This window comes from Cyprinus carpio, chromosome B7, assembly GCF_018340385.1.
Source record: "Cyprinus carpio isolate SPL01 chromosome B7, ASM1834038v1, whole genome shotgun sequence".
Lineage (NCBI taxonomy): Eukaryota > Metazoa > Chordata > Actinopteri > Cypriniformes > Cyprinidae > Cyprinus > Cyprinus carpio.
The window spans coordinates 5,688,576-5,832,754 of record NC_056603.1 but is presented as its reverse complement, the minus strand read 5'-3'; the positions used below and the strand labels follow the sequence as shown (position 1 = coordinate 5,832,754).

Here is a 144,179-nt window from a genome sequence, read left to right as displayed (position 1 = left end):
AATGAATGCGTTAAAGTGTTCACTGGTTAAGAAGGTTTAGCTGTTTGTGGTGTAATTTGCACATTTCTATGTAAATGGGTAGACATGTAAACAGTTGCATGAATTATAAGAGCACAAATGTATGATGTAATGTCTAGGATTTCATTTAGAATCATGTGTTTGCGGAGTATGTTAAGTAGGTGAAACTTAAATTCTGAAATTCCATGTGAATTATTTTTATGTGTGAGCGTGTGTGTAAAAATCACCTCAAACTCAGAGGAGGTTCAGACTTTCCACCAGACTGGGAGAAAAGTTATAGTGATATGCTCTGCTAACTGCATAACTAAACACCCACAAACACATACAGTAATCAGTTGTTTTCTATTTTGTTGCACTTTACAGAAGTACGTAAGACTGAGGCTGTATTGGAAAAAATTATATTAGTGAGCAAAGTTGGTCTAAGCAGTTTGTTGAGATAGAATTATTTATTCGCCTATTAATAAGTCGTTGGTTTGATGCTTTCTGTATGTAAACCTTACATTCACTTTTCTGTTTTTTTCATGTTTCCGGCCTGTAGGTGCTCAACAGGAAATCTGGTGTCTGATTTTTAGTCGAGCTGAAAGCCATGAAACTCATTCTGCGGTGGATTTTTTGCTTCAGTTTAGGTGTGTATCTACTGAATGGATGATATCTACTATGTGAAGGATTTTCTATTTTAAAACAGAATCTAAAGATCCCCCTCAGGTTCTTGTTAAAGTTCAGTACTGAAGGAATGGTTCACACAAAACAGCACAAAAAAAAAAAAAAAAAAAAAAAACAACAACAACAAAAAAAAAAAAAACACGTCTTTGTGGAACACAGAAGTCAATACATCCTGATTTTTCTTCACAATCAAAGCACACAGCGTCAGGAGTACTCTCAGAAACAAAGGCACAAAAGCCACTAATATGTAAAAAATGTTTCCCTTTTAGAGTAAATATGGTACAAAGGAGGACCTTTAGCAAAGGCACTGCACCAGTGACAGCTTTTTTTACCTCTTTTTTTTCCTGACAGTGATAGCCTATATAGTCTAAAAAGTAGTCCATACAGCTTGTGCACTATATTTCAAGCAATTTCCAAATTTCTTGCATTTTATTTTATTTAAATAATAATAATAATAATAATAATTTCAGGTTCTACAATTCTAAGGTTTGGTGTCAGTAAGACTTTTATTCAGCAATGATGCATTAAATTGGTCAAAAGTGACCGTAAAGACATTTGTATTCTTAAAAAAGATTTCATATAAATGCTGTTCTTTTGAAATCCTGGAATAATGTATTCAAACGATTTCAACAAAAATAGTAAGCATCACATCTATTTCACAGTGTAACACAAATTTGTTTCACTTACATTTTGTTATGGTTCTTCTTTAATTCTGTGGTGCTAATTATTATTATTGTACTATTTATTTTCACGCAGCATCAATATTTTGGTGTATATTTAGGTCAGGTAAATTTGAGAACTTCTAGCATTAATTATGAAACATTGGTTTAGTACAGATAAGCTTTTGTAATTTAGCATACTTTTAAAAAATAGTTTGCTTTTGCAATGATGGGAACATTCTAGAAGCTGTAAAATTCTGTAGTATTCTGTAATATCTAGTGCTTTCTGGAACATTCCAAAAAATTGTGGGACTAGTCATATATATATATATATATATATATATATAGCATATTTGTCACATGGAAAAGATTAAGATAAAAAAAAAATTACACAAAGATAACCCAAGTGAATACAATTTTATTAAGAGACTTTTTATTTATGAAGGGAAAAAAAAGCTGTCCAAACCTGCCTGGCACTACGTGAACCTAATAATTGGTTGTGCCACCCTTTGCAGCAACAACTGTAACCAAGCATTTGCGATAACTGGCAATGAGTCTTTCACATTGCTGTGGAGGAATTTTGGCCAACTCTTCTTTGCAGAATTCTTGTTATTCAGCCACATTGGAGGGTTTTCGAGCATGAATGGACCATTTAAGGTCACGCCACAGCATCTCAATCAGATTTAAGTCCGGACTTTGACTCAGCCACTCCAAAGTCTTCATTTAGTTTTTCTTCAGCCATTCAGAGGTGGATTTGCTGGTGTGTTTTGGATCATTGTCCTGCTGCAGAACCCAAGTGTGCTTGAGCTTGAGGTCACGAACAGATGGCTGGACATTCTCCTTCAGGATTTTCTGATAGAGCACAGAATTCATGGTTCCATCAATAATGTCGTCCAGGTCCTGAAGCAGTAAAGCAGCCCCAGACCATCACACTACCACCACCATATTTGACTGTTGCTATGATGTTCTTTTCATGAAATGCTCTGTTGGTTTTATGCCAGATGTAACGGGACACACACCTTCCAAAAAGTTCAACTTTGGTCGCATCAGTCCAAAATATTTGTCCAAAATATTTTTTGGCAAATGTGAGACGAGGCTTTGTGTTATTTTCTGTCAGCAGTGGCTTTTGCCTTGGAACTCTCCCAAGGATGCAGTTTTTGCCCAGTCTCTTTCTTATTGTTGAATCATGAACACTGACCTTAACTGAGGCAAGTAAGGCCTGCAGTTCTTCAGATGTTATTCTGGGTTCTTTTATGACCTCCTGGATGAGTCGTCGCTGTGCTCTTGGGGTAATTTTGGTCGGCCGGCCACTCCTGGGAAGAGTAACCACTGTTCCAAGTTTTCTCTATTTGTGAATAATGGCTCTGACCGTGGTTCACTGGAGTCCCAAAGCCTTAGAAATGGCTTTATAACCCTTTCCAGACTGATACATGTCAACTATTTTGTTATTCATTTGTTCCTGAATTTCTTTAGATCACAGCATGATGTGTTGCTCTTTAAGCATGCTTCACTTTGTCAGACAGGTTCTGTTTAAGTGATTTCTTTATTCAACAGGTCTGGCAGTAATCAGAGTGTGGCTAGTGACATTTAACTCAGCTTTCTAAAATAATGTGGTTAATCATAGTTCTTTCATGATTTAACAGGAGGGGGCAATACATTTTTCACATAGGGCCAGGTAGATTTGGACAGCTTTTTTCCCTTAATGAATGAAATCATCATTTAAAAACTGCATTTTGTATTTACTTGTATTATCTTTGTGTAATATTAAAATAAGTTTGATTATCTGAATCTTTTAAGTGTATATATATATACACACACACACACATATATACATACATACATACATATATATATACATACATACATACATACATACACACACACACACACCCAACCACCCACACACACACACATTTGCAGTTATATATATATATATATATGTTAATGAGCACTGTTAATGATACACAAAAAATATTTTTATTTTTTTTATTCAGCATTTCAAACTTCATAAAGAATACATTTATACATTAACATTTACATAGAAAACTTTTACTTTGTAAAAATAATATCTCACAACATCACTTTACTGTATTTTTGATCAAATAAATGCAGCCTCGGTGAGCAGAAGAGACTTCCTTCAAAAACATAAAAAATAACTCATTATAGATAAATTAATATTACATTTTTATTCATGCAGGTTTTGTCGCTGATTGCCAAGTGAATCATTATGGATTGAAAGGAAGCTCAATCCGTCTGAGCATCAGTCCCAGAAATCAGTCACTAACTAATGTTGGGTGGCAACGATTAAACAGGAAAGAGGTGCTTACAGACGCAAAAGAAGTTTCCCCTCATTTTGAGAAAAGAATGAGCCTAAACGTCTCAGACATGTCTTTGACCATACACAACCTTGAGGAAAATGACAGTGGACTGTATGAAGTCATTAAGAAGTGGGAGTCTGAACCTCTGGCTGCATTCACACTTACAGTGGAGAGTAAGATATGCATCTCATGTACACTGCATGCTTATAACATGATATATACTTCAGCATTTCAGCTCAGATGTTGCTGCTAACTCATCTGTGGTGTTTTTCCAGACACTGTCTCTAAGCCTGTAATCAGAGTGAACCAATATGACACTAATTCGTCTGCTGAAGTGTGTCGGGCCGCAGTGAACTGTTCAGCTGATGGCAGCTGGGCCACGTTTGACTGCCACCAAAATGTCTGTACAAAGATACGATCCTCTCCATTCTCCATTAACATCACTGTCACTGCACTGGACAGCAACAGCATCAAATGCTACGTCAACAACAACGTGAGCATGAATCATTATAAAGCTCCCAACATTATATGTAACCATTTCTGTCTAAAATTGCCAGTATAGAGGAATTTTGGATAAAGATCTAGTTTTTTTTTTTTTTTATTTTTACAACTACTCACGTTACTGTAATTAAGTAGTTTTTTCATGTACTTGTACTTTTTGAGTATATTTTTAAAGCTGTAGGTTACTTTTAGGGGGGAAGTCGTGGCCTAGTGGTTAGAGAGTTTGACTCCTAACCCTAAGGTTGTGGGTTTGAGTCTCGGGCCGGCAATATCACGACTGAGGTGCCCTTGAGCAAGGCACCGAACCCCCAACCTCACATGTCCTGAAAAGTGAAGCTGCAGGCTCATTGATCACACCCTGGTGGCTGGCTGCAGTACAGGTCATAAACCCCACCCTCTCCATGTAAACAAATGGGGCTTGAGTCAAAACGTCATTTAAAGGGATACTCCACCCCAAAATGAAAATTTTGTCATTAATCACTTACCCACATGTCGTTCCAAACCCGTAAAAGCTTCGTCATTGGAATACAATTTAAGATATTTTGGATGAAAACTGGGAGGCTTGTGACTGTCCCATAGACTGCCAAGTAAATAGCAGTGTCAAGGTCCATCAGACGTGCAATCTGGGTTATATGAAGCAACGGGAACAGTTTTTTGTTAGTGAAGAAAACAAAAATAATGACTTTTTTCAACAATTCTTTGCTTACAAAAAGTGTTCCTGTCACTTTATATAACCCAGATTGCACGTCTGATGGCAGATCGAGTATTCGGACGATGACTTTCATACCTTTTATGGACCTTGACACTGTTATTTACTTGGCAGTCTATGGGACAGTCACAGGCCTCCCGGTTATCATCCAAAATATCTTAAATTGTGTTCCGAAGAACAAATCATCTATTATTTTTTAACAAATACATGATTAAAAGTGAATAATGACAAAATGTTAATTTTGGGGTGGAGTTACCCTTTAAATATAAATGAAATTACGCTTCCAATAGAATTTTCCGTTTTTGGTCATTTAAGGTAGTTGTTATTACACTGAAATATGTTAAACCGTTCGTTTATGTAATAAGTTTGATTTTAGCTAATAATTTGATGCTACAAGAACGGGGCGTGTCATTATGGTTGATTGGGTCTGCGGGAGTTTGGGCGGGAGTTTGATAAAGCGGTTCCTTCTCACGACACTACTCCGCAGACTCTGGCTCCAAATGACGTCATTTACTCAAGATGGCAGCGGCCATACTGAGATGCTTTGGCTTCACTTTTCTATAGTGGAAGGAATAAGAGACTTTTTTTTTTTTTACAGTCTATGAAAGGGACTAATAAAAGCCCTGATATCTGAACCAGGAAAAGTGCCGCTGCAGCAGGTGAAGAGCTGATCAGACAGTGAGGGAGCTCAGCGTAAATTATGTACTCAAAGTTTGGAGTAATAAACTACATGGTAGTGTTATCATAAATATCTATATTTTGATACCGATACTGAAATATCTGACAGGGTTCCATTACTCATTTCCCACAGTATCTACCAAATATACATCAATACAGTCTGCGTCTGTCTTTCCTCTCCAACAGTGAGTTTGACACACATCTGCCTCCCCTCAATTACTGAGTCTGAATATCCGTGCGGGACTGTAGGTATTCCGCATGATTTTAATCATTCCTGTGCAAATGTGGTGAGAGCTTTATTATAACATGAGAACACAATCATGCAATCGCAGAGAGCTCTCAAATAGAGCGTCAAGTTTTCAACCATTCAGAATAGATCCACACCTGACCAATGAAAATGCTACTAGAAATTTTATTGGCTGTAAGTGAAATGCATCAGAAAGTCTTTCAACAATCAAAGATGGAACTTTAATTTATTTACAATGTAAGTTTGCTTAGAAATGTTTCGGAATGGGATATTTGTATGATTAGTACATATAAATATCCTAGTCTCTCTAACGGCATCATTGTACAAACATTACAGGTCAAAGCCATCTGATGTTCCATTTATCTAAACAAACAACATATAAAACACTGCCTATAAAAATTCAGTGTTGTCATATTTTGAATACCTCAACTGAATTGAGGTCATTTATTTTATAATTTTTATTTTGTTACGGACTGTGCGCTTGTCTTTTTTTAGTAAATTCAATTAAGTTTGAAATCAAATTTTAAATCAAGCTTCCTTGTGCTGTAAGCTTTTGCAACAAAGTTTCCCTATTTTAAAGACACAAATACACAGAATGAGCAAATGTTTAAGATTGAGACCTTTGTAATGGTAATTCATCAATGTTTATATGTATGTAAATAAAACCCTATATTAAAATCTGTTTATCATATAAAGTAAACTTGTCTTTTTAGAAGACTTGGATTAAACCATTTAAAGCTTGAAATAGTGATTGCTTTGACAAAAAATGGATTATTATCATTCAGATGGTTTAAGTTATTGAAAAAGAATGATTTTATTTTTGTCTTTTGGTCATTTTGGTCTTAAACTGTGGCTGTAATGACACATTTCACTTTCAGAACTGGACTTTCTTTACTTTACCTGCTAATGATCTCAATTGTCTGTTTTTAATAAATGAGAAGTTTTGAAACCGTTGCACAGTGATTTTATCAATGTGTTCAATGAACAGTGTTAAATCGCAGTTTCGTAACACCTGGTGTGATTTCGAGGTGAGAGGTAGAAACACCCGGGGTTTATTCCCTAGAATTTCCAGCATCATGAAAATGTAAGATTAAAGTGCAACGCAGATGCAGGTGAATTCAGCCTTCATCTGTAGTCACTCTAAAGTATGCACAGTATTTTCTTTCTTCGAGCAACTGTATGAAGTCACATATACACCCAGGGTACACACACAAATTCTTTAAAAATGTAAACGTATTTACAGGCTGTGAGTCAGAAGCACCAGACTGTCCTTGCAAAGTTGGAACTGCCCCACTTTATGGAAACAGACACCAGCATTGTAGGCTACTCTCCCAGGATCCTCCGCTAAATGCGTTGAACACATCTGAACATTTGGGTTGAACTGTTCTGTAACAGTGTTGTAAATACAACTTAACCACTGATTTCTAGTCATGTCCTCTTTCGGAAGACCAAACAAAGTAGTTTTGCTTTCACAACAAAACACACAGCATCTCCACGACATGGCTGCGGCGGTGGCAACAGCGAGAGGTTACGCCTTCTTTGGGTGGGGTTATGCAAATCTTCCTACACAGGGATATAGACGTGGGGGCATGTTAGAACGAGCCATTTTAGGAGGGCGTGGTTGACTCTTAACTTTTCTTTATGCACCAAGAGCTTGTAACACTACAAAGAGAAAGGAAAAATTGAAATCGCGTGACATGACCCCTTTAATCACCTCTGATTGGCTATTGCATTCCAGAAATCAACAGCTTTGTCTGTGACTGGCTACATTGTGCAATGCTTTAAACACGTGTTATAAATAGAAACCCTAGCTTTGCATGTTAATAATTTTAATTTTAATATTAGTTGTTCTTTTTGCTTTTGTGCAACAGATAAATGACAATTTATATGCTTTTAGATATATTTTATGTTTAGATAGTTCTATTTTGCAGGAGTCTCGCGACTCATTTTATTCTCCCGCATCCCGCACACACATAAGTGTCTACACTCTTAAAAATAAAAGTGCTCTAAAAGGTTCTTTACAGCGATGCCATAGAAGAACCATTTTTGCTTCAACAAAGAACCATTCAGTCAAAGGTTGTGTAAAGAACCATCTCTTTCTTACCTTTTTATAATCTGAAGAACCTTCTTTCAGCACAAAGAACTTTTTGTTAGGTCCTGCGGGGGTGCAGGTTTCTAACTTAAACCCTCAGTTCTCCCTTTGTCTGGGTCCGTTCTCGTTTATTACAGTGTTTAGTTATGTTTCTTTAAGTTTGTTATTAAAGTCTATTTCCAGTTATTCTCCTTTGTCGTGCGAGTGTTTTATCTGACCAACATGTTACACATATATAAGCTGAAAGAGGATCAGATGACAAAACAGTTTGTGAATTTGTGCATTTTACTATGTTTGAAGGACAAAAGCCTTGAAATACATGATGAAATATCATACAGAGTGATAAATCAAATAAAAATCAATGTGTTCATCAGTAGTCAATGCAGTGTTGAAGCTTCTTAAACCTGTAATGATTTTTGTAAATGCAGAGCTCAAATGCTGTGTAGACACCTGACTAATGACTGATCGCTTCGTGAATGTCCACAAAACTGAAGACTTTCTGAGTGTATATAAGCAGCAGGCTATTTCAGAAAGAAAAACTGAGGAATTATGAATAATTTCTTGCTGTTGTGTAAATAATATGTAATCATATAATCCATAAAAAAATAACTGCAGTCTGATCATTTGAAAACGTTATTTAATCTAATTTAATCTAGTACTGAATTTTTGGAAATTGATTAAATAATCCAGATTAGTTACTAGCCAGCTCTTTGTACCATTTAGGGAAAAAAATAAGGTACAAAGACTCCAGTTAGATAGATAGGTTAGGGTACATTGTCATGTATTAATAATAGTTTCTGAATAACATCATTTCCATATAGTAGGTCATAAATAGAACTGAACTCGTGTCAAACATGCAAATGAACAGGAAGACTTTTGAGTTTGAGAGTGGAAACTGTTGCATCTCATCCTGTTCAAGACACTTACTACAACAGATCTTGCAGGTAAGAACTTATGCTCTAGTATGTGATCCATTTCTTGCTTTTATACATTTGACATGTCATGAGTGATATGGGAATGCATGCGTATTCTGTTTCATTTGAATTCCTATTGAAATAGCTTGAGTTTTCATAACTGTGCAGCCTGTGCACATGCAACTTTTTCTGAACATATGTCTGCAGCTCCGCAATTCTGGATTTGACAAGTAATGTGCACTTTTGACAACATGCTAGTTGTTTTACGTGTACGTTAAAGTTGAAATCACTGGTTAAAGCATGTGTTCTCTGCTTAAACAGGTTTAGCTGATTGCAGCACAATCTGCGTATTTTTGTGCAAAAAGGTGGACAATCATTTGCATTAGTTATAAGAGCACAGATTTCTGATGCAATATTTAGGATTTTGTTTAGAATCTATAATATGTGCTTGTTGTGTGTACATTGAGTAGGTGAGACTTTATTTTAAAATTCCATTTGAATTAATCTTCTAATTGTGTGTCAGAGTGTGTGTTGACCTTTTCTGCTGTCTGTGACTCATTGTGATAAAAAAAGTTCAGAGGAGGATCAAACTTTCCACTAGACTAGGCAAAAAAGTTACGCTGATATGCTCTGGTAACTGCATAACTAAACACACATGCACACCCACCCAAAACCACCCACATATACAGTGTTAAAGTAATCACTCATTTTTGACATTTTGTACAGAAGTACAGAAGTCTGAGACGACTGTGAAAATGAGACGTTATTAGTGGACATAAAGTTGGTCTAAACAGTTGGTTGAGGTAGAATTATTCACTCATTTAGACTGCTTAATTGGTTTTGTGCTCTGTACATAAAACTTGTTTTGCAGAAGAACTGCACTGCTGACATTCACTTTTCTGTTTCTTTCATGTTTCCGGACTGCAGGTGCTCAACAGGAAATCTGGTGTCTTATTTTCAGTCGAGCTGAAAGCCATGAAACTCATTCTGCGGTGGATTTTTTGCTTCAGTTTAGGTACATACCTACTTTATGAAGGATTTCGCATCTCAAAACATAGTCAAAAGATTCCCCTCACAGGTTCTTTTTAAACTTTATTATTGAAGGAATGGTTCCTAACAAAACACCCTTGTGTTGTTCCAAACACATGACTTTCTTTCATCCGTAGAACACAAAAGAAGATATTTGTAAGAATTTGCAGCCTGATTTTAGTGACAGCTTTTATACCTTTTTTTTCTCAGAGCGTAGCCTGTAAAGTGCAAAAAGAAGTCCATACAGCAAGTCTTTTTAAGTTTTACGATAGATTTGAGATATAGATCCACAAATAAGAATACTTTTCATTATACTGTATGGCTTTCCATCAAGCAATTTTTTTTACTTCTTGCTTGCTTTGTATATTATTTTATTTATTTTTCTTATAAATCCTATCATTCCAAAGGTTTGGGGTCAGAAAGACTTTTTTTTTTTAAAGAAATTAATATTCAGCATGATGCATTAATTTGATCAAAATGTTCAACGTTATTTTTTACTTTCTATTCATCAAAAAATCCTGAAATAATGTATCATAGATTTCACAAAAGTATGAAGCAGCACAACTGTTTTCAACATTGAGAATAATCAGAAATGTTTCTTGAGCAACATCTTACAGACCCCGAACTTTTGAACTGAGATGTATACAGGCTATAGGCGAATTACTGCAAAGTCGCAACAAACTAGAGTTTTTATTTCGGTCAATTTTAGGGTGTTTTAAGTCTTCAGTTTCTCTCCATGGTTTCACTACGATTGTCGTAAGATATACTGATCTTCAATATATTGAACTGGTATGTATGACCATTGTAGGCCATTGTACATATTTATTCATGCAGGTTTTGTCGCTGATTGCCAAGTGAATCGTTATGGATTGAAAGGAAGCTCAATCCGTCTGAGCATCACTCCCAGAAATCAGTCACTAACTAATGTTGGGTGGCAACGATTCAACAGGAAAGAGATGCTCACAGACGCAAACGAAGTTTCCCCTCATTTTAAGAAAAGAATGATCCTAAACGTCTCAGACTGGTCTTTGACCATACACGACCTGGAGGAAAATGACAGTGGACTGTATGAAGCCCTTAAGAAGTGGGAGGTTGAACCTCTGGCTGCATTCACACTTACAGTGGAGAGTAAGATATGCATCTCATGTACACTGCATGCTTATAACATGATATATACTTCAGCATCTCAGCTCAGATGTTGCTGCTAACTCATCTGTGGTGTTTTTCCAGGCACTGTCTCTAAGCCTGTAATCAGAGTGGATCAACATGACTTTAATTCGTCTGCTGAAGTGTGTCGGGCCGCAGTGAACTGTTCGGCTGATGGCAGCTGGGCCACGTTTGACTGCCACCAAAATATCTGTACAAAGATACGATCCTCTCCATTCTCCATTAACATCACTGTCACTGCACTGCACAGCAGCGGCATCGAATGCAACGTCAGCAACAACGTGAGCAAGAATCATTCTCAGACTCCCATTACGTGTAAGCATGCTTTTTTTTATTACTCATTGTCAATACTGATGTCATGTTTCACATTGTTGTACTTTAACCTGTAATTATTCATCCTTAGTCAGGTTTGGGATTTCACACTGTGCATCTGTAAACCCTGAGTTACAGATGATGAGTTACAGTTAATGTTCTTATTTGCATATTAATGTGATTAATCACATTAATCCCAATTTTTTTTCAGACATGAAAATATCCAGATGATGTGTCATTAGTAACCCTTTGAAATAAAGCCAACTTACTGAAATCCTATTTAAACTTCTTCTTCTTCTTCTTCTTCTGAGACCAAATTTTAAAGTGTATCTCCTCCTAGACTTTTAAAGCTACAAGCACCAAACTCGGGTCAGAGCTTCAGACTGGTGTGACTCGGGTTGCTAGATCTTTTCTAACTGATCTGGCTTACGGTTTTTGTAAACCAGACTATCAAATCCACCTAAAATCACATAGACTTTCATTGAGGGGTGAAAACTTTTATACAGTAAGACTTATAGTGTATTTAAGCTGTGTACTGCCAGAGCAAAGCTTAACAACTCCCTGCTGAAAATACAGCTAAAACCAGCCTAAGCTGATCAACTGCTCTGACTGGTCTCCCAAGCTGGTTTTAAAGTGGTTGTGGCAACATTTTTAGCAGGCCAGTCTGGTCTAAGCTGGTTTTTAGCTGTTTATATATATATATTTTTATATTTTATTTATATATATATTTTTTTTTTACTGAATTTTACTGAATTTTACTGGTTTTAGCTGGATTAGCATAGAAACATGCTAACAAAATGTTAGTAATTTGCTAATCTTGCTAACATCATGCTAATAACATGCTAATCATGCTAGAAACGTGCTAGTAATTTGCTAATCATGCTAAAAGGGTTAAAATCATCTAGTAACATGCGAATCATGCCAGTAACGTGCTACTCATGATAGAAACATGTTATCAACATACTAGTAACATGCTATTCATGCTATACTCATGCTAGCAAAATGCTAGTAACTTCGTAATCATGCTAACAAAATGCTATTGACTTGCTAACCATGTTAACAAAATGCTAACAAAATGCTATTGACTTGCTAACCATGTTAACAAAATGCTAGTAACTCGCTAATCATGCTAGAAACATGCTAGTGACATTCTAGTAAACTTGCTAATCATGTTAACAAAATGCTAACGACATGCTAGTAACATGCTAAAAATGCTAGCAATTTTGCTAAACATGCTAACAAAATGCTAGCAACTTGATAAACACGTTAGAAACATGTTAACATCATGCTAGTAACGTTAATCATGCTAGAATCACGATAGTAACATGCATTATAGGGTTACTATTATGCATAAAAACCCTTATACAACACTGATAGTAATACTGAGATAAAAAACAAACAAACAACAACAAAAAACAACCATCAACATATTTCTAAGTTGTTACTTTATTGTAACATATATCATAAAATTATTATATCAGTGCTACCAGTATTACAACATCAATATTGCAAATTATTTGTAATATTTAACATTTGAAATTTTAATTTATGCACTACTTTGTGATTGCAACGTTTTAGTGCAGTTTTCACTAACAACTGCAATTGGATTTATATGTATTCCTAAATTCACTGATATCCCAGCGGTCACAGTTGTGACCATCAACATGTTTACTGATTCTGTGACAACACTCCACAAAATTAATAACTGTGAATTCATGCATTAATACTAGACACCTTAAAGATAACATGGACCAAAAATCTTTGTCATATCTTTATGTTAACATACTTTATGCCTTTGGTTTCTGAGCTTTGATGCAGCCATCATCTTCTCATGGTGCAAACAGGAAATAAACTGCTTTGGTCATGTGACAACTTGCACTAACCAGTATTTGGCGTTTATAATGTGTCTTCAAAAAAAATCAGTGGATTTCGTCAATAATCAGGGGCTAAAGCCACCGAAGTAGCTATTCACCAATTGCACAAGAGGATAGGGTTGCTGTTTTCTTCTGAGCTATTCTGAGATGTGTCTGAAGTCTGTGGTCTTTTGCTTCTGATTTAATAGTGCTCCATCTTCATTATGATCACTGTTGATGAGGAGCTTAATACGATGGCAAGGCCCATTTGTTAATTAGCACAGTACCTGAGCATGGGCTAATTAACTCCTCCTTAATTTAGAACATTGTTTTTAGTCTATAAGCTATACAAAAGCACATCAGGCTTTCAAATGTTATTTTATTTTAATTTCATAAAATAAATAAATAAATAAACAAACAATAAAATAAGACTAAATTAAAATGTCTAGTGAAAATAGCTGTTTTGATGTTGTTTCTGTTTCTAAAATGTATTTTAATATTTGTATTTATCCTCAGGCCATGAAAAGCAGAAAAGTGATTATCGTTTTCTCCCATCGCTCATCTTCTGGATCGTTGGCACCGTTTGTGGTGGTGTTTTGTTGGGTTTGGTTATGGGTGGGATTGTAGCATTTGTCAAGAGAAGAAAATGTTCAAAAGTTCATCCACAGGTATAATTCAGTCAAATTGTCTCTCAGAAGTGAATTATTTGTCACGACTCTTGTTTTTTTTTAAACTCGGTTATTTCTCTCTTTATCAGTCCAGTCGTGTTGTGATTGAACAGCATCATGAAACAATTTACTGCACCGTGGAAAAGCCGGCCACATCCCAGACATATCCAGGAAACAACACTGTCAGCAACAATGTAGAAACCATCTACGACACTCCATCACGACATGTATGTAATATCTAACTGAATCACATCTGAACAGTGAGATTGTTTAGATGCAGTGAAACTCTGTGTGACCTGTTTATTTGTTGGTTTGTCTTTCTCAGACCAAGGCTTGTCAAGTAGACAGTGTGGAGGTGATGAGAGACAATCAGGAGCAACAGCAATCTGGACAAGACAGAACTATTCAAGTAAAAGCTACAGTTCACCAGGCAGCAGAACCCGATTCAGATCCAATAAACACTGTTTACTGCAAACTGGGAGAGATATGACACAAACACATACTGTGCATATCTGAGACGTCATTTCAGTGGAGATTTAAATGTAATTTAATATAAATTCTGTGTTTTTTTTTTTTTTTTTTACTAGTGAATAGATGGGTTTAAGCATCATTGATGGAGACAATACACACTGTATGCTGCCTACTATTTTGTGAAACAGTATATGCAATACATTCTTAAAAATAAATGTTCAAAAATATATTCTTTTTTTGTAGTGATGCAATAGAAGGAACCTTTCAAAGGAACCTTTCAAAAAAAAAAAAAAAAAAAAAGAAACATGTGGAATGGAAAGATTCTTCATGGAAACATCAATCATCAATGAAAATAAAGAACCTTTATTTTTAAGAGTGCATGCAATGATATACATTTTGAACAGTCCTATATTGTTGTCCTGTGACCTCACTGTGTAGCATGTTTAATCGAGTTGAGTCGTCATCTCTGAAAAGTGTGTCATTTTGCTTTTTGAATTCCAATTTTTTTAAATATGTCATCATTTGGAAATGTTGATGTTAAAAGTTACAGCACATATCATGTCTAGTTCATTCCTTACACTGGAAATGAAAAGTCAAGTTGAGCGCAGTTACATGATTGTAGTATTCTTTATCTCATACATCCCTGTGGTTGCACTTTTTGAAGAAAACATAATCGTCTACTGTATTACACGTTTTCTCGATCACACTGATGCTGATGCATGAAGTTTTTTTTTGGTGCACAGGTTTAAATTAATCTCATTTGCTCATAACAGTATATGAATCTGTGCGGACAACTCATAGTTAGGAATGGAGATGAAATATTGTAATACTAAACAATTTTATTTTTGTAAAAACAAGGCAATTTAACCAGTTTGACTTTATTTCTGTCATATGTCTACAGACGGTTTTACTGAGAATTAACAGATGTTTAGAATAAGTTTTATTTAATTTTTTTTTTTGATTTTGACTGATGTTTTTGTGTGTTGAAATCATATTTATGATGGCAAGAAAACCAAGAAAAAATCTGCTCAGGTGCGGATATTTATGCATTCATTATGATCTTCATTATGCAGTGATCTGATTAACTCGGACTCAAAAAGTTCTAATTATATCAGGGTTGTAGTTTTATGGCATCAATTACAGAAACCCTACTACAGCTTGAGATCCAGCAGTGCTGTGACAATCAGATAAATTTAGACCAGGGTTCCTCAAATCTTGCCCTGGAGGACCAAAGTCACCTGCCTGTGATTTTTTAATGATCCCAAAGACATTGATTAGCATGCTCGGGTGTGTTTGATTAGGGTTAAAGCCAAACTCTGCAGGAAAGTGGATCTTGTGGTCCAGATTTGAGGATCCCTGATCTAGATAAAGTGCACAGACATCAAAAATCGTATGAATCAACAGTGGTGACAGTCAAATGAAAGACTTCCTGCTGCAGTGCATGATGGGAACCAAAAAAAAAAAAACCCTCAACCATGAATCCCAGCATGCAGTTTGACATGAATAAATTATACAGATTAATTATCTCACTGTGTATTATTCTTAATACTTGCTTTTATTTTTCCTGTTTTGCTGTGACTTTAGTTGCTTGTTTTGAGATGGTCAGAGATTATCTGTATGTTTTATTGATTGTTGAGATTCATACGCTGATTCTTGATGTCTGTGTGTGTCAAATGCTGCAGGAGTTGATTTTTTTTTGTGCACATTGATTTTGATGTTGTTCAGAGTAGCTGATTGTCACAACTAAGCTAAATCTCTAAGAAATTGTATTAGCACAAGGTTCAACCATAAAATAAAAATCTCCCACATAATAAGAGTGTTACCCGAATGTGATCAGTGAATCAGGTCACCCCATGATGACTGTATCGTCAGCATCAATAACATTCTGATTATATCCTGATTATATTTGGCTTTTCTTGCTATAATATCTTATAAACACACAGTTATCACAGCCAGAAAAAAAGCACAATAGTCAAAGGTCAGGAGCCCTAGTGAAGCAAACACTAATCACTATAATGGTGATTTCAATTGAAATGCAATAAAACATCAGCGTCTAAACCTCTGTTAATTCACAGTAAGAACTTCTGTAGACATATGACAGAAAACTCAAGTCAAACTGGTTAGTAATAAGTGAAGCTGGTAACACTGTTTGCAGAGTTGTTTAATCAACCTCTGCTGGCTCTTGAGGGTCTGGTCTTCAACACACCTCTGGTCTTGACTATTTATTTTATTTATTAAAATTTACTTAGAAAGGGACCATGTACATTTTTAACATAAATATTTCAATTGCATGCATTGTACCGAATTCAGCCAATGGCTAGTTTAATCCGCAGTCTCTTGGCATGTAATCATAATCATAGGTAAATATAAAAACATAAAACAACAAACACATACAATACAGTACTACTACATCCTATCAGAGCCAAAAAAGAACAATAAAGATAGCGTCCAGTTAAACCACGTCAGTATTTACAGAGTTGAGTTGATTTTAAATAAGATTTTAGTTTTACTTTAAAAATGTCAATAGATGTGCACATCCCTATGTCTTCTGGTATGTGTTCCAATGAATAATAGCTTATTTCACTGAGAAAGATGATAGTCAAGTCAAGTTACCTTTATTTATATAGAGCTTTTAACAATACAGATTGCGTCAAAGCTACAGTTCAGCATTAATTAGGAAAATAGTGTGTCAATAATGCAAAATGATAATAGTAAACACTAATTTTTCAGTTAAAGGCAGTTCATCATTGAATTCAGTGATGTCATCATCCAGCTCAGTTCAGTTTGAATAGTATCTGTGCAATCAAGTCAATGATATTGCTGGACATTAAGTGTCCCCAACTAAGCAAGCAAGAGGCAACAGCGGCAAGGAACTAAAACTCCATCGGTGACAGAATGAAGAAAAAACCTTGGGAGAAACCAGGCTCAGTCGGGGCCAGTTCTCCTCTGACCAGACGAAACCAGCAGTTCAATTCCAGGCTGCAGCAAAGTCAGATTGTGCAGAGGACTCAACAGGTTCCTGTGGTCTTGTCCTGGTGGTCGTCTGAGACAAGGTCTTTACAGGGGATCTGTATCTGGGGCTCTAGTTGTCCTGGTCTCTGCTTACATTCAGGGCTGTAGAGGTTCTCTCTAGGTGCTGATCCACCATCTGGGCTGGATACAGACTAGATCTGGTGGCTACGGTGACCTCGGAATGAGAGAGAAACAGACTAATATTAGCGTAGATGCCATTCTTCTAACGATGCAGCAAGTACATCGGGTCTTATGGGAAGTGTTCCTGGTTCCGGTTTACCTAATTAATGCAGCCTAAAAATCCTTTAACGGATTTGGATATTAGAAGCATATTAGTGTGTTATGTATAAACCAGGTTAAAGAGATGGGTCTTTAATCTAGATTTAAACTGCAAGAGTGTGTCTGCCTCCCGAACAATGTTAGGTAGGTTATTCCAGAGTTTGGGCGCTAAATAGGAGAAGGATCTGCTGCCCGCAGTTGACTTTGATATTCTAGGTATTATCAAATTGCCAGAGTTTTGAGAATGCAGCAGACGTGGAGGACTATAATGTAACAAGAGCTCGTTCAAATACTGAGGTGCTAAACCATTCAGGGATTTATAAGTAATAAGCAAGATTTTAAAATTTACACAATGTTTAATAGAGTGCCAGTGCAGTGTTGACAGGACCGGGCTAATGTGGTCATACTTCCTGGTTCTAGTAAGAACTCTAGCTGCTGCATTTTGGACCAGCTGGAGTTTGTTTACTAAGCGTGCAGAACAACCACCCAATAAAGCATTACAATAATTTAACCTTGAGGTCATAAACGCATGCTAAACATTTCTGCATTTGACATTCAGAGCATAGGCCGTAATTTAGATATATTTTTGAGATAGAAAAATGCAGTTTTACGAATTCTGGAAACGTGGCTTTCTAAGGAAAGGTTGCTATCAAATAGCACACCTAGGTTCCTAACTGATGACGAAGAATTGACAGAGCAGCCATCGAGTCTTAGAGAGCGTTCTAGGTTATTACATGCAGAGTTTTTAGGTCCTATAATTAACACCTGTTTTTTTCAGAATTTAGCAGTAAGAAATTACTCGTCATCCAGTTTTTTTATGTCGACTATGCATTCTGCTAGTTTTTCAATGGTAATCCAAATGCAGAGTGATGACAAGGAACAACACAATCACTAGTAGATGATGATCTAGTAGATCTTACAGAGACCGTAGAGCGAAAATTAACAAAATCACGAAGTATAGAAGGGGCCAAACCACACATTTAAAATTTTATATACACAAATTTGAGAAAAGTCTAAAATGATCAAAGCTCAAAAAATTGTATTTCTCCAGAACCCTACGGTGGTGATATTGATTGAGCTTTTTGTCCAGAGTTTTTAAAGTCTGTTTATAAAGAGATTTTAACGGTTTAATAACAGTTTATTCTGCTTGACCCTAACATGTCAGACAGTATGACAGATGAGAAAAGATTGTAGCATGTATAAAAGTCTTAGCTACATCATTGTCTAATTTGTCTGAAATGTATCAAGTTATATTTTATAGTAGACACCATTTTCTTTAGGTTTTTTATTTATTTATTTATTTTTTTTACTAAGATTGGATCCAGTGTTAAACCAAGATAATTAAACTCAGAAACAATTTTCAGTAATCTTTTCACCATTTATAAAAAATATCTGCATTGGAAGAACACACAATCATTTTAGAAGAAAAAAAAACATCTCTTTTGTTTTACCAGTGTTCAAGGTGAGACACTCATCTTGTTGGACTGGTCTTGGTGGTTTGCCAAGTCAGCTGATCATCAATCATAACTCCAAGGTTTCTGGCTGTTTTTGAAGGAGTTATGGTTGATGAGCCTAACTGGATGCTGAAATTGTGATTGGCAAGGTTGAGCTGAAGGTGATGGTTCTTCATCCAGCAAGAAATGTCGTTTAGACAAGCTGAGATGCCTACACTCTAAAAAATGCTGGCTTAAACACAACCCAGTGCTGGGTAAAATATGGACAAACCCAGCGATTGGGTTGTTTTGACCCAGCATTTTTTTTATAGTGAATAAACCTCAGTGTCTTTCTAAGAAGGACTAGGGGTGTAACCCTGGTGTAAAATAGTTCCTACATCACATCCAGTTCCCACAGAGAATAATTAGTAAGTTTCACTTCACAAGCGATATAGTACTTTATTTAGATTTTGCAACTTGTTTGAAAAATACATTTGATTAGCTTACATGATTAAAGCAGCCTACAAGCAGTGCAGGTATGAAAGCAAGAGGACTAACACACACAGTATATCTACCAAAAGAATGCATAAGTGCAAATCAAAAACTTTCACACACTAAAATGTGGATGAAACAACCAAATCATCTCTGTGATGACATCTAGTGGACAACGAGAAGATAGATAAATACATAAACACGGGCCTATTACTATTTTCTTATGATATTTATAATTCTGTAATACATATTGGAAATGTAACAGTAAATGCAGTACTGTATCAGTGGTCAGAATCATGTTTTAAAATGTCACAGATTATGAAGATTTGCATGTTATGATCAATAATTTAAACAATATGATTAATAATCAGGGTGATATATCCAATTCATCAACTCATTTTTTTTTGTTTTTGTATTCCAGTGTTGATGAAAGTTGTCTGAGCATTCATCATATTGATCCAGCAACAGCACCTGAAATTATGCAAATTAATTCACAAGTATAAAACATTTTTGTATGCATGTATGAATTTTTGTAATTGCATTATATTGTAATATTTTGCATTATTTCACCTTAAATCTTTAATTTGGAGTAAACTGTGTCAAAACTCTCCTTTCCTAAAGGATGACACAAGTTTATCATATATATATATATTTTGCATTTATTTTATTATACATGCATTTATCTAACAAACAACTGCAAAAATTGTTGTCATACCTTTATTTACTTTCTTTTTCTCCCTCATTTCCTCCATTGATTTCAGGTCAACATTTACATAGGTCACACAAGAAGGCTCGATTACAGCATCTGCATTAAAAAATATAATGAACGAGTAAGACATTTTTTTCCCTTTTTCTGGTTTTAGTCTTTCAGTTGTTTGTAGTAACTGAGTTTATGTTTTGTTCAAAACTGTTGATGGCTACTATTTTGTTTTCCATGATAAAATTAAATGAATTAAAACAAACTACATGATTCTTGTGATGCCTTGTCACACACTGATATTTTATAACTTCATTTAAAAAAAGGTCATTGCAATTAATGTAAAGATATTGTGAGTGTTTCTGTGTGGGACTGACTGGAGCATGCTGGTGTTTGTCCATTCTTCCTCTGATGCTCTGATGTCTGACTGATGTTTGGCAGCTGATGGTCTGTAGAGGGAGACGGAGATCCTCCACCTACTCAAACACAGAGAAACTTCAGGAATGATTCACAAATGGATTTCCTGCCTTGGTTTATGACATATATTTATATACAATCATCTGTAACCATAAAATGCTTCCAAAGATCATTATAGTTAAGATTGTCTGTATAAATAGTCTATGTTGATGTGAAGAGATGAGATGCACCTTTGTTGCGCTTGCAGCAGAACAGCAGGACCAGTAAGAAAATGAGCAGAAATGCACCACTCAGTCCTGAACTCACTCCAATGATCAGAGCATCCGAAAATGTTGGTACTAAAGATCCTGATGTTTTAAAATAAAAGGTCAGCAGGTCAAATTAATCAAGTCAGTTAAGGGTAATTTGATTATGACATTTTAACCTAAATCCATTTATTTATTAAAATATTTTTATTTATTTATCTGCAAAGTTAGAGGTTTATAGACATTTTTGCTCATGTAGTCAGAGTGATAAACAGATATAAAGACTCTCACCTGATAGGATCAGTGTAACTTTATCACTGGTGTGTGAGTATCGTGATCCTCCTGTTTCTCTTCCAGTACAGCTGTACTGACCCGTGTGAGATTCATTAACAGAACTGATTCTGTATTCCTGTGACTGACTGACATGAATCACTGAATCATCTTTATTCCAGCTGTAGCTCCAGCTGCTGACATCTGTCTCCTGTATGTCACATGTGAGAGTGACCATCTGTTCTCTGAACACACGTCCATCAGGCTGAACTCGCACTGCAGGCTTGGGTCTCTCTGTGTGAAATGTAATTTAACAGACAGCACATGCTGTTGATGGATGCTGTTCATTTCATAATTGTATAGTGAACTCAAAATCAGATTGCCCTGTGAAAACAACACTCACCTCTTACTGTTAGCATGACTCTTTGGCCTTGTGTGGTCTCTCCTCTTACAGCACATGCATATTCTCCTCCATCAGAGACTCTCACATCTCTCAGTGTTTTTGTTTGATCACCAGTTCCTGTTGTCTGGAAGCCTTTGTACCAGATAATCGTTCGTCCCGTTGACTGTCCCACATCACAGCTCAGAGTAACTGTGTCTCCAGTGAACACTGAACTCTGGGGCTTTACAGTTAATTTGGGTTTGTCTGTAAATATTTAATGATACAATCTTGAGTTAATAAGTAGTCTTTATTCATCATCTATAGTTATCATTCTATATGATTTATGTTATTTATATGAAAGTTTTCCTTATTTAGCCTCAACGTTAAGCTTATTTGATTTGTCCTTATGAGTAATAATAGCTGTTTTATGAGGTCTCAAAAAGATGACACATGAAGATACAAATCCTGTGAGATGTGGCTCCTCAAATTGGGTGCTTAATTCAGTAATTCAATTCAAGTTTATATTGGACTTTTCACAGTAAAACATGCTGTTTCAAGGCCGCTTTACAGAAAATGCTTGCTTCATTGCTATAATTGAGGAAGTATCTTGTTATCAGCCAGAGATATGTATCAAAGTGATGTCCATAAGACAATAACATCTTTATTATATTACATATGTGGTTAATTAATGACATGTATTGAGATTAAGCTGTTAACAGTTAACATTCAGTCCAACATACAACATCTAGAATGTTTACTAGTATATATTTTGTTCCTCAGTTGGAGTTAATTAATTGTTTATGTACCATTTGATTGGTGGCTCTGTAAGCACCGAAAAACAGAAGTTATGGCAAAACATCCAAAGAAAGCACAATAATCTACACATCTACACATGTGGCAGTGTTTATTTTGTGTCTTTGTTCAGGAATGTGCAATACAATGAAAACACTTACTCTGGCCCCTCATGCCCAGCATGATGAGAATAATAAACTCACTTTATTTACAACCACCTTTTATTAATCTGTGTAAATAAAAGTCCTTCTTATAATGTCATCATAATTTTGAGTGTAACATATTTTATTTTAATCACTACAGACTTTGGTTTCCCTATAATATCACATAAAACACTCAGATGAAATTTAAACGAGTAATATTAAAGTCATTAATTTCATATAGAGCTCATCTATATCATTTAAGACCCAATAAATGACATAAACAACAAACACAACACACACTGCACTCGACGACACACATACAAACACTTTCTCTTTCTGTTCCACTGTGTGTTATATGTGCAAAGATTTTAACAAATATAACTCACCTTCAGATTGTCCAGGGTGGATGTTAGAAATCAGCACTAAAAACCAAATAGAGACAATTACATTGATTGATTAATTAATAGATTTATTTTTCATTTTTTGCTTCTAAATAGAATTTTATGAATATCTTTTAAAACTAGTAATTCCACAAGAGAAGCCTAGTTTAAAATCACCATTTGAATAATTTACACTGATTAGTGTGGGAGAGAAATGAGCTGTTTTACAAAAGAATTAAAAATAACAAACTACAAGCTGTGACAATGGTATTTTGCAAATGATTACATTGCAATTGATTTTAGGCCAATTTTATACTGTTATTGAACAGAATTGCTCAGCTCAGCTCTTTCTATCATCTGTATTCTAAATCAATTCAATATATCTCTATTCTTTCAGATCTGTCAACAATGGAGTGAGTCAACGATGACAGGGTGAAAGAGGAAGTGAAGTGAAGACAAAATCTATGTGGATTGCAAAGAATATCTTTGTGATGCTGTCATGACACACTGTGAAGGGCAGCTCACGACACTAGATCTTATTTTGTATGCCATGCTTAATAATATGGGAAGTGGCATCATTGTCATCAGCACATCACACACCACAAGCAAAGACTATATATATAGATGCACTGACTGCCAGTCAAGATCTACTAAAGAAAACAAGCTTCCAAAATGTATGATAAATGATAAACACACTGATCTCACTCCGCTACATGCAGCACATGTGAGTATATTTCACTTCCACGCACAGATATCATGAACTGCAGATGGATTTGATACTAAGATTATTAGCAGCATGAATGAAAGCATAAATTAAATACATAAGATGATGAAATACAGACGAACACTTATTCACTATCATTATATAAATGCATAAATGAGAAAATGATACTCACAAAGCATTAGAGTAAGTAGACTGGGGTCCATACTGATCTATTAATGACAATGCCAAACACACAGGCTGTTATAGACTCAACACTTCCTGTACAAACACATACAGAAGAAAATGACTTTGCGTCATCCTGTCTTTTGTAAATCTGAATTATCGTCAGAGTGGTCAAATAAGGTAGTTTTGCCAAATGTTGACTGTCTCAGAACATGAGAAAAGGGAAGTGTAACGACAAAATGTTACTAAGAATTTCTGGGTGATTTCACAACAAACTGTTTATGGGTAATTGAATCATGTCTGGTCCATGGACACTTTTATCAGTTTTCATAAGTGCAAAACGATAATGTGAGATGTGCAAGTGATATATGAAACATTTATATGATATTATTCAGTTTTAAATCAATACTGGGTCTGTCCCATGAAAAGGGTGGTTTCACGACATTGCTGAATTGCTGAATGACTAAAGCAATGTCATCAGCATGATATTCCCACCCACTGCTACTAATACCAACACTGTGGGTGCTGATAAGGGATGACTTATGATCTACACGTCAGAGAAATGACATTATGATCTCCGTAAATAGAATTAGGTGAAGATGAAACAAAAGCATTTCTCCTTAATTTGGTCACATCAGTCAATATCTACATGTCAAAAGCACTTGTTTAAAAATATATAAGGCAGATACTATACATAAGGGACGTGACATACAGCCAAGTATGGTGACCCATACTCAGAATTCGTGCTCTGCATTTAACCCATCCAGTGCACACACACAGCAGTGAACACACACACACCGTGAACACACATCCGGGGAGCAGTTGGGGGTTCGGTGCCTTGCTCAAGGGCACCTCAGTCGTGGTATTGTTGGCCGAAGACTCAAACCCACAACCTTAGGGTTAGGAGTTAAACTCTAACCATTAGGCCACAACTTCCCACGTAACTATAATTTCATAATATCATGTTTGCTGCCTTCTTGTTGTCTGATTTGTGATGCTGTTTGAATTTGTGAAATAATGATGTAATAATGATGTAATATTTGAAATAATGATGCAATATTTGAACCTATATATATATATATATATATATATATATATATATATATATATATATATATATATATATATATATATAGATCATGCGCAAAACCTCCAAAATTCTTACATTTGTAAATATGTCTGTGAGTTATTATTTCCTAAAAAGGCAGCAACTGAAAAATAATATTTCCAAACTATTTTTTGATGCTGTTGTTTCATATGCCTATGTCTGATCATGCCATAACAATAAAGCATTAGTAGGCTATATATCTGGAAAAAAATTATATACATTTCCCTTCCAGCCTTGTTAAAGGAATGATCTGCTTCCATTTATGTTATTGTAACAAACGCTTGCACACAGTACCAATAAATTAATTCGTTCACCAGTTCAAACAAAACAGCAAAAATAAATTAAAAATAAAATCTGTGTAAAAACCCCTCTGTTATGACATATGCGATCAGGTGTTGAGTTTGAGATTTAATCGGGGGTTTTGAATCAATAAAGCAGCGGATCGTGAGAAGCAACAGTGACCGGAGATGAAGGACAGACCGGTGTGTCGTGTGCTTCAAGCTGACCGAAACAACGTCTGAATAAAACACTCTACAAGTCCATCCGCGATGTTTCTTTCATTAAACACATTGTCAAAGCGTTTGTTAAAAACACAGACGACACATTCAAATATTCACCACTGTTAATACACAATATTACATGAAAAGTACACGCAACCCTGTCCATTACCGTGCACACGCCGCGGATTTGATCTGACGGTGTTAAAACAAACGTTCACTTGTAGCAATCTTTGATCTCTAAATAAAGTTCAGTACCTCTACATGATGTATACGTTGGTTTTACTCGACTAAATTATTTAACAACTTCAATTTTATTCAAAATATGACAGGAGAAAACACAAGCGTCGGGCGCTCATGGAGAAGCACAGACACTGAGCAGGCTAGATTGAGTCTACACGGTTCTCATGTTGTGGTTAAATGCGCAGCGCCGCCCAGCAGAGCCTCATTGTTGTTTACAGTTAGAGCTCGAGTCCAGAGATTATGGCAGAAACCGCTCCAGCAGCTACCGCCACCAAAGCGGCCAAGAAGAAATCAGCAGTTAAACGCAAGAGAACGGGTCCGAGCGTCGGCGAGCTCATCGTCAAGGCTGTGTCCGCATCTAAGGAGAGGAGCGGTGTGTCTCTCGCCTCCCTGAAGAAAGCGCTCGCTGCCGGTGGCTACGATGTGGAGAAGAATAACTCCCGCGTCAAGATCGCCGTTAAGAGTCTGGTGACTAAAGGCATCCTGGTCCAGACCAAAGGAATCGGCGCCTCCGGTTCGTTCAAGCTCAACAAGAAACAAGCCGAGACCAAGACAAAACCCGCCAAGAAAGCCGCTCCTAAAGCCAAGAAGCCCGCAGCAAAGAAGCCCGCAGCCAAGAAACCTGCCGCCGCTAAGAAGCCCAAAGCTGCAACCGCAAAGAAGCCCGCCGCTAAGAAATCCCCGAAGAAGGCCAAGAAACCCGCTGTTAAAAAGGCGACGAAGAGCCCCAAGAAAGCAAAGAAACCAGCGACTCCTAAGAAAGCAGCCAAGAGCCCTAAAAAGGCCAAAGTAGCCAAACCCAAAACGGCGAAACCCAAAGCTGCCAAGCCTAAAAAGACAGCAGCCAAAAAGAAATAAACTGCGTCTTTTCTGACGCTTTATCAAAACGGCTCTTTTAAGAGCCACCCACTAATTCAAAGTCGAGAGCATTTATTTCCTCGCTTATCTGCCCAGTAGCATGTCCTTGCATAATTTGGACATTATTGATAAAAGAATTGAAGTACTGCTTCAAGTTAAACTTTAAACTATCATTATCTTTCTTAAACCCAGACAATTAAGCGAACAGGATTATTCGTGTAGCACAATAAAAAACAAGTGCTATATACATAAAATGTCATATAAATGCCATTAATAATAAAAAAAAAATTAGTAATAAATTATAAAAGAAAACTAAAAGCAGTGTTGCCATATTCTTTCAATGGAAAGTAGCTAAATTAGTCGCTAGATGTCGCTAATTAGCATATTCATGACGTAAGTGCGTCGTATTGTCTTGCCTCCCTGTGCTCACGTACTGCATTTTAATGCAGCCAAATTCTCAATAAAACGGTTTTTATTAATATTCTTTTTAATGTTTATGTTGTCAGACAACAGAATTAATATTATGACTGAAACGCGGTCCACATAACCAGCTCTGAAAGATATTAATCTGCACTAAAATACTATTCACGACATTGTGTAATGACATCAAATACACATACGATTAAGACAATGGCTGTGCTGTGTTTTCGGCTATACCTGCATGTAAAATAGAGTTAGAAGCAACAGAATATCTTTTTTTAACTGAAAGTGCTGCTCCTCTCTGCGCTCTCTGAGAGAGAGAGAGAGAGAGAGAGAGAGAGAGAGAGAGAGAGAGGTGTGTGCGCTGGGAGAGAGAGACCTCGCGCTCCTGCGGAAGAACCGGAGAGTCTCAGAGACTGAATAAGGTTCGTCCAAGAAAGTCACTAGATTTTTCGCTAGTCGCTTTTTTGGACAAAAAAATCGTTAAGGGGGGTGGAAAAAAGTCGTTAAATTGGCAACACTGACTAAAAGGTATTTACAAATAGATGCTAATACACGTTTAAACTAGAGTTGTGACGTTCGCGAACGAACCGATTCTTTTGAATGGCTCATAAACATGAACGATGGGAGCCGAGTCGCGGCTGGAGGGGAGCCGTTCTTTCTGTCGTTCTTTTTTCCTATGCGTGTTTCACACAGTTGCACACAAATGAGCTCCTCCGCGAGACAGAACAGTTATAGGGGGAGGGGCGCACCCAGCGCAGGCCAACCCTTTATAGCATGATGATATTTGTTATTAGTTGTGCACGCATCCTTCACGTGAGTACTCCAGTGGAAAAAAACCCTGCGTGCCTGTCTAATTTTATCTACTTTAAATATTTTTTGTTTTCTATCAAAATGTTCTTGTGTGATAACAATGTTCTTGTGTGGAAGTGTTTGTAGTAAAAGCTGTTTTGCACAGAAATTCATTGCAGCCGGCTTTGTTTTTGATGTTTATTTGTGAGTAGGTATTGTATGAATATACATAAGTCAACGTAGCTTTACACACACACACACACACACCACACACACACACACACACACACACACACACACACACACACACACACACACACTTTTGTACTAAAGGTAAATCCAAAATAGTGATGTCACTGTCTAAGCAGAGGGATTTGTGCAACCCTATGGAATATAGTCCACACATGACAAATGAGGTAATAATCAATATTTCAGAATAATTCAAACTCAGATATTGGTGTGTGATATCTGAGTTTTAATTAATTGACTACAAATCAGACCTCATCATTCCTCCCAGTGATTATTTCCAGGATAAACTGAGATGCCCCCAAGCTGGCTTCTTAAAACTGACTTAATATTTAAAAAGAGCCAAAAGAGCCATAAATCCCATCACTAGTTTAAACTATTACTATGTAACTAATGAGATTTGTAAACAGCTGAAGGGGGCTGGGTTTGGAGGGAGGTTCTCTGATTGGCTTAAACCGTGTTCACACTCCAGCCAATAGGAGACCGGTACGCTTTCTTTAAAGTCACATCGCAGCCTTCTCTACGCTCATTCTTTCTTTAGAAACAACATCACATACAATGAGTGGAAGAGGTAAGACAGGTGGAAAGGCCCGCGCCAAGGCCAAGACTCGCTCCTCCAGAGCTGGACTGCAGTTCCCCGTCGGTCGTGTTCACAGGCTTCTTCGCAAAGGCAACTATGCCGAGCGCGTCGGTGCCGGTGCTCCGGTTTATTTGGCCGCTGTGCTCGAGTATCTCACCGCTGAAATTCTGGAGTTGGCTGGAAACGCCGCTCGGGACAACAAGAAGACCCGTATCATCCCCCGTCACCTGCAGCTGGCGGTGCGCAACGACGAGGAGCTGAACAAACTTCTGGGCGGAGTGACCATCGCTCAGGGCGGCGTGCTGCCCAACATCCAGGCCGTGCTGCTGCCCAAGAAGACCGAGAAACCCGCAAAGACCAAGTAAACTAGTGAAGTTTCTCTTCAAACCAAAGGCTCTTTTAAGAGCCACCTATTGGTTCCTTCAGAGAGTGATTTTCTTTTATCCAGTCTGAGTTTGTATAAACAAACTGAAGGTTTATTATCTAACTTAATTTAATGTGTGTATATTATAGACCGTATGTATGTGTGTATATATGTAAAAAAAAAAAAAAAAAAAAAAAAAAATGAAAGTTTCAAATAAAATAGTCTTCTCTCTCTCTCTCTCTCTCTCTCTCTCTCTCTCTCTCTCTCTCTCTCATATATATATATATATATATATATATAATGAAACTTTTAATTTTTTTTTTCTCTAAAGTTAAGTTCGAAAATTCATGTGGTTTCAAAACAAATAACATGTCACCTTGCATTAATCTTCAGCAGTACTATACACTTAATGTAATGTTTATTTGGCCATGTCAGGAGCGTATTTTCAAAAGAGACATAAGTGGGTAACCATCTATACATATAAATTATATAATAGTTTGTACGTAGTTCCAAATGTCCAACTCCACACATTCAGGAAGGTTTAAAAACAACAACAACAAAAAACAATCACAGTATCTGACTTCTGTTTTCATATAACACAAAAAGAGAACAAGAATACGTGACACTTTTTTTAGGCGGGAACCACAAACTGTCGTCTCTTGTTTGAAAACATGAGAGGCACATTCATTGGTCAACTGTCTTGTAGCGACGCCAGACAATAACCAATCAAATACCCCTGAATCTCTGCCGTCCAATGAGCGCATGGCAGTAGGCTTCAAATAAGCGTTGCGTTTTGTTAACCGCTTTATTTTGTTCATACTGTTTGAAGTGCTGCTGTGAGATAATAATGGCAAGAACCAAGCAAACCGCTCGTAAGTCCACCGGAGGTAAAGCCCCGAGAAAGCAGTTGGCGACTAAAGCCGCTCGTAAGAGCGCACCCGCCACCGGTGGTGTTAAGAAGCCTCACCGTTACAGGCCCGGTACCGTGGCATTGAGAGAGATTCGTCGTTATCAGAAGTCCACTGAACTGCTGATTCGCAAACTGCCGTTTCAGCGTCTGGTGAGAGAAATCGCTCAAGATTTCAAGACGGATCTGCGCTTCCAGAGCTCAGCTGTCATGGCGCTGCAGGAGGCTAGCGAGGCTTATTTGGTCGGTCTGTTTGAGGACACCAACTTGTGCGCCATCCACGCCAAGAGAGTCACTATCATGCCCAAAGACATCCAACTGGCGCGCCGCATCCGCGGAGAGCGCGCTTAAATCTACAGCTGCTTCAGCCGTACAAACCCCAAAGGCTCTTTTAAGAGCCACCTCAATGTTTCTATGAAAGATGATTTCCTTTGAATTAACGTTACGTGACCTACACTGAGCACGCTAAAAGAAAGACTGTCACCGCCATGATGTTGTGTATGCTCCTAAACGACAAATAACAAGTTTTCAAACGGTAAAACGATTCGTTTATCTGCAACTTAAAGTCTATTGTTGTGATAGGACTTAAAATTTACTATCGTTTAGTGTTCATGATTGTTAAAATTATGTACAGCTAATGGTTTGAGGGTTAAGTGTAATAAATTTCTTTATAGTTAAAAGTTAAATTAGAATATAGTATCATTATACAGTGGAGTTATTTTCACAATATTGTATTTATTATATCGGTCTGAAAAATCCAAAATGGGCGGGAAAATCAAACAAAGAACCATAAACGAATGGGGGGGGGATGGTAGATGTCAAGCACGAGATGGTGGGCGGGATTAACATTTTAAAACCTCTGATTGGCTTTAATGTGGCCAATGAAATCATTCTGTGGGTTGGTCCATACCAATCACAGACCACCGTTTTCCTTTTTGAAATTAGCATACAGCAATGTATAAAAACATTTGTTGCAGCAACGGTGTTATTTAAGATTGGTTGTTTATTTTAAAGACAGCATCATGCCTGAACCAGCAAAGTCCGCGCCCAAGAAGGGCTCAAAGAAGGCCGTCACCAAGACCGCCGGCAAAGGAGGGAAGAAGCGTAAGAGATCCAGGAAGGAGAGCTACGCTATATATGTGTACAAAGTGCTGAAGCAGGTTCATCCTGACACCGGGATCTCCTCCAAGGCGATGGGCATCATGAACTCTTTCGTCAATGACATCTTCGAGCGCATCGCCGGTGAGTCGTCTCGTCTCGCTCACTACAACAAGCGCTCCACCATCACATCGAGAGAGATCCAGACCGCCGTGCGTCTGCTGCTGCCCGGGGAACTGGCCAAACACGCCGTGTCTGAGGGAACAAAGGCCGTGACCAAATACACCAGCTCAAAGTAGACCTCCTCTGAGCTGATCAGAGAACACAAAGGCTCTTTTAAGAGCCACCCATGTTATCTTTAAAGAGCCATTTATCGAAATGACACTGCTTATTGGAAACATTGTTTTTTAGCTGGTTTATTTAATAGTCTTTGGACAAAATAAAAATGGTTAAGTTGTTAGATAAAACGAACAAAGTGATATTTTATCTTATACTTACTATTTCGTCAGCACGGGATTTATTCGTCTACAGTTTCAACCACAAAGGGCCAGTTTGAGAAGATTTATAGATTGAATGATGAATCTGGAGAACTTGGGGCCTTTTTATCGTTTCGGCCAACAATTTTCTGGAGTAAGTAAATATATATAAAAAAGTATAAAAGTGAAGTCTTGTAGGAGTTCCATGATGAAAAAATTGATGGTGATGTCAGCGGAGGTCTGTTCTCTTAAAATGTCCTAAGGAACCATGGTGTCCCTCCCATTTAATTGCTTTTCAATATTTAAGACTGACATTGTTTTCGGATCAGACGATGAATTACAAACAATGACACGCATGCGAGACAAACCAAGATATTTATTTACTCAATGTTCGTTTTTTTTTTTTAAATGTACACATTAATTTAAAGAGTTATTCATTCATACAGAATAAAACTTTGGTCTCTATTCTTAACTAAATACTTAATACTTCTACTGGAAGAACAGACAAACATCACTAAGTCATAATGTCACTGAACGTTTTTTTTTTTTTTTTTTTTTTGACAAAAGGAGCATATAAAAGCGGAATGACACTAAAATAGTTAATTGATAGTTGATTGCTGCTTGTTTTCTTAAAAAAATAGCTTTCTAATCTTTTTGTATTCTGTCTTCATTTATTATACAATTAACAAGCAAAAAAAAGACCTCTAACACTAGCTTGCTCTATTCTTTTTCTATTCTGTTTTCTTTTTATTTATTATATTATTTAAAACCCCTTGCTACATATACTGCGTTAAGCTAACTGAGACATGTTATAGCACTTGTATATCATTGCTCTTTTGTTGATTTTGATTGCTTCCATTGTCCTCATTTGTAAGTCACTTTGGATAAAAGTGTCTGCTAAATGTAAATGTAAATAGTTGTTTAATGAAAAATAAATGATGTAAGGTAAATCAAATATGTTGACATTTTTAAGAACGTGTTAATATCAGGTTGAAGTTTCTTCTGTCACTGCGTACTGGCTTTGGTCTTCAGCAGATGGAACTGTGAAATACACACAAATATTAATTTTTATAATTTGTGAAAAAAGACAGATGGAGAGAGACGGATCAGACAGAAGTGTTACCTCTCGCTCTGTAACATTTGAACAGCAGCACGACTGTCGACAGCAGATACGGACAAGCTGCCAGAAGAAAACAGGATGCTGGAAACAGAAATCTGACCTTCTGACACTGAAAAACAGATGGACAAGCAAATGAAAGTACATTAATAAACAGTATAGTTCTATATTGAAATTCTGGGTTTTATTTTTTTTTTAACCCAAATGCTGGATTGAGCCTTTTGTGTCATTTTTTGGGGGCGGGGGATTCTTTTTTCAGTGTTTGAGTAGTTTTTGTGTTAACCAGCTCCTGGTTAAGGTCAGTCGTAACCCAGGATCTGAGTTATTTATTGCAGGGATTTTGTGTCCTCTTCTGGAGAGAGCTGTTTTAAGCACCATTGAACTGATGCATTTCTTCTGTAAAATACAGGTTTGTGTAGCCTACATTTTATATATAAAATCGTTACTGTGCTGTATATCGTTCAATTCTATGCAGCGCAACATACAGGTGCGCGGTGTGAATCACCTTTCACGCCGGTCTTAACGCGTGATGGAAAAGCATACAATAAAGAATTCTATTAATAAAGATACAGAGTACAAATACTTAAGATGTTTAGCTATTTACTGCTTGTTTACGGCAGATTATGGAGGTAGTCGCAGTATATTTCAGCCATGAGGGAAACGCAGGGCGGCCTGAGCAGTTCCCCACCGAACAGGACTCCAGCTCGGGCACGAGAGCCAGCGCTGTTACGATGGAAACAGAATAACAGAGACTGGTCGATTACACGTGAATTACTTCTGTTTAATTTCCACTTTTAATGTTTGTTTAAGAGTTTAAATAGGCAATATGTATATCCTACAAAGACGATATAAACAATTTAAATGATAAAGGAAAATAAAGTTATCATGCAAACCAGTGGTTGTGGAGTAATTTACAAATGTTTAGAGGATTTAAGTTAATCTGTAAACATGATTTCATGTATAAGGTGAAAAAAAAAGAAAGAAGAAGCTTAAATTGTAATAAAATAAATCAACCCAATTTGCTGGGTAAAATTAACTAAAAATGTGCTCTGTCCTATATTTACCCAGACCTTGGGTTAATTATTACTTTTCCAACTAAATTAGCTTAATGCTGTTTACACATGCAGCCTCAGGGTTTGTGCGTTAATAATAATAATAAAAAAACTATCTTCCTTAACGATAACAGACAATGCTTAAGAATGAAATGTAGGCCAGATGTAGCCTTGTACGGATTTATGTTCATGTAATTCAATGTTCTAAAGGGACACACCAATCCTGCTTCTCACACCAAAATGCTGTACTAGCTAACCACATATGAGCACATTCAGATTAATTCCTAGCTGAATTTAAAAGAAAAATAATTAATTTATTTACAGGCATATCTCGACAGGAACGCCACTAAAATGCTTGATCTGATTTTAATGCTATTGAGTGAGTGTAATTACAGCACTCTTAATATTATTGAATGATAGGATGTTGGTTATGAGGTGATGATTTCACTTGTAGTTGGCTACTATAACAGCACAATATGCAGTATTTTCAACATGATTTGACACTTTTGTTCATGTTATGTGAATAAACACAGCTGTCAGTAGTTGATCGCTCAGGAGTAAAATCGCATCATCTGACAGAGACTGAACTCCACAGACTCTCACCTCTGACTGAGATCCAGCTGTGCAGTGACTCTCCTCTCTCTGTTTTACAGTAGTAGAAACCCTCATGTGACTTTGAGACAGTCGTGATGCTCATCTCTCCTGTCGTCTGATTCTGGACGAGGGATCCGTCTTTATAGAAATCAGCTCTGAGGATCGTGGAGTTTGTAGATCGATGTAAACAGTGTAGAGTCAGAGTATGTCCCTCAATCACAGGATCAACAGAACTCTCCAGAATCACATCACCATCTACACAACAGAAAGTAAGAATATATCAAAACAGTGCATAGGTAAAAATGCTGATATTATGAATTAAATTGTACTTTTTATATTAATCTATGGGTCATGAGTTAAGAAATCAAATTTTCCTTGATATAAGAAGTCATTGTTAAAACATCTTATGACATTCATTGCAAAAAAATATCTCACATAAAACAAAAACATCCATCATCAAAACAAAGCACACTAGAAGGAAAGCTTCATATTTTGCCACATTATGATGTAAAAGACCACCTCTGCAGAATCAGATCAACAACTACATCACGTCTTTGGCTCCGCCCATTGATGAGAAGGAAAGAAGAGCAGACTATAAATAAAATTATCTTTCGAAGGATCCTAATGCTAGGAAAATGCTTTTTTATCTTTATCTATGTGGATGTCTCAGTAGAGCATTATTTGCCTGTTCAGTTCACTTTGTTCACTGTGGATTCTTTGGTAAATCAGTTGCAGTTTCGGTGCAGGCTTTTGCAAACATACTTTCACTGTAAGATATGGACCTGACAGTAATACCACAACATAGAAGTAACGTTGTTCATTCTAATGTATAATCTTAAATTATATTCAGAAAGTGATCTAAGAATGCTCACTTTATAGTCAGTGGAGTTTATTATCAGTGACACAGTCTGCACTGCACAATGAATCTCTACATCATGTTTGCACTGTTAGTTATGATGAAAGCATTTGTGAAAGTTTAAAACTCGAGTTGCAATGATGAGATCACTACATTTATTTTCTCAAAAGCCTGTCATCGGCATTGCTAATCACTGTAACCTTTCATGTGGAAGGAGTATTACAGATACAACTGGATATACTTGATTAGTCATGTTGTGATTAGAAACAGGACTCACTGTGAACAGTGATGTTGAGAGGATGACGTTTCTCTCCAGATTCAGACTGACACCAGTAAACTCCAGAGTCAGATGTGCTGAGAGAGACGATTCGACATGTAGATCCTGTTTGTTTTGAACAATCTTCTGTGTTTCTGTCTGTGTATCTTCTCACTGTCCATCCAGCAGAGTTCCTCTGATCCTCACAGCTCAGAGAGAGAGAGTCAGACGAGAAGTGTTGACTTCTGTTGGGACTGACCACCAGAGAGACTGAAGGAGAAACACCTGAGACAGAGATCAAACTCAAGTTAAACATGCTGCTTGCATCGTTTAAGATGGACTTACAAGGAGATTTCAGATTTGTCACATGATCCTTCAGAAAACTTTCTATTATGCTGATGTGCTGCTCAGCAAACATTTTTATTTTTAATGTTACGCTGCTTCATATTTTTGGGGAAACCATGAAGCTTTTTTTCTTAGGATTCTTTTAATGAACTTAAAGTTCAAAAGAGCAGCATTTATTCGAAATATAATTTTTTTGTGAGATTATAAATGTCTATACTTTGTCTTTACTAAACAAAACATTTGCTAAAAAAAACCAAAACAACAACCTTGCATTCAGTCTAAAGATTAGTTTAGTGAAGATCAAATGCATCATAAATTAGCCAGCTGGTGAAGCTAGAGAAGCAGTTTTTACCAACAGTTATGGGGCACAAACACTCCAGTAATCTATGAATTTTAGGTGTCTGGTCACTAAACACCCTCAGACACTTGCAAAACATGTTCTGATGATTGTTTTATTACATATCAAATAAACTTAAAACAGAGATGCTGAAATATGATCTGACTCACCAGTGATCCACAGTGTCTGTGTGCTACTGTTCTTTGTGTAATAGGCCGGTCGTCCTCTCTCTGCTCTGCACGTATAAACTCCTGTGTGCTGTAGAGCAGCAGGACTGAGAGTGTAAGAGCCTCCAGCTCCTCTGCTGCTGTCTGACAGACGATCATCATCTCTGAACCAGCTGAACGTCCAGCCTGTAGAGGAGCCTGTAACCTCACAGATCAGAGTCACTGAGTCTCCTTCAGTCAGCCACGGCTGTGGAGACACTCGCACTGCTGCCTGAGCTTCAGCTGAACACAACATGAGAGAGTTATAGAGAGAGAAGCTGTTCACACTGATGATAATGAACACACACACAAACTCACCTGATACATTCAGAGTAACAGCATCACTGCGCTGAGAGTGTTGTGTTCCCGTCTGTCCTCTACAGCTGTATTTACCGCTGTGAAAGTCTTTAACACCGCTGATGTTCAGCTCTTGTGTTGAGACTGAGTTATGTTTGTAGTTTGTTCCCTCTGTTTCCCATCTGTACGTCCACTCAGTGTCTCCTCCCCACTTTATATCACATCTGAGAGCGACTGTTTTCTCCTCTGAACACTCGTTCATAAGGTCGAACCGTCACCACAGCTTTAGGACTCACTGCACAAACACAGATTATTGCATTTATTTTAGATTCAAAGTTTTAGGAGTTCTGCAGATATTGTCTCTGATCTGTATGTTGTGTCAGATACTATGTTCTCTTTCACCTGTAACATTTACCCACAGTGCATCACCGTATTCTGTGTAATAGACTGGTTTCCCTCTTCCAGCTCTACACCTGTACTGGCCTCCATCAGACACTGAATCAATCTTCACTCTGTAGTAGTTAGTTTTTTTCTTCTTTGTCTCAGAGTTCAGTGTGTGTTTGTACCAGTAAAAGTCCCATCCAGTGGCTGGATTCATGTGACAGATCAAAGTCACTGTGTTTCCTGTCAGTGCAGCTCCTGCAGGATCTGATGTGAGTTCAGGCTTTGGCTTCAGATCTGCAGGAGAACAAGAACACACTCAGATCCTGAAGAGTCAGAGTTAGAAAAATCATTGAATATTTGTCTGCATCAGAAAAATAATTCTGACATCTATGCATCCTGCACATTTAACAATAAGCTTAATCTTTATAAAAACCGGTATGTTTGCCTAGAAAAAACAAACAAACAAAAAACAAACAAACAACATAAATGAACATGGTTAAGTTTTACTTGTTTGTGCATGAAATACTGAATAGTGAACTTGTTACTGAGGCTTATGCACACGCAGTTCTACATCTGCATCTAAAAGTGCTTCAGCCCTTTAATAAGGACAGATGTGAGTATAACAAAAGTATTGAGCCACAAATACTGTTTTAAATGATCATTAAACAGTTGTGAACATGAACACTCACCTGATACAGTCAGTGTAACAGCAGCACTGATGTGTGATCTCTGTGAGTCTGATCTCTCTCCTCTACAGCTGTGTTCAGCTCTATCAGACACAGATGTGATGCTGTAGAGTCTCTCAGTGACGTCTCTGATGACTGAACCATCTTTAAACCAGCTGTATGTCCACTGAATGTCTCCTGCTCTCTGTATGTCACATGTGAGAGTGACTCTCTCTCCTCTGAACACACGCTCATCTGGACTCACCTTCAATACAGCTTTTGGTCTCTCTGTATTAAACAGGATAATATTGAACCATAATGATGTAAAAATACAAAGAGTGAGAAAATATATTCCTTTCATTGTAATTAACAACATGAAGTGCAATAAATATTATATTACATCAAGGTTTCCCAAACTGGGGTTCGTTAAGGAACTTCAGGGAATTTGTGTGTTTAATGAAAGGCTAACAAGTAATTAAATCATAAAAATGTAAAAAAAAAAAAATCATTTTAAAATAACAAATCAAAATAATACAAAAAGTTAATATTAAAAAAAAATAATAAAAAAAATTAATGTTTGCCTGCACGCCATATGACCAGTAACCAATGTCAGAGAACTCTGAACACACAAATGTGTTATTTAATTATTAAAACATTTATTTTAGAATCTCATGGGTACGTAAATGTGTCATTGATTATGATTTCTCTTTTTTTTATTTTACTTTAGTTAGTGTGTAACGTTGCTGTTTGAGCATAAACATCTGCAACGTTACAACGCTCCAAGTTCAATGCAAAGGGAGATTTTGTCTTTTACAGAATTGCTGATTGACCACCACTTTAAAGTAAAGGTGAAAGAGGTTCAGATGACAAGTTTGAGAATGTCTGCAAATAAGAAATAATGAGAATTTGTGCATTTTAATGAGTTTGAAAGACAAAAGCCTTTCAATAATACATGGTTAAATAACATACTGAATGATGATTCAAATAAAAAAGAATGTGTTCATCAGTAGTTGATGCAATGTTGAAACACTTCTTGAACCTGTAATAATGTTTGTAAATCCAGAGGTCAAATGCTGTGTAAACACCTAACTAATGACTGATCTCTGTATGAATGTCCACAAAACTTTCTGAATGTATATAAGCAGCAGGCTTTTTTAGAAAGGAAAATATAAAAGATAAAATAAGAGGAATTAGAGAGAATCAATAAATTATGAATAATTTATTGCTACTGTGTGAATAATATCTAATCATGTAATCCATAAAAAAGTAACTGTAGTCTGATTACGAGTATTTTCCAGATAACATGTAATCCAGATTACATGTAATCAGTTACTACCCAGCTCTGGCCACACGTGCAGAGTTGAGCAGAACTGTTTTCATTTTATCCAAAAGGCATTTTGTCTAAAAAGCGAGCTAACATTTTTCTGTAATAAAGTATATTATTATAAAACCAATGCATTACATTTGCAATTTCAAGCAGTTTCAAGCACTTTATCCAAAATCCAATTACTTTTCAAACCTTTAAAACACTACGTTAAAATTCAAGTTTTTTCAAGGATTTCCCAGCATCCGTATGAAACCTGCTCTTAATGAGAAAAACACTGCATTAAATAAACATAATTAATTTGTAGTTTGTATTGATATTTGCATATTATTACATGTTTACAAATATTTACAGTATCATTTAAGACTGTAATAAACCTTCAGTATAACTAGTCAAGCAGTCTTGTGGTAAGTGTGCAAATTTATCAAGAGTCCTAAATCACACTTTTCTTTTTTAATTTAATCCACATTTATTTCGAACTGATAATTGGACACTAATTACTGAATTAAATGGAAGTGTGATGTGGTCATGTGATAACAGAGTTTGAATCATTTATCACTGCATAATGCAGCAGTTCCCATTCCCAATTTTATTTTTTGAAATCAGTTTATTTCAGCATTTAATATTCCTTGACCTATAAATTCCATGATCCATGAATATTTAAAATATTTTTTTTACAATTATCACAAAATTGTTTGTTACTACACCAAGTATACACACATGGGTCAAAAATGACCCATCAGTGCTAGAATGATAAAACAAAAGAATAAAGACATTTTGTTAAAATACTTATTTTAGCAGCTATTTAGACCAACACATGTAACACATGCAAATATGATTATTTGCCACTTTGTCACACATAGCATACACATATCACTGGTAACTGATAATACTGAAATTGAACTGTCTGTAGTGTAAATGTAGTGAGTTGCAATGAATGTGACAAAATAGATGAAAATAAAACTAAATAAAACCGCACAGGTACACTCTTAAAAATAAAGGTGCTTAAAAGGTTCTTCACAGCGATGCCATAGAAGAACCATTTTTGGTTCCACAAAGAACCATTCAGTCAAAGGTTCTTTAAAGAACCATCTCTTCTTTACCTTTTTATAATCTGAAGAACCTTCTTTCACCACAAAGAACCTTTTGTGAAACAGAAAGGTTCTTCAGATGTTAAAGGTTATTTTTGGAACCATTTAGACAAAAAGGTTCTTCTATGACACTGTGAAGCATCTTTACTTTTTAAGAGTGTACAGCGCCATCTCAAATTGGCAGTGTTTGATTAGGGTTGAAATTGAACTCTGCAAGACTGTGACTCTTCAGGACAAACATTGGCCACCTTTTGTGTAAGCAATGAGGGTGGCAACATCCAGCACTTTGTACCATAGCACCATGGGTCACCTCCATGTTCTCCACATACATGAGTAGGTGTAAACCATTTTTACTCAATCTATTGGACTGGATCTGAATTTCCTCTTAGAGGACTCATCAGACAAGTCTTCAGTGTCATCAAATGAGTCTTCTTCATCTAAGAAGACTCAAAGACTAAACTAAGACTAAAATTAAAACAGGCCACCAAAAACAACACTAGTATTGGACATGTTTCTCTGTCTCAATAGTAATAGATTTAATGGTCAAGTTAACCATAGCCAAATATTTAAATATTATATCCAGTTATCTTTTACAATATATCAAATATTTTCTGTGTTAATACATGTGAAAAATAAGACGAAATGCATCATATATACAAAAGCAGCCATGTTTAGTTGTGAAATGTGGGGCAGGTGTATGGTTTTCTGCAGTAAATATGTTCCTGCTTTAGGTTTTTTTTTTTTTGAAGCGGATGTATATCTGTTGTAAAATAATCCTATGCATCTCGTGGCATATATTCCAAGCATTCTGAAGGTATACTGAGGGTTTAGTGAGAAACAAACCGGAATGGCAAGTTATTATATTTTATGAAAATCTTGCATTGCAGCCCTGTGTGTGCGAGTGCGCTGCAGCTCACACCACGTACAAGTGCATATCCTTTTGAGATATCAGTTATAATCAATTTTAATAAAACACAAGACTACATTATAAAACTCTAACAGTGGGCTATTTAATATCTGTTGTTCTCCGGTTGTCAGTCCGAATGACATTTCTTGCGTGAACAGGCCTATATATACCCAAGCCAATATATGATTCTTTCCTTATTGTCTTAGCGTTTAAAATATTTATTTTGAAACAAATTAATTAATACATTTCTTAATTAAAACAAACAGACTTACTGGGTGAGCAGGGTAGGCTATGACAGCTGTCATATCATACCCTACCATGCCCAGCTGATGCAAATAATAGAATTTATTTCTACACAGAAGAAAGCCCTATCTGACTCTGCCCTGCATGAGTTGTGTCGAGCTATTCATTAGCCTATTTGTTAGATGAAAAATGATTAAATGTAGTTGTAACAAATGTGTTAAGAATCCATATAACTGAAGCAGCAGGGTGAGCGTGATTTCACCAAGTACAACATGTTCCTGGATCAACATCCTTGTTGATCCTGGAACAACATTCTAATCAGCCAATCAGAATTAGGCGTATATTTTCAGAAAATATAGGTTTTAGGCTTGCAATCAGGGTTAGGTGCTTCTACACCCTTGTTAATAAGCTATCATTTCCCACTGATTTTAGGAATAAATTATGGGTAGGGTTAGGTTTAGGGGTAGGGATTGGGTTAAGTCTATATTTTTGGACAATAACGTTGATCCAGGATCATCAAAAGATGTTGATCCAGGAACATGTTTTGTTTGGCAAAATCACGGCGACCGAAGCAGCAGAGGACTATTATTCTGCTACTTGATACTATGGAAGAACTGATGAGTTTGATCTTCAGCTGACCAGTCAGCAGAAAGGGGTGTTTAATTCCCGCCCATGTGTAGAAATCGAATATTCAAGCTGTTTATTTACTTTTCTACCCCTGAACGAAAAATGAATATTTAAGCTGAATTCTGTTTTAAAAAAAAAAAAGAATCCCCCCGTGAAAAACAGAAAAAGGAGCCATTTTATCATTTTTCTACTTCCAATATTAGATAAAAAAAAAGAATGATCAAATGATACATGGATTGAGATGGCCAAAAACAAGTTAATTGAGGAATTCCTGGAATACTGAATGATGCAATTAATTTCTTGCAAAGATGTATAAAAAATAAACTCAGATGGGTCACTTTAGACCCATGTTGTGCATCAAAGGGTTAAGAGAACTACTCACCCATCACAGTGAGATAAACAGCAGAGCTTAAATGTGATGATTTTGGTCTTTTATCTCTCTGTCCTCTACACCAGTACTGACCCTGATCAGATGTAATTACTCCTCTGATAGTGAGAGTGTCTCTGTTTACAGTGTAACGATCAGATGTCTGTAACATTACACTGTCTTTATACCACTCATATCTCACTGTCTTTATACCACTCATATCTCTGGCCAGTTATCTGTAAGTAAGACTCAATCACACACTTCAGAGTGACTGTCTCTCCAGTGAATACAGGACTGTCTGGAGTCACAGTCAGTGTAGATCTGGGTAAATCTATTGAGAATGACAAAAACAGCACTTACAGTGAAAATAATTATATTTTGTATATGTGTTAAAAAAAGTATGTAGGTAAATTATTTTGTCATCTTTCATAACATTTGTTGTGTTTTGCTTTTGTATTGTCATTTTTCTAATCTGAGTGTTTTCTGGAGGCTCTGTCTCCGTCTCGTCCTCAGACAAACACCTCTGACTCGTCATAGAAAGCAGAATGAAGCTCCTGCTGAAGGAGAGCTGAAGACCTCCAGCTACAACCTCATATGAGGAGCAACTGAACCTCAATCAACTTCAGCAGACTATCTGAAGACTTCATCAACTCATTTCACATCATTATCTGTAAGTCACCTTATTCGTTTCTTTTCATTTCAGTACAAAATTTATCTGTATTGAACTCTCTCACTAAAGCCAATTTTGGTTCTCATGATAGTCTTAAATTTCATCTGTAAACACAGTGACAGTGACTAAAGTAAATATCAAAGATGTCGATGTCCATAATAATGGAAAGTCTTGTCACAAGTTACAGTTCAGTATAATACATTCAGTAAAACAGGCACAAGTATATAAGCTCAGCAACAGAATAATGACTAAAAGTGCTTCATTGCTCTATAAGTACAGATGTTGCTGCTAAATAAAAATATAGTAAAATAAAATAAATATAATAGAAGAAAAATGTTGAGCCAAAAATATTGATTTAAATGATCATTAAACAGATGTGAACATGAACCCTCACCTGATACAGTCAGTGTAACAGCAGCACTGATGTGTGATCTCCGTGAGTCTGATCTCTCTCCTCTACAGCTGTATACAGCTCTATCAGACACAGATGTGATGCTGTAGAGTCTCTCAGTGACGTCTCTGATGACTGAACCATCTTTAAACCAGCTGTATGTCCACTGAATGTGTCCTGCTCTCTGTATGTCACATGTGAGAGTGACTCTCTCTCCTCTGAACACACGCTCATCTGGACTCACCTTCACTACAGCTTTTGGTCTCGCTGTATTAAAAAAAGTATATACCAATATCACATGTAACTTTAGAGATGGTCCCTAAATTTGCAAATATCAAACGTCCAACTCAAGCCAACTTTATGCCAGTTTTTTTACTTTATTTCGTTTTCTTTTCTGTGCGCCGGATAGCTGATGTCTTTTCCCACTGGCACAGATGGGTGAATGATTGTGTGTGTTTTTTTATTTTGAGCAACTGGGATGGTGCCCCCCTGGGAGTTGGTGCCCTGCGCAAACTGTGTACTCTGTGTACTCAATTCTATATACTTCACCATAATATATTATAGTACTTTATTATAATATATTACTATTTTGTTGTCATTATTATTAAATGCTGTTTTTTTTTTTTTTTTTTTTTTTTTTTTACAGGACAGTATATATTTTTTTTAAATATAAGATATATCTTCTAATGTGCTATATATTTTTATAATTAGTGCTGGGGGCGTGACTTGGGGCACAGTCAGATTTTCCTTTTTTTTTGTCTCTAGCTGATCACATGCCTGTTTTCTGTAAAACTGCATTGCAACGATTTGTTTCATGAAAAGCGCTATACAAATACACTTTGGTCCTATTTTATATTAGGTGGCATTAGCTTTATGTACTTACATTTAAATTAATCATTTGGTACAATGCACTTATTGTGAAAAGACGAACAGACATATTTTTACACTGTAGCGGTACTTATATATTTTTTTAAAATACCTATATGTTATTACATCTGTAATTAATGTAATTACTTTTATGTATTACACGTTTGACCCATCCTTAAACCTACCAATACCACCAAACCTGTCCCTAATAGCTTACCCATATCTCACCTCAACATCAGCAAAAGTGTTTTGCAATACAACATGAACACAATTGATGTAAGTACACAGTAGTTAAGGCCACCTAATATAAAGTGTGACCTAAACTTGAACTGAATCGAGTTAGTAGTTCTATGAAAAAAATAATAGTTATTGATTCACTAATAGTGAGCTACCACATTCGACTAAGCACATACTAATTAATTAATCAGAGTTTCTTGTTAGATACTAGTAGTTACTAGAGTGCTAATATAGCGTTACTCATGTGGTCTTCTGTAGTTATTGTCTTCACTAATTATGAAACAGTATTATAAAGTGTTACTGACAACACACTGTTATTAAAATGTGTATTTTCAATTTTGATGAATTTGTGGCTAATTTGAATGAATTTATACATTTCATTTCAATTTCATTTGCATATTTGCATATTTTCATATAATCCGATAAACAAGTCATTTAAAAAAGTTTTGACTGTATACATTCACTTCAATTCATAATGAAATTATTTTTAATTATGAAGTGTTTATATATTCTTACTATTTGCAGTAAGCACACATTATTTTGTGTGTTTTGTAGATGGTGATGTGATTCTGGAGAGTTCTGTTGATCCTGTGATTGAGGGAGATACTCTGACTCTACACTGTTTACATCGATCTACAAACTCCTCGATCCTCAGAGCTGATTTCTATAAAGACAGATCCCTCGTCCAGAATCAGACGACAGGAGAGATGAGCATCACGACTGTCTCAAAGTCACATGAGGGTTTCTACTACTGTAAAACAGAGAGAGGAGAGTCACTGCACAGCTGGATCTCAGTCAGAGGTCTGGGAATAATGAGTGATTTAATGTACCTTTATAATAATATCATACAGTATGTCACTCACAAACAGATCTGCATGTGTGTGTTCTCCTGTCTCACAGCTTCATCTTCTCTTCTGGTCACTGCTGTGGTTGTGGGATCAAGTGTTTGGTTGTTGATCTTCATCTCACTGATGCTGCTGTGGTCAGCCTCACTAACTAATCATTTAATATAAACAGGTTACACACACACACACACACACACACACACACACACACACACACACACACACACACACACACACACACACACACACAGACACACACACACACAAAATGTGTTGTGTGACAACCCATTCTCACTCCTAAAGCGCCAAAAACTGACGCATGGTCAAGCGCCTCTAGCGTCACTATGAAGACGCCAAAGGCGCCCCTCGGCGTCGCTATATCGACGCACTAGGACCTACATTGCTTTCAGTGGGAAACTTTTGGCTTCAGTACTCAGACGCGAAGGGCATGAGATGTTTATCGCTATGAAATCACGTTCAAGAAGTCTCATTCAGCGCACATCGCGATATTTGCCATCAGTTTACATGTGCCACAGGTTGGGTGAGTAGTAGTAAATACGCTGATTTAATGCCTGTTATAAAATGTATTCCGTCTTCTTTATTAATCAGAATAGCGCCGTATGTTTACTCGCTGTATTATATCGGTCATCCGAGTCTGTCTTTGAGTTTTATTGTGTTTAACTAAATGAAGACAGCTGCTAACCGAGGTGATTGAACTCTATCTGTCACGTGACGTGCCATAGACCTTGGATCAGTTTTATATTCATATCAGGTTCAAAGATGTAAGTTGTATTTGTAGTAAAATCATGGTGATCACGACACGTACAATAGTAACAAATGAAATTTGAAGTTAAAACCCAGGAACGGGACATTTACCATGTTTTTACCACAGTAACTGTAGTTTTACTATGGTATAGCAATAGCACAATAATCACCAAACCAACTATGGTTGTACAACTGTAATGGTAGTGTTTTGATGTGGTTTTATATGACAGATATCACAGTAATCACATTTACGGTACCATGCTATTAAAACCTTTCTATGTAAAAAAAAAAAAAAATCACGATTAATCACACACAAATTAATTCTAGGGCTGTCAAATGATTAATCACGATTAATCACATCCAAAATAAAAGTTTTGTTTACATAATATATGTATCTGTACAGGGTATATTTATTATGTTTATATAAATACACACACATAAATTATATATTTAGAAAATATTTACATGTATATACATTTATATATTTTTATTATTATATCTTATATTATATATAAATATATTTAATATATAAACAAAAAAAATTTTCTTACATATATACACATGAATGTGTGCGTATTTATATATACATAATAAATATACACAGTACACACACATATATTATGTAAACAAAACTTTTATTTTGGATGTGATTAATCGTGATTAATCATTTGACAGCCCTAATTTTTTCCCATCTTGCAGTTCATTCATATCAGTTTATATCTTAAATATTTATATTTAAAATTCTGTCTCCCCCCCACCCCTTTTTATTATTTTTATTTATTTTTTTTAGCTGAAAAGACGTAAAGGAAGCAGTCAGCCCAGTCGTGTTTGTGGAGAGGTATTCCTTCAGAAATGGAGAACACAGAAAGCTGCGGAGGCACACATTTGCAGCAGTAAGTCTGTGTTAGTTTTACCTCTTTATCAAACTGCTGTTATAATTTGCACAGCATTTGTTGTTTCTTAAACTCTTGCACTGTCCAAATACCCACACTTGCCATCTTTGCACTTGACCACTTGATTACTTATCTGACATATTTCCTGTATTTGGCCAAGTGTTCGAGTGAGCATGAAGACCACAAGTGTGTGTCGAACTTTTCATGACCTGATGGCAGTGGTTCCCAATCCTGGTCCTGGAGAACCCCAACACTGCATGGTTTTGGTGTCTCTCTTGTGTGACACACACTTTTGAAGTCTTGGAGTCTTCGCTGATGAGCTGATGAGTTGAATCAGGTGTGTTTGAATAGGAAGACATCTCAAATGTGCAGTATTGGGTGTTCTCCCGGACCAGGATTGGGAACCACTGCCTTATGGCACACATTTAAGTTTTTACAGAGATTTATTATTATTTTTTTTAGTTTCAACATTGCATTTTAAAATAAACTTCTAAATGTCTTTTCAATAGTCCCTATTACAGATGACAATTTAATTTGTGGTGCTTCTAATTAAGTGATAAAAAAGCAATTGCAAATGATGTACAAAATAAATATACTTTTCTGTGCACCAAGAAACCGTGCAACACTTTGTTTTACTACTAAATTATTTTCAATATCTAATTATTATTATTATTAATATTTCACATACATTGGAAAGGTTTCCGTGACCCCTCGTAAGATCTCTGCAAAAAGTCTCACAATTTATTCCAAAACATGATGCATGATGGGATACACTAAGCCTGGTATAGCGTTTCGGAGCAGTATTGGAGATAGTGTGGGTTTAGTGTGCGTTAAGGGCACTGCGCTTTGGCATTATTAAGACTGGTGCACGGACTGTCACGTACTGTACACACGCTTTCAAGTGGCCAAGACCGCAAGTGTGGCTATTTGGACAGGGTAAAAGTATTAAAAGAATGCCCCATTAGTAAGAACCCTAAACATAGTCGCACATCAAAGGTCTTAATAATTCAGTAATTCAGTTTAACACTTGTATGATATTGTACAAGCCCCAGGACCGTCTCATCTGACACTATCACAATATTGATAAATCAGTTGCGCTCTTCTTGGAAAAGTAGTCAAATGCCCCACACAGTCAGAAAGTTTTTATTGTCCATTGGCTTCTTAATAAATTACCGGTACTTCAAATAAGCCCCATCAGTTCATGTTCCAACTATACATGATATCTCTCTGCACCTCGTCATTTATGTTTCCACGAGTGGAAATGCTAGTTTGATGTGTCACATGATATATCAAATCTTTGATTAATTTGTCAGAACCAGATCAATTACACTACTGATAACAGTCCTGAAAGCATGTAATCATTTTTAAAATAATTCATATGAATATAGCTTGTTATTAATGACTTGCTTTTAGTAATGGATGCATTTAACATTTAATTATACAGCCTCTACTCACAAGCCACATTCAAGGTCTAAAAAAAACCCACAGTAATGTATAAGTTGCATGTAATGTAATAATATTTCCTTCCTTTCTGTCTTACAAGATCTACAACACATAACCCCATTAATACTATAAAGGTCCACAATATCGAGCTCAACAGCCCTTTTAAGAGCCAACCCTCACAAACCTTGCTAAAAACTAAAAGAGCTATTACTGAGTCTCAGCGAATCTTGCCATGATCAGCCCTGCCCAGGTACATTTGTTTCGAATATTTTTGAATCAATATTTACTCATCAAATGTTCTGGTCTGAATCTTATTTTAAATGATTTTAATTATATGTTTAATGAGCAATATTAATTGCACACAGAGTAAGTAGAGATTATCTTGTTTTACAGATGAGAAGAAGACCAAGGAAATTATTTGCTCAGGATGAGGAATGAAGATGGCCATCTTGTGCCCAAACGAAGACAGAAAGCTGTCCACTGGTATGTGTGTATTGAAGCAATGCTGTGTTATGTGTTACAGCACTTTATGATGATCTCTCACAGGACTGTTCATGTCAGCCGTGATTATTCTTTCTAATGTTTTTTTTTTTTTTTGATACAACTATTACAATCACAGCATGTTAGCAAAGTGTGACTGGAACATTTTTCATCTTAAGTTTTTAAAAAACACCACCTGTTTTTCCTAAATAAAAGCATACAAGTTTTATAAAAGTGGTTTACATTATTTCATTGTTTTGTAAATGTTGTGTTATAAATTGTGGATTGATAGTTGATTGGTTTGAAGCCAGGCCTTACACTGCACAGACTAAAACACATTTGTGAGAGAAGTCGTGAACTTTGGAGAAAGATTCTAGAGGAAAAAGACACATTTACTGCAACAATAGATGAATTCTAGAGGCAAAAACTTCAGTCACATGCTAAGGGGTGTCTCAAGAGCAAGTCCTTTGCCTCTGTAACTTTTTCTTAATTCTTGCATAATGAAATTGTTTATTGCAGTATTTTAACAATTTTTACTTTGTACAGATGATCTCATCGGCCAAATGAGGCGTTTTGACCAAGTGATGCTCTTGAAAGGAATGAAAGAAGAGGATGTGGTAAATTGTCTTCAAAGAAAAAGCTTCTCAAAAGGTCTTAAAACAGCTTGAAGAATGGTATGTGTCCAGTACTTCAAGGGTCATAGTTGTTCACACTGCTAAAATCACACAGAACATTAAACTGTCTGACTGTCCATTAAACAACTTCATCTGAATTGTTTGTGTTTTTTGTTTTACTTTGAACAGGTCTGGGATCTGTCTGAAAATGGGATGTTAGGACTGAGAGATCCTCTGGCTGAGAAAAAGCTACATCACATCAGTGCTGGATATCAACCACACACTGTTTACAGACACGAGAGAAGAAGAAGATCACGATGGGGAAATGAAACCAGTTTAGATGTGATGATAAGGAATCATTATTTTCTGAAACAGTATCACATGTCTTATATGTATAACATTATCACAATCAACTGGATGGATTATTTATACTTTTAACTATCAATTAAACACCAATACTCATCAACTTAAAAATATAAAATAATAATAAAAAATAAATCCTTAATAACCATCATTAAATTCCTTTAATCGCATTTGTCTTGATGCTACTTTATCAACTTTATAGTCTATGCTTCAATATAAAATTATATGATGAATATTGTGTATTGAAAATTCTTGGTAAATTCATAATTTTAACTAGGTAGGCTCATTTGTGTTTATTTTATACTTGAAAAAAATACGTTATTAATTACCGGGATTATTTTTACTTAAGACATAAACATTTTTGATCAGATTAATGACATTGGGAACAACAATACACCAGAAAGTTATTATTGTATATATTTAGTAACAAATATGCCATTTATTTTGTGAAATAAAGGGAGTTACAAGATGAATTATTTTGCATTACAAGATGCATGGGCCATGGGCTTTATCGCTACAAACACTTGAGGAATAACTGAGAATGTAGCAGGAATAATCAACATGGACCTTGTACTGCATTAAAACCAAGAGCATGCACATTACTAATGTCCAGCACGTGAGGAGCAAGATAAGGGGGTGAGGACGACATTTTTTACACTGATTTTTGCTAATTAGTTTATATATATATACTTAGTACTGCATGAATTTGTCCTTGTGTAATAAGTGAAGTATCACAATGTGTATAAATTGTCCTTGATTACTGCTTAACACGGAAAGGGAATAGATAACGGCAAGTTGTTGCAGGTTCATCCATTATATTTATTGCCGTTTACTTCAAAAATAAAAGAAATAATCTATTATTTTTATTATTAAATCACTTTTTTCTAATTTTTCCATGTTTCATCAGATGGCCTCACAATGTCCCGTCAAAAGCTATACTAGCCATGACATAAGAATAGAAAAGGGTGAACTGTGAAAACTGTCAGATATAAATGTGACTCAGCTCAGTTTGTTGTCCATGATGAGGAGAATACATACATGTAGGTTTTACTGCCCTTCTACCCCCGGGGCCCAGTAGCACCCCCCGGAAGAGCCAAAAACTGTACATTTCAAATGGCTGTAAATCAGAGACCAATTAACGTATCAAAGAGAAAATCGGCAGGATTACTACTTATTCTATGCTGATAAAAATAATGTTGGGCACAGTTTTCAGAAATAAATGGAAAGGTGTCATAAAGGCATTTTAAATATTGCTCACTGTAAAATACCAAATTTCACTCTGTCTTTCAATTATATCATAGAGGTTTACACAATGAAAATATTTAGATATCCAGTTTTCCATTAAATATATTATTTATTTCATTTCGTTAATAAAAAGTTTTAAACTACATTACCCACAAGCCTCTGTCGTTCTATCTATGGAAAGGGAAAACTTGGTGCTTTCCTTTGTAGTTCATTGAAGTTATGCTTAGGGCTAGGGTTAGGATCTCGCTGAAGAGGTAATTTTTCTCAACATAGCAACACTTCATTGTTGACTTAATATATTACTAATGTGATAATAGCAGCAAAACATACTTTTTAACACGATATGCTGTTTAATATGGGTTAAAAGATAGTCCAACCACAGACAGTCCTGCGGTGACAAGGGAAATTCACAGCCAATGACATCAAAGCTGAACAGCGGCATCACACTTCCTTAACCATTTATGGTCATTTATGACAAATGTCTTCCGTTTTTCGGCTGAAGGGATAGATTGGTTAACAATCAATAAAATTTGCTACCTATTAGATTGTGTTTTATTAACGTCTACACCTTCCTCCAACAATAATGCAAATGCTCTAATTATTGTTGTTCAGCTTGACAAAAATTGGCCAATATTGATGTGCACATGCCCAGCATTCGCAGTCGGATCCCATCTAACCGATTCCTCTCATTAAATATAATTTTTTTTTTTTTTTTGTCCAAAGACAAGTGCATTAACAATCAAATGATGAGCTTCTAACATTTACATTGTATGTTACGTTGTGTTTTAAAGTTATACAATTATTCACTTTTGTGTTTCTGTGATTTGCCATGCTCTAACATTTGAACTCTAGGAATAAAAACAGAAAGAAAAAACAAATTCATAAACAAAGTGCCCAAATTACTGCACTGCATCCTCTGTCACCAAGCTCGTTTTTGCCACTATGAAGAATAAAAAGGCAGTTATGTTGTAAACGTTAACTATTTTCATTATGCAGATACTTTTATTAAAAACAGCAAAACAGTAAATACAGAATATACAGATACAGTCTTTCAGAGAACACTGGAAAAATCAATTTTCTTAAAAGTTAAATTGACCAAAAAGTGATACAACACACTGTTTCAAACTCAGAAAATAACACCATGAAGACATGCATGTCAAGTGTGCAATATCATCTATAAAACTCTATCAGCACAGCACCAAAAAAACACTGAACAATGGAAGAAAGATAAAGTGTTCAGGAAAACAAACACCTGCTACATAAAATGCAGAAATATAACTCTGACAATAACATCATTCACTTCATGACTGGAACTAGGGGATGGCTGTGCATGAATATGTCCTTTACTAAAACTCCTGATGAGAACTGATGCTTTTTTATGATAAAAGCACCAGAAGTAAAGTTTACTGTATGAAGCTTGAAAAAGAGAACACAATGCTTTATCAATACGAAAATACTATTTTCAACTATTGTTTTTCATCACTGGTTCTGTATACAGTATATGGGTTGCTGGAAGGTCAAAATGTATTCATTATAAGCTTATAACTAAAACAAAGTTGCATTTTCTCCAAAAATCAAACCACTGCAAAGTCTAAACACTGATCCAGGGACCATTTCTGTATGTGTGTGGGATAAAGAGTTAAAGAGGTGAGTCCTTGTGCATGATGGAGAAGGACAGCGTTATCTGCAAACAATCCTGTAAGACAGAAAGGAAGGAAATATTATTACATTACATGCAACTTTTTTTTTAGACCATAAAAGCAGCCTCTGTAAAGATGCTGTATAATTAAATGTTAAATGCATCTATTATTAAAAGCAAGTCAGTAATAGCAAGCTATATTCATATGAATTATTTTAAAAATGATTACATGCTTAAAGGACTGTTATCAGTAGTGTAATTGATCTGGTCACAGAAACCTTTCCAATGTATGTGAAATATTAATAATAATAATTAGATATTAAAAATAATTTGGTAGTAAACAAAGTGTTGCACAGTTTCTTGGTGCACAGAAAAGTATATTTATTTTGTACATCATTTGCAATTGCTTTTTTATCACTTAATTAGAAGCACCACAAATTAAATTGTCATCTGTAATAGGGACTATTGAAAAGACATTTAGAAGTTTATTTTAAAATGCAATGTTGAAACTAAAAAAAAAATAAAAAAATCTCTGTAAACACTTAAATGTGTGCCATAAGGCAGTGGTTCCCAATCCTGGTCCTGGAGAACCCCAACACTGCACATTTGAGATGTCTCCCTCTTCAAACACACCTGATTCAACTCATCAGCTCATCAGTGAAGACTCCAAGACCTCAAAAGTGTGTGTCACACAAGAGAGACACCAAAACCATGCAGTGTTGGGGTTCTCCAGGACCAGGATTGGGAACCACTGCCATCAGGGGTGTATTCCAGAAAGCAGGGTTAACTTACCGTGAACTAAACCCTGAACTCTCGGTTGATTAACCCCAAACCTTGCTTACTCGAGGTATGTGGTTCCAAAAACGCGTCCGGGAGTAAGTTCATTTAACTCAGAGTATGTTCCTGGTTAAGACTCAAGACATTCTCAACAGAGCGACGAATCGACGAGTCACTATGGAAACGGACGCTAAGAAAAAGCGCGCCACGCTGTTTCTTTCTTCTTCTTTTGTTCATTAGTTGTTTACATGCTTAGTGTATATCGCCACCTAATTGATGACCGTGATTTTTTTTTCCATGTAATCTTTAATCCTTGAGAATGTGAATTATATTTTTGTTTTATGCTAATTATATATTAAGTCATATCAGATATGTATTTTGATTTAGAATTTACACATTATAGAAAATCCATGTGTGAGATAATATAACATGTAATAAATAAAATAAATAAATATTTATAAGTTAAACATTACCTTGTCATAGTGTTTTATAATTTATACAGATAACTCTTATATATGGCAATAAAAGAAATAATCATATTAGAATAATGTTACCTTATTTATTATATATTAGCGCTTCCTCATTAACATATATAAAAAAAAAAATAAAATAATAATAATATAATAAATATATATATATAATAAGCTATATTACATATTGTAATATTATATAATGTTGTGCGCTATCTGTCACGCCCACTGAAGGCTCGCTGAAGTGAACTAACCCTGGAACAGAAGCTGCTCCGGAGCAGGTTAAGTTCAGAGAGTGAGTTGCTATGACTACTAACATACCCTGAAAGTTACCTCCGTTTTTGGAACCGAAAGTTGAGGTTATCCGCTTACTTACTCTTAAACATACCCGGGTATGTCACATAACCTGCTTTCTGGAATACCCCCCTGGTCATGAAAAGTTCGACACACACTTGTGGTCTTCATGCTCACTCGAACACTTGGCCAAATACAGGAAATATGTCAGATAAGTAATCAAGTGGTCAAGTGCAAAGATGGCAAGTGTGGGTATTTGGACAGTGCAAGAGTTTGCTGTGCAAATTATAACAGCAGTTTGATAAAAAGGTAAAACTAACACAGACTTACTTCTGCAAATGTGTGCCTCCGCAGCTTTCTGTCTTCTCCATTTCTGAAGGAATACCTCTCCACAAACACGACTGGGCTGACTGACTGGGTCTTTTCAGCTAAAAAAAAATAAATAAAAATAATAAAAGGGGGGGGGGGGATTTTAAATATAAATATTTAAGATATAAACTGATATGAATGAACTGCAAGATGGGAAAAAATATGTTTTAATTACATAAAAAGGTATTAAAAGCATGGTACCGTAAATGTGATTACTGTGATATCTGTCATATAAAAGCACATCAAAACACTACCATTACAGTTGTACAACCATAGTTGGTTTGGTGATTATTGTGCTATTGCTATACCATAGTAAAACTACAGCTACTGTGGTAAAAAACATGGTAAATGTCCCGTTCCTGGGTTTTAACTTCAAATTTCATTTGTTACTATTGTACGTGTCGTGGTCACCATGATTTTACTACAAATACAACTTACATCTTTGAACCTGATATGAATATAAAACTGATCCAAGGTCTATAGCACGTCACGTGACAGATAGAGTTCAATCACCCCAGTTAGCAGCTGTGTTCATTTAGTTAAACACAATAAAACTCAAAGACAGACTCGGATGACCGATATAATACAGCGAGTAAACATACGGCGCTATTCTCATTAATAAAGAAGACAGAATACATGTTATAACAGACATTAAATGAGCGTATTAACTACTACTCACCCAACCTGTGGCAAATGCAAAGTGATGGCAAATATCGCGATGTGCACTGAATGAGACTTCTTGAACGTGATTTCATAGCGATAAACATCTCATGCCCTTCGCGTCTGAGTACTGAAGCCAAAAGTTTCCCACTGAAAGCAATGTAGGTCCTAGTGCGTCGATATAGCGACGCCGAGGGGCGCCTTTGGCGTCTTCATAGTGACGCTAGAGGCGCTTGACCATGCGTCAGTTTTTGGCGCTTTAGGAGTGAGAATGGGTTGCAAAACTAGCCCAATCACATTTCGAAGGGGTCTCCAGTTAAAAATCGGGTTCCGGGGGGGTAAAATACACATTTTTTTGGTGGGGTCCCCCTGCTAAAATTCGCATTCCAAGGGATAAATATCATGTTATTGGAGTCGCTTCAAACCCACAAACATGAAAAACAGCCTGCGGCAACGGTGTTGAAGTAGCCCAATTCCACGGGAAGCCTGCAGACTTTGCAACACTGCTTTTGTGGCTTTTTCGTGATTGTACCAAAAAAAAAAAAGATTCGAAGCCTCAAAGACAGACCCTACCAGTGACATCTAGTGGTCAGCTGCAGTTATAGCAGCCACTTTCAAACGATTCACACATCTTGTTGATTCCAGTTTCAGCACAAAAGCAATACTCAGCAATAGCAGCTGCCTTCATTCTGAGAATCATTGTCCACACATGAAAGTGTTACTATGTTACTATGAAGAAGGGAGGGAACACCAAGCATTTTTTCTTTATTTATTCCTTTTCTAGCTTGTACTTATTTGAACAATGTCTAAAACTTGGTATTCCTAGCACTTCCTGTGTCTGTTTGCCTCTTTAAGAAGAATCGCTTTATGTATCCCCCAATTGTAAGTCGCTTGGGATAAAAGTGTCTGCAAAATGACTAAATGTAAATGTAAATGTAAACCTCATCGGTCATGTGATCATGGAGATTTATACAAGCCTCGACACAGTCTTTCGAACCAGTCTGCTTTAATAGAGTAAAAAAGGCTTTAGAGCCTCAGTGTCAAATGTCCCATCTCTAATAAAAATGGAAACATCCCTCAGCGTTAACAGTCAAAGCCAGTTCTGCAGACGCTTCTTTCAGTGGTGTGGTTTATAGATCTATAGGTCTTAGGTAGTAAAAAAATGAATTAAAAAAATAAATAAAAGACAGGTTGTTATTTGTTCAATGCTAACTTTAGAAGCTGCGTGTAGAGAGAAAATGACAGAAGTGTTAAGAGGCCTAATAAAGGCTGAGCTGATGATTGTAGTTTGACTTCTGCTCTTTCTGTTCTATAGTTTTAACCACAGCGGGGAAGATAGTTATTCTTATTCTGCATCTTTAATTTCATAAACCTCAAAATATTACCACAAGAGCAAAAGATTCCCAGCAATTTTATTTACTTCCCCTTCTTAGAAACCCTGTCTAATATCAGAGTATCTGTTTTCTTATATTTTATTTGACAGTAAAGCAGCAATAATACCAGCCGGTGAAGCAACATTTCTAGTGAGAGGTTTCTGCCAGAATTTAATAACAGATACACTGGATTACTTGTTCATTATCTCAATCATTGTGCAAAAGTAAAATAGTTGTCATTAACCGGGCTGCTGCTATTGTTGACATGAGGATAACTCAAATAAGAGCAGGACTTACGTGAACAGGCCTACATTATTCACCTCATGGTTTTACTTTATTCACTGGTCTGTCTGTAATGTGTGCAGCTCTGGCTGTGAACAACAAAATAATGCAGTGTGAGAACAATTTTCAAGAAGAAAAACAGCTTTAACAACTTGCATGCACTGAAAGAGCAGCAAAATATCTTAGAATGGATCTCTTTTTCTTCCTGTTTTGTGTTTCTGTGTAGAGTTGTGTCTCCTCCCTCATCTCTTCTTGAACTCTGAAACACAGGAAGTGTCTGATTTAGCGCAAACATCACTGTTAAAACAGTCTGTTAATGTGTCAGTATGGGGTCCAGTGCACTGCCTCTCATGCTCTGTGAGTATTTCATTATATTCTACTCTATCTTCAGTTTTTCTGTTATTAACAGTATTCAGCTGAAGATAAATTAATGTTTGTGTGTAGGAGGCTCTGTGAATCTTGCTGTTTATCGTATTCTTTATTGTTCAGATTAATGTGATGATATGTTACGTGTGGATCAGAGACAGAGTTTCAGAGAACATGCATTTATCTGTGCTGCTTGTGAAAGATGGAGGCTCTGTGGACATGTGCTTTTGCTGTTTATGATGTGATACTCTTTCTTCTTATTTTCAGCAGTTCAGTTCAATCAGATGTATTTGTGTTAATATGAGTTTGGTGTTGTATGGTATTGTATTTTTAAATAGTTTCTCACACAAGTTTCTCAATCACTTTCATTCTTTCTGTTCCTCTTATTGAAAATAGATTCCAAAAATCACACTTAAAAATGACTGAATTTCACTGCATTAAACACAATATATCAAACAAGTGACAGCTGCCAAAAAAGAAGAAAAAAAAATATGTTCATGCTTTTCTCAGAATTAACGTCATTTTTTCCTAATTATTTTTAGCCAGTTTGTCTCAGTGTAATTTTTAGCTTATGTGTGAAGTCAGTTCTCACATTCTCAGCAGAAAAACCACAGCTGTAGTTCAGTACGTTAACATATGAACATGTTGTGTTCCACATGTTTTCATTCGTATATATATATATATATATATATATATATATATATATATATAAAATCAAAAATAGTTTCTAATATTATTTTTTACATGAGAATTTTTGTTTTGTAGATTACAAATAGAATTTAAATAATTGTCTTACTTCAACTAAAAAATAAAAAATAAAGAAGCAAATAAATAAGAATCACAGCAATAAATAAATAAAAATAAATTATATAGCGAATGCACGTTCACCCCTTTTCTTTAATTTAAAACTAGGAACAAGTGAGCAATCTAAGATTAGCCAATCTATGAGCTCGAGAGGGGTTATGTAAGGAAAGCAGTTCAGATAAATATGAGGGAGCTAAGTAGTTTAAAGACTTAAAGGCAAAAACAAGGATTTTAATCTCCACTCTAAAATGCACATGCAGCCAATGCAGAGAAGTTAAGACAGGAGTGATAACGGTAAATTTACATAGGCCCATTAAGAGTCTTGCTGATGCATTTTGGACCAACTGAAGACGGGCCAAGGTAGTGGTATTCATTTCACAATAAAGTGAGTTAAAATAATCTAAACGTGATGATATAAAAAGATGAATAACTCTCTCAAAGTCTTGAAAAGTGAGGAAAGTCTTGATTTTAGAGAAGATGGAGATGAAAGAAGCAAGATTTAACCACAGAATTTACTTGACTATCAAGTTTCAGCTCACTGTCAAGCAAAACACATAATTTAACAAACAAATTTTCTGTCTTATGAAACAAAAAAATTACTAAAAAAATATATTAGAATAACACCACTAGTGGGACCAAAAAGGATAATTTTATGAAATCCAGATTTTGATATCCTTTATATAAGCCAACAAAGTGTCAAAGGTGTTACTATCAGAGTGTTTAAGTGGCACATAAATTCAGGTATCATCAGCGTAGAAGTGAAACGAGACACCATGTTTCCTGAAAATAGAACCCAAAGGGAGCATGTATAGAGAAAAAACGTGTTGGTGCAAGTATTGATCCCTGTGGGACCCCCCATGGGAGGTTAGCAGCTGGTGACATGTGGGTGCCTAGTCGAACTGAGAGCCTCCAGTCCTTTAAATAGGAACTAAACCAACTTAAAATGGTTCCCGTCAAGCCCACATAGGACTCGTGTCGGGCAATAAGAATATTATGAGCTATCATGTCAAATGCAGCAGTAAGATCTAACAGCACCATTACAATACTATAACCCTGGTCAGTTACCATATAGATATAATTTAACACCTTTAATAAAGCCGACTCAGTACTATGAAAATTTCTGAATCCTAACTGAAATGTTTCATAGATGGAGTTTTTTTAACAAAACAACTTTGTTGTTGAACAACTTTTTCGAGAATCTTAGAAAGAAAAGGCAAATGAGAGATAGGCCTATAATTAGCAAGAACTCCAGGGTCAATATTTGGCTTCTTGAGAGAGAGATGGAACTAACAGTGCATGTTTGAGATCAACTAGTATGGTCCCCAAACTAAGTGATTTGTTGACAATAGACAGAAGACTGGGTCCCAAGGTCTTAAAGAGTTGTTTCAAAAAACAGGAAGGAATGATATCAAATGAGCAGTGGTGGACGAGGTACACAAATCAAGTACTTGAGCAAAAGTACAGATAAGTATAATAAAATATTACTCCAGTAAAAGTACTCCTTTTTTCAATTTTACTCAAGTGAAAGTACAAAAGTACTCGATTTTGTATGTACTTAAGTAAAAAAGTACCAAAAGATAGATTTTGCAATTTAAATTTAATCATTTAGCAGACGCTTTTATCCAAAGCGACTTACAAATGAGAACAATAGAAACAATCAGATCAACAAGAGAACAACAACGGTATACAAGTGCTATGAAAAGTCTCAGTTAGTCTAGTACAGAACACGTAGCCAGGGTTTTTTTTTTTTTTTTTTTAAGAATATGATAGACAAGAAAAAGAAAAGGTAAGTACTAGTATTTGTTGGTTAAGTGCAGGCGAAAAAGATGAGTCTTTAGATGTTTTTTTTGAAAATGAGTAAAGACTCAGCTGTTCGAATTGAGATCGGGAGGTCATTCCACCAGTTGGGCGCAGTCCAGGAAAAAGCTCTGTGAGAGTGATTTTGAACCTCTTTGGGATGGCACCACAAGGCGTCGTTCACTTGCAGAGCGCAAACTTCTGGAGGGCGCATAAGATTGAACTAATGAGCTTAAGTATGTTGGCGACGTGCCAGTGGTCATCTTGTAGGCAAGCATCAGTACCTTGAATTTGATGCGAGTGGCTACTGGTAGCCAGTGTAACCTGATGAGGAGAGGAGTAACATGAGCTGTTTTTGGCTCATTGAAGACAACCCTCACTGCCGCATTCTGGATCAGTTGCAGAGGCTTGATAGTACATGCAGGAAGGCCCGCCAGGAGAGCATTACAATAGTCCAGTCTGGAGAGAACAAGAGCTAGGATAAGAAGTTGGGTGGCTTGCTCTGACAGGAAGGGTCTAATCTTCCTAATGTTGTATAAGGCAAACCTGCAGGACCGGGTAATTGTAGCAATATGGTCTGTGAAGCTTAACTGATCATTCATCACAACTCCAAGGTTCCTGGCTGTCCTGGAAGGAGTTATGGTTGACGAACCCAGCTGTATAGAGAAGTTGTGATGAAACAATGGGTTAGCTGGAACCACCAGCAGTTCAGTCTTAGTAAGGTTGAGCTGAAGTTGATGGTCATTCATCCAGCTAGAAATGTCACTCAGACAGGCTGAAATGCGAGCAACTACCGTCGGGTCATCTGGTTGGAATGAGAAGTAGAGTTGAGTGTCATCACCGTAGCAGTGATAGGAAAAGACAGATCCTAATGACGTCATGTAGATGGAGAAGAGAAGTGGTCCAAGTACTGAGCCTTGAGGAACCCCAGTAGCAAGTTGTTGTGACTTAGAAACTTCACCCCTCCAAGACACCATGAAGGATCTATCAGAAAGGTAAGAGTTAAGCCACTGGAGTGCGGTTCCAGAGATGCCCATCTTTCTGAGGGTGGACAGGAGAATCTGGTGATTAACGGTGTCAAAAGCAGCAGACAGGTCCAGCCAAATGAGTACTGAGGATTTTGAAGCTGCTCTTGCCAGTCGCCAGGGCTTCAGTAACCGAGAGCAGGGCAGTCTCAGTTGAGTGGCTGCTTTTGAAGCCAGATTGGTTGCTGTCCAGGAGGTTGTTCTGTACAAGAAACATAGAGAGCTCGTTCAAGTGTCTTTGCAATGAATGGAAGAAGTCTGTAGTTTTCTAGAAGTGCTGGATTTAGAGATGGTTTCTTCATCAGTGGGCTTACCCGAGCCTGCTTAAATGCTGAGGGAAATGTTCCAGAGTGAAGAGAGGAGTTGATAATGTGAGCAAGTGAATGTATGACTGAAGAAGAAATCGCTTGAAGGAGGTGAGTGGGGATCAGATCCAGTGTGCAAGTAGTAGGATGACTGGACAGGATAAGTTTGGAAACATCTGTCTCTGAGAGTGGAGAGAAGGAGGAGAGAAAGTGTGCTTTAGTCGTTGTGAAGTTATCCTCAGTCTGCGGTATGGAGAATTGGTCACTGATGGTTCTTGTCTTATTTGTGAAGAAAACTGCAAAGTCGTCAGCTGTAAGAGTCGATGGAGGAGGAGGTGGAGGAGGATTAAGAAGAGAAGAGAAGGTTTTGAAGAGTGTCCGAGCATCACAACAGTTGTTAATTTTGTCATGGTAGTATGATGTTTTAGCAGTGAAGACGTTTGCAGAGAAGGAAGCGAGGAGAGACTGATACACACTGAGGTCGGTAGAGTTTCTTGATTTATGCCATTTCCTCTCTGCAGCCCTGAGTTTAGAGCGATGTTCACGGAGAACATCGGACAGCCAGGGGGCAGATGGGGTGTTGTGTGCTGGTCTAGACGACAGTGGGCAAAAGTTGTCCAAGCAAGAGGTTAGAGTGGAGCAAAAAGTGTCAGTAGCACTGTTCGTGTCCAGAGCATGAAAAGTGCAAGAGTGAATGAAGTGAGGATGAAACCACAGAGGATAGGCGAGATGGAGAGAGTGAGCATAGGTTCCGTCGAAAGGTGACCCGTGTTGGAGTGTGTGTCGCTTCAGGAGTAAGTGCTAGGTTAGAAGTAATGAGGAAGTGGTCTGAGGTGTGCAGTGGAGCAACTAAAGAGTTGTCCACTGAGCAACAGCGCGTGTAGATGAGGTCCAGTTGGTTGCCTGATTTGTGAGTCACTGTAGTAGACACTCGCTTGAGATCAAATGAGGCGAGCAGAGTGTTGAAGTCAGCACCCTGGGGTTTATCTAGGTGGATGTTGAAGTCACCAAGCAGTACCAGAGGAGTACCATCTTCAGGATAGTTTGATAGCAGCACGTCCAACTCCTCCAAGAAGTTTCCCAATTGACCTGGGGGACGATAAATGACCACAAAGTGGATTTTAACAGGGTGGGTTACAGTAACAGCATGTGATTCAAATGAACCGTTACCTGTAGGTGGTGGTTTAAGATCAAATTTCCAATATTTCGATATAAGGAGACCAGTACTTCCACCCCTCCCAGTCGTACAAGGGGTTTGGGAACAAGTGAAATTAGTGGAGAGGGCTGCGGGAGTGGCAGTGTCTTCAGGTTTGATCCAAGTCTCAGTCAGTGCCATGAGGTTGAGACCGGAGTGAGTAGCAAAAGAAGAAATGAAGTCTGCTTTGTTAACAGCAGACTGGCAGTTCCAGAGACCAACTGGAATAGAGAGCGTAGTAGTAGAGGTCAGAGAGACAGGCCTTAGATTTGTCGGGCAGGCCTTTCTTCGACGTACATAGCGTGCTCTCCGAGTGTTAGTAGTGATAGTAGAGATCAGAAAGCACATAGTGACTACAAGTGACCAAACTAAGTATTTGAGGGCAAGTTGTACAAAAAGTGAAAGGAAGAAAAGCAATACTCAAGTGCCCTGTCGCTGTCCTTGCTCGGTGGAGTCGCGCAGGTAGAGTCGATGGTCTTTACACTCGTCGGTCTTCACGCCACTTCAGCACGTATTTACCAGGGTAAGACACACAGTAAATAAAGCAAAGTTCCCTTTCAGTCGGTCACGTTCAACGTTACGAATGGGATCTCGCCCGAGAGCCCAATCACCTTCGAGTGGTACAAAACGAGCCAATGGTACACAAGTACCTTGGTCTGCGGGATTTGCATCGCGAGCTCCGCCCCGCAAAGCGGGTATATAAGGAGCAATGCGAGCAACTCGCATTCAAGCTTTCGCTTCGGAGCCGAGCACATCGCTTGCTGCTATCACCGGAGTGTTACAAGCAAGAGCTGGTGTTGGTGTGACGGCGCGATTCAGCGGTTCATCTGGGTTTCCTGCGACAGCTCCCGCGTTCCCCTGAGTGCTTCAACACCTCTGAAAGAGCAAGATTTCTTTCACAAAAAGAGATACGGGCCGATTTGCGTCTTTCTAAAGATGTCATTTCGCCCGTGCGTTTCTGGGTGCGGTCGATACATCGCTCCTCGTGACGGTCACGATCGCTGTGTCACGTGTCTGGGCTTTCAGCACGCTGAGACTGCGTTCGTGGATGGCTCATGTTCTCATTGCGGGGACATGACCATGAGATTGAGACTCGATTACCTTAAAAGGTATAGAGTCCCCTCTGCCACACCCCGTTCTAGCTCTTCTTCTTGTAAGAGGGCTACTTCGGCTGGTGGCCAGGGTGATCTGAGGGTTACTGTGTGGGCTTCCCCGACAAGCCAACCTCCTCGGACCACACCCCCCTCACATACGCCGCAGCCGGTTGAGTTTCCGGATGAGTTTGCTGGACCCTCTCAGGCTCCTGACATCTCATTCGGTGCTCGCGAAGAGGACTGTATGTCGATTGCCGCATCACAAGGCGGGCTTGAGTCCTCGGGAGATGAGGGTTCGGCTGCGTTGCCTCCCTTGGGAGTGCCAGCGTTGTCCGAGTCCGATCCCGAGCTGACGGCCGTGCTTTCCCGGGCAGCGGAGAGCATCGGACTTGAGCTGGATGATTGGTTCCTGGGGGCTGCTCATGCGGATCGCCAGCACCCCCCTCTGGTTCCTTTCTTCCCGGAAGTGCACCAGGAAGTAACGAGTTCATGGAAGGCACCTTTAACTGTCCGAAACCGTTCTGGTACTTCCTCCGCCTTCACTGCCCTCGATGGCGGGGCGGCCAAGGGGTATGCTGGGATTCCCCCGGTGGAGCGTTCTGTTGCGATGCAACTGTGTCCACAGAGCGCCTCCGCTTGGCGTGGTGGTCCCAAGCTGCCCTCCAAGGCCTGTAAGTTCTCATCCACTCTTGTGGCCAAGGCTTACAGAGCTGCGGGCCAGGCCGCCTCTGCCTTGCATGCCATGGCCTCACTTCAGGTCTATCAGGCCAAGCTGCTCCGGCAGCTGCACGAGGGCAGTGCTGACCCAGGGGTTTTGCAGGAGGCGCGCACTGCTACTGACCTCGCTCTCCGGGCGATGAAGGTCACTGCGCGCTCCTTGGGTCAGGTGATGTCCACTTTGGTGGTCCAGGAGCGCCACCTATGGCTGAACCTGGCAGATATGAGGGAGTCTGATCGGGCTCAGCTCCTCAACTCCCCGGTCTCCCAGGATGGCCTCTTCGGTGACTCAGTAGAGAGCTTTGCCCGGCAGTTCTCTGCCGCCCAGAAGCAGTCTGAGGCCATCAGACACATCCTGCCCCGGCGGCCCACTGCTGCTTTCACCCCGCCGCCGGCGCAGCCGCCGCAGCCGCCGCAGCCTGCTCGTCGCCGAGGGCGCCCCCCTGTGGCCTCCTCCACTCCCGCTCGGCCACAGCAGCAGCCTTCACCCCCGGCCGCAGCGAGGAGATGGCCGCAGAAGGGCGGCGCAACCCGTCTCTGCCCCTAAGCCTGCCAAACGCCAGGCCAAGCGGCATTCCTGAGACGGGCGACCCGGAGTTGGAGATGTCAGCTCGTCAGGAGATGGTAGCAGGACCACTCCTTCCCCCGGAGGAGGGCCGGGGGAGAATCCTTTGTTCTCATTTTCATTTTGTTCCGCCACTGGCCCTGCGGCCGTTGTTACCCAAACCTTCACTAAAAGAGCTGTTTCCTCTACCTCCGGGTCCCAAGAGGCCACGAACGACAGTTGGCAACGTGCTTCCTCGCCGCTCTCGTTCTCCTCTCCCCTTGCCAGTTTCCATGCAAAGCCGGCTCGAGAACGCTTCGCCGTCTCATGCCCTCTTTGCTGCTTGGAGTCAGACGAGTGCCCGCACTCCGCCCCCGCTAAGGGACGCTATGCCTCCCATGCTGGGGCTGTCTGCTCCACCACGCTGCCCCACCGTGGGTACGCCTGTAGTCCCCTTGACCCCGCTGGTTCGGTTTTCTGGGAGCCTGGCTAGAGCTCCCCAGGCCTTCCCGCTGGCTCATCCGGACGCTCAGGCTCGGCTACGCGATTCAGTTCGCCCGGCGTCCCCCCCAGGTTTCGGGGTGTCCGCGCGACGATGGTGGGCAAAGATGCCCCTGTCATGCGCGCTGAGGTCGCGACCCTGCTGGCAAAGGGCGCGATAGAGCCGGTCCCTCCAGCCGACATGAAGTCCGGCTTTTACAGCCCTTACTTCATAGTACCAAAGAAGACACGTGGGTTACGGCCAATCCTGGACTTGCGTGCTTTGAACCGAGCTCTGCACAGACTCCCGTTCAAGATGCTAACGCCCAAGCGCATTTTCGAATGCATTCGTCCGATGGATTGGTTTGCAGCGATCGACCTGAAGGACGCGTACTTTCATGTCTCCATTCTTCCTCGACACAGACCCTTTCTTCGGTTTGCTTTCGAGGGGCAGGCATATCAGTACAAGGTTCTCCCATTCGGGTTGGCCCTGTCTCCCCGCGTCTTTACGAAGGTCGCGGAGGGAGCCCTGGCTCCTCTCAGGGAACAAGGTGTCCGTATCCTCAACTACCTCGACGACTGGCTGATCCTAGCTCACTCTCGAGAACGGTTGTGCGAGCACAGGGATCTGGTGCTCAGACACCTTGCCCGACTGGGTCTTCAGGTCAACTGGGAAAAGAGCAAGCTCTCCCCTGTGCAGAGGATCTCTTTTCTCGGTATGGAAATAGACTCGGTCGCCATGTTCGTGCAGCTTACAGACGAGCGCACGCAGTCACTGCTGAATTGCCTGAGACAATTTGAGGGCAAGAGAGCGGTTCCACTGAAACTGTTTAAGAGGCTCCTGGGGCATATGGCGTCCGCGGCGGCAGTCATACCGCTCGGGTTACTCCATATGAGACCGCTTCAGCACTGGCTTCACGACCGAGTCCCGAGATGGGCATGGCAACAGGGCACGCTCCGAGTGACCATCACTCCGGCCTGCTGCCGAAACTTCACCCCGTGGTTGGACCCCTTGTTTCTACGGGCCGGCGTGCCCCTACAACCGGTGTCCAGACATGTTGTTGTGTCAACAGATGCCTCTGCCACGGGCTGGGGTGCCATGTGCAACGGGCATGCTGCATCGGGCTCCTGGACAGGACCCCGACTTCAGTGGCATGTCAATTGCCTCGAGTTGCTAGCAGTACGTCTTGCTCTGCACCGCTTCAGGGCCCTGCTGAAGGACAAGCACGTTCTGGTCCGTACAGACAACACTGCGACCGTAGCGTACATCAACTGTCAGGGTGGTCTACACTCCCGCCGCATGTCGCAACTCGTTCGCCATCTCCTCTTGTGGAGTCACAAGCATCTGAGGTCGCTTCGTGCCATTCACATCCCGGGCAGGCTCAATCGTGCAGCCGACGAGCTCTCACGGCAGCAGTCTCGCCCCGGGGGAATGGAGACTCCACCCCCAGTCGGTTCAGCTGATTTGGGAACACTTCGGAGACGCTCAGGTAGACCTGTTTGCCTCTCCAGAAAATTCCCACTGCCAGTTGTTTTACTCCCTGACCGAGGGCACCCTCGGCACGGACGCCCTGGCACACAGCTGGCCGCTGGGCCTGCGCAAGTATGCGTTTCCCCCAGTGAGCCTTCTTGCACAGACGTTGTGCAAGATCAGGGAGGACGAGGAGCAGATCCTCATGGTTGCGCCTTTTTGGCCCGGCCGGACCTGGTTCCCCGAACTTGTACTCCTCGCGACAGCCCCTCCCTGGCCAATTCCTCTGAGGAAGGACCTACTTTCTCAGAGACGGGGCACCCTCTGGCACCCACGTCCCGATCTGTGGAACCTACATGTGTGGGTTCTGGACGGGTCACGGAAGGTTTAGGTACCTTGCCACCACAGGTGGTAGCTACCATCACTTCAGCTAGAGCCAAGTCCACCAGACACGCCTATGCTTTGAAGTGGAACCTCTTCGTCACTTGGTGTTCTTCACGGCTGTCTCCTTCCACCCTCAAAGTCTATGTGGCCGCCATTTCGGCTCACCATGACCCTGTTGAAGGTAAGTCTCTTGGGAGGCACAATCTGATCATCAGGTTCCTGAGAGGAGCAAGGAGGCTTAACCCGCCTCGCCCTCAGCAAGTCCCCTCTTAGGACCTCGCAGTGGTTCTATCAGCACTGCAGAGAGCTCCCTTCGAACCCTTGCTCTCAGTAGAGCTAAAGTTTTTATCTTTGAAAACTGCGCTCCTGACGGCTTTGGCTTCGGTGAAGAGGGTCGGGGACCTGCAGGCATTTTCAGTTGACGAAGCATGCCTGGAATTCGGGCCGGCTAACTCTCACGTTATCCTGAGACCCCGGCCTGGGTACGTGCCCAAAGTTCCCACCACTCCTTTTAGGGATCAGGTGGTGAACTTGCAAGCGCTGCCCCTGGAGGAGGCAGACCCAGCCTTGGCACTGCTCTGTCCAGTACGTGCGCTTCGCACCTATGTGGACAGAACTCGGTGCCTTAGGACCTCAGACCAGCTCTTTGTCTGTTACTGAGGCCAGCAGAAGGGAAAGGCTGTCTCCAAGCAGAGGTTATCCCACTGGATAATGGATGCCATTGTCCTGGCTTATCAGGCTCAAGACCTGCCATGCCCCCTAGGGGTGAGAGCTCACTCAACTAGGAGCGTAGCTTCCTCCTGGGCGCTGGCGCATGGTGCTTCGCTAGCAGACATCTGTAGAGCTTCGGGCTGGGCGACACCTAACACATTCGCGAGATTTTATAATCTCCGTGTAGAGCCCGTGTCCTCCCGGGTACTCGCCCCTTCGGGCCAGTAAGGACCTGCTCGGTGTCAATCCGCTTGCTGCGCCATTCCACTCCACGGACTGGATGCGTGCGCTATTCCCCTCAGGTGAGTTCCTCAGTCAGAACCCTGGGTACCTCCAGCACTGTTGATGTCCAACACTTGCGTACATGCCCTTTGGTCAGCCCTGTGTGGGACTAGGTGCCTCCATGTGTTGTGATTCCCCTTTTCTGGGTAATCCCACATGTGTATCTCCACAGTAAGTCTCTCTGCAGCATGTGTCTTTCCCTTGGCAAGCCCCTTGCCAGCTCTGTCGTTGAAACTTCCACCCTGCGGGCTGGGTACCTCAGAGTTCTTATGTATCACCGCCTTGGTATAGATACCTGCCTTCGGTAAGTCCTCCCACGGGCAGGCGGCCTGCTAGCATACGTCCAGCTGGAATATGCTACCCAGTGTATTCTGTGTGAGCTATAGGCCCTCACTCGTGCTGGCCTCACAACAGGGTGCTATCACTCACAAGGGTCGCTGGAAGACAGCCATGTGGCGTTTTGTAAGGGACCCCATTCGTAACGTCGAACGTGACCGACTGAAAGGGAACGTCTTGGTTACGTATGTAACCCTCGTTCCCTGAAGGTGGGAACGGAGACGTTACGTCCCCTTGCCACATCGCTGTCCCGCTGAATGGCCGGGTCACTGGCTCGGCTCCTCAGCGAAGACTTGAATGCGAGTTGCTCGCGTTGCTCCTTATATACCCGCTTTGCGGGGTGGAGCTCGCGATGCAAATCCCGCAGACCAAGGTACTTGTGTACCATTGGCTCGTTTTGTACCACTCGAAGGTGATTGGGCTCTCGGGCGAGATCCCATTCGTAACGTCTCCGTTCCCTCCTTCAGGGAACGAGGGTTACATACGTAACCAAGACGTTTTCCTAGCAACGACGATCACGCAGTAGTCTAATGAGTAACGAGGCTAAACACTTACAAACCGCTGTCCTTATCTGTTGCTCGAACTGTTTCTTCTGACAAGCGCTTCCAAAACAGCTCGTTAAGTACTACTTTACTGGCTATGGTCACGCCTCCCTATTTAGCAGACCGAAACTGGCCAGTCCCGCGATAGGCAAATGCAAAACCAAACGCCACTTCGGCACGTATTTACCAGGGTAAGACACACAGTAAATAAAGCAAAGTTTTCCTAGCAACGACGATCACGCAGTAGTCTAATGAGAAAACGAGGCTAAACACTTACAAACTGCTGTCCTTATCTGTTGCTCAAACTGTTTCTTCTCTTCTCTTTTATATAGGCTACTTAATTTAATTTTATATTAGCACATATTTTTATAATCCTACTGCTCAAAATACCTGGGATTTTTTCCAAAATAACCACTATATGGAATTGAAAGGAGTGAAATTATTTCCTTATGAAATTTACTCCTCAAGCCAAAACTCAGGAACTCCATGCAATGCAATAAAACAATAACACTGATCTGGAAAAGAGATCTTCAAGGAGAGTAAACAACACCTGTGAGTGCGCATTTAGTTTCACTTTTGGTTTCACTCACTCCGTGTCCAATAAAACAATCCACGTACTACGTTTCTGATAAAAATATCTTCCTTTAATCTTGATTGTCAGTTCAATAAAACAAATAAAATTAAAAAAGCAAAATATGATCTTTAATCTTCAATATCACGGATGCGGTAAAGAAAACTGTGCAACTCCACTGTATTCCAAAGAGCGCACTGCCGCAAAGCTTCACAGTCTTGATTCTTAAAGAGCCAGTAAACAATTTTAACATATTACATATTTTTACAGAATATTTATCCAAATGGTAACATAAATAAAGTAAGATTACAAATGAAGCAAATTCAAACAAAAATATTCAACAACTGAATCTAATCAAAATAGGCTCCTACATTACCGGCCCCTAATTGTTCTCAAACTCTTTGAAACAATTACTTAAATGTATACAGAAGGAGCCATATTATTTAAATATCCTAAGTAAATTCTTAAAGTCCAAAGCAACACAAATTTAGGTTCTTATAGACATATTGCCTTCACTACTCATTCTGCCTCCTGCAACAGGCAAACTTTTGTTATATGTTGGTTTTTGTATCACTTGATGCTGCTGTGATTGTACGACTGTTGATTATAGCTTCTACCTCACAGAAAACAGTTTGAAGCCATTCCACATCAATAACTTGTTCTCTAACTGTAGCATTAAGCATTTTTCTTATTGAGCATACCAGTCTCTCCCATGCCCCGCCATGGTGAAACCCAGTGGGAGGATTGAAAACCCACTTAATTCCTTGCTGGCTGAGATGGTCCTGAATTTTTCGTTGTTCCATTTTTCAATGGATTGTCTTAATTCACGCTCAGCAGCTACAAAATTGGTCCCATTGTCTGACCTGATAACTTTCACTTGTCCTCTTCTGGCTACAAATCGACGTATAGCATTTATACAGGAATCAGTATCCAATGAAGAAGCCACTTAGATGTGCACTGCACGAATTGCTAAGCAAGTGAAGATAACACCATATTTCTTGACAATGCTTCTTCCACGTTTAACCATGAATGGTCCAAAGTAATCTACACCTACTCTTGTAAAAGGTGGATCATCTCGTGACACCCTGTCTGATGGTAAATCTGCCATTATTTGTTTTCCTGTGGGGTATGTAAACGATGACAAATAACACATCTTGCAAGCATTTTTCTGATTGCAGATTTGGCACCTGGTATGCAGTATTTCTGTTGCAGTGTAGAAATCATGTGATTTCTGCCACCGTGTCCTGTTTTCTCATGAACATTCTGGAGGATTAAGTTGGTGACATGAAGATCCTTTGGAATAATCATAGGACGCTTGCTTTCTTCTGGCATAGCAGCATTGCTAAGTCTTCCACCAACGCGTAAAACTTTACTGTGCAACTGGGGGTTTAACCTGTAAATCAAACTGTTCCTCTTTATGGCTTGCCCACATTGCAGAGCTGATATCTCCTCAGCAAACTTCTCTCTTTGACAGTACTTCACTATTTCAAGCTCAGCCTCCTCCAAATCATCAAGTGAAATGTTACTTCCTTTCCATTTAGCTTTGATGTCTTCCATCCTTTTGTTCACTATCTGCTTGCCTTTACTTGAATTGACTAGAGTCTCTGCAGCAGTAAGTGTCTTTCTCTTTTGTACAAGATCCAACAGCATGGTCTTAAATTTAGAATCCATGCTGCAATGCGCCAAAGCTTTATCCAAGAGGAGAAATGATCCATCAGTTGTCTAACAGAACTGTTATTATGTTGGGTCTGTATTGAATTGACCAACACAGACTTCTTGATCTCTGGATCATCTGCAGATATTAAAATTTCTTCCATGCTCTTTGGCCACTTATCTGTGGATTGGTAAAGAAATTTTGGGCCTGAGATCCATTTTTCATTTTGCATGAAAAGTGTTGACCTTTTGCCCTCTCGAGGCGCAATCTGCTGGATTTGAGCCAGTTATAACATGGTTCCACTGTTCGATCTTTGAGGCCTTCAGAATTGTTGTGACTCTGTTTGCCACAAATGTTCTAAATCTTATGCTTTCATTTCTGAGATATTTAAGTACAGCTGTGCTGTCCGTCCAGAAGACTGAAGGTTTAAGTTTCAGCTGTAACCCTCCTTTTAACATCAGATCCATTTTTGTGGCAACTGTCGCAGCTGTCGGTTCCATTCGTGGAATTGTAGGCCTTTTTAAAGGGGCAACTCTGGACTTCCCCATCATCAGTGCACAGTGCACCTTGTCCTGTTAAATACGTAGAAGAAGATAGCTTGCTGTACCATACGCATCTTCACTCGCATCTGTGAAGTGATGGAGTTGTGCCACAACAGTTTCTCCGAAATCTGCTGGTTTAATGCATCTGCTCACCTTGAACTCTTCAAGCTGATGAAGTCCACTGAGCCAGTCTGTCCACCTTTGTTTTGCTTGCTCTGGAAGATCATCATCCCATCCTATTTTCAGTCTGAATAAATTCTGCAGGATCATCTTTGCTGGTAAAACTACAGGTGCAAGAAACCCCAATGGGTCATAGATAGAGCTGACGATCGAGAGCAGCCCTCGTCGAGTGAATGGACGATCTTTAATGACTATTTTGAATTGAAATGTGTCTGACTCAACATTCCAGTGAATGCCCAATGCTCACCCCATCTTCACCACTTCACCAACAAAAAACAAATCATCCACTCCATCATCAGGTATAGCACAGCATGACCGTTGCTTGTCCACTTGACCAAGTGAAAAACCAGGCGAAACCCCCTTTGGAACATATTGCTCGCAGACCGTGATATAACTCTTTGGCTTGTGTCTTAGTGGCTGTGGACTTTAAACAGTCATCTACGTAAAAATTGCGAAGAACAGCATCAGCAACATCAGGTTTGAACAGTGTGCCATGATCTTCAGCACACTTCCTCAAAGCAAAGCTGGCGCAGCTGGGCGAAGAAGTAGCGCCAAATAAGTGGACAACCATTTTATGTTCCACCAAGTCTCCATTATTATCTCCGTGAGGCCACCACAGGAACCTAAGAAGATTTGAATCCTCTTAATGGACGCGAACCTGGTGGAACATAGCTTCCACATCTGCCATAAAGGCGATCCTTTCTTGTCTGAATCTTGTAATGACACCAACAAGATTACTTGTGAGGTTGGGACCTTGTAAAAGTTGTTGGTTCAATGATGTCCCTTGATAAGATGCCCCACAGTCAAAAACAACCCTCAGTTTGTGCTTGACGGGATGGTACACCCCATGGTGAGCTATGTACCATATTTTGCCATCTGTTTTCTTGTGGTTGTCTTCTGTGAGCTCAACAGCATAATCATTTTTGATGAGACTGTTCATGAAAGATGTATAATCTGTGTGGAAATCAGGATTTCTGATGAATTTTCTTTTCAAATTCAGAGCTGTTGTTCAGCCACCACACAATTATTTGGCATCTGAATAGCCTTGTTCTTCAAAGGCAGGCACAAGCTGTAATGACCATCTACAAGCTTAGCTGACTCAGACAACATTTTCATAAATTGGAGGTCTTCCTTGGACATTTCCACTTGATCATCCTTTTCTGCTTCAGGGAAATCCTGCTTGAATTGCTGTTGCCACAAGTCTTCTAATCTGGCTACTGATATGCGATTCACCGATACTGGAGCACACCTTCCTTTTCTTGTGACATCATTACTATTCCTGAGAGGCCCATTGACTGTCCAGCCCAACTTGGTTCTAACAGCAAAAGGTCCATTGTCTTTACTACTAATCACTTGCCAAGGCTCCATGACTTCAGGCACATTAGCTCCTATTAGTAGTCCAATTTTTGCTTCAATGCTAGGAAGACAAACCTCTTTAAGATACGGCCATCTCTCCAAATCCTTTTGCTGTGGAATGTTACTCTTGTGACCTGGAATTGTTTTCTGTGTGAAGACGTCAGGAAGTGGAACAAACTCGTCACCATCTAGACTACTAATCTCCAACCCAGATACTATGTGAGTTTTGAAGTATATCAATCTTTCTTCCATTCACTTTCAGCTCAGACATCAACGCTTCTGTACAAAAAGTATCTGAACTTCCTGGGTCGAGAAAGGCATGCGTTTTGACCAGATGTGTACCTTTAGTAGTCTTAACTTGTACAGGAACAATTGACAAAGTACACTCAGTCTCACAGGTATCTTCGTCTCCACTTGTGTCCTGTTTTGCACAGACTAGTGCACTTATAACAGACTGTCTTTCACAGCTATCCATTTTTGTCTTCCTGAAGACAAGCAGTTTCCTTTGACTTCATATGCAGTATGGTTGGATGTGGCAAAGAACATTCACTGCAGCTCATTCTATCTTTGCATTGTTTGCTCATGTGACCATGCTTTAAACAGCCAAAACACAATCCTTTGGTTCGCAAAAAGTCAGTTTTCTCTTGATGTGTCTTACTTCTCAATCTTTTACAGGATTCCAGATTGTGTTGCAGTACTTTACAAAAAAGGCATGGTTTCTTCTGGTTGCTGACATTTTTATTTTGCGATCTTTGAACTGCAAGTTTGTCATCATCTTTAACCTTGTCAACTGGTACAGCACTAGTCGTGAAGACCCTTTTTGTTACAGCCTTTTTATAAGCGCTTGCTTCTGCTTGTGACTTAGCATGTCCTTTAGCTGTTGAACTATCTTTTATGTCTCCAAACACTGGATGGATAGAAATCCTTGCCTGCTTATTAATGAAATCAACTAAATCTTTGAACTTCACTCTAGCATTTCGCTTCTCTTGAATATCACATGCCACCGATTGCCATTTTTCTCTTAATTTGAATGGAAATTTTAACCAAGATGGCTCTCAGATTTGCTGCATTATCCATCTCTTCCATGTAACTTATATCTGACATTGCATTGCAGCATCCTGACAGAAACAATGAAAAGGAGTGAAGTGCTTCTCCATCTTCAGGTTTGATGGAGGGCCAGTGTAGAGCTTTGTTCATGTATGGGTCTGCAATCTGATACTTATTTCCAAAATGCTCTCTCAGAAGCTGCTTTGCCTTAAGATAGCCTTCTGCTGGATTCATATGTAGACAGCTACGAACCAGTTCCTTAGGCTTTCCAGTCGTGTACTGTTCCATGAAGTACAAACAGTCTTTATTATTATCGGTACGATCTTCAATGCCATGTTCGAAGGCCCGAATGAACAGCTTATAATCGAGAGGATCTCCTTTGAAAATAGGTATGTCAACTGAAGGAAGCATGGACATTTTTTGATGCTTCACTAAGCACTCAGTCATGCTGGCTTGTCCCTCCATAGCATTACATAATGTACCAACTACGTTTCCCTCTCTACCTGTAGAAGGCTCATTTGGGATGGAGTTATTAGTTGACTGTGGCCTAAGAGGTTGAAAAACATTATCAAGCAGACTTTCCTGTTTCAGTACATCTTCACGAGGCGTTATGCTACCTGTTTCCAGATCCATTCCCTTGTGACTTACTGCTAAAGAGACCGACAACTTTCATACTGCTTAATAACTTTAATCTTAGCATCTGACACTGCAAGCGCAACTTCTAGCTCAAATTCTACCCTTTTAGCTTTTAGTTCAGCCTCTTGTCGTTCAATAGCTTGTTTCTTCTTCAATGCAGCATGTTTAACAAGCAGTGCAGCTTTTCTGCTTCAGCAGATATTCGTGCAGAAGAAGTTGTAGATCTGCCATCTACTGACCCATGTTTCTTATGTTTCTTACTGGAAGTCACTGACACAGTGGAAATGCTATCATCAGGATTCAGTTCTAGATCACACTGTATTGCTCGCTCAGCATTTTCTGCAACCTGTTTCATCCACTTGTTAAATGCATTAATAAATCTTTCACATGAGCTGACTCTTGGTTTAAACCATGTATGCTGGTCCTTTGCATAATCTTCATCAGACATGTACTCCTCAACAGCATGATTCAGCTGACAGAAGTCTTTATACAAATGTTTGTACTCAGTTTCCAGTTTAGATCGAACAATGTCAATATGTGCAGAATCATCCATAAGTTGTTCAGTTTCCTTAGATTTACTTGTGAGCTGAGCAAGTTTAGCTTTCCTTGACTGCAAAAGCCTTTGCAATCTTTCTTCCTTTGCTTTCTCCGTCATTTTTATTGGCCTTTTAGCACTAGTGCAATCCTCATTTATCTTCATACTTTCATCCATTCTTAGTTTAAAGCATCAAAATGAATGATTAATTGTCCTTATATCATTTGCTGAACTGTGCAGTATCACGTTTACATTTTTTTTTACCTCAGAAATCTTCTCCAAAGAAACTGCGCCATTAGATTGCGGGTAGATAAGGCTGCGCTTCCGAGGTAATCCTAGAACGTCCGTTTCCAGCGAAACTCCACATAACATGTACTGCAAGATCCACTGTTCCATAAAACCTCCACATATCTTCGTGTCAAACACGTCCTTATACACGTCCAATAAAACAATCCACGTACTCCGTTTTCTGATAAAAATATCTTCCTTTAATCTTGATCGTCAGTTCAATAAAACAAATGAAATTAAAAAAGCAAAATATGATCTTAAATCTTCAACACCTAATTCCTTGCTTATTTACGACCCCCTTCCTCCCTCTCCTCTCCCCTCCCTGCCTCTGACTCTCACTCTTCTCCCCCAAAAGCAAGAATATCCATATGCCATGTTATATCTTGTAAAAAATAAAATAAAATCCACTTCATTTTAAGTATCATTTTAAAGGTCTCTGTGCGATTGGTAAATTGCTCTCAATTTCACAGTAGTCACTTGTATTATAAGAAAGATTGAGAACTTTTGTAGAATTGTGTTCTGCTGAGAAGGGTGTGTGTGTCCCTTTAGGGGTCTTTGAGAATGTTTAACTCCAGCCAGGTCTGACCCTGATGTGACCACGGGAACCCAAAGAACCAAAAGGACTTTTATGTTTTTACAACTGATTTGAAGATTTCTTTGTTGTCTGGTCTGAGTATTTAAGGGAAGTGACAAAACAATATGGGGGGATTCTGCAGTCAGAAAAAACCCCATGCATTGTGTGAGAGTCTCTGGAGCTCTGCACCAGAACTCTCACTGCTGTGTGTCTCTCTGCTATCAGGTATGATTTAAAAATGTAACTGTGTTAAACACATTGTTCCCATAGAGCACACTATATAGTTGTTTGTGCTACTACATGTGCACATAAGCTAGTTAAGTTTATTCTCTAAAACACCTGAGTGCTTTGCTATGCATTTTAGACCGTGTGTCTTAAATTAGGATAACTGTTACATGTGTGACTATGTTAAATTTGTTTGTCTCCTGCGTGGAACTCTTGGCTGTTTCTCATATGGCTACAGTGTCTATGTACAGGAGTGGATTTCCACCAGCTACAATGTGATTCACAATTGCATTAGCTTTTTTTCTAAATTGGTTTCTGATTGTTTAATTATGTAATTGGCATGATATAATTTTACCCGACTAATAATAAATTTTTATATTGGATTTATTCTGATCTCTTCTTAAATAATTTTTCAAGTAGATTAATGTGTAGTTGTATTTTCGCAAAATCTGCATTCAGGACAGTTCATACTGCAGCACCAATGGATGAACCATGGGGAACACCATTAGGTGCTTCAGATTTCTGACTGTTGCTGACTTAACATGGTGTAGCTCTCGTGGTTATAGGAAAAAATACACTTTTTGTTATGAACATGCAGGGTGTAGCTCACTTAAAGGTATTATATCCACTCTGCATCCTCTGAGTATAAGTTTGGAACTGACGAGTTTGTGTCCGTGAATCCACTATCAGCTGAGTGTAATTCCTATGCGATACCTGGTCCCTAATGAACGAATAATTGAAAGTATGGGATATCCAGAATACTCAAATATTTAAATTAATAAATAATCGATATCTGTGATCAGCTTTTGGTAGAAATATTGCCCAAATTTAATGATCACGTGAAACTGGAGTCAGATTGAATAATATTTACTTATTTCCAGTATGGTTATGAATAAACATTCATATCTGTCTACTCGGCTAGTTAATGCAAACAATATAAAAATGTACACTGTTGATAAACAATATAAAAACAGACGTCACTGTAATAGGGATGACAAGTCATGAGACGTGCAGATCCATGTGCAAGGTTTTATTACACAGAGACATGGTCGTAACAGGCATGGGTCAAACACTGGCAAACAGGTATATAAAGGGCAAGACAAAGAATATTCCTAGGGCAAGCGTGGGTCTTCCATGAACAAACAATATCCAGAGGGCTAAGCAAGAGGGGTAATCCAGAATCCAGAGCAAAGGGTCAAAACGAGAAACATGGCAAGGCAGGAAAAAGACTAAACTATGAAAACTAGAAACTAAGATAAGACTATGAAATCAAACACGGAATGGCTTGCAATCACTTGGAGAGAGATATGTGCCCAACAATACTCAGCAGTTTGAAAGTGATCTAAGTGAGTGTTATAGTGTAAATGTGTGATGGGTTACAGCTGTGTGCAATCAGTGCATACAGCTGTGTGTGTGTAATCAGTGTCCTCAGCTGTATGTGTGTAATCACTGCAATGGATGATGGGAACTGTAGTCTGGGGTGAAGTGCAACAGTGGGTATGGTGCAAGAGTCCATGTAGTGAGCGGGTGACCTCTGGTGATGAGTGAACGAAAGTTCCTAGACCAAATTCATGACACTTATGTCTTACTATAAAATACCTTTCCACTTAATGAATGCATGAATAAACCTCAATACATTTTACACAGAAATGTGTGGAGGGAGATGCTTTTGTTTATTAAATTTAAACAGTCTAAATAGTATTTATGATAGTTAGATAACTTTAGGTATATTACCATGGCTTTTTATTTATGTTCTTGGCCCACCACACCTGGCGATCTGCATTTGCTGTTGTACACAGCTCTGGCTAATAAATAAATGGTTCATTGCATAAGTATGTGAAATATTCAATTTGTGAAGCATTCAAATCCAAAAAGCTGTGGTGATGTGTTAAAAGATTAAAGTTTTAATAAAATTTTGTAATTTTTTCGAGAAGTACCCGGCTGCAGCCTGCAGATCAAGGCGGAGCGGCACCTGGGACGGGGCTGCACGTGTCGCCCCGCCCCATACCTACTCTGATTAGTTCGATCGTCTTTCATAGACATCCATGATAGGAAATGTGTGTGTAGTTAGTGTAGGACGGAGTATGTTGTTTAAAAACTAAAAACGCTGTACAGTTTTGCAAAGCCTTCATTATAATGCACAGAAGAAGAAAAAATAACATTAGCCTGTAACTCGCCATGTCCCTGAAATGATTGTTTTGCTAAATTAAACTGATCTTTAGGCTAACAGACACACTCATTTAAAATAATGTAATCATCAGGTTTTAGCCAGGTTTCTGTCAAACAGAGCACATCTAGATTATGATCAGTGATCATATTTACAAAAAGTGTTTTCGTAGAAAGGGACCTGATATTCAATAAGCCAGGCTTTATCAGTTGTTTATCCATATAGCATCTGTTTTTTTATTTGTTGAACCTCAAATAAATTGTTACTCCTATATTGGTTTGGACGTTTTTTGTATTTTCTAGTTCGGGGAACAGACACAGTCTCTATAGTGTGATATCTAGGTGAAAGAGTCTCTATGCCCTGATAATTAACTGACTTCTGTGACTGGAGGCGGCTAGCAGACGGTCGGTTTAGCCAGTCTTTCTGGTTCCTGACCTGGGCCCCAGTTAGTCAAGTACAAACTCTAAGACTATGTGCCATATTTCTAGAGAGAAGAGCGGCACCACCCCAGGAGGGATGAAGACCATCTCTTTTCAACAGGTCAGGTCTGTCCCAAAAGCTCATCCAATTGTCTTTGGAACCTATGTTATTCTGCGGGCACCACTTAGACATCCAGCCATTGAGTGATGACAATCTGCTATGTGTCTCATCACCACGGTAAGCAGGAAGGGGACCAGAGCATATTACAGTGTCTGACATCATGCTTGCAAGTTCACACACCTCATTAATGTTATTTTTAGTGATCTTGGACTGGCGAAGTCGAACATCATTAGCGCCGGCGTGAACAACAATCTTACTGTATTTACGTTTAGCATTAGCCAGCACTTTTAAATTTGCCAAGATGCTGCAGATGCACTGGAACCGAACAATGTACAGGACTCCCTGAGCTATACGCATCCAAAACCGTATCTAGAGCTCTCACATTCTTACTGTCCTCAATTAAAGTTTGGATGCATGTCTCTAATTCTGAAATCTTCTCTGTCAGCCTAATTATTTCCTTGCATTTATCACATGTGAATCCCTCGTTGTTGACAGAGAGAGATAAACTATACATGTGGCAAGTGGTGCAAATAACAATAGCAGGAGAAGCCATAACTCACCGTGCTTGATGAAATATTCTTACCACAGTTGTTTGATGAACTTGTGAAAAACCGGAGTGAGAGAGAAAAGAAATGTTGTGAAAGAGTGGAGAGGAGAAAAGAAAAAGAAAAGAAAACACCGATAGGCTCGAATGGAAATGCTAATTACAAGCTAACGAATGCTAACGTGCTGCCGGTGCGCTGCACTGGCGGATTTAGAATAAAAGCGAATAATCAAACTGATTAGATTAGATTGATAGATAATATCAGAAATGTGGTGGGAATTAAGTTATATTAAGTTATATTTTATCACTTTAATTAACAGAGAGTAATAGTAAGAAAAACAAAGCTTGTTTAGCCTGTAATGTTTATGTGCGTGCTTGTTTATATGATTTATCAGAACACAAAGTTGTATACTAGCATGGATATTACACTGATATAACAATGCAAATGTGTTTATGATGAAATGAATGAAGAAATGAATGAAAGAATGTTTACTGTGATGGTAGGTTTAGGGGATGATACTGTATAAAAATAATTAATATATTGTAAATATGAATATGTAAGGTTCTAAATATAATGTAGAAACTCAAGGATCCCCTCTCAGTCTGCCCGTCTGCTGTTCTGCTCCCCCTCCCACCTCTCATTTCACAGAGGAGGTGAAACTCTCTGCACTCTGAATTCAGCTTAAACTATCAACCGGCATTGTGTAAGAGGCCGCTGACGCCTCATGAAACATAGTGCTATGGTCAGGATCTAGCAGGAATTGAGTTTCTAATGTTGTGACAGCATTGGTGTCGCTGGACAGATGTGGTTACAGCTGTGCCATATTTTTTCATCTAAATCTATCTGCGATTTAAACGGTGGGCCCACCATCATGCCATCAGTGCATGTTGCTCCATTTTCACACTCCTGTCACCCCTGTGAGAAGCTCTATGCTTTTCTAATTCAGCTAAAACTATTTGCTATAATCTCATTTGAGGTTCTCTGAAAATGTAAGACAATTTTTCATTAAACTCAAAGTTTCTTATTTTTATCGATTTTTTTTTTTTTTTTGTTCATCAAGCTGAACGTTTTTATTCCTTTGTTTTCAATTCAGTATACAACGTTATGTATTTTATTTAACCCTATATTTGATATTGCTGAGAATCAGAAAAACAACCATTAAAATGTGTGTGTGTGTGTGTGTGTGTGTGTGTGTGTGTGTGTGTATGTGTGTGTGTGTTTGTGTCATTTTCTGGCAATATTTTCCTCTTTTATATTACTCATTTATTGACTCCTTTTTAAACATAAAAAATGCATTGACAACACTGTCAATGTCCATAACAATAAATCAACATGAATTTTTATCACCTAAAATTTATATTCTTTTACTTATTTTTCAAATTGTCCTTAAACCAATATCTCTTTCTCACAGCCGTGTAGGATGAGCAAAACCTCTGCTCTAACATGACACCGGCTAAGAGCACATGTGTACCCTTCAGTCTGATTTAAACAGATGTCGCGACGCATACCAGAGGTCCAGCGTCTATATTACAAATAGGTGACCGCAACAAATAGATGACATAACCACTATCTTATTTCATGATATATCACAAACAGATGTCATAACACATCCACAGTACAACAGCTAAGAATGATATATTATAAAGAAGCTGTCATTGTGCGGAGGTCCGGTGTCTATATTACAAACAGATGTTATGGGGGAGGGGGCGGGTCAAAAGGTCAAAGTCATAAAATCAAAAATATTGACAGGTGGTGTAACATACATCTCTCTCTAGTGTGAAATGACTGTTTAAACAGGAAGTGTCTGTTTTATTTATTAATGTGTCAGTATGGGGTCCGGTGCACTGGCTCTCATTCTCTGAAAGTATTCTATACCTGGGATGCAAAACTCAGTTGAATACCTGCAGACCTCCAGGAACTGAGCTGGCTGTCCTCTTTTACACTTTCTTCTGTTTTCTGTTTCTAATATGATGTATTGAGTTAAAGATCAATTTCATTAGGTTGTGCTGTGGGTTGGAGGGTTTGTGACAGGAATAATTGACAGGAAGTCAAGTGTGTGTGTGGGGTTGGGGGGGTATGGTGTTGGATCAGAAAAGGTCCTTGTGTCAGGATTAACACAATAACGGCGCTGTATGTTTGCACACTGCTCACAAGGCTATCAGTGCCGACTGCAGATTGTATTCTTTATTGTTCAGATTCAGTGTGATGACATGTTAAAGTTTATGTTAAAGTATTTGGACAGCTAAGTCACACTTAAATGGTTCACCCAAAAATGAAAATTCTGTCATTAATTACTCATGTTGTTCCAAACCCATAAGACCTTCTGAATCTTCGGGACAAAAATCAAGATCTTTTTTATTAAATCCGAGAGCTTTCTGACCATCAATAAGCAGCAAGGCAACGGAAACATTCAAGACCTAGAAACGTAGTAATGCCATCATTACAATAGTCAACCGTAATTTTATGAAGCTATGAGGATACTTTTTTGTGCAAAGAAAATGAAAATAATCGTTGTAGAACCTGCATGAGCTGCACCTTCTTTACCAGCAGAAGAAGATGCACATTGTGGCTATAAAACAGTATTCATAAACATGTCTGAAAATTTCAACACACATGATGACTTTCAATTTTTTGCCCAGCCTTATTTATTTGAACCAGAAAAAAGAGATGATGAACTGAGAGAGATGGTTCTACATCAGAACACCGGCTCCTGCATCAGCAGCATCACACGCATGCGTCCTTGTACTCTCCTGAATGACTGACACGGAGGAGAAGAAATTGTTGAATAAAGTTGTTATTTTTGTTTTCTTTGCACACAAAAAGTATTATTGTAGCTTCATAAAAATTACGGTTGAACCACTGATGTCACATGGACTATTATAACAATGTTCTTACTACATTTCTGGGCCTTGAACATGGTAGTTACCTTGCTGTCTATGAAGGGTCTCGGCTCTTGGATTTCAACAAAAATATCTTAATTTGTGTTCCAAAGATGAACGAAGGTCGTATTGGTTTAGAACAACATGAGAATGAGTAATTATTGACAGACTTTTCATTTTTGGGTGAACTATCCCTTTACACACAACATGTCCAACCAAGTGCCAACAAATGATGCTCAAGCTTTTTTTAGATCTAACTTCTGTTTTCTGAGACACTTTTTCACTCATTTTTAATCAGTTTTTTTTTTCAAAATAATTTTTAGTGGATGTTTGAAGTCAGTTCTGCTCATGTTTATAGACCTGTATAAATAAACATGTTCCACTAATGCTTGACTATCAGAAAGACTCTGGACTCCAGTTTGAAAAAATATTATTATACATAACATTTATTATCATGTTTTTTTAGTATATTTAGTTAAATTAAAGGCCACTTGTTTTGATATACTGCAAATATGAATATGTTGTATCAGCCTGTTTACATTGTGAACTCTGAAAGCACGGAGGTCACCTGCAGCAGTTTTCTTTTCTGCTTCACTTTAACTGAACTGAGTTTGGTTGATTTAAAGGGGTCATATGATGTGATTTCAAGTTTTCATTTCGCTTTGGAGTGTTACAATTTGTTCATGAATAGATAAGATCCCTAAAGTTGCAAAGACTAAAGTCGCAAAACCAAAGAGACATTCTTTATAAAAGTTAAGACTCTTCCAAGCCCTTCTAAAACGCCTTGTTCAAACACACCCCAACATGTCTACGTCATGATGTGGGAAGATTTGCATAACACCATCCAAATGTTCACACAAAGAAAGAAGGCGTAACTTTATTGTTGCTGCCACCGCCGCCACCATATTGTGAAAATGCTGTGTGTTTCGTTGCAAAAGCGAAAATGCTTTATTTGGCCTTCGAAAAGAGGACATGACTAGAAATCAGTGGTTAAGTTGCATTTACATCACTGTTCCAGAAAAGTTCAACCCAAATATTCAGATGTGTGGAGTGGTTTTTATGGAGGACTGTTTCCTGATCCTGGTAGAGTAGAGTACAATGCCGGCTGTTCTGACTCACAGTCTGTAAGTATGTTTTCATATTTAAAGAATATGCCACTTATGATTCAAACATGAGTTTTGAGCAGTGTAGAGTAGCGCTTGTTGTTTGTCATTTCTCCAATCACAAATGCAGACATGATTTTATGTTTACGCAGCGCAAAACACAACACAATGCGTACAAAGACAGTATAAGTCATTATAATGAGTAATTATGTCCCCACTGGATGCAACAAATGCCTCGTTTATTTTTTTTTTTTTATGTATTTGTCTTGTTGCACCGGGCCAAGGCATCACAACATGACAAGGGCCGTAACATTCCCGTCACATGCTTGAGGTATTCGGCCAATCACAATGCACTGGATAGCTGGCCAATCAGAACACACCTCGCCTTTCAGAACGATGAGCTTTGTAAAAATCGAAACGTTTCAGAAAGGTGGGGCATAGAGGAGAAACAAAAATGTGCAGTATGTGGAAAATAAAGTTTTTTTTTAACATTAAACTGCATAAACACATTTTATTAAACCAAACATCATATGACCCCTTTAAAAATACTTTATGTGAAAACACCCTAAGTGTCTAAATTATTTTTGGGTACACTGTAAAGTCACAATTAAAGGCTGATTTATACTTCTGCGTCGGCGTAGCTATGGCGTAGGCTATGTGTAGTACGGCGTGACCTGACGTGCACCTCTCCACAAATCTAACATCGCTTCAATTCTACGCGGACAGCAAGCATTGTGATTGATCTGCTAGAATCCCTCCCTCTGTATGTACTTGAGTTTTGTGTGTTTATGTGCACTTTAATGTATTTTAATTTTACACCTTCTTATATAAAATAAAGCAAAGCAAAGAACAAATGTCTTATCATTTAGACTATTATACTAAATAGCATTATACATCAGTAGTTGTCCGTGCCAAACAATGTTGATCTGCCGTGGTAGAAGTCTTTGTGGAGATGGAAAGAATGCCATCTTCTCCTGTTCCGTTGTTGTCTCCTTTTGTAATTTTAAATAATGATTTAATGACTTGATATTTATTTGCCACCGTCACGGCTATAATGCTTCTCTGACCAGCCGCTTCTTTTTCGGCTTTTGTCATGGTCTTCTGGTTACACCATCAACATGGACACTGCAGACTAGCGGTTTGCATGTGTACTGCACGTCGATGCGGACAACGATGCAGAAGTATAAATTAAAACTGACGCAAAGCCTACGGCGTAAAGGCTATGGCGTAGTTCCGATGCAGAAGTACAAGTCAGCCTTAAGTTGATGGTACCAACATCAAACAGGAAGTGCGGCTGAGTGCATCTCAAACACTTTGACCTCATTTGTTTAGGTGTTTTTTTTTAGCTTGTTTTTCAGTTCAATTCAGTTGAATTCACGTTCATTTGTATAGCACTTTTCAAAATACAAATCGTTGCAAAGCAGCTTTACAGAAAATTAAGTTTCTACAATATATTTAGTAGTAGCTTATCAGTGGTTATCAGTGTTTTGTTCCAGTGAATAATCATTGGTGAGAAAGGTTAACCATATTACTGCATGTAACGTGTTCACACATGTCTTAACACAATAGTGAATTTTTGTTTACTATGATATAATTTTTGTCATGAGCCCTATTTTGACAGTAATTGTTTCTCATGGGAACATAAGTTATTTTCACCATTTACAAGAGGTAGTCAGTGATTTTATTGCTGTCCTAATCCAGAATGTCAGGGGTTTTCCCCCTTTACCACCTGCGTAAAAATCCTTTGCCAAATTACTGAATGTTTTTGACAAACACCAGGGTTGTGTTGTAATTAAGTTGCCATCTGAATCCACATCCCTGAGTTTACAAGATGAAAATTATTTAAAATTAAGTTTAAATCCTTTCTGACCACTGCCGAACACCGTACAGTAATTACTTTGCTGTAATTTCCATGCATATTTATTTCTGAAATGCTGTAAAGTATTTACAAGAACAATATTTTATACAGTAACTGCTCCCCCAAAGCATGGCGCCCAGTGTGACCGAACAGTTGCACCACCCAAAGGACGACCCTGGCTCCACCACAGCAAGTGAGAGCAGAAATAGAAGAAAATCATGTAAACATTCAAAATGGGTCTTTATAATGGCAGCAACAGGTATGCAATACATTTTTAAAATGTGTATTATATACAGTTATATAGATAGCATATGATTATACACAACTATAGTTCAATCAAAACAGCTCTCAAATGATTTTAGCATGGTGATAGATATGTCAATGTCAATGTATTTGGTCTTAGAATAGATTTACTACACTGCTGCTGCTGCTGCTGTTGGTTATTGCTGTAATTGTAGATTATTGCTGCTGCAAGCAAGTATAGGAACTTGCTACTTTCAATGCATACGGCGATACGGTGCCATAAGCATTTAAGACATACTGCTGCTGCACAAATAGCATATATAATAATCCATAGCAGATCTATACAGGTGGAGCTGGGGAAGGTGGAGGGTTTCAGAGAAACTCTGAAAGTGCACTGGAGGAATCTCTAGTGAATGCTAGCCAGCCATATAAAAGCAAGGAATTAAGCACATTGGCTGCATATGCAGCATGAACCAATCAGATTGTGCCAAGTCGTTTAACTCTCTGAATATCATCGGTTACATTAACAACATGTTGCACTGCAGAAACTGACGTCACATTGGTCGATGAGAATATGGTCATGTGTTGTATGTTGTGGTTGAAAGTGCTTCTCTGGGCAGCAGTGAATCCATCAGTGAATCGACTCTTGTATCAGTTCACGAGTGATATCATTGTGTGTGATGTTGACGTTGCTTATTCAAACACAGAAAGACACTTTCAGTTCATGCAGTTATTTGCATTTATTTGAATGAATGAAAATGCATCATATTCTTGTTTCTTCTGTTTTTAGTGCTGATGTCCTTCATCCACGCTGGACTCACTCAAGGTACTGTGCTGTACCGCAGTAAATTTATTTAACAAATGTGAATTGATTTGTAGTTCTTTGATGTTTATTAGCCCACAATGCAGTGTTTTTCTCACGAGGAGGTTTTGAGTTCATAACAGAAATTGATACAATGATACTGTAGATGATCAATATTTACTCTAGTGGTGGGCCGTTATTGGCGTTAACGTGCTGCGTTAACGTGAGACTCTTATCGGGCGATAAAAAAAATATCGCTGTTAATCTATTCTCAAAGTTGGGTTGGGAGCTGGGTCTATACTACACAAGCTATGATGATTTCACCTTGATGTTTTAGAGCGGATCTATAGGCTACCTAGCCGAATTGCACTGTAGGGGGTGAGAACGGGTCTTCGAACCTGTGTGTATGCCTACTGTGAAATTACCACATCAAACATGACGTGCTAACATGGATGCAGCTATGAAGCCGCCGGGTTTGCTTCAGGGAAAGAAAATCTTTTAAGAAGCTTCCCAGTGGTAACGTCGACAAGACTCACGCCTGTTTCACACATACTCTGTCTGCAGTGCGTATGCAGTCCGTGTGGTGCAGAAGCAGCAAGGACTCATTGTGATTTCACACAGGACTTGTTTGAACTGCGCTTAGTCCACAAACACAACATTTGTTCATTATTTTATATTTCAAATCATGTAAAAATAAAAATAAAAAATTATTTTCAGCATTGTGACTCTTATCACAGAACAGTAACACTATTTCATAATCATATTAGTTTAAATGCAATGAATATAAACAACATATTATTCATGCATTTGACTTCTAGGTTTGTATAATAAGCTGCTCAAGCAAGCGGCAAAACATTTAAACAACAACTAGCCCACTTTTCTTGTTAGGATATCGCAAATATTTAAGATTAAAACACCACTAGCAGAAACAGTCGACTCTCGTGCCTTTTGCATTTAAATCTTTATTACAAGCAATTGCACAGTTCATGAACTTTGTTTTCTGCTTCCATAAAAGTGCATATATACAGGTCCTTCTCAAAAAATTAGCATATTGTGATAAAAGTTCATTATTTTCCATAATGTAATGATAAAAATTTAACTTTCATATATTTTAGATTCATTACACACCAACTGAAATATTTCAGGTCTTTTTATTGTTTTAATACTGATGATTTTGGCATACAGCTCATGAAAACCCAAAATTCCTATCTCAAAAAATTAGCATATCATGAAAAGGTTCTCTAAACGAGCTATTAACCTAATCATCTGAATCAACTAATTAACTCTAAACACCTGCAAAAGATTCCTGAGGCTTTTAAAAACTCCCAGCCTGGTTCATTACTCAAAACCGCAATCATGGGTAAGACTGCCGACCTGACTGCTGTCCAGAAGGCCATCATTGACACCCTCAAGCGAGAGGGTAACGACACAGAAAGAAATTTCTGAACGAATAGGCTGTTCCCAGAGTGCTGTATCAAGGCACCTCAGTGGGAAGTCTGTGGGAAGGAAAAAGTGTGGCAAAAAACGCTGCACAACGAGAAGAGGTGACCGGACCCTGAGGAAGATTGTGGAGAAGGACCGATTCCAGACCTTGGGGGACCTGCGGAAGCAGTGGACTGAGTCTGGAGTAGAAACATCCAGAGCCACCGTGCACAGGCGTGTGCTTTTGAACCAGAAACAGCGGCAGAAGCGCCTGACCTGGGCTACAGAGAAGCAGCACTGGACTGTTGCTCAGTGGTCCAAAGTACTTTTTTTTTCGGATGAAAGCAAATTTTTGCATGTCATTCGGAAATCAAGGTGCCAGAGTCTGGAGGAAGACTGGGGAGAAGGAAATGCCAAAATGCCTGAAGTCCAGTGTCAAGTACCCACAGTCAGTGATGGTCTGGGGTGCCATGTCAGCTGCTGGTGTTGGTCCACTGTGTTTTATCAAGGGCAGGGTCAATGCAGCTAGCTATCAGGAGATTTTGGAGCACTTCATGCTTCCATGTGCTGAAAAGCTTTATGGAGATGAAGATTTCGTTTTTCAGCACGACCTGGCACCTGCTCACAGTGCCAAAACCACTGGTAAATGGTTTACTGACCATGGTTTTACTGTGCTCAATTGGCCTGCCAACTCTCCTGACCTGAACCCCATAGAGAATCTGTGGGATATTTTGAAGAGAAAGTGGAGAGACACAAGACCCAACACTCTGGATGAGCTTAAGGCGCTATCGAAGCATCTGGGCCTCCATAACACCCTCAGCAGTGCCACAGGCTGATTGCCTCCATGCCACGCCGCATTGAAGCAGTCATTTCTGCAAAAGGATTCCCGACCAACTATTGAGTGCATAACTGAACATAATTATTTGAAGGTTGACTTTTTTTGTATTAAAAACACTTTTCTTTTATTGGTCGGATGAAATATGCTTTTGGGTTTTCATGAGCTGTATGCCAAAATCATCAGTATTAAAACAATAAAAGACCTGAAATATTTCAGTTGGTGTGCAATGAATCTAAAATATATGAAAGTTAAATTTTTATCATTACATTATGGAAAATAATGAACTTTTATCACAATATGCTATTTTTTTGAGAAGGACCTGTATTATGTTTATCTAAAGGTGCTCTTTTTCTTGTTTTAAACCTAGCCAAAAACATATGTTACATTTGAAACACAGTAGGCTTTAATTAGTATACATTATTGTGAAATTACTGCATTTCCGTGTCAATCCATGTTCATTTTCTACCGCGAACAATGCACTATCACTTTAATTTAGAGCGTGCAGCACAGCAAAAATAGACTTGGTACGTAAACGATCGCTGCACTGCTGCAGACGGTGCACCTCTCTTGGAACGCACTGACGGACCGCAATCGCGTGAACGCTGGAATCCGTTAACATGGGTGCATAAAAAAATATGCAACTGCAGACGGAGTATGTGTGAAACAGGCGTAAGGTTGGTTGCACCTTGTGCAATGCGGAATTAGTTAACTGTAGGAGTTCTTCCAGTCTCAAGTACCACCTTAACGCAAAGCATCCCTTAGCTAATGCGGAAGATGCCGGGCCAAGCACTGATGGGGAAGAGTCGTCGTCAAACTACTATGTTTAAGTGCAACCGAGGCAAGCCCGCCAGCACAGCTCTATCAGTACTAACAAGTACATCTTATTGAACATAATTTATTTTCATCACCAATTATTGCAGTAGAACAGCTTTCTCAAGCAGTTTGTGATGCATTTTGGAAACAGGAGATGAGCCCCTGGTCTAATGCGCCACCTGGCTTGAGAAACCCGTTCTCAAATATTTACTTCAAATTAGCCATTTTAATCTACATTAATCTAGATTAATTCCAAGATTACAGTGAGATTAATCTAGATTAAAAAAAATTAATCTATGCCCACCACTAATTTACTCATATGTGTATTAATACAGAGAGACCAAAAGCTGTATTGAAGGTGAGTCCAGATGAGCGTGTGTTCAGTGGAGAGACAGTAACTCTCACATGTGACATACAGGGAGCAGGAAACCTTCAGTGGACATACAACTGGTTTAAAGATGGAAACACTTTCTATCCAACAACAACAACAGCAGAGATCAGTTTCAGAGCTGATTATGTGTATTACAGTGGTCAATACAGCTGTAGAGGAGACATATGGTACTCACAGAGTTCAGACATCAGTACTGCTGTTACACTGACTGTATCAGGTGAGTGTTCATGTTCACATCTATTTAATGCTCATTTAAATCATTATTTGTTGCTCCAGGGTGCAAAAGTTTAGCATTGTAGCTCTGACTGATTTAACTGAACTGAATATATGTAGTAAATTATTTGCTAAAACAATTCCATTAACCACTTAAGACCCAAGAATTTTTTTTTTTTTAAGAAAAAAGTTTTTTCCATATCTTTACATTGTTTATAGCATTAAAAATAATGTAATTATCATTATTATTATTTTAAAAAAGGTGTTTTATTCATAAATTATGCTATGTCCCCAGTAGAGGACATCGAGACTCAATTTCATTAAAAAAATTAAAAGACATGAATGAATATGCATAGGCAAAAACAATAGACTTTTTTTTAAAAAAAATCACCAATAGAATTTTTTTTTTTTTTTTTTTTACCATACTTTGTATAAAGATGATTCTCAACTATGCTATAACAGAATGATTTAATATACCATTTTCTTTATGCAAAATGTGTGTAAAATGACCATAAACAGGTTTTCTCATTATATACAATGTATTCATATAGATTTAGTAATCTAATTTGCATATTAATGTGTTTTTGGGGCAACATGTAATGAAAAAAGAAGTGTAATAATGGGAGTAATAATTGACGATGAAATCAACATCCTGTTTCGTAACAGAAAGTCAAATTTTGATTTGAAACCCCATAACATTTTCCTGAGATGTTGATTTATGACACACAATTTAAAAATTAGACAGATTTAAATGATAACTACAAAATATTAAAATATTTCCATAAGAGTTTCACTAAATTAATTTCAGACATTTTTGATGACCAGTGAGAGGAAGTGGTCATGGTGAAACATCCAATCATTTGGTATCTCTGAAAAGCCTTGAATGTGCTTTGTTAAGGACATCCAGACTTAAAACTGTGGCATGTGCAGTCTCCGAGAAATTCACAAAAAATATAACGTCCTCATATGAGGCCGCAGGATCTTAAGAGGATAACGACAACACTGAAATAACAGCATACAGTTTATCTTTCAGTCAGATACATGTAAAATGTATCTGTTTATTGAATGTTCTACTATAGTGTGTATGTCATTGGGGATATGAATGCAGACATTTCAGACAGAAATTCATCATTTTCAAGTCATATTGTTCAGTTTTGCCAAGATAATAATCTAATTCTGCCTGTAGATAGCTATACCTATGTTAGTGAGGCTTGGAACACAACATCATGGTTGGACCATTGTATTAGTACAGCAGATGCACATGCCTCACTGAGGGGTATGAGTATCTTATATAATACAGTAACAACTGATCACATGCCTGTGTCTATGGTGATAAATGTTAAGTATCTTGTAGCGATGTCTAATAATGAAAATAATATTAATGCAGCAAAAATGGATTGGTCATTACTTACAAAGAAGGACATTTTAGTCTATTATGTAAATACAGATAGATGTCTGAGTAATATTCATTTACCTAGGGATACAATGATGTGTAGTGATGTTAACTGTAAAGATGTAAATCATCGGAGGGATATCTGCTCAATGTATAATGATTTAGTTAATTACCTGCATGGTTATAGTAAGCCATTTTTTAAATCGAAGGGTATAATGAATAAGACTAGGCCTGACTGGAGTAAATATGTAGCTGAATATCAGGCTGAAGCCTGGGAAGCTTTTAAATTATGGGTTATAGCAGGTAGACCTATGCAGGCAAGGGCCTGAGCTTGAGTATAAGAAGTCTACAAATGCAAGATATATGTATGTTATTTGTTTTATCTGTAAAATTAGCTAACCTTAAGGGCTGATCATATGGCTATGAAGCTGCTAAATCATAATATTACTGATTTTTGGAAAGAGGTCAGAATTTTTAATAGATGCAGAGTATATCTTCCTTGTACCTTAGATGGAGTTTCTGGGGCAGAGAATATTGTGGAATTATGGAGACAGCATTATTGTAGTCCTTTTAATTGCATCCAAAATGAATTGTAAAATGTGGATGATATTCAAGTTAATGATCCAATAGTGATTATGTCATGTGAGGTGGATCATGCTATAAGTAAATTGCCTCAAAATAAAGCTAGTGGCCTAGATAATGTTTCTGCTGAACATCTTAAATATGGAAGTAAGAGGATAGCCCCTTTATTAGCTGTCTTTTTTTCTGGATTTTTGATTCATGGTGTGTTACCAGATTCGATGTTGTCTGTTCTGTTAGTACCCAATATTAAGAACAAATATAGAATGGTAGGTAACTCAGATAATTATAAACCTAAAGCTTTAGCTAGCATGCTGTCTAAAGTGTTGGAAAAAATCTTGCTGGATAGGTTAAATGTGTTTATTAATTCTACAGACAACCAGTTTGGATTTAAGGCTAAACATGGTACTGATATTTGCATCTATGCATTAAAGAAAACAGTAAACAAGTATAGAGATAAAGGGCTCTATCATACACCCTGCACAATGGCACCAGGTGCAACGAAAGTGTTTTTTGCTAGTTTCAGATCGTCGCAGTAATCATTTTCACGTCCTGCACCACGTTGTTTAAATAGCAACATTTGCACCCATTTCTGCGCTCATGGGCATGCTGGTCTGAAAATGAGGTGAGTTCAGGCGCATTGCTGGTGTGTTGCTATTTTGAAGCAACTAAAATAGACTGCGCCATTGACCAACTAAAACCTGGTCTAAAGTCAATGGTGCGGTAGTTTTTTTTATTATTTTTTATTTTTTGTTTGTTTTTGTTATTTAAAGAGCACATTATTAGGCTATAGGCCAGGTCCACAGCGCATGTATACTCTGCTTCTTACACATACAGGGATGCACAGCAGCACACAAGCATGCTAAATATAAAAAATTTAAAAAGATTACAATGTAAATGATTATTATTGTGTAAGCTACATAAATATAAAAATGCCTACATGTCATAATGGATAGCCATTGCATGTATCAGAATTAGGCTACCTATTTGCTCGTGCACGAGAAGCTCCGTTTTCTCTCTGGAGACGCATTCTGTCTTTGCGCTTGCAAATTCTGCCATGTAAATAGTGAATCCTCCATGGCACGATTGCAACTGGCTCTTAAAGAGAATGGAGAATGAGACTCTGATTGGTTCATTGCACGTTATGCCCATCTGTGGTTCAACTTGTAGTTTACAGAAGCTGCAAGTACATAGCTTATAATGATGCAATGAAAATTTCACTAAAGAGACCTAGATGGCATAGTGCAAGTGAAATGTTTGTGGGTCCAACAGTAATCACTTTTAATGTACTTTTTACCAAATTTTATGTAACTGGGGTAAGATTCTCCTGATTAATTTCCCTAGTAATTCACCTTTGTTTGCTTTGTCACCTTTTTTGATTTGGTTATGTGCTTTATATTAGTGTTAAATGGATATAGTCCAGACTGGTCATCAGCTCGTGGACCTGTGGTGGTTTCTGTCATGTGACTGCACTGTGTGGATGACTTAATTCAGTGTTTATATTAGAGTTTGTTAGCTACACATGAGAGATCTCCGGTGGGGGAGGGGATTCAGGCCTACTTCAGTGGAGATTTGAGCAGGAGTTAACCTAAAATATGTTGTAAGCGGTGGCGTAACTTTGCTTTGAAAAGTGGTGGCGACATGGGGAGCCTGGTTTATACTTCCCCCCACAAGAATACCAACATGTTTACCTTCTCTGATTTAAGAAGTGGTCTTTTCCTTTAGTGTGAAAACCATCAATATTTGCATCATGCACCTTCGTGCTCCTGCTGACGAGGCGAGTATAAACCAGGCTCTATACTTGAAGCGCTGCTCAGTTTAAACGAGCTGTCATTTGATGTTTCTCATATGCAACATAAATGGCAGCTTTTATGCGTTGAACAACGCGGTGGTCGCGCCAGTATGACCGCTCACAATATTTAGTTGGTCTGGAGTCTGGAGAGCAGTCTGGAGACCTGCAATTAATAGTAAATATAACCAAAACAGTTTATTATTATTTTTTATATGAATAATAAAAAATTGATTTTGTAATATTCTTTAATTTTGTAGTCCGTTTGAAAAGGTGCATTTCTATTAAAGGCACGTCCATGTAGAAATGGTGAGTCAGCGTCGGCATTCGGTGACTCAGAAAGCACTGGTTTATTAATAAATAATTTAAATGTCTTATTTTACCCGGACACGTTCATAATCCCTTTGCCGGTGCTTTGAGGATATTGCTTTATGCGCGAGCTTGAGCATGGAATGCCTATATTTTAAATATGGTTAATATATTATTATATTAATCAATTTAATATAACGTGTGACTAGATGACTAGAAAAATCTTTAGTAGAGGGCAGGCCTACTTAGCACAAGGAAGCACTTCATTTTTAAAATAAAATGCTATAATGACATTACGAAAAGTGTGACAACTGCAAATCACGTCGTTACTGCACTGCACAAGTTATGCATATGCGTAGGGAGTTTAATTATTATTATTTTTTTATCACCCTAATTAGATTATTATCTTGTTTTCCCTTAAATACATACTTTCCGCAAGATATTTTCAAATTACTATCAAAAAGTGGTACACTGTAACGGATTTTTAACGGATAATATGTACAGTATAATACTGTTAAATATGCCAACAGTATAATACTGTAAATAGCAAAGGATTATGGGAAAATATATGTTTAGTACTGTAATTATTCTCTACTGTAAATCGATTTACAGTAGCGACAATGCCCGCGAAAAAACTGACCAATGACAACGGAGAATTCTTTTCAAGTTTTTTTTTGGTTGGTTGGGGCAACTGAGGAAAGACTCAACAAAAAGGTTAGTATTGTTTCTGTAATTATTTTATGTAAAACCGAGATATTTTAAAATGCAGTCACTTATTAACAGCAACCTAACACGAACCAGTGCTGCAAATTGAGTGAGTTGTTAATGTGAGGACAATATTCCTGTCGTCAAGAGACTTTTTTTCTGCCTGTTTGTCAAGGCGTGAGGTAATGTTACAATGGTTACTGCCGTCATCATTATGACAACTTCAACGGGGTGAATATTAAAGTTTACATTGACTGATATTTAGTGACACAGAAACAAAATAAGCTTTTTTTAATGCTCCTCTGCCTCTTTAATGTAAATTAGCTAAGCAGGAGGACTCTGTGGAAACTTTACGTTAACAGCAAACTATATTGAATGACGAAAAGAAAAGTGAGGCAACACTAAAGACGGAGGTTGTATTATAATAGTATTTTGAAGTGAATATTTTGTTTTCATTTAAAGCTTTTTGCTGTTAGAACCGCGGAACGTCGGAGGTGACTTGGAGTTATTTTCTGGCGGTTACCGTCATCTGAGGAAACTGGTAAGCTAACATCAATTCAATGAGGAAAAGCTGGTGATTATACCACTCTTATATGACTAATAGTTAGTGAGACAGAAAAAAAGAGAGCTTTCTTAATGTTTCCTCTGCCTCTTTAATGTAAATTAGCTTAGCAGGAGAACCCTGTGGAAACTTTACGTTAACAGCAAACTATATTGAATGACGAAAAGAAAAGTGAGGCAACACTAAAGACGGAGGTTGTATTATAACAGTATTTTGAAGTGCATATTTTGTGCTGGTCAAGGGGTTGTATCACAAGATATCACACAGTGACATAAGCATAAACTTGATTGGAAAGCACATTGAAAAGTATTTTAAAACAAGATGCAAGTATGTTCTCTATATATGTAATTAATTTCTCCCAACCTTTTGTTATTAATTGCTCTACTTTTAGGTCACTGCAACTCCAACAGATGCAGAGAGAAGCCTCTCTTTGCCCAGTACCCCAAGACTGATTGCACTTGGTAAGTCTATTAAAATGCCTTTTTTAATGGATACTATGGCTGAGATTAAAGTTGGTCAACATCTACCAGCAGACGGACACACGAGAGCTGACTGAACGTCTGCTCTTGTGTCAACACAACATGCATGTGTCGCGTTGCTCTCTTGAACACACGTTGAAGATTAATTTTTTGTTAATAAAGAGGTAAATTATTTTAGGCAGCAGCCAATCCAACCAGGCTGTACATCACAAGCTCTTATTCTAAAGCTTTTAGGCTGCATTTATTTGATCAGAAACACAGTCATATTTTAAATATGATTGCAATTTAAAAGAACTGTTTTGTATTTAAATATATTTTAAAATGTAATGTGTTCCTTTTATCATTACTCCATTCTTCAGTGTCACTTGATACTTCAGAAATCTTTGTAATATCGTCCCCTTGGAATTATAAGGTTCTATCTGACATTTTTGTCAAAGTTTAGTTATTTACATATTCTTATTCTGTGACCACTTCTATGTAGTTAGAATTGTGTCTTTATTACATGCGAGAAAATAAAAGATCTGAGAGAAAAAAAAAAAGTTTGAGAGAAAAAGTTATCACACTGATAGCAAAAAAGCATTTCATGAGAGAAAAAAATAATATTTGAGAGAAAAAGTTTTCATACCAATAGCAAAAAATAATAATATTAGACAAAAAAAAAATTTTAAAAAATATTCTCACATAAAACAAAAAAAAATAAAAAATTTAAAATTTGTAAAATTATTTCTGAGAAAAAAAATCTCTCTCAAAATACTTTGGAAAAAAAACTCTCAAATATATATTTTTTGCTATCAGTGTGAAAACATTTTCTCTAAAAAAAAAAGTGTTTCTCTCGAAACGCTTTTCTTTGCTCTCGATGCAATTTCTAGCTCTCCTGTCAGGATTTTGCTTTCACTGTGAGAATTGTGTCATGGGCGGGGCCACGTTCCTATTGGCCAGTCGGGTGAGCATCGTCTTGTCTGGGAGTCGAACTGAATCATTACACCATTGTTCGGTTCACCTGCATAGATGCCGCCTCTGCCTTATGGCTAGTTAAGTTGAGCACGGACACTCCAATGTTTGGGTAAGATGATGACACAGCTGGCTGAGCAAGTTCAGTATCACTGCAGATTAAACATTAAAAAATAGCACTCATATTCATGAATGAATGTGTATTATATTATTTGCTTGCTAATCGCTAGTAAAGCTAACCAGCCATCATGCTAGGTAAACTTGCAAACTCACCTGGTTTATACTATTTTTTAAATCAAATGCCAAATGAATGTTTTGATTTAGATAGTTTCACGCCTTATTTAGTGAGTAGTGAGCTAGTTTCTACCTTTGCACTTGCTAGCCTTAAAGCACCTGAAGAGTAACTGCTTGTTCATACAACCTCCTGTACAACTTTCAACTAACGTTAGTATGCATGGAAGGTGGCAACCCTATAGCTAGCTAACATTAGACAGTGATTGATACACCGTTTCTCACTCGAAAGAATTCCCCGTGTGAGTTCTTGTGTTTAATACGAATATCCACTCGATTGCTAATTTAAAATTAATTATAAAAAATTCAAAAAAAAAAAAATATTAATAATAATAAGATATTCACATTAAAAACACAAAAATACACAATATTTCACCACAAAAAAAAACACCAACAAAGAAAGCTACTGCAGAACAGCACCACACAGCAGTGTTTGTGAATGAATCTGCGGCTTTGAATAAGTTATGAGAGCCAATAATTCAATGATTCATTCATAATTACAGCCATTTGCTTCCTTACTGAATGAATGAATGCCTCACTCATAATGATAGTGACTTGTCGCCACGTACTGGGGGTTTTAATTTAATATTTAAAGCATCACTTTGTTTTTACCATCATTGCATATTTCTCTATTGAATTTTTTTTATTTTTATTTAAAGCATTATTTATTTTATAAAAGTATTTGTAAATGTAAAAAAAAGCAAATATTAGGAGCAAATATTGTCCCTTACTGAAAAAGGTGTGACTGCAGAGAGGGGTTACGCAGATGGATGTTAAAAGCCTCAGGGGGTACAACTCTCTAAAAAGTTTGAGAACCAGTGGCCTAGAGACAACACATCCCAGCATAAACATTCCCAATAAATTATCTAAATTCACAAACCACTGTTAATTTTAACAGAAAAGCAAAAATAATCTACTATGTTTGATTTGGCATGGCAGAAAGCACGCAAAGAGCTGTCCCTTTATAATCACTAAAAAAGTGTCCATCGTTTTAATTGCAACCTCACAAAGTTTCATTATAATCTGTCTAATCTATTTATAATCTGTCTACAATGTATAATTAATTATTTATTTATATAGTACATATTGCTTTTATTAACATCAAAGTGCATACAGCACCATGTTATGACTGTTGGGAAATCAGTGGTTTGATAAATGTGTTTTTTCTTGTGCTTGCAGGTTCATTCTGAGAATAAACCAAAATCAAAATCACAGATCAGCCGGGCATCTGGAAAAAGGATGCAGAGAAAAATCGCCAGCCTGAATCCCCTTGTGGCATCTTTCATCAGAGAGCTTGTTGAATTCGATTGGCAAAATTATTGAAAGAAAACACGACTAAAACATGTTTTTACTGTTATTTTTGTAATGGCTTATTCTGCTTTTCAGCATGTTTAAATTTTTAGCCATGTTACAAATACACAGGATGAATTTAAACACATTTGTAGAATGTACTTTTTAAAGTAAATGTTAAATAATGAAATAGTTAAACAATGAAACAGCACATTTTAATGACAAATGTTCATGAGAACTTATGAACTTGTTAAATGTTAAACTTGTAACATTTGTTAAATGTTAAATTTGTTTGAACTTGTTAAATGTTAAACAATGAAACAGCATATTTTAATGACAAACGTTCATGAGAACTTATGAATTTTTTGGGGAGTAAAAAACTTATAGTTTACAGCTAGTGGTTTTTCATTCGTTAAACATCAGTTACACCTGTTGTTAATTTCATTAATTGGTTTGTCTTTTTGTGTTTGGTTTTGTTGCTTTGTTTTCGGAGTATTTTGAGTTTTATGTTAAATAAAACTTTGACTGCTGTGATTAGATCCGTTTCATCAACTTTATTGTAACCTTACCTGTGACATGTAGATTGAAATTTAATTAATTTTGTAATAATAAAGTAAATGAAGCTAAACTCAAATCTACAAAAAAGTCTAATTAAATAAAAATACAGTACTTGTACTGTAAATGAAAAAAACAGTACTCATACTGTAAATAATAATACAATATACAGTATTATTACTGTATATTAAAATACAGTACTTGTACTGTAATTGAAAAATACAATAACAGTAATAAAAATATTAAAACAACATGCATTAATACAGCAAACTAAAATACACTAAAAAAACTACAAAAAATTTTACAGTAACTTGCTGGCATCCAGCTGCCAGCAAGTTACTGTAAAATTTACAGCAACCTTTTTACAGTGTAGGGACAATATCAGCCCTGGCAAAAAGTGGTGGGGTCATGCCCCACCCGTCCCACTCGCAAATTACGTCTATGTTTGTAATAGTTGTTAAAATGTTAAATAACGCTGTTTATTTCATATATTAACTGAGCATGCAGTAATTCTTGTCCTCTGTAATGTATTAGAGGGGAGAGCAACAATATGTAAGATCAGTGCCAATTACATGAGTTTTTCTACCGTTAGTTGGTTCGACGTTTGACATTCCATTTGAGATTCAGCCTTGGAAATCATCAATAGTTCTTTAACGATTTAATACAACAACAAGAAACATACTGTGTTGTAATTGTTTTCAGATGTAGAAGAGATCACAGAATGTGTTTTATCTGTTTTAATCTGCCTTAAGGTATTGTAACAATATAGACCTTATAATGTAAAAGTGCAGGACAGGGACTGTCTGCAAAGTGCAAAACCAAGAGCAAAAGGCAATTATTCCATCTAAATGCTTAACTTGTGAAAAGTATAAAAAATAAATCTCAGATCTAAAGGGTGCGTCTTATTATTGGTCCATTCAATAACATTTAGATATTGGTTTTATTCACAGACTATAGCACATCAACAGCTATTGAAATGGAATGATTTAGAAAAAGCTTGCAAAGCATTACAACAAATGTGCAGTTTACCGTCCCAAGAGGAATATTGCACTTGTCTTGACCAAGTTTGACATTCAGAAGTTTAAATAAATGAATTAGGAATGCACACAATTAGATATCTAAACTTCAAGAGATATGTCTTGTTACTTGTTCAAAGAACAATATTTACAGCCATATTTTACTATCATATGTAAATCAGAATGCACGCTATTGAATTAAAATGTATAAAATTGAGAAAAAGCTTATTAAGATGTGCAGTGCACATTGCAGTTGTTTTGACTGAGTTTAAAATTCAGAAATGTGAATAAATTAATTTTAAATACACAGAGTCTGACATTTAAACCTCAAAGGGTGTGTTTTGTTGCTGGTTCATAGAACCACATTTCTATGTATCTTTTACTTTCAAAAAAAAAAAAAAAAAATACATGCTATTGAATCAAACCTATTAACATAATTTTTGTAAACATACAGCATTTTATCTCATCTTCAATGACTTGTTCATAGAATAACAGTTAGATATCATTTGAATATATATATATATATATTATAGAGAGAGAGAGAGAGAGAGGGAGCGAGAGAGCACACCACATGCAATTATAATGTGAACACATACATCAATGAATAAAAAATACAAATACTCTTTTATTTTAGCTTTATGGGGAGTGTCTTGTAATTGTTTCCTATAATGACATTTATATGTTGTTGACATGTATATGCACGATTTTGAAATGGCAAAAAATACATCCATTCATTTCTAATAAATATGCTTTTTTGTCCCAATTCTAAAGGGTGTATCGTGTTACTGGTTCATGAAAAAACATCCACATACATTAACATCTAAAATTCAACACAGCAAAAGCTATTGAAATGTAAGGATTGAGCAAAAAGCTCACAAAGCCTTTCATAGATTGTGCAGTACACCGCCCCCTAGAGGAACATGTTGCATTTGCAAGACTGAGTTTGACATTAAAACTTTTAATAAATTAATTTAAAATGCATACAGTTTTCCATCTCAACTTCAAAATGTATGTCTTGTTAATTGGGCCTAAAAGAGCATTTCCATGCAGGTTTTACTCTCATTTATAATTTCTCAAATCCAAAGGGTGTGTCTTGTTACTGATTCCTAGAAGAACATTTTGATGGTGGTTTTAGCCACAGAACTATAAAAGTACACACACTATAGACAATTAAATCAATATGTAATTTAGTGTAAAATAATTTTCGACCTCAGTTTCAAAGGCTGTGTCTCGTTACAGATTTCTCAAAGAACATTTTTCAGTTGTTTTCATTGTCAAATGAGATGAAGAAGTCATGCTATTGACATTACAAAATAGTTTGTGAAACCTTCCAATGAGTCTCCAATATTACTGCCCCCTAGAGGAAGATACTGCAGTTGTTTTGACTGAGTTTGACATTAAAACCTTTAATCAGTTAAACTAAAATCAGTCTTCTATTTCAACTTAAAAGAGTGTGTCTTGTTTCTGATTCCTAAATGAACATTTCAATTCAGGTTTAACTCTCATATGTAATTCAGGACACATGCTATAGAATTAAATTAAACTATTTGAAAATAAACAACTTTACTTGACTTGAATTCCTTTATTTATTTATTTATTTATTTATTTATTTATTTATTTTTAATAGTTGTTCTCGAGTCGCTTATTTGTCCTGAGCAGTCAAACTGTCCATTATTCTTCAGAAAAAAACTCTCCAGGTCTCACAAACTCTTTGAGCACATTGTAATAGTTTTTTGTCTTCTGGGAAACATCTAGGTTTCTTCTGAAGCTTCTGACATAATTCAGCTATTATTTTGTCTTGTGGACTATATGTAAACATATCTGATGCAAAATATCTTACTCAGGACAGTACTAAAATATAACATGCATTTTGTGTGATCCCTCTTACAAAACATTAAAATGAAATTTGAATTGCATTCAATAGCATGTGTCCTGAATTATATATGAGAGTAAAACCTGAATTTAAATGTTCATTTAAGAATCAGAAACAAGACACACATTTTGAAGTTGAAACAGAAGACTCTATGTTCATTTTTAATTAATCTATTAACAGATTTGAATTTAATTCAATAGCATGCATCCTGATTTACAAATGAGAAAAAAACCTGCATAGAAATGCTCTTTTAGGCCCAATTAACAAGACACGACTTTTAAAGATGGAAAACTGTATGTATTTTTTATTAATTTATTAAAGGTTTTAATGTCAAACTTCCTTTCCTTTCCTTCGTTTAATGTATCTTCCTCTAGGGGGCAGTAATGCTGGCGACTCTTTGGAAGGTTTTGCAAGTGATTTTTGAATTTCAATGGCGTGACTTTTGCATCTCTTTTGACAATGAAAACAACTGCAAAATGTTCTTTAAGAAGTCTGTAACAAGACACAGCCTTTGAAACTAAGGTAGAAGATTGTATTTATTTTAAACTAAATTATGATTTTTTTATTATTATTATTTTCTATAGTAGGCTATGTGTTCTATTATAGTTCTGTGGCTTAAACCACTGTAACAAGACACAGCCTTTGAAGTTATGTAACAAAACTGTGTGTTATGAATTAATTTATAAAAATTAGTTTTTCAAACTCATCAAACCAACTGCAAAACAACACTCTTTGCCAGCTTTGTCTTAATGGTTGAATTTCAGTACCATGTTTTTTATTATAGTGCTGTGACTAAAACAAATATACAAATGTTTGTATAAAAACAGTAACAAAGACACACACCATCAGGTTGATACAGAAGAGTGTATTCATTTTAAAGGAATTTATTTATTGGTTTTAATTTCAATAGCGTGTACTTTTTGGGTGTCATACTTCTGTGAAAACAACAGACATTAAAATGTTGTCACAAGGACCTGGAATCAGCCTACTGCATAACCACTGGATTATGGAATGATAATGATTTTTAATATTGTTTTTGTTTTATTAATATATTTATTAATAGTAATAATATAATAATGACCACTATCACATATCTTGTTTACAATAATTCTTATTTAAATTCAAGTGAGCATTATGAGTGTTTGTCTTTATATATTTCAAAGACCTTGGTGCACAAATTGCTCTTGTTTTGTCAACTCTACAAAACATTCCGATGGGAAACAATTAATCGTTTTATCCTTTACAAATACTTTGTAGATGGTCCATAGCTGCCCTAAGCAGTGTGCTGTTGTTAGAGCCTTTATGCGTTGCAACAAATCAGAAGAACTTTATTAACAAGTTTGTTTACACACACAAGGAATTTGACTTGGCGTCAGGAGCTTCCAGTGTAGAAGAAAGAAACATAGTGCAGACATACATAGGAATAACACAGTAGGGAAGTAATATAACTCTATTATATATTTAAAAAAAAAGAAAAAAGTGTGCAGTTTAATATACATATGTCAGATAACTATGATAGTTGTGATTGGCGATGTATAATTATGAAGATTAATTGTTCAGGTTGAATAAAGCCTGCGGGAAAAGCTGTTTTTGTGCCTGGCTGTTCTGGTGGTCAGTGCTCTATAGCGCCGACCAGAAGGCAACAGTTGGAAGAGAGAGTGGGCTGGGTGTGAGGGGTCAAAGGTGATTTTTTTAGCCCTTTTTCTCACTCTGGAGATGTAAAGATCTTGGAGGCTGGGCAGAGGGGCACCAATGATCCTCTCAGCAGTCTTGACTGTCCGCTGTAGTCTCTTGATGTCTGATTTAGTAGCTGAACCAAACCAGTTATGGATGAACACAGGACAGAGTCAATGATGGTTGAACTGTTTCAGCAGCTCCTGTGGCAGGTTGAATTTCCTCAGCTGGCGTAGGAAGTAGAACCTCTGCTTTGGCCCTTTTTGCAATGTAGTCTATGTGAGTGCAGAGGTGTAAAATACATGAGCAGTTTTACTTGATTACTTTACTTAACTATTATTTTGGGGGATTTTTACTTTATTCAAGTACAATTTAAACTGGTTACTTGTACTTTTACTTGAATACATCTCTGGAGAATAAAACAGTACTTTTTACTCCTTAAAATTTTATTTCATCTAAAAAAAGTACATAACATTTTATTTTATGTTATGCACAATAAATATGGTAAACAGAAGTTCAAATGTGTGTGCTTGATGTGAGAACCAATGATCATTGTTTTCACACATCAAGCACACACATTTCTACTTCAGTTGTGACTTTCATCAGGTAAATGTCTGGCTTCAAAAGTTTACTATCAAATCTGAGGAAGCATATTTAGGTAGTAAAATGTTTATTCATTATTCTTTCTGTTTTGATAGAGCCATTAGCTCTGTAATATATTAGCTAAATACACAAGATTGAGTGCAAATAAATCAGTGATGAGAATTTAAATACAATTAATATTTTTGTGGGAATGTTTATATATATATAATATTAGTGTAAATAAATATATATAAAAAGTGTATAAATGAACATTTTATGTTAAATAAATTGTAACTTTATGTTTTGTGATGTTCTTACCAGGTAGTGGATATTATGTCATTATATGACACATTGAGTAGCAATTAAGACTTGTCAGTGAGTATTTTTTTAATCTTAATAACTAATGATTTGCTTATTAATTAATCTAGTTAGTCACAAATAATTATTATCAATATTTGCTGAGAAGAAAAAAAAATGTAAATACCTCAAATAAACAATTTAAAGTTTAATTATCCTTAGACAGTGATGTTGAATAGACAACACAAAAAAATGGCCTTTCAAAATGTTAATGTTGTACAGTATATTTTAATTCTATGACTCTCCTCATTAATGCAACACATTCTTGTATTCTGTCTGGTATATGTTTTAGCCTCTGCATCACATATTGCTATTCAAAGAAATAGTTCACCCAAAAATGAAAATCCTCTCATTATTTACTCACTATCATGTTGTACCAGATGTTTATGACTTTCTTTCTTCAGACGAACACAGGAAAATATTTTTAGTTTGTATAATGCAAGGGGACAGGACCACTTCAGAAACCATGTTGGTCAAGTTTAAAATATTGGTATTTGTATTTATTTGTATTTATCCTTTCACTTAGGAACAGACTGATTCATTAACAGGGGCTGTATGAGTTACTGTATATATATATATATATATTGGATGGCATGAGGGGGGAATATGGAATTACATTTGCTTCTATAAAAATGAACGTAACTTTATAAAACTGAACGTAACTTTTTCAGAAACTATCAAAAAATGTATGCAATTACAAAAGAAGAAACAATGAAAATGAAAAATATTAACTCAGTCGCACAAATTTAACAGGCTCTTCAAATATGCCTTATTCTTTGTTAATGTTTTTCAAAGATTCGTTTTCGGTAATCGTGGATTCTGAATGCATTGCCACAGATTTCGCTTGCGCTTCGCAGTTTTCGTTTGGTGTTTTGACACAAACTTCTCGTGGGGGCGGCCTTAACAGTGATCTACTCTGATTGGATAGTGAGCTTTTGATGGACAGGTGCTCTCTGACCGGGAAGTACAGACGCCACTCGTATTAACACATCTTCGATGACAAGTGCCACATTTTGTGTCACCCCCTGACCAGTGTCTGAAGTCACATGATGCTCAACAACGTTACCAATGGGCCAGGTGTCAGTAGCAGTTGGCAGTTGGCCCTCATTGTCAACTACTGATAGTTTGCCTGGTGCTGATGAACACGTGAAGGAGACTGGAAAAGCACGTGGCCAGGACTTGGAGACTGATGACTCCGCCACTTTGAGTAGCTGTCTGAAGACCTGTTGCCTCGACCATTGTCCGTACAAGAAGCACGATCCAGAGAGTCCCGAGCTTTAATGCGCTGTCCACGTTCCGGTGACATCCTAGAACTTTGATCACGATAGTCCTCCTATCTGCGTGCTTTGTAATAGTCCCTATCGCCACTCGTATCCCTGTTTGATAGTCTATTTCACTCATAAAAAGAGTCACAGTCAGTATATTAATGTCTGTCATACCTGCGACGTTCTGATGTGTGCCCACGTAAATCGTCCGGGATAAGACTGTGACGCTGTCAATCCGGTGAAGAACTGTATCTTCCGGCATTCCTCTGTCTGTTAACCTCAAGCTGAAGTTGATCCACTCTCTCTGTCAAATTTTCCAAGGTCCGTTGAAGTTTCATGAAGTCACCTGATGTAGCTGAGTGGCCCGCAGGAAGTGCTGCTGCTGAGGAACTCCACTGTTGCGGGTGAGACTCATCCAGTGTATCTACACCTTGTTCATGTATGTGAAGCTGTAGAAAAGGTTCAATTCCAGCAAAAAAAAAAAAAAAAAAAAAAAAAAACTTTAGAATTTTTCCCCATTCTTTGCATTAGCCTCATATGTGGGAAAAGCTTCATCCACCAAATGGCTAATTTCTGCTGTGAAAACTTGGAGAGCCTTGACAGGCAGACGTGTGAGTGCATTAACATAACTTTAAAATGTGGACATATAAACTTGTTTTCCAAAAACAGCATTCATTATTTCTTTCACCTAGTGACATTTATTAATGTCACTAGGCAAATTGTCCCAGTAATTAAAAGCAGTACCACCAAGACAAGTTGGCAAAAACTTTGCTAACCTGGCATTATCAAAATCAGCGCTAACCTCCACAGTCACTTGCCTACACCATGGTGGAGAAAATCTTCTTTCCCATCGCCCAAAAAATGTCCATTAAAGCGCTGCACTTCATGTGATCTACTCGCGCCAGGCAAATCGTGTGCTGAGTCTGGTTCACTCATTATAGTTCACAGTTCAGAAGTCAGAGTATCCCACAATAATAAAATGTCCCAAAATAAACAAGGATTACCCTATGCGTTGTCCTGTTTCTTTAAAGTTCCCGGTCAAACTGACGCTGTAATCTCCTGTGATCAGACACTGCAGTGAGAAATCCATAAACAAATATGTCCACGGTTGAAACAAAGCAAAATAGACATCATGGATGACACAAAGCGGAAATCTTGTGCTCGATATCAGTCTCCAACGTCGTGGAGACTGATTAATACCCGCCGAAGAGAAAGTTCACTCACGTGCCGTGCACGTCGTCCAAGCCCGCTGCCACCAGAAATATAAAAGGGGCTGTAGACCATAGGAGGAAATTTCCGTCTCTTGAGAATGAGTCCGTTGAAATAAGTCGTTTGGGGAAGACGTGGCCTAATGGTTAGAGAGTCAGACTTGCAATCCAAGGGTTGTGAGTTCGAGTCTCGGGCCGGTAGGAATTGTAGGTGGGGGGAGTGAATGTAAAGTGCTCTCTCCACCCTCTATACTACGACTGAGGTGCCCTTGAGCAAGGCACTGAACCCCCAACTGCTCCCCGGGCGCCGCAGCATAAATGGCTGCCCACTGCTCCGGGTGTGTGTTCACGGTGTGTGTGTGTTCACTGCTGTGTGTGTGTGCACTTTGGATGGGTTAAAAGCAGAGCACGAATTCTGAGTATGGGTCACCATACTTTGCTGTATGTATGTCACGTCACGTCATAATGCAGGCAAACACATAAACTGGAACTTTACTGCCTTTTATTTGACAGAGCTCAGGAATGAATTCAACTCACAGCTCGCATCACTTTTCTTCATCGACACACTTCCCGCCAATGTCCCGTCTCCCATGACAACCACTGCGTATGTCATCACACCATACAGTTTTTCTTATTTTATTGGATTGAAATCCCCAAACTTTTCCCTGAACAAAACATTAACGCTGAATCTCCTTTATGGCTCAGTCAGGAATAAAATAATACTTCTTTGTTAGATACTGTATCTTGTCATTGTCTCTTTCCTTAGTATATTAGAAGGATGTCAAGCTGGCCACATTTGCATATCGATTTATCTGCTGGCTAAAAATTATGTTATTGTGGGTCTATCAAATATAAGGGTTAGCACTACACGTTATCAGTCAAAGCTCTGGAGACATTGGTATTGTTGTATTTTGTAACTCTTTAGTGTGTGTTGCAGATTCTGTGGATTGTATATGTTGTCCTATTGTCTGTTTTTTTTTTTTTTTTTTTGGACCTTGAGTCTGTAATAAAGTTTGATTGACTGATTTATTAAGAATCATGAAGTATATGTTATAAATGGGCAAGTATAAATAAATATATTATGAATAGTGCAATGAAATTTAAATCACCATTGAAAACATTAATCTGAGAAAAAGAATAAACCAGGCCTTCCTTCCAGTTAGTTGTTAGAGTTGTCCATCCGTGGAAGCACTCTATGATTGCTGTTAATGCTGTTATCACATGTTCTAGTCTCTGTTCTGTTCAAATGCAGAAGTGCAGAAGATGTGTATAAGATGCAAATCCCTGAATCCAGTAATTTTGTTAGGAAGCTAGTGAGGTTTACATAGAGTTCAGTTGTTCATGAGAATGAAAACTGCATTTTTTTTTAACTAAAGTCTCTTACAACTCTCAGGACTCACATCCACATTTTAAAGTCACAAGGAAACAGAAGTAGCAACATATGTGCATTCTGCTGTCTCCATCATTGAATGGAAGCACATCATAAAAAAAATAACCTAAACTCATCAAATACTTGCCTCATATACATGAGAAATATATATATATATATATATATATATATATATATATATATATATATATATATATATATATATATATATATATATATATAATCAGAGCTGGGTAGTAACGGATTACATGTAATCTGGATTACGTAATCAGATTCCAAAACTCAAGTACTTGTTATTAGAGTAAACTACTTTTTAAAATACTCGTAATCAGACTACAATTACTTTTTTATGGATTACATGATTACATTTTATTTACACAATGGTAATAAGTTGTTCACAATTAACTGATTCTCCTAAATTTCCTTTTTTTAAACGTTTATATTTTTTCCTATTAAACCTGCCACATATATACATTTGTGATTCTTCGAGTTTTTCCGGCGGAGAGGGGAAGGGATGTCAGAATATATATATATTAGCAATGTTATTGTTGTGAGTTTAATATTCTTTCATATTCATTGTAATATTGTTTGTCTTTTCCTCATTGTTACTATGCACTTAAAATGTTTTGAGATGGGTAGAAATTTCATTGCTGTGTGAATTTAGTCTTTTTCAAAGTTCATGTTTGCAATGTAGCTATTTTTATGTTTTTCATTGATACATTCATATACACTTCTAGTGTTTTATTAGATTAATTATTTAACCTGGCAGTGATATTGCTGTGAATTTCATGTTTTTCAATATTGGTTTATGTAATGTAGCTGTTTTCTAAATTTACTTAATTATAAGTAAATATCCTTTAAAATCATAAGATGTGATTTTGTTTTATTCAGTGTTACTAGCAAATACTAACAGCAAGGTACATTAGTGTTAGTATTTTTTTAAGGATTAACTGTCCATACATTGCACTTGAAAAAGAAGCTATTGTGTCTCTTGTTGGTGAATTAAATATATTTTGTGGAATATATTTTTTCTTTGTCAAAATAGTACAAGATTAGACTAATTCAATATATGTGATATCAAATAAGGGTTAGCACAAATGTAATCTAAATGTAATCCAAAAGTAATCAGATTACGTTACCAAAAATGTGTAATCTAAGAGATTATATTACTGACTACAAATTTTGTCATGTAATCATTGGATAAAAACATATTACAATCAACAAGTAATCAACCCATCTCCTTATATATATATATATATATATATACAGTACAGACCAAAAGTTTGGAAACATTACTATTTTTTATGTTTTTGAAAGAAGTCTCTTCTGCTCATCAAGCCTGCATTTTTTGATCAAAATACAGAAAAAAACAGTAATATTGTGTAATATTATTACAACTTAAAATAATATAGTTTTCTATTTGAATATACTTAAAAAAAATAATTTATTCCTGTTGATGCAAAGCTGAATTTTCAGCATCATTACTCCAGCCTTCAGTGTCACATGTAACATCCAGTTCTATCACATGATCATTTAGAAATCATTCTAATATTCTGATTTATTATGAGTGTTGGAAACAGTTCTGCTGTCTAATATATTTGATGAATAAAAGGTTAAAAAGAACTGCATTTATTCAAAAAATAATAATAATAATATATCTAATTCTAATAATATATATTCTAATAATATATTTTCTTTACTATCACTTTTTATCAATTTAACACATCCTTGCTGAATAAAAGTATTGATTTTATTTTAAAAAAAGAAAGAAAAAAAATTACTGACCCCGAATTACTGACCAGTAGTGTATATTGTTATTACAAAATATTTATATTTTTAAAAACATAGCTTCTTTTTTTTTTTTTTTTTTTTTTTACTTTTTATTCATCAAAGTATCCTAAAAAAGTATCACATGTTCTGAAAAAATATTAAGCAGCAGAACTGTTTCCAACTTTGATAATGAATCATCATATTAGAATGATTTCTAAAGGATCATGTGATAATGATCCTAAAAATTCAGCTTTGCATCACAGAAATAAATGATAATTTAAAGTATAATAAATTTAAAAACAATTATTTTAAATTGTAATAATATATCACAATATTACATTTGTTTTCTGTATTTTTGATCAAATAAATGCAGGCTTGATGAGCAGAAGAAACTTCTTTCAAAAACATAAAAAATAGTATATATATATATATATATATATATATATATATATATATATATATAAAGCTAGAAATATCTAAAAGAACCAAATAACCAATGAGAGATTCATTTCTCTCTAAAGGCGAGTCACTACTGTGGAGATGGCGAGTCAGTACTGTCAACTTCATCTTTGCAGCTGACAATGATTCAGAAAACATTAGTTTATTAAGAAGTAATTAAAATAACTCCTTGTTATTTGTTATTTTTATTACTGTCACACTAATTCATTACTTTCACTGTTGCTTTGCGGCAAGCTCCATTTGTGTGTTTGAGCATGGAATAGGCTATAAAGGCTCATTATGGTTTACATCTGGACTATCTTGAACATAAAAAGAAGGATATATAGATAGAAGGATATAATTCAATTAAAGGGAAAAGATTGTGAAATGTTTCAAAAAAAAAAAAGAAAAAAAAAAACATTATGTTGTGAGGCAAATTGCTGGCAACAGTGATTTTAGGATGGTTTGTGATTTGGTATTGACTACCCCTAACTTTTCACAAATTTATAACCTGATTTTAGTTTTAAAACACTTTGTGAAATACTCTAAAAGCAAAAATTTAGGAGTCTTAAAATTTGGACTGTCACACCCATTATTACCCAGAGTTTGTCCTATGTAGATCTGTGAGTTTTGAGCTACTTTTAACCTTAAGATGTTTTATGAATATGGTCCCCAATGGATTCTGACTCTCATTGCAAAGTCTTGTTTGTGTTTTACACTGCATTTCTGAGCTGGTTTTCATGTCATGGTTTTAATCTTGTGCCTGGTTTCCTGAATTTCCCTGTTTGTCTGTGTTTTAACTGTTGTTCCTATTGTTTGCCCTTTGCCTATTACAATTATGGACTACCCCTTAATAAAGCTGTGTTTGGATCTTCGATCCAAGGCTCAGAGCAGTGATTCATTAAGATCAGCAGAATCAGTTGTGTTTAATTAAGGATGAAGCTAAACTCTGCAGAGCTGCAGCTTCTGGTTGAAGTGGACAAAACTGAATAAACTGGAGAAATCCAGCATCATCAAAGAGAAGTCTGTCATTTTACTGCACTGGATGAATTGTTCAGTTCTGTGAAATAATTATAATATTTCTACAAAGAGTTGTTTAAAGTCTGTGTTAACCTGAAGTTGCTGCTGACTTTATTTCAGTGTTGTGAAGTATTTCCAGCTGAAACTGAATACTGAATATAGGGTGTGATTTTATTTTTGCGCTCCTCCTCTCTGTCTCTCACTCATGGCAATCTAACAGTTGGAGGGGTGTGTTTAAGGATGTTCTGCCCAAGCTGTTAAACTGACGTCATCAGAGAAGGAATTCCATCCCAGAGCGAAAGCAAATGGAAGACAAACCTTTTTTTTTTTTTCTCAGCGTATTAACTTGCACAGATTAATTGTTCACATTAAACTAGTAATGTGTGGTAATAGAGTAAATAAGGTCAATTTTGATTTCATGCAGACTTTAAATCATTTTATGTTTTTGGCTTTCTTCACAGATTTACCCAGATCTACACTGACTGTGACTCCAGACAGTCCTGTATTCACTGGAGAGACAGTCAACCTGAAGTGTGTGATTGAGACTTACAGTTACTGGGGATGGAGAATTGACCAAATATATGACTGGAGATATGAGTGGTATAAAGGCACATACAGCTGTGTAATGTTACAGACGTCTGATCGTTACACTGTAAACACAGACACTCTCACTATCAGAGGAGTAATTACATCTGATCAGGATCAGTACTGGTGTAGAGGACTGATAAGATCAGTCTCAACACCGTCAAGCTCTGCTATTTATCTCTCAGTGAAAGGTGAGTTGAATTTCATTGTCCTTCTGCACTACATGTATGATCACACATCCAATCAAAAGACGTTCTCATTCTCAAATGTTACACTTCATTTGAGGGTTTTGTTGTTGCATATATTGTGAAAACAAGAACAGGTCCTGTGTGAATAGCTCCATAGCAAGTTAAAAGAGAATTAAAAAATTAAACCCTGTATATGATTACAGGAATCTCAAAATGTATTTTAAATTTGAAGTATGAAGTATCATCATAAAAACACAACACTCTAGAAACATGACACAAAGTCTTCAGTCTGATGTATGCGAGCACAGACCTGAACATAATAATGTTTCTGTGGGAACTTCCCGTATTAGTACATTCTTAAAAATAAAGCTTCTTATTGGTTTTGATGGTTCAATGAAGAACCTTTAACATACATGATATCTTTCCATTGAACAAAAGGGTCTTGAGATTATTAAAATGTTCTTCACACTGCAAAATGGTTCTTTTAAGAACTTTTCACTGAAGGGTTGTTTGGGCACCAATATGGCTTTTCTGTTGCATTACTATGACTTATGTCACTTATAAATGGCGACAGGAGCTTTCATGATTGTTTTAAAGGTGACATATCATGAAAATCTGACTTTTCCAGGTTTTAAGTGCTATAATCAGGTCCCCGGAGCATCTACCAACCAAGGGAACGTGAAATAGATTAACCCAGTAACTTTGTTTTGGTAAGCCTTTTTCTGCAAGCATCTGAGAAAACGAGCGCATCTGATTTCGCTCCCTTGGTGAAGTGGCAAAGAGATCTCATAATATTACCTCATAATATTACCTCATAATCTTATAATATTACCGCCCTTTAATCTGTTAGTTTACACCCACAGTAGTGTTGCTTTCGTCAACGAAAATTATGACTAAATATCGTCGTCAATGAACCTTTATCACGTGACAAAAACGAGACGATGACTATAATTAAATGTATAATGCAATATTGTTGACGAATAAAAATGAGACTAAATGTGGTTTACAATATAAAAACTATGCTAAAATGTCTCTTCAATATCGTTGACCAAAATGAGACAAAACGAAATGTTATAACGTTATTTCATCTCGTTTAGTCGTTATTATTATTTTGCAATATTTCTGTTTCCTGTGTCTCACTGCGCAGACGCGACTGATGTCATTTCCTCAAGTCCCACTCGCGGCAGAAGATGACAACAAACCAGGGGGGAAGGAAGTCGACCGGAAGTTGAAGTCGGCCGCGTGCCGCCATCTTGTAGCAGAACTTCACTTGTGTTAGCATCCCATTGACTCCCATTCATTTTGGCGTCACTTTGACAGCGAATAACTTTACATCTGAGGCGTTTAAAGACTCCATTTGTCCATTATTTATTTCTAAAGATACACGACAATGTATAAAAGGGCTCCATTACCTTCTATGTTACATTATGGCCCCGTAGAAACAGTTTTTTGTAAAAAATAGGCTAACAATTGCGTCATAACCACTCGACTCTCTGTCGCACAGTAGAGAAATTACCGTACAGACAGGAAGAGAAGCCCGCAGGCAATCGGGGAGACGTCAAGAGATATGGCGTACTGGCGTTACATTTTAAAATACTATAAAAAATAATTAATCAGAATACTTACTCCTGCTCACTCACGCCAAAGAACTCCCCGCTCAAGCTCGCCGTCTCTGCAAGATTAACCATGGCAGTTTGCACGCACAGCTACTAGAAGGTTTACATCTGTCAGACAGGTTGCTGACGTCATCAAGCTTAGTTTGAGTCTGCGCGTCAGAAACGGAAGTTCTAAAAATCGCTAAAAATGGGCTTCACTTGTCTCAATTGAGTTCCAATGGGGTCGCTGTGTCCATTTCTTTTACTGTCTATGCAACAAACAAAGTTAAGCGGGATTTGTACTTTCGCCTGGCCCCGCTGACTGCGAGCGCTCCTTCCCAAACGGACGAGGCTTTTACACTTGTCACGTTCGCCATTGTACTATTCTTTGAAATGACAGGGGAGCGACGAGGAGTAATTGTCCTCTAAAACCGTCGGGAATCACCGGTGAGAAGTCATTTGCCAGTACAAGTCTTATGATGAATGAGTTGATGAATTAATAATTTCTTTATGTACAAACTTAAAAGAATCTTAAACTATTGGCTGTATTACACATCAAACACAAGACAACTTTAAGCAAATAGTGTATAATTAATATCTAAATTATTCCTAATTCTATTTTATACAATAAAAATAAAATGTACTTAAAATAAGAAGCCTTGGACAAACTATGCAAACATTTTTTTCCAAAAAAGTGTTTTTCATCAAAAAGCACCTGATGGAGTTTGAACTTCACATTAAACTGCTTCTGTTTCACACAAACGCCAACACAGACGTGCATGTTCGGCTTGAATCACCCTGAACCCTTTCAACTCCGCAACCCAAACAATTTGCAAACACACAAAAAATGCAGTTTACTCCGCCACGTGAATAGTTAGCGCGCACTCAAAGCGAACTTCCAGCGACACCGCGATGACGTCATATTTTCCGCGCTCACCCAAGCGAAATTACGGACACATCGAGTATAAATCAGCCTTGACACAGAGAAAGGGAAAGATGGCTGGCCAGCCAGGGTTCGTCTTTGGGAGAAAAATTAGCAGATTATTATTATTATTATTTTTATTTAAATGTAGGCTATGTGTTGTACTTCTAACATTTTTGGTTTGTAAAATAAATGTTGTAAATTCAAATCAGAGAGTCTTCCGTGTCTGGAATGGATGTATTCTTGAGTCTATAAGGTTACAATAATATTATAGATAACCTTGTTTGAAATGGGTTTGCCTAAAGGAAAATTTTGGTTTTGTCTATATTTCTAGGTAAGTTATTTGTACTATATTGACTGGGTTAAATAGAATTGCATTACTAAAAAGAGACCTAAATGTCATCAGTTTTCCTCGACTAAAACTAGACTAGACTAAAAAGAGTATGAACGTGACTAAAACTAATAAAAACTAAAATGACAGCTTCACACAAAGACTAGACTAAGACTAAAATTAAAACAGCCCGCCAAAAACAACACTAACCCACAGCGTAAACTTGAAAGTTTGAGCAAAACGTGCTAACTGTTCTGTCTTCGGCTGCACAGACGAGCACAGAACACTAGCCTCAGAGGAGACAACAGAGCAGTGTATTTATCGATTTATTTACTTTGTATTGCTACTGCCACACAGATCTGAAATAAATGTGATTTATTTCAAAACAGTTTACCTTCACAGACATAACCGACTGTTTTTGTAACTCATTTGTTTTTATCGTAAACTTGTGTGTGAATAAGAACTTAGTTTAGTAGCCTACTCACATGCTGTGACAGCCGCTTTCTGTCCGTGTGCTTCTGATGTGTGCTCTCAGAAAACCTTATATCAGAAGTTTAAACTCATATGGTTTAAAACGCATGATTTCAGCCTGATAAACATGATAATCAGAACCAAAACAGATGTTTTTAGCAGGTATGAGCTGTAAGGGCACAGCTCTATTCTGGAAAAGGGGGCGGGGAGCAACCGCTCATTTGCATTTAAAGAGACAGGCTCAAAAAAACAGCGTGTACCTACTTCCACTCAAAATAAGCATTTTCAAAATGATATTATAAATGGTCTGTGGAGTGTTTTGAGCTGAAACTTCAGAGACACATTCTGGGGACACCTGGAGACTTATATTACATATTTTGAAAAGGGGTATAATATATCTCCTTTAAGAAACCAGTCCAGTAACCTATGTTCTATATTTCAGCTCTTCTACCTTTATACAATAGTTTTGTGAGAAACAGCCCAAAGTTTCTGATGTAATTTAGTCCATTATCATTCTCCCTTCATAGCAGTCAGAAAATATTATCCTGCATGCATTGGTCACTAGTGAATTAAAAGCTTGAAAATGTGAAATTTCTGCCATTTTCTTTACGTGTTTTCAGAGGATTTACATTTCCGTGATAAGACACAAAGCACCATGCAGGGTGTTCTGAACAATCACCAAAGGTGTTATTTCCCACATAGCAAATGGACTTGGCCCAAATGTGGCCTCAAGCTGGCACTGCTGGCCTCCTGTCGGCAATGGCATGGACCCTTTCAGCCAGAGCTGGGCCATGTGTGGCAATGACGGCAGGGCGGGGATCCGGCAAACAATATGAGGGCCGATTGTTGGTGGGAGGAGTGTGGCCCAGATCAGTCCAGTGATATGTGACCCAAATCAGGCTATAATCTGGCAGAGTATTATGTGACCCATGAAAAACAAGATAAATACAATATTGCATGATAATGGTTAAATGATCACATACATTTTAATGAAGTGTAGTATTGTTAAAATGTAGTCTTTGAAATGGCAAGTCAAAACAGAATAAAACATTATCATTTCAAAATTAAGCAAATCAGTCAAGTGCATTAAACTGCACTTAATTATAATTTTATTAAATTTTGTATTATTATTCAAAAAACAAAAAATATCATAAAACCTACATGAAGAGAGAGAGTGAGAGAGAGAGAGAGAGAGAGAGAGAGAGAGAGAGAGAGAGAGATAATTTAGCCATTATCATGTAATATTAATTTGGTTTACCATGGGGTACACACTGATCTATAATAGAGAGTGGGGGCACATCATTTTTATTAGTATGCTGTCATGCACAAGCATTAAATAAAATGATCATGAAAGTATATTATTTATTATTTAAATCCTCTTTATCCATGTGATGCTTGGTGTGAGGAACAGATCCAAATTCAAACCATTAATCTGTGATATGTATCTCCTTCCTCTGTAGCTATAGTAATAATTAAAAAAATTACCATTAAGAAGTTTTACGGCCGCAATCTCAAACGCTCATTGGCTCTCGCTGGTTTCATCATAGATTGTGACATGGCGTGTTTCCGGTGATGCGTGTTTTGAATGATGCATCTTGACGGAGTGGCTCGGGATAGTATTTCCAGAGTTTAACAACTTATATGCCCTGCTCCTCGCACTACTATTATATTCTGCCAGAGAGAAGTGCAACTGCAATGCTGGATTACTGTGGTACTGCTCTTTAACACATCTGCAATAAACTATTATGATTAAGTTACACGTGTCTATCTGTTACGTTTCTCTTATAGACTGTATACTTTATACACTCACTCTTTATTGGTTGATTTGTTCTTTATTAAAAAAAAATATATATATATATAGAAAAATCAATGCAATATATATACTTATAGCACAGTTACATGATTTGTGGGTTTTAAGTCTGATTGAAAATGATGTTTGATTGGTTCAGACTCATGACATTGAGTATCAGCTCTGAATATTCACAGCTGGATTGGTGCGCTTTACAACAATACCACACTTGTGCTGAGGGGGAGCAGGAGCACCAGTTGTCAAGTAATGAGCAGAAAAATACTGAAAACTTTAGAAAGCACACAAATAAAGGCATTTTAAGATGTTTAATTGCTATGTGGAGTAGAGGGCTGCATTGGGTTTGGGCTCCCGCGGGACCCAAAGCAAATCTCGCAGGAGTGTGCGGTTTTACCTTTGCTGCGGGCGGGAGTGGACGGTCAGAACATTTCGCGGGAGACCCGCGGGCAGCGATAGGCAACTCCGGTCCTGGAGGGCCACTATCCTGCAGAGTTTAGCTTCAGCCCTCATAAAAACTCACCTGCCTGTATCTATCTAGTAATCCCGAAAACACTGATTGCCTTGTTCAGGTGTGTTTAATTAGGGTTGGAGCTAAACTCTGCAGGACAGTGGCCCTCCAGGACCAGAGTTGCCTATCCCTGCCCGCGGGGAACGGTGGTGTGTAGTAGAAATGGAGTCAACACAAGAAGTTGAGAAGAAAATTAAAGCTGCTGTTTACTTGACAAAAGCAAAGCAAGGCAAGTCAGACATCTGGAAACAATTCTCATTTGTCACTAAAAAAAAAATGGGAAAAAGCGATTTCCTGTCCTCAAAATTCACACGTTTTATTTTGAGCATTCCGCATCTAGTGCGCCATCAGATTGGGCATTTAGTGTGTATGGGCGGATCTTGGAAGAAAGACGGACAAGTCTGGGACCGCAGTCAGTCAGCAATATACTTTTCCTTCATAGTAATATGGAGTAAGCAAAGCAATAAGGCCCAGTGATCAAATTCATTTGTTTGTTAACTCTTATTATTATTATTATTATTATTATTGCAATAACCTGTTAAGCAAGCTATTGTAAATGTGAAATCTGTAAGATTTTTTAGAAGCATTCTATTTTGTTTTATTTATTTCGTTTTGTATTTATTTTGTTAGAATTATATCTAGCGTATTTTCAAAGTTCTCTGTGTTTATTTATTTAATGGTAAAGTTATTTCCTAGTTAATCGTTTGGTGCATGTATGCAGTATGCCTAGCCGTTAGTTGCGGTTTTGTTTTAACGGTTAATGTTTTATAACGCTTATAAAAAAAAACAACAAAAAAAAACAAAACAATGTTTTTGTCATGTGTGGTGCTTTGGTTTAGCATTGGTTACTTCATATTATTTAAATGCAATCATGTTTAAAATATTTTATTCTGGGTGTTAACTTAAACGAATACTTAGTCTTAGTAGGCTACCTATTTGTGTACATTTTTCATAAGCTCTGAGATAAAGTCCGCGTGAGCGAGCAGGAGTGGACACAAACATTGCGGGAGCCGGGGGGGCCTGGTTATACATTCAGTGGGAGCGGGCGGGTGCGGGTTTAAGAAAACAGTCCCGCGCAGGGCTCTAATGTGGAGCACTGGGATCACTAGACGAGAGTTTAATGAACTCATTTTTGTGAAAACCTCTTTTCACTTGTTTTACTTGTATACATAATCCAAAAAACAAAAACAAAAAAACTGACTTTCTGACTAGTTCACTGAAAGAGCTCTGTCTTCTTTCTTCACAGATTCACCCAGATCTACGCTGACTGTGACTCCAGACAGTCCTGTATTCACTGGAGAGACAGTCACTCTGAAGTGTGTGATTGAGACTCACAGTAACTGGAGATATGAGTGGAGTAAAGACAGTGTAATGTTACAGACGTCTGATCGTTACACTGTAAACAGAGACACTCTCACTATCAGAGGAGTAATTACATCTGATCAGGGTCAGTACTGGTGTAGAGGACAGGGAGATAAAAGACCAAACTCATCACAATCAAGATCTGTTTCTCTCTCAGTGAAGGGTGAGTTGAATTTCATTGTTCTTCTGTACTACAGTAAATGTTGTCTTTTGCAAAGTTTGCTGCTTAAGCTGTTGTGGTGTTCATTCACATTGTTTCTTGATTATTGTGAAAAGTGATCAGATGTACAGGTCCTTCTCAAAAAATTAGCATATTGTGAAAAAGTTCATTATTTTCCATAATGTAATGATAAAAATTAAACTTTCATATATTTTAGATTCATTGCACACCAACTGAAATATTTCAGGTCTTTTATTGTTTTTAATACTGATGATTTTGGCATACAGCTCATGAAAACCCAAAATTCCTATCTCAAAAAAATTAGCATATCATGAAAAGGTTCTCTAAACGAGCTATTAACCTAATCATCTGAATCAACTAATTAACTCTAAACAACACCTGCAAAAGATTCCTGAGGCTTTTAAAAAACTCCCAGCCTGGTTCATTACTCAAAACCGCAATCATGGGTAAGACTGCCGACCTGACTGCTGTCCAGAAGGCCATCATTGACACCCTCAAGCGAGAGGGTAAGACACAGAAAGAAATTTCTGAACGAATAGGCTGTTCCCAGAGTGCTGTATCAAGGCACCTCAGTGGGAAGTCTGTGGGAAGGAAAAAGTGTGGCAAAAAACGCTGCACAACGAGAAGAGGTGACCGGACCCCTGAGGAAGATTGTGGAGAAGGACCGATTCCAGACCTTGGGGGACCTGCGGAAGCAGTGGACTGAGTCTGGAGTAGAAACATCCAGAGCCACCGTGCACAGGCGTGTGCTTTTGAACCAGACACAGCGGCAGAAGCGCCTGACCTGGGCTACAGAGAAGCAGCACTGGACTGTTGCTCAGTGGTCCAAAGTACTTTTTTTCGGATGAAAGCAAATTTTGCATGTCATTCGGAAATCAAGGTGCCAGAGTCTGGAGGAAGACTGGGGAGAAGGAAATGCCAAAATGGCCTGAAGTCCAGTGTCAAGTACCCACAGTCAGTGATGGTCTGGGGTGCCATGTCAGCTGCTGGTGTTGGTCCACTGTGTTTTATCAAGGGCAGGGTCAATGCAGCTAGCTATCAGGAGATTTTGGAGCACTTCATGCTTCCATCTGCTGAAAAAACTTTATGGAGATGAAGATTTCGTTTTTCAGCACGACCTGGCACCTGCTCACAGTGCCAAAAACCACTGGTAAATGGTTTACTGACCATGGTATTACTGTGCTCAATTGGCCTGCCAACTCTCCTGACCTGAACCCCATAGAGAATCTGTGGGATATTGTGAAGAGAAAAGTTGAGAGACGCAAGATCCAACCACTCTGGATGAGCTTAAGGCCGCTATCGAAGCATCCTGGGCCTCCATAACACCTCAGCAGTGCCACAGGCTGATTGCCTCCATGCCACGCCGCATTGAAGCAGTCATTTCTGCAAAAGGATTCCCGACCAACTATTGAGTGCATAACTGAACATAATTATTTGAAGGTTGACTTTTTTTGTATTAAAAACACTTTTCTTTTATTGGTCGGATGAAATATGCTAATTTTTTAATTTTTCATGAGCTGTATGCCAAAATCATCAGTATTAAAACAATAAAAGACCTGAAATATTTCAGTTGGTGTGCAATGAATCTAAAATATATTATAAAAATATAAAATTTAATTTTTATCATTACATTATGGAAAATAATGAACTTTTTCACAATATGCTAATTTTTGGAGAAGGACCTGTATTTTAAATAATTGCCGAAAGCTTAATTGGCCAAAAAAAAAAAAAAAAAAAAAAACACATTTGACAAAATGGCCTCACATGCACGCAAATTGTTACAAAGAATATTGCACCTCAGTGTTAATTTTGGCAGGCATTTTTGATTTAGTCTTGGTCTTTATCTTGAGACAAAAATGCTTAATAGTCTTAGTCACATTTTAGTCATTTGAGTCTTTCATAGTTGTAGTCGAAGAAAAATCATTGCATTTTTGTCAACTTTTAGTCAATAGTTTTAGCCGAACTGCAGTTACCAAAATTTATCTTGGTAGTTATTCACTCTAAAAAAAAAAAAATTGCTATATAGCACTAAAAGAGGTTATTTGGCTCATAATAACAGGGGAACCACTTTTAGTGCTATTTAGCACCTATTTTTACAGGTGTTATATAGCACTTTGTCTATATAGAACCATAAGAGATGCTATATAGCACTTTATTGCTTCAACAAAAATTATGCTCAATGCTGGCTCTTTGGCTTTTTATCATAGGGGAACCTCTTTTGGTACTATATAGCACATATTCTTAAAGATAAGAAGGGTAATAGCACATTTGTCAAAATGTGTTACACAGAAACATTAGAGGTGTCATATTTGACTACTATAGATGAGCCAATATGCTTCTAAATGACACTTTTACTTAAGATGAATAACAATTTTTTTTACAGAGTTGCAGGTTTTAAGAGTCAAATTCCTGTACTAAATGCTTAGAAACAAAGTACATCCTAAAAACCTTTCAATTTATTTCTTTCAGCAGCAAATAAAATGAGTGCTGACAAGCCAGGGAATATACGTATACAACATCACAATATACAATATACTGCGGAGTTGTTGTTTTATACACCTACAAAATAATGCAACAAGCTTGAAATATTTACATTTTTGAAGAAGAGAGAATCCCAGTTTACATATATATATATATATATATACATACACACACACACACACACACACACACACACACACACACCACACACACACACACACACACACACACACACACACACACGTAGCCCGTGTAATCAGGTAACTTTTTCCCCTATGGTCTTAGGCCTACATTTAGTTCTTTAGTTTATTTGGAAAATCTAGTCTTTTTAAGATTAATAGTGAGTGAGTGAAATTACTGAAAATTAATAATACACAACCATGTGCAAACTAAGCTGTACACTCTGATGTACTGCAGTATCTTTCACTCTTTCACTCTCAGCAGTGTACAAACATTTCTGCACGTCCTTCAGGATTTAAAAAACAATAAACTGCAAATAGAGCTGGAAGAGGCCCAGAAATAGAGAAAATACTGACTTACAATGACAGGAAGCAGTGTAAATCTGTGAATGAATGTTCCGTGTAGGGACACTGTGTAGGGACCATGTCAGTCAGAGCACAGCTCATTCATGGAGCTCTTTTCTAACAAGCTCATGATCTGAATACAGTGTGTTAAATAAGAGAGATGTGCAAAACATGCGAGGGACGGGTCGCCAGGATTAGAACTGAGAACCGCTGCTTTAGGATACTGGATTCCAAACACAAAATATGCACACAGGAGGAGTCCCAGTGCTGTCAAGATGTCCTTGTTTCCTGTGATTAACTGTCCATCCAATGCAAGCACAATGTGGTCATATTGCACAAGATGACCCTCCCTACAGCCTTTAAGCACCATCTTAGGTGTTGTGATGGGCTGCCTTGTAAAAAAAATAATAATAAGAATATATATATATATTTTTTTTTATTCACTCAATATAGAAAGTTGTTGGGATGGGCTTGAGGGAGAGGGGATAATAGCATTTATTTGCAAGGCAAACCTTATGAGTTACACTACTTTTAACTACTGTCATACAACTGCATGATTTTTCTGTTATTCCAGCATGAACCATCTGCAACAACATAAGAGGAATAATTTACTCAAAAATTTAATTCCAAACCCATATAACTCCCTTTTGATGAACACAGAACACATTCTTAAAAAAGCACCAACAAAAACTTGTTAAAAGTAGATTATGTAAGTCATTTGTCATATCTTATGAGGTTTTTAACTCACTCAATATAGAAAGGTGTTGGGATAGGCTGGTCTGAGAATGGCCCTGGGGGAGAGGGGATAATAGTATTTATCTGCAAGGCAAACCTTATGAGTTAAATTACTTTTACCTACTGTCATACAACTGCTCGAATACTTTTGGCCATGAACTGAAAAAGAACAAAAATTATCTTCAGTTTGATAGCATAGTTTGTGTAGAGCAACAAACAAAAAATCTAAAGTTGCTTTGAAATCATCTGAATAACAAAATGTGCAATAAGTGTAGAGCTTTGATTAGATTGTGTTTCACACACTGTAGTCAAACATCAGCCCCAGGTCCTCCTTGAACAGAGCAGGCAAGAGCAGAAGAGCTGCTTCCAACTGAAGGCCTTTAAACAAAATAACCTCATTAGATTAACATAACATGGTGGATGCTTTTACCAATTTGTTTGTTTGTTTGTTTTACATCCATTACTGTCTGTTAAAACAAATACATGCAGGAAAGAAGACAGGTATGATCTCAGGCAGAGAGGTAGGGTGTCCGTCAGCGGTACAATGAAAATCTTAGCAGTAATGATTTAATTACCTTTTATCAGTCTGTCATCTTCAGTCATCAATCATGCACCTGAAATTCTCCTTCAGGGGACTCCGCAAAACTTGAAGGACTCGGGTGTCATTACAGAGTGCTGTGTGAGAATTTGGTTGGTCCACATCAACACTGGCGTGGTCTCACAGATCCCAAAGGAGCTTATGTTGAGAGGAAGGCAGAGGAAAGACACACATTAAAATTTAGTAATAACACATACAATTAAATAAGGAGGCAATTAACACACTACTGTACTAAGCATTTTGGCCAGTATGAAACACAGGTACTAAGAGAGAGTTTCCTCTGTGCTATATTTGGACACAAAATTTGTCCGATAGTATTTTATCAGCACCATTCTTTCTTTGAGGAGCTCTACGTTTGGTCGAAGATTCTCGGGTTCCTCCTTCATTACACACTGATGTTCCCTGATGCTTTGTTCATTTTCTCCAGCATCAACCTATTGGGGTAGTTAAATAGTAAAAAATTGGGGCTGCCAATAAAATGTATAAAAAAAAAATGAATAAATACAGTCTTTAGAAAATCTTTAGTCGAGGGCAGCCCTACTAGAAAGAGCCCAGACTAATTATTATTAGGCAAATAACTAAAATTAATGATCAAAAAGTTACACATGACAATCAATAATCTTAAATATGGAAATGTGGCTTACCCTTGTCTGTTGTATGTGTCCTAAAAACATTAACAAGGGCTCTTTTCATCCAACTTGACAATGTACTGATGATCTTATACTCAAACAAATTTCCTTTTGATTTTTCAGTTATTCCAGCATGAATCATCTGCAAAATCATTAGAGGAATAATTTACTCAAAAATGTAATTCCAAACCCATTTAACTCACTTTTAATGAACACAAAACACATTCTTAAAAAAAAGAACCAACAAAAACTTGTTAAAAGTAGCTTATGTAAGTCATTTGTCATATCTTATGAGGTGACAAAATCACTTTTTAATTTTTTTTTTAAGCTCACTCAATATAGAACGTTTGAGTATACTGTAAAGAGTTATTTCAAATGAATATTTGAAAATAGGTCCCAAATCCAGTAAATCAACACATCAAAATAACTTAACTTACAAGGTTCATGATATATGATTGTAACAAAGCAAAACGTGTGTAGTCATGGGAAGGAGGAGGCGGGAGCTGGCAAAAATTTTAAATAAAACTTTAATAACAAAATAAACACAAAATATCGCGACAGCCCCTCACGGAGGACTGCCGCGCACAAACACAAACTAAAATCCAGGCCTGGTCCTCTCTCCTCCTTCACTGTCGTTACTCCTCCTCGTATCCCTCCGGAGCTCCACGGTGGGACTCGAGACCGGTGAGTGGTGCAGGTGACACTCAATTTCAATTACTCCAACGGCCTCGCTCTGTTCCCACGGCTCTCGGCCCCGTCCCACTCATCACAATGATATGATATTTGGTCACAAGACATGCATGTTTACAATGGTTTGATTTGTCAGTATGATGCTACAAAAAGCATTGTAAATGAGGTATAACACTTAACATTAATTTAGGTATCTTGTTGATAATTGTAACCTCTTTCCTGCTCGCATTGTGAATCAAAGCAAAAGTCTCTCTGAGAAAAATTTTGTAGCGCACATCACATGATGTCTTTGTAAAACAATATAAGTATTGTTATAAATACGTGTTTTGTGAATGAGGTAACATTAAATCACTTACTTTTGGTGTTTTCCAAAAAGTAACATCTTCTCAGTCTTCTCAGTATCACGAGTCAAAGAAAATTATGTCCATGAGAAAGGTTTAGGACTGCACAGCACAAAAATATCATTATAAAATAATATAACGTCATAAAATACATGTGTAAATGAGACTAAACACTTACTCTCAGTATTCGCTCTGTTAAAACATCCGTGTCTGCACCGCGAGTCAAGGGAAATGTCGTCTGAGTGAAAAGTTTTGGCCCATTTAAACGCACACGACTTGTAAGTTAAAAATCACTATAAATCAATATGTTATAAAATATATATTGTAAATGAGATAATACACTTACTTTCAGTGTTCCTGTTAAAAAGCAACCTCCTCGTCAGCTTTGCGCCGCGAGTCCAATGTGATGTTACAAAATTAATAATGTGTGAATAACATAAATCCATAGACTGTATAAAAACATAAATCACTTAATCTCTGCATTTTCCGTCCTCCTATGTTCTGCCTCCCGATTCGCGGGTCGAAGAAAATGGCAACTGTGAGAAAAGTTTTCAGCCCATTTAGCTGCGCAAAGTACATAAATGTCCTGGATGTAACACCTTCTTGTTTAATGGCGCATAACTCCTTAAAGTGGAAATGAAGCAGTCAGTCTAGTTTGCATTATTTAGAAAAACAACTTCCATTTAAATTAGAAAAAAAAAAAAATACAGGTGCTGGTCATATAATTAGAATATCATCAAAAAGTTGATTTATTTCACTAATTCCATTCAAAAAGTGAAACTTGTATATTATATTCATTCATTACACACAGACTGATATATTTCAAATGTTTATTTCTTTTCATTTTGATTATAACTGACAACTAAGAAAAATCCCAAATTCAGTATCTCAGAAAATTTGAATATTACTTAAGACCAATACAAAGAAAGGATTTTTAGAAATTTTGGTCAACTGAAAAGTATGAACATGTAGAGCACTCAATACTTAGTTGGGGCTCCTTTTGCCTGAATTAGTGCAGCAATGCGGCGTGGCATGGAGTCGATCAGTCTGTGGCACTGCTCAGGTGTTATGAGAGCCCAGGTTGCTCTGATAGTGGCCTTCAGCTCTTCTGCATTCTTGGGTCTAGCATATCGCATCTTCCTCTTCACAATACCCCACAGATTTTCTATGGGGTTAAGGTCAGGCGAGTTTGCTGGCCAATTAAGAACAGGGATACCATGGTCCTTAGGTACTGGTAGTGTGGCGATTTGGAAGAAATCCATACCAGCTTTTCACTTTTTCTAATGGGCGGAAATCAATGAGGAAATTGAATATAAAAGAGAGCTAGAAACGGAAGAGGAGGGCAAGTAAAAATAAAACACACGTGTAGGTTACACTCAGTGGGAGCGGGCGGGTTCGGTTTTAAGAAAACAGTCCCGCGCAGGGCTCTAATGTGGAGCACTGGGATCACTAGACAAGAGTTTAATGAACTCATTTTTGTGAAAACCTCTTTTCACTTGTTTCACTTGTTCACATAATCCAAAAAAAAAAAAAACCCAGACTTTCTGACTAGTTCACTGAAAGAGCTCTGTCTTCTTTCTTCACAGATTCACCCAGATCTACACTGACTGTGACTCCAGACAGTCCTGTATTCACTGGAGAGACAGTCACTCTGAAGTGTGTGATTGAGACTCACAGTGACTGGAGATATAAGTGGTATAAAGGCAGATACAGTATAATGTTACAGTCATCTGATCGTTACACTGAAAACAGAGACACTCTCACTATCAGAGGAGTAATTACATCTGATCAGGGTCAGTACTGGTGTAGAGGACTGAGAGATGAGAGACCAAACTCATCACAATCAAGCTCTGTTTCTCTCTCAGTGAAGGGTGAGTTGAATTTCATTGTTCTTCTGTACTACAGTAAATGTTGTCTTTTGCAAAGTTTGCTGCTTAAGCTGTTGTGGTGTTCATTCATAGTTTTAGCCAAACTGCAGTTACCAAAATTTATCTTGGTAGCTATTCACTCTAAAAAAAAAAATTGCTATATAGCACTAAAAGAGGTTATTTGGCTCATAATAACAGGGGAACCACTTTTAGTGCTATTTAGCACCTATTTTTTACAGGTGTTATATAGCACTTTGTCTATGTAGAACCATAAGAGATGCTATATAGCACTTTATTGCTTCAACAAAAATTATGCTCAATGCTGGCTCTTTGGCTTTTTATCATAGGGGAACCTCTTTTGGTACTATATAGCACATATTCTTAAAGATAAGAAGGGTAATAGCACATTGTCAAAATGTGTTACACAGAAACATTAGAGGTGTCATATTTGACTACTATAGATGAGCCAATATGCTTCTAAATGACACTTTTACTTAAGATGAATAACAATTTTTTTTATACCAAGTTGCAGGTTTTAAGAGTCAAATTCCTGTACTAAATGCTTAGAAACAAAGTACATCCTCAAAACCTTTTAATTTATTTCTTTCAGCAGCAAATAAAATGAGTGCTGACAAGCCAGGGAATATACATATACAACATTACAATATACAATATACTGCGGAGTTGTTGTTTTATACATCTACAAAATAATGCAACAAGCTTGAAATATTTACATTTTTGAAGAAGAGAGAATCCCGGTTTACATATATATATATATATATATACATATATATATATATATATATATATATATATATATATATATATATACACACACACACACACACACACACACACACAAACGCTTGTTCACTCTCAGCAGTGTACAAACATTTCTGCACGTCCTTCAGGATTTAAAAAACAATAAACAGCAAATAGAGCTGGAAGAGGCCCAGAAATAGAGAAAATACTGACTTACAATGACAGGAAGCAGTGTAAATCTGTGAATGAATGTTCCGTGTAGGGACACTGTGTAGGGACCATGTCAGTCAGAGCACAGCTCATTCGTGGAGCTCTTTTCTAACAAGCTCATGATCTGAATACAGTGTGTTAAATAAGAGAGACGTGCAAAACATGCAAGGGACGGGTCGCCAGAATTAGAACTGAGAACCGCTGCTTTAGGATACTGGATTCCAAACACAAAATATGCACACAGGAGGAGTCCCAGTGCTGTCAAGATGTCCTTGTTCTCCTGTGATTAACTGTCCATCCAACGCAAGCACAATGTGGTCATATTGCACAAGATGACCCTCCCTACAGCCTTTAAGCACCATCTTAGGTGTTGTGATGGGCTGCCTTGTAAAAAAAAAAAAATATATATATATATATATATATATATATATATATATATATATATATTATATATATATATATATATAAAATATATAAAATATATATATATTTTTTTTTTTTTTTTTTTTTTTTTTTTTTTACTCACTCAAGATAGAAAGTCGTTGGGATGGGCTTGAGGGAGAGGGGATAAATAGCATTTATTTGCAAGGCAAACCTTATGAGTTACACTACTTTTAACTACTGTCATACAACTGCATGATTTTTTTTTCTGTTATTCCAGCATGAACCATCTGCAACAACATAAGAGGAATAATTTACTCAAAAATTTAATTCCAAACCCATATAACTCCCTTTTGATGAACACAGAACACATTCTTAAAAAAGCACCAACAAAAACTTGTTAAAAGTAGATTATGTAAGTCATTTGTCATATCTTATGAGGTTTTTAACTCACTCAATATAGAAAGGTGTTGGGATAGGCTGGTCTGAGAATGGCCCTGGGGGAGAGGGGGATAATAGTATTTATCTGCAAGGCAAACCTTATGAGTAAAATTACTTTTACCTACTGTCATACAACTGCTCGAATACTTTTGGCCATGAACTGAAAAAGAACAAAAATTATCTTCAGTTTGATAGCATAGTTTGTGTAGAGCAACAAACAAAAAAACTAAAGTTGCTTTGAAATCATCTGAATAACAAAATGTGCAATAAGTGTAGAGCTTTGATTAGATTGTGTTTCACACACTGTAGTCTACTGTTCATGGCTCACCTCAACTTCAAACATCAGCCCCAGGTCCTCCTACAAAACAGCAAACAACAGAAGAACAGCTTCCAACAAAAGAACTCCAAAAAAAAAAATAACCTCATTAGATTAACATAACATGGTGGATGCTTTTACCAATTTGTTTGTTTGTTTGTTTTACATCCATTACTGTCTGTAAAACAGATACATGCAGGAAAGAAGACAGGTATGATCTCAGGCAGAGAGGTAGGGTGTCAGTCAGTGGTACAATGAAAATCTTAGCAGTAATGATTTAATTACCTTTTATCAGTCTGTCATCTTCAGTCATCAATCATGCACCTGAAATTCTCCTTCAGGGGACTGGAGAAGAATAATGTGTGAATAACATAAATCCATAGACTGTATAAAAACAAAAATCACTTAATCTCTGCATTTTCCGTCCTCCTATGTTCTGCCTCCCGATTCGCGGGTCAAAGAAAATGGCAACTGTGAGAAAAGTTTCAGCCCATTTAGCTGCGCAAAGTACATAAATGTCCTGGATGTAACACCTTCTTGTTTAATGGGGAATAACTCCTTAAAGTGTAAATGAAGCAGTCAGTCAAGTTCGCATTATTTAGAAAAACAACTTCCATTTAAATAAAATGTGAGGGGGGCACAACAATACAATCCTTCTTATTGTACCCATTTGGCCAGCAGCGGCCCTAGTGAAAACCAAATTATTTGTGTGTTAAAATAACATTTGTGTGTTCAAAATGTAAAGAAATGCATATATTACTGCACTGACCATTGGAGGCAACCAACCCCCTTGACGTCACACGTGGTGGTACTGCAAGATGGCGGCGCCCTTGCTCCAAAAGCTATAACAAAACATAATTTTTTTCTTTAAAATGGTTACATTAATCACGTTTGTTATATATATTTTAATCAAAGTGGAAATCACTTTACTAAATAATGTTAAGTTGTGTGTGTGACCGTAATACTTGTCATAAGGTTAATACCTAATGACATGATATATTAAAAAATAGATGTCATATCACAGCTGCCGATCATTCATGGATGTTGTAAATATTGAGTAATTTCATGGCTGATGACATATAAGCATGATTTATTACAAACAGATGTCATATCACGTCATAACAACAGCTGTGACCATTAATTGGACAAAAGGTCAAAGCCATGTGAGTGGGCAGGTGGGGGAGGGGTGAAGGTCAAAAGGTCAAAGTCATCAATCAAAAATTTTGATGTTTGGTGGTACTTTCAAATAAACCAATTCGTACATATTACATATTCTCAGAATATGTAATCTGTATGAAACTTGCATTCAGTTTATCAGTGAATTATTAAAATGTTAATGCAGTCTCCTTACAGATTTTCCCTATCACATTCATAATCATTACTTCTGCTGTGCGCTGTGGCAAGCTTTATGCATGTGCTTAAGCATTTATTAGGCTATGTATGCAATTAAAGGCTCATTACAATTATTTAAATGGTTTATTAATAAAAGTGTGATTAGTCAACTAATGCTTCAAATGAATGACTACTAGTTGACCAGAAAAATCCTTAGTCAAGGGCAACTCTAATGTAAAGTTTGAGACTTTACATTAGATTAAAAAGATTAAAATATCACTTCATTGTATACATATTTCATATCTGGTATTTATCTGGTTTTATATTTTACAGATTTACCCAGATCTTCACTGACTGTGACTCCAGACAGTCCTGTATTCACTGGAGAGACAGTCACTCTGACCTGTGTGATTGAGACTCACAGTAACTGGAGATATGAGTGGTTTAAAGACACATACAGCAGTGTAATGTTACAGTCGTCTGATCGTTACACTGTAAACAGAGACACTCTCAGTATTAAAGCACTGAATGAGTCTGATCAGGATCAGTACTGGTGTAGAGGACAGAGAGATGGAAGACCAAACTCATCACAGGACAGTGACCGAATACATCTGTCTGTTAATGGTGAGTTAATACTGTGATAAATATTTGCCTGTTGTTCAAAATGACATACTCATAAAAATTGGGGTTCCCCAAGAAACTTTTTGAAAGCCTTCAGGAGATCTGCAGTGCTGCTCAATAAGTGCTGTTTTTTTTTTGTTGTTTTTTTCAGTGTCACATTCAGGTCAGATTTCTGTTTCCAGCATCCTCAGTTTTCTTCTGGCAGCTTGTCCGTATCTGCTGTCGACAGTCGTGCTGCTGTTCAAATGTTACAGAGCGAGAGGTAACACTTCTGTCTGATCCGTCTCTCTCCTCTGACTGTCTTTTCTGTGAACCATTCACATTCACTGACAGACAGGCCTTTACTCTTTGTCTTTTTTTTGTTATAAATCAATATTAACAACAGATGGTGCTCATTCATACGCAGTAGCTGCAGTGGAAGCAAAACAAAAGTGTCAAACTGAATTGTGAAAGTGAATGCTGTGTGTGTGTGTGTGTGTGTGTGTGTGTGTGTGTGTGTGTGTGTGTGTGTGTCACAGTTACATCTACTGAAGACCAAAGCCAGTACGCTGTAACAGAGGAACAAACTTCAACCTGATTTCATCCATTCTTCAAACTGCATGCAGAGTCACAGGATGCTGGAGTCTCAGGCTGAAGGAAACTCACAAGACTAACAGACACACATTCACACTCTCACACATGCAGACAATTTAGTGTTTCTAATTTTCCTGGGGCCTCATGTATAAAACTTTACGTAGATTTCCTCCTAAATGTGTGTGTACTCACAAAAGCGAGATTTTGTGTATGTACAAAAGTTTTTAGATTTATAAATCTTGTGTAAACCAGAACCTGCAAAAATTACCTTTGTAATATCCAGTCAGCGGAAGATTGTAAGTACATGAAACTCCACCCCGTCTCCTCCCTGAAATAGCCATATATGGAGTTTACAATGCCTAGTTTTGATATTCATAACATAATCTGCATATCATTTCCATGCATATTCCATCCACATGACACCATTTTTATCACAGTAAAGGATAAAGGATACAACACAGATAATATGAGATATGTACTATAAATGCATTTTGAGATGATCACATTGCTATTCAAATTTATGCAATTTTACCTATAAAGTAAACATATATTTCACAATGTTTATAGCCTATATTTTAATGGAAAGCCATTTTTTTGCAGTGTAAATAACTGTCTGAATCACCGAGTCAATAACAAAACATATTGAAAATAAAACATGCATATCTTACAGTTTCCTTCTAATTCTATCTTTTAAATATGGTGTTTGTCACAATATTGGGAAGAGCATGAAAGGGGTTATCATAAGTCTGCTGTCTGTGTGTGACACACCTGTGAACAGAGGATCTAGAGTACTGTCATCAAACCCGTTCAAACCAGACAATGGACTGTTTGATCAATGAGTGCATCCTTGTGTCTGTCGTTGCGTCTATGTTCCAGAGCCATCAGACGAATCAAGTTCACATCAGTAATCATTATTCACACAAAACTATTCTCTCAGAACATGAGTTTTGCTATTTAGGACACAATTTAGAGCAGAATTGTCATGTGCCAAGCAATCCTCCCTGTGATTAAAACATTAAATCCCAAACCACAGGAAAACTGTTCGAAAGCAGCACATCCACTGCAAATATTCATATAAAATAATGTAATTTCTGGATAATTTCATGAAATTGCAGTGCTTATCTTCATTATTGAGAGTGTCATATTTAATCTAAATGTGTGTCAAATGTAAAACAGACTTTAAAATCATTCTGTTTCCTTCAGTATTTCACTCCCTCCAGTAAAAGAGTGTGTACACATGGTCTAGTGTCTGTACGGTGCACACATATTTACATCTAGTTTATTTTTATGAATCCCGATATGTTTGTGGAAAATTGCATACATCAGTTTATACATCAGGCCTCTGTACTGTAGAAACCAAACCAACACACGGAGAACACAAACTCCACACAGAAAGGCCTCCTGCTCGTCCTCTACTCCAGAAAGAGTTTTTAATTTGTCAGTCAGTTCCACTATAAACTATTGAAAGTTGTTCTTTAAAGACTTTCAGGGAACAAACAAAACTGTTAAATAAAAATCAGTCCATTTTACTGCAGTTGATAAGTTCTTCTACAGGCTCACGGATGAGAAATGTTCAAACTAATGGCATTTCAGCCCAGAGATGATTTATTCAGTTTTAACCTGATTGTCAATAAAAGCTGAGACAGAGACATCAATAATATCTGATACATTAACATTTTATTGAATGTGAGGAACAAGTTTGTGACAAGTGGGGTGGGTGGAGACCTGCGCCACTCACCGGTCTAGAGTCCCATGGAGGAGCTCCGGAAGGATAAAGGGAGGAGCGACGAATGTGTAAGATGAGAGAGGACCAGGCCTGGGTTTTATTTTGTGTTTGTGCGCGGCAGTCGTCCGTGAGGGGCTGTCGCGCTATTTTGTGTTTATTTTGTAATTAAAGTTTCATTTAAATGTTTGCTGGTTCCTGCCTCCTTCTTCCCATGATTATGAAGTTTTTATTGCATTACAAGGTTCATTATGACACTTAAAGTGAACAGACCTCCACCGATAAGACTGAGCAGACCTTGTTTCAAATAAAACTATCAACAGTTATGTGATGTCAAATAACATCTTCACATGTTTTTAGTTTATGATGCATTTTTTTTCTTTTTTTAGAATAAATGTTTTTGTTTAGACAAAATATAAATAATAACCTTCTGTCTTCTGTCATCTGACTGATATTATACTTTAACAAATAAAAGGGCTTTATGCTTTTACCGGACTGAACCGACTTTATCTGTTTATCCAAACATAACTGTATTTTTTATTTTTTTTTTTCTCAGATAATCATTTGCATGTATTGCATTACATGTTTTGAAACTAAATATAAACTATTAAATCTCATCTTACTAAGACTGAGTGACAACTGATATTTATATCATTTTATTCACAAATCAAGACTTCACCAAATGGGACAAACACCCAATAGAGACTCTGCAGAGCAGAATACTGTAAAAATATTCTTTGTGTACAACGAAAAACTCCACACAATGCCTGCAGAGCAGAATTAGGGCTGTACCCACTAATAATTAAAATAAAAAAGCCATTAAATTCCATGCACACCTAAAAACAGAGGTGGAAAGAGTACAAAAATATTCTACTCAAGTAAAAGTACCATTACATTAATAATATTTTACTTCAGTACAAGTAAAAATACCAGTCTAAAAATCTACTCAAATAAAAGTAAAAAGTAGCTCATTTAAAATTTACTCAGAGTAAAAATTACTTAGTTACATTTTAACAGTGGGAGGCAAAAAAATATGACCAAGGGTGTCAGACTCAGTTCCTGGAGGGCCACAGTCCTGCACAGTTTAGATATAACCCTAATTAAACACATCTGATAAATACAATATAATCATTCAGGATCATTTTAAAAACAAATGGTATGTTTTCTAGATCAACACCACAACTAAACTCTGCAGGGCTGCGGCCCTCCAGGAACTGAGTTTGACACCCAGGCCTATAAATCTCAAACGAGTTGTTTTTAATGAAAGGAATCAGTTATTTAGAATAATAAGACATTTTGGCTGTTACCAGGAAAATCAGTATCAACAAACTCATCTTTTCAATGCAGAGGAAATGCAGAAGCTTCATCGGAAGTGGCATTTAGATGTATTTACATACTGTTTAGTGTAGGACAAGAATGCATTTAACCTGCAGTTACAAATGCATGAATAATGTTTTGATATGCAAGACATAAAATGTTGAATACTCATTTGAAATGATAAGAAATTATTTAAAAAAAAAAATCAAAAGATACTTTAGATGTGAAATTAAAATGGCCAGTATGTGTCAGCAAGTTCCTGTTAATAAGTGAATCATTGCGATTGAACCGAATCATTTAAACGGTTGATTCATTCAGGAACGAAACACTGTTATGTTGCTCATAGACACAAAACTGTGCTTTGGTGGCTGTGTTTGGAATTATTTTTTGTTGTAGAAATAGAGCAAAAACAGGCAATATCTTCATTTTAACCACCAGTGCAACGATGCAGTTATTTAGCTTACCTCTACACATGCTTGCGAAGTGTTGATGTCTTGTCGAGATTTTATAAGCTGCTAGTTTGGTGTCCCTAGGCAAGCACAGCTTGCACAGCTTACACTGCATAATAAAGCATAAATATGGCCAGGGGTTCACTTCATTTCCTTCGAGTTCAACCTCAGAATATGACGGTTTTCAGCGGGGTCTGCACCACTAACGCCTGTTTTGTCCGTCCGCATCTTTCTTGTGATTTTAGTGCCAGTTTGTTCTCCTGCCCATTATTTACTGCAGTAGTTTCGAGCGATTTTTTTAATTTTTTACTCAGTAATTAATGTGTTTTAAAATGTAGTGAAGTACAATACTTCAAACAAAATATACTTAAGTAAAAGTTAAATTACAGATTAAAAAAATTATTTAAAAAATTACTTTAAAAAGTAGAAGTACACAAAAAAGCTATTCAATTACAGTAACGCGAGTAAATGTAATTCGTTACTTTCCACCTCTGCCTAAAAAGCAGTCATACTGAGACCCTCCACCATAAAGCCTTAAACTACCAAGAACTGAACCCAGAGAAAACAGAGAATATAAATTGGCAGACCCTAAACTCAGAAAAGTCCTGACCATGTCCAGACTCAGTGAGCATAACCTCACTATAGAGACAGACAGACACAGACAGACCTGCTGCCAGAAGAAGAAGACAGATTGGTGTCCACACTGCACACACAACATGAAGTGGAAACACAACTGCACTTTTTAACAACATGCCCTAATTCTACACAGATTAAGGGGAAACATTCTTCCCCCAATCCACAAACCAGCACAAAGACTTCAAGCAGACACAACAAAAGGACAAAACTGCGGTACATTCTGGAGAAACCTCAACAAGCTGTAACACTGCTGCAAGGTACGTCAAGTCCTGCCATGATAAAAGAACAAGCAGCAGAACAGAAGCACAAGTCACAGCCGGAAGAAAACACTGTACAACACACACACACTGACATGACATCATCCAGTCCTTCTCCTGTCTCTTTATTTGAGTTTTTATTAGTACTTTCTTTTTACTGTATACAGATATATAAACTCTGTATGCTATATACTTCTATTCTTATGTATATTTGTGTTAAATGTTTATTTCAATGTTCTATGCTTTGGAAAATGTAAAAACACTTTTCTTCGCCATGCTAATAAAGCTTCTTGAATCTCAGCTCCATCACACGGTCTTTATTCACTGCTCTGTGCTAATTTCAGAAGAGAAGACGGCGGTCTGTGATTGCGTGTCTCCATTGACCAACCCACAGAATGATTTTGTAACCCAGTGGCAATACAGGGTTAAAATTACTTTACAATTGTATTAAAATAGTGTAATATCCCTTTAAGGAAAAAAACAGCCAAAATAGTGTAATATCCCTTAGGAAGAAATCAGCCAATCAGGAGTGATAGTTCCTCCCCTAGCTGAACATGATTGACAGGAGACGAGGCAAATTGCGTGATTCAACCATGCGCGCGAGTATGTGAGAGAAAGAGAGAAGACGAACACGATTGATGGCGACGGGAAACGAGAGGGAAATTTACAGATATAAAGTTAACAGAGTGATAAAAGTGAGTGTATTAGCAAGCTAAAGAACCAACACAGAAGACAGAATAAGGAGGAGCAACCGAGAGTTTGGAAAACTCCGTTTTCCACCTGTATTTGTCTCGGTAAGCTAGTGAACTGCATGATGTTAATATCGCTTGCTAACTGTGATACAAAGCTTATAAAGAGTACAGAAATAGTAAGCTGATATTTAAGTTACTTGAACACAGCTGTTTATTGTTCATTTGTTTTGTTTTTAAGGAATAGCTGAGTGAATTACACAGCATTTCTATTGAAGGGAATGTTATAAAAAATATACTATATGGTTTCTATGATGATTTTTAATGTTGTGAATGGAAATGTTAAACTTTAATGTTTAAATTCTGCTTTGAGTAGATAAAACATTTTGTTTAAAAAGGGTACTAAAATAAGAGTATTAATATTGCAACTACAGCTATGTGTTGCAACTTAATTTATGTAGAGCCTGTATTGTTTACAGTTTTTCTCTAATCCAGGGATATAAGAGTATGCCATTTTTGTTGATTTATTATCAGCTGTTATTAATTAAGTATAAGGTTGTGTATGTTATATTCTAGAAATTGAGTTGAGATTTGAAGTTGAACTAAAGTGTGATAAATAGGCCTGAACATGTGATCATTTAGTGTTATGCAGCATGTGATTCTTAATGTTACATGGTTGTTATGCTTTAGTATGTCTGTTGTACAACATATATAGAACATTATTTTAAATTTCCTGTTTGAAATAAACAGGTCAGGTCTTATGAACAGAGTGAAAACTACTTGGAAGATCCTTCTCTATCGATGGCAAGCCTCCCAGTGTGATTGTGAAGAGACGCAGACCCAACTCATCGAACGTTTCCCCTGGTGGTAGGAAAGCATCAGTCGCCTGAGCTAGTACCCACTTTCATCCAAGTGCAAACTTCCTTTTAAAAGGAGGAACTGTCACAGAACTGGTGACACACACTTTTGACACCGAACCTATTGACAGGATTGATTAATACAGAAAGTGATCACAAAACAGACTTTAACGACTACAAAAGGACAAAATCAGAGACTCATTTATTTTAAAGGGCCCATTTTTTTTATTTTTTTAACATATACATGTTATACAATTGTGTTTCAACTGTTATTTGCAACTTAATGTGAGTAAAAGTTACTGGTTACTACTTACCTGGTCTGATATTTCCTTTTATGGGTACAGTTTATATCACTTAGCTCCTTTCGAACCTAGCACAGTGTAAGCTTACGTTTAGTGTGTATCACGGTTACATAAACTTGGCGAGCCAGCCAGGAGCTTTGTGAGTAGACTGTTGCCATACAGGAAAGCCAGTTAGAGCGCCACCTGCAGATAACACTTTGAATTGCATTTTTTTTTAGTTAAAAGTTTGAAAATTTCAGGGTTGAGTGTTACACCTGTAAAATGGAGATTGTTGAGAACGAAAATATCAAAGTACCAAATTCAGTCAAAGTAAGTGGGTTATCCTATACCCCTGTAGATGAGGAGATTTTCGATTACTTAAAGCAATGGGGGTCAATCAGTAGGATCTTTAAGATTGAGAATCCTGAGTCTGAATATCACAAACAAGCCATCATCGAGTTTAAATCAGGTGCAACACTGCAGTCACTTGAAACTATACTGCCGCTAGATAGACCCACTTCTGAGGACTCCAATGTCATACACCACGTAAAAACCACTAGCTAGTGTTCACAGCAGCAAACTAGGCACTGAAGTCACTCACACTTTTCTGTCTGAACTTAGAAACATAGCCAGATTAAGTGGTGTGTCATTTGAGGACATGTTGCGAGGGGAGTTGACAAGGATTACAGAAACTATTGGAGCACAGGCCCCCAGTGGAAGAAGTAGAGACAGTTCATGAGCCAACTCCGCCAGTGAGTGAAAGGATAGAGCCCATCTTACCTACGACTCAAGCTCAGCCCAGACCCACACCAGCTCAACTGGGACAACATCATAACTCCACTGAAACTCCACTTAACCCTCACTCCACTGGTGAATTAAGTCAAACTGTTGGTGAAAGACAGTCTTACATTGAACCAAACAGCTACATTCACTCCATCTTTTATGAGGGATCCCATGCCTAACTTTACCTTATCTCATGATCACCTCAGCACACCTGAAGTTCAACGGGTAGTGGTGGAACACATTGTGAAAAGTGCAGAAATTTCATCTCAATTGCACTCACCGGCCAAATTGAAGATTTTCTCAGGAAAAGTCCCTTGCCCGAACTATGAGGTGGATTATGAAACCTGGCGAACCAGTGTTGACTTCTACTTGACTGATCCCACTGTTTCTCATTCACAGTTGGTGAGAAGAATTGTTGATAGCCTTTTACCCCCTGCTGCTAATGTAGTGAAGCCTTTAGATCGTCATGCTACTCCACAAGATTACCTGAGTTAGCTTGACTCTGCATATGCAACTGTAGAGGATGGTGATGAGTTATTTGCAAAATTTCTTAACACTCACCAGAATTCAGGTGAGAAACCATCTACCTACCTTCATAGACTGCAGTCATCCTTGAGTGCCGTTGTGAAAAGGAGGGCTGTAAGTGCCAGTGATGCAGACAGACAGCTTCTCAAACAGTTCTGTAGAGGGTGTTGGGACAATACAGTGATCACAACTCTCCAGCTGGAACAGAGACAAAATAAACCCACCCACCTTCTCAGAGAGTTTTTGTTGTTGTTGCGGACTGAAGAGGATAAGCGAGCCGCCAAGGCAAGTCGAATGAAGCAGCACCTCGGATTCACAAAAACAAAAGCCCAGGCTAATGCACAAGCTGTGTGTGTCGATGGAATCCCTGATTATGACATGAAAATCCAAGATAACAGTATACCTTCGACCATGAAACAGATTCAAAAACAGATAGCTGACCTCCAAGCTCAGATTGCTGCTTCTCACAGTTTCCAAGGGAGAGAAAGCAGTGAGAAATAAAGTGCCTAATGCTCAGAGGGCTAAGCCAAAAGAGAGCCAGCCTGTGTCTCAGAAGCAGTCCTCAGCTCAGTTTGTGACCACTAAGAGACCACGGCCTTGGTACTGTTTAAATGTGGGGAAGATGGTCACATAATTAGCAGCTGCAGTAACCCTGCTAATCCTGTGCTGGTTGACGCTAAAAGAAAAGAGCTAAAAGAAAAGCAACAGGCTTGGGATGAGAAGACTGCATCAAGCAACCCCTCCACTTTAAACTAGAAGCGGTTCCTGTGGAAGGACGATCAGGAACCGAAAAAAAAAGAAAAAGTCCTCAAGAAAAGCTTAAAACCAAAGCAATATTGAAAGAACAGAAAGTAAAACAAGCCAGGAGTGTCCCAAAAGGACTTGTTGGACGAAAGAGCACAGCTAATGTTGAAGTTGGTGGAGTCGGGTGCAACTGCTTACTCGATACAGGTTCGCAGGTTACCACCATATCCCAGTCGTTCTACAATGACCATCTGTTAGAGTACATAATCAAACCTGTGAGTGACATATTAGAGGTTGAAGGAGCTAATGGCGAACCTGTCCCTTACGCTGGATATGTGGCGATAAATCTGAAGTTTCCTAAAGAGTTTATCGCTTCAGAACCAGAAGTAGAAACTCTAGCTTTGATAGTACCAGACACTCGCTCAAACAGCAGTATACCAGTACTCATTGGGACGAACACTCTGGACCCTCTTTATGAAGAGTACTGTGATGACAACACTCTCAGATCTACCACATTTTGTGGTTATGCCCAAGTACTCAGAACCCTGCAGCTACGACACCAGCAACGCTTCGGTGGTAGACTTGGACCAGTAAAACTCAGAGGCAGGACACCTGCCACAATCCCTGGTGGTGAGAAGGTCATACTACAAGGAGTTGCTGGTGCAAGAAACCAAGTTACCAATGAGTCATGGGTGTTGTTGGAGCCTCCATCGATGTCATCCTTACCTTGTGGAATCTTCACAGACTGTTGTCTTATCACCATGCCAACTCAACATCCTTACAAGGTACCTGTAATACTGAGAAACGAAACGGAACATGATATAACACTACCAACTAACTGTATCATTGCTGAGCTAGCAGTAGTTCAAGACATTTTGCAAGATACTCATCCTTTTTAAAAACCTACTAACCCAGATGAAGAATCATTTCCTTCTGATAATCAGCGAGATGCAGCCACCTCTAGTCGAAAAGAGAAAAAACTGGAGCTTGACTTTGGCGATTCACCACTTTCTGAGGAGTGGAAGACAAGAATAATCGAGAAGCTAAATAACTACTCTGATGTTTTCGCTCATCATGACCTTGACTTCGGTCACACAACAAAAGTCAAACATCACATTCGTCTGAAAGATGAAACACCATTCAAACAGCGACCTCGCCCAATACATCCACAAGATTTTGAAGCAGGTGCGCCGCCATCTCAAAACCCTTCTTGATGCTGGAGTTATCAGGGAATCTGAGTCCCCCTTTTCATCACCAATTGTAGTCGTCAAAAAGAAGAATGGTGATATCAGACTGTGTGTAGACTACAGAAAGCTAAACCTCCAAACTATCAGGGACGCATATGCTCTACCTAATTTAGAGTCGTCGTTTTCTGCACTCAGTGGGTCTCAATGGTTTTCTGTAATGGATCTAAAATCTGGATACTACCAGATCGAGATGGAGGAAAGCGACAAAACAAAAAACTGCCTTTGTCTGCCCTCTAGGGTTTTGGGAATGGAACCGCATGCCACAAGGGATAACGAATGCACCCTCCACATTCCAGCGTTTGATGGAGAAGTGCATGGGTGATATGCATCTGAGGGAAGTGCTCGTTTTTCCTTGATGACTTGATTGTTTTCTCAAAGTCTTTGGAAGAACATGAAAAAACGACTGATCAGTGTCTTGAACCGACTAAGAGATAGTGGCCTTAAGCTATCACCAGAAAAGTGCTGTTTCTTCCCAAACATCAGTACGTTACTTAGGGCACATTGTATCAAGGAACGGAGTTGAGACGGATCCAGAAAAGGTTAAAGCACTCAAGACCTGGCCGAGACCTCAGACCCTGAAAGAATTAAAATCCTTCCTGGGTTTCTCTGGTTACTATCGGAGATTTGTACAAGATTATGCCAAGATTGTGAAGCCTTTGACCAACCTGACTGCTGGTTATCCACCAACTCAAAGGAGAAACAAGCCAACCCAACCACCTGGCAAATACTTTCACCCCAAGGAGCCTTTTGCGGAAAGATGGACCTCTGCTTGTCAGCAGGCTTTCGAGAACATCATAGACAAGCTCACATCGTCCCCTGTGTTAGGATTTGCAAATCCTAAATTACCATATAACCTTCACACAGATGCCAGTACAACTGGACTTGGAGCGGCATTGTATCAGGAACAGGATGGACAGAGCCGTGTCATTGCCTACGCCAGTAGAGGATTATCACGCAGTGAGGCAAGATACCCAGCGCATAAGTTGGAATTTTTAGCCTTAAAGTGGGCTATCACTGAAAAATTCCACGACTACTTGTACGGTAACTACTTCCAAGTTGTCACTGACAATAATCCGCTGAGGTATATACTTACCACTGCTAAACTAGATGCCACTAGCTATCGTTGGCTAGCTTCACTGTCCACTTTTACGTTTGACATCACATATCGGGCAGGCAAGCAGAACCAGGATGCTGACGGGTTGTCAAGGAGGCCTCATGGTGATTTAATAAATGACAACCAGTCTCAGGGCGAAAGTCAGAGGATACATGAGTTCACTTCCCACCATCTAAATCCTGAGAGCAATGATTTCTGCTGCAAAGAAAACAGTCAGGGCGGCCTGTCAGTGCCATATTCTTGTTTGTGGTGAGGAAGACTTCACTAATCCTTGCTTAGTAGAGTCTCTAGCTATACATCCAGAGGCCGTCCCTACTGAGTTTGAGGAGGAAGGATTCCCAAGTCTTCTTACAGTTCCAAACTACAGCACAGATGAGCTAGCAAAACTACAACGAGCAGACCCAGTTATCAGAAACATCATAGAATGTATTCAGTCCCAAGAACCTGTACCTACCAGTTGCAAGGCTGAGTCACCAGAGTTTCAGCTGATGCTCAGGGAGAGGAGTCGTCTTGAATTGAAGGATGACCTATTGTACAGGAGACGACAGTGTGACAATAGACCAGTTTTCCAACTTGTTCTGCCACATGTGTTAAGGTCATCAGTACTTACCAGTCTCCATAACCAGATGGGACATATGGGTATTGAACGTACTCTTGAGCTGGTTAGGTCAAGGTTCTATTGGCCAAAAATGGCTTCTGATATTGAGACAAAGATCAAGAACTGTGAGAGATGTGTCAAGAGGAAAAGTCAGCCAGAGAAAGCTGCACCTCTGGTCAATATCCACACCAGCAGGCCAATGGAACTGGTTTGTATGGACTTTTTGTCTTTGGAACCGGATAGTCATAACACCAAAGATATCCTGGTTATCACCGACCACTTTACACGGTATGCAGTGGCCATTCCAACGAGAGATCAAAAGGCCAGCACAGTTGCCAAATGTCTATGGGAGCAGTTCCTCAGTCACTATGGGTTCCCAGAACGTCTCCATAGTGATCAGGGGCGCGATTTTGAGTCGCGAACCATCAAAGAGCTCTGTGTTTTGGCCGGCATCCGTAAAGTGAGGACAAGCCCATATCATCCCAGAGGAAATCCAGTGGAGCGATTTAATCGCACATTACTGAGCATGCTGGGAACCTTGCAGGAAAAGGAGAAGACAAAGTGGCGTGAGCATGTCAAACCACTCACGCATGCATACAATTGCACGAGAAACGATGCCACAGGGTTTTCACCATATGAATTGATGTTTGGGCGGCAGCCCAGATTACCCATAGACATCGCATTTGGGTTACCAGTTAAAGACAGTTCATCTACTTCACATTCCCAGTATGTGAAAAATCAAAGTCTCAATTGAGGGAAAGCTATCAGCTTGCAACTAAAAACGCGGAAAAAGTGGCTGATAAGAACAAAAAGAGGTTTTGATGTGCGAGTAAGAGAATCCACACTTGAGGCAGGAGACAGAGTTCTTGTGCGAA

At 37.7% G+C, this 144,179-nt stretch overlaps 7 protein-coding genes, 2 long non-coding RNA genes and 1 pseudogene across 11 annotated transcripts in view; 8 read left to right on the top strand and 2 right to left on the bottom strand.

Moving 5' to 3' along the window:
- LOC109093100 overlaps nucleotides 1-15,823 on the top strand; it is a 16,134-nt gene extending 311 nt beyond the window's left edge. The window contains exons 1-7 of one of the 2 annotated variants that reach the window (XM_019106830.2): nucleotides 8,591-8,829; nucleotides 9,727-9,814; nucleotides 10,663-10,956; nucleotides 11,059-11,310; nucleotides 13,677-13,828; nucleotides 13,918-14,055; nucleotides 14,154-15,823. In XM_019106830.2, coding sequence (XP_018962375.2) covers nucleotides 8,740-8,829; nucleotides 9,727-9,814; nucleotides 10,663-10,956; nucleotides 11,059-11,310; nucleotides 13,677-13,828; nucleotides 13,918-14,055; nucleotides 14,154-14,318 — 1,179 coding nt within the window. In that variant the 5' untranslated portion in view covers nucleotides 8,591-8,739 and the 3' untranslated portion in view covers nucleotides 14,319-15,823. Of the gene's footprint in view, nucleotides 1-556; nucleotides 645-3,537; nucleotides 3,832-8,590; nucleotides 8,830-9,726; nucleotides 9,815-10,662; nucleotides 10,957-11,058; nucleotides 11,311-13,676; nucleotides 13,829-13,917; nucleotides 14,056-14,153 lie in introns of those variants that run through there. The other variant, XM_042726778.1, reaches the window with a different exon arrangement.
- Nucleotides 15,824-19,462: 3,639 nt separating this feature from the next.
- On the bottom strand, nucleotides 19,463-24,520 carry LOC109092537 (low affinity immunoglobulin gamma Fc region receptor II-like). Of its 2 annotated transcripts, none has more exons than XM_042726791.1 (9): nucleotides 23,738-24,520; nucleotides 22,848-22,883; nucleotides 21,548-21,799; nucleotides 21,166-21,438; nucleotides 20,860-20,976; nucleotides 20,590-20,688; nucleotides 20,231-20,320; nucleotides 20,086-20,130; nucleotides 19,463-19,986 (listed from the first exon to the last, which is right to left on the bottom strand). In XM_042726791.1, the coding sequence occupies exons 1-8, from the start codon at nucleotides 23,766-23,768 to the stop codon at nucleotides 20,087-20,089; spliced, it is 942 nt and encodes a 313-aa protein (XP_042582725.1). In that variant the 5' UTR covers nucleotides 23,769-24,520; the 3' UTR covers nucleotides 19,463-19,986; nucleotide 20,086. The 2 variants fall into 2 exon arrangements, with proteins under 2 accessions (XP_042582725.1, XP_042582726.1); XM_042726792.1 differs by having other exon boundaries at nucleotides 21,548-21,790; nucleotides 23,738-24,518.
- A 1,251-nt stretch (nucleotides 24,521-25,771) lies between these two features.
- Nucleotides 25,772-26,657, top strand: zgc:110425. Its single transcript, XM_042726804.1, has one exon. It carries the CDS (start codon nucleotides 25,816-25,818, stop codon nucleotides 26,431-26,433), a length of 618 nt encoding a protein of 205 aa, XP_042582738.1. The 5' UTR covers nucleotides 25,772-25,815; the 3' UTR covers nucleotides 26,434-26,657.
- A 1,755-nt stretch (nucleotides 26,658-28,412) lies between these two features.
- LOC122137808 (histone H2A) lies at nucleotides 28,413-28,838 on the top strand. The gene has a single exon (XM_042726807.1). It carries the CDS (start codon nucleotides 28,450-28,452, stop codon nucleotides 28,834-28,836), a length of 387 nt encoding a protein of 128 aa, XP_042582741.1. The 5' UTR covers nucleotides 28,413-28,449; the 3' UTR covers nucleotides 28,837-28,838.
- A 785-nt stretch (nucleotides 28,839-29,623) lies between these two features.
- Nucleotides 29,624-30,145, top strand: LOC122137807 (histone H3). Its single transcript, XM_042726806.1, has one exon. It carries the CDS (start codon nucleotides 29,683-29,685, stop codon nucleotides 30,091-30,093), a length of 411 nt encoding a protein of 136 aa, XP_042582740.1. The 5' UTR covers nucleotides 29,624-29,682; the 3' UTR covers nucleotides 30,094-30,145.
- Nucleotides 30,146-30,696: 551 nt separating this feature from the next.
- LOC109092938 (histone H2B) lies at nucleotides 30,697-31,190 on the top strand. The gene has a single exon (XM_042726808.1). The coding sequence runs from the start codon at nucleotides 30,765-30,767 to the stop codon at nucleotides 31,137-31,139; it is 375 nt and encodes a 124-aa protein (XP_042582742.1). The 5' UTR covers nucleotides 30,697-30,764; the 3' UTR covers nucleotides 31,140-31,190.
- Nucleotides 31,191-32,139: 949 nt separating this feature from the next.
- On the bottom strand, nucleotides 32,140-37,753 carry LOC109090045 (annotated as a pseudogene).
- Nucleotides 37,754-48,227: 10,474 nt separating this feature from the next.
- Nucleotides 48,228-49,577, top strand: LOC122137815. Its single transcript, XR_006155085.1, has 4 exons — nucleotides 48,228-48,345; nucleotides 48,489-48,578; nucleotides 49,122-49,249; nucleotides 49,379-49,577. It is a non-coding gene; the product is annotated as an uncharacterized LOC122137815 (long non-coding RNA).
- Nucleotides 49,578-56,966: 7,389 nt separating this feature from the next.
- LOC109076006 (titin-like) lies at nucleotides 56,967-131,796 on the top strand. Its single transcript, XM_042726801.1, has 5 exons — nucleotides 56,967-57,018; nucleotides 86,448-86,483; nucleotides 127,167-127,451; nucleotides 131,224-131,514; nucleotides 131,663-131,796. Exons 1-5 carry the CDS (start codon nucleotides 56,988-56,990, stop codon nucleotides 131,788-131,790), a joined length of 771 nt encoding a protein of 256 aa, XP_042582735.1. The 5' UTR covers nucleotides 56,967-56,987; the 3' UTR covers nucleotides 131,791-131,796.
- On the top strand, nucleotides 95,157-98,551 carry LOC109060465. Its single transcript, XR_006155077.1, has 3 exons — nucleotides 95,157-95,452; nucleotides 95,865-95,934; nucleotides 98,374-98,551. It is a non-coding gene; the product is annotated as an uncharacterized LOC109060465 (long non-coding RNA).
- Nucleotides 131,797-144,179: the final 12,383 nt, after the last annotated feature.

What these genes read in the sequence shown, in the direction of transcription:
- LOC109092938 (XM_042726808.1), top strand. Translation starts at nt 30,765, where the DNA reads ATGCCTGAACCAGCAAAGTCCGCGCCCAAGAAGGGCTCAAAGAAGGCC.
- LOC122137808 (XM_042726807.1), top strand. Translation starts at nt 28,450, where the DNA reads ATGAGTGGAAGAGGTAAGACAGGTGGAAAGGCCCGCGCCAAGGCCAAG.
- LOC122137807 (XM_042726806.1), top strand. Translation starts at nt 29,683, where the DNA reads ATGGCAAGAACCAAGCAAACCGCTCGTAAGTCCACCGGAGGTAAAGCC.
- LOC109076006 (XM_042726801.1), top strand. Translation starts at nt 56,988, where the DNA reads ATGGGGTCCAGTGCACTGCCTCTCATGCTCT. An exon ending in TGTTTCTCTCTCAGTGAAGG is followed by an intron (nt 127,452 to 131,223) that starts GTGAGTTGAATT and finishes TATATTTTACAG; the next exon opens with ATTTACCCAGATCTTCACTG. An exon ending in AATACATCTGTCTGTTAATG is followed by an intron (nt 131,515 to 131,662) that starts GTGAGTTAATAC and finishes TGTTTTTTTCAG; the next exon opens with TGTCACATTCAGGTCAGATT.
- zgc:110425 (XM_042726804.1), top strand. Translation starts at nt 25,816, where the DNA reads ATGGCAGAAACCGCTCCAGCAGCTACCGCCACCAAAGCGGCCAAGAAG.
- LOC109092537 (XM_042726791.1), bottom strand. Translation starts at nt 23,768, where the DNA reads ATGGACCCCAGTCTACTTACTCTAATGCTTT. An exon ending in TCTACTTACTCTAATGCTTT is followed by an intron (nt 22,884 to 23,737) that starts GTGAGTATCATT and finishes TTTGGTTTTTAG; the next exon opens with TGCTGATTTCTAACATCCAC. An exon ending in CTGCTGCAAGCGCAACAAAG is followed by an intron (nt 20,689 to 20,859) that starts GTGCATCTCATC and finishes GTGTTTGAGTAG; the next exon opens with GTGGAGGATCTCCGTCTCCC.